The sequence below is a fragment of the Lithobates pipiens genome, unplaced genomic scaffold (assembly GCF_037356315.1).
Source record: "Lithobates pipiens isolate NorthernLeopardFrog02 unplaced genomic scaffold, aLitPip1_a1.2 Scaffold_16, whole genome shotgun sequence".
NCBI lineage: Eukaryota > Metazoa > Chordata > Amphibia > Anura > Ranidae > Lithobates > Lithobates pipiens.
The window spans coordinates 225549680-225693858 of record NW_027507748.1 but is presented as its reverse complement, the minus strand read 5'-3'; the positions used below and the strand labels follow the sequence as shown (position 1 = coordinate 225693858).

General features: G+C 44.2%; 1 protein-coding gene and 1 long non-coding RNA gene across 4 annotated transcripts; one reads left to right on the top strand and one right to left on the bottom strand.

Moving 5' to 3' along the window:
• The first annotated feature begins 54566 nt into the window (after window positions 1–54566).
• Window positions 54567–56947, top strand: LOC143984307 (uncharacterized). Its single transcript, XR_013274786.1, has 2 exons — window positions 54567–54882; window positions 56622–56947. It is a non-coding gene; the product is annotated as an uncharacterized LOC143984307 (long non-coding RNA).
• Window positions 56948–78653: 21706 nt separating this feature from the next.
• On the bottom strand, window positions 78654–142067 carry KLHL12 (kelch like family member 12). Of its 3 annotated transcripts, XM_077481151.1 has the most exons (15): window positions 141946–142067; window positions 136549–136647; window positions 115461–115525; window positions 115257–115301; window positions 104244–104459; window positions 102602–102755; window positions 89968–90185; window positions 89423–89572; window positions 89221–89335; window positions 85981–86087; window positions 84693–84888; window positions 83575–83733; window positions 83379–83477; window positions 83105–83291; window positions 78654–81201 (listed from the first exon to the last, which is right to left on the bottom strand). In XM_077481151.1, the coding sequence occupies exons 5-15, from the start codon at window positions 104439–104441 to the stop codon at window positions 81075–81077; spliced, it is 1710 nt and encodes a 569-aa protein (XP_077337277.1). In that variant the 5' UTR covers window positions 104442–104459; window positions 115257–115301; window positions 115461–115525; window positions 136549–136647; window positions 141946–142067; the 3' UTR covers window positions 78654–81074. The 3 variants fall into 3 exon arrangements, with proteins under 3 accessions (XP_077337277.1, XP_077337275.1, XP_077337276.1); XM_077481149.1 differs by lacking the exon at window positions 115257–115301; XM_077481150.1 differs by lacking the exons at window positions 115257–115301; window positions 136549–136647 and having other exon boundaries at window positions 141946–142012.
• Between the last annotated feature and the right edge of the window lie 2112 nt (window positions 142068–144179).

The window sequence follows — 144179 nt, the reverse complement described above, 5'->3', positions numbered from 1 at the left end:
CAGACGAGTATGACTCTCTCACTACAACAAGCTATTGATAGTTGTAATGCCGCATATACTGCAGACCCAAACCCTACCAACTTTGACTTACTAATGGCAGCTCAGAGGGACTTGCAGCTACACCTGACGGAAATGACACGACTTGACATGTATAAGGGGAAGCAGCGGGTCTTTGAACAAGGAGATAGGAATGGACGTCTGCTGGCGATGATGGCTCAGCATGACCAGTCCCTCACTCTGGTGTCTGCCCTGCAGACTCCGGACGGGGACACCGTGACCTCCCCCTCGGACATACTGCGGACTTTCAGGGCCTTCTGTGAAAGGTTGTACTCCTCAGGCCTCCCTACAGACTTTCGACCCGAGTCACTCCATACTTTGTTGGACCAGTTGGCGCTCGGATGGCTCTCTGACTCGGAGAGGGAGACTCTGGTCCAGCCTTTTACAGCGCTGGAAGTCCTGGGGCTCATTAGTTCTTTTCCCCCGGGTAAGGCTCCGGGGCCTGATGGACTTCTGGCGCCTCTGCTGGCTCAGCTCTATACTACCTGTCTGACTGCTGGTGAATTGCCTGCTTCAATGTACCATGCCCACTTGACATTGATTCACAAGGCCCCTAAGGACCCCACCTCCTGTGCTTCCTATAGGCCCATAGCCTTATTAAATTCTGACTTTAAAATATTGACCAAGCTCCTGGCCCGTAGACTTTATCCCATGCTCCCCTCGGTGATAGACTCTGACCAGACTGGTTTCATGCCCCGTAGATCTACAGATATTAACCTCAGGAGACTCTTTACTAACATTCACGCCCGCCATTTAAATATGGGAACCCGGATGGTGGCCTCCTTGGATGTCGAAAAGGCCTTCGACGCGGTGGAATGGCCTTTTTTATGGGGAACCCTGCGGAAAATGGGCTTCCCTTTACTGTTTATTAATTGGCTTCAGGTGATTTATAGGAGCCCGACTTCGTCGGTTCGGCTGGGGGGGGGGGGCCTTGTCCTCCCCCTTCAGGCTTTTTAGAGGGACCAGGCAGGGCTGCCCTCTTTCTCCGGCTCTGTTTGCCCTTGCGATCGAACCTGTGGTGGAGGCACTGCGTGTTTTGCCCCGGGTGTCAGGATTGCGTATTGGGCTGCTGGAGGAGAGGGTGGCCCTGTACGCGGACGACATGCTACTCTTTCTAAATGATGCTGGTCCTGCACTGAGGGGAGTTTTGGATGTGCTGGATACTTATGCAGGGGTCACCGGTCTCAGGGTGAACTGGTCCAAATCTCTTCTGTTTCCGATTGATCAGGGGGCAAGGGCCTCTTCGCTCTCGGACAACCCCCACTCTTTTAAGTATTTGGGGGTTCAGGTTTCACACTTGGCGTCGGATTACCTCACACTAAATCTAACCCCGGTCTTTTTGGACGTCCAGTCTAAGCTTAAATCGTGGAGCAACCTGCCACTATCGCTCTGGGGGCGTGTAAATCTCCTTAAAATGAAGGTCATCCCCAGACTTACTTACCTGTTTCGTCACTCCCCGCAGTGGTTGCCTAAGTCATTTTTCAAAAAACTAAACCAGACCTTTTCCTCCTTTATTTGGGGCCCCTCGTCACCCAGATACCGCCTGACCACTTTGATGAGACCGCGGACACAGGGGGGCATGGCTTTCCCAGACTGTTACAAATACTATCTGTCCGCGCAGCTGGTTACAGTAGCCTGGTGGCTGCGACCGGACCAAACAAACTCCTCCACTGTTCTGGAGGCTACGGTTTTGGGTTCGCTGGAGGCCCTCCAGCTTCTCATCTACCGGGGCCCTCAGGCTCCTTATTCTTTGACTCCCTCCATGGTCGTTACCCTGCGAGCATGGCGGGCGGGGCTGGCCCTGGAGGGATGTGGACGCACTGATGTATCCCCAAATGCCCCACTGTGGCTGAATCCTGGTCTGTCTCACCTATACAAGATCCCTGACCCATGTGCATGGACTAGGCACGGGATTAAGCTTATGTCGCATGTCATGGAGCAGGGCTCTATACTCCCCTTTACCAGCCTGATCTCCTTGTACAATGTGCCTGGCCACTACCTATTCAGATGTCATATGTATTCAGATACATATGACACAATCGAAACTGGAACACACACTCAGGGCCGACTGCGACAGGAAACCTACTTCAGTTATTTACTCCCATCTCATAAATGTGTCGCTGCCGGCTCTTGACAAACTTTGGACCAGGTGGCGGACTGACATCCCCTCACTAGACACAGATGACTGGGATGATGTTTGGGACCTTCTTTTTAACTCCCTGGTCTCTATTAGGGACCGCCTTGTGCAATTTAAAATTGTACACCGGGCCTACTACACCCCGCACAGACTCCATAGGATGAACCCTGCGCACTCTCCGAACTGTTGGCGATGTGGGGCCTCCCCTGGGGACTTCTCACACATTTTCTGGCAGTGCCCAAGGGTCCAGGAGTATTGGGAGTCAGTGTTGCATCTAATCAGAAAGGTCACCATGACTACGGTGCCTTTGGCCATGGAGGTCTGCATACTGGGACTCATCGAGCCCGTGGTGCAGTCCACCGCCAAACGCACGATGACTGGCCTGCTGCTCTTTTATGCTCGTAAGAATATTGCTATGCACTGGAAAAAGGCAGAACCCCCATCCGTGGTGCAATGGAAGCGCCTGGTGAATGACAGTCTCCCCTTGTACAAAGATACTTACCTCCATTGGGGATGTCCAAAGAAGTATAATAAAGTCTGGCATGCTTGGGTAGCTGACCCCGAAACAGCTTAGATGGGGGTAGTGGCGGTGGTTGCGGGGGGGATATGGTACGATATGTTATGTTATGTTTTATTTTCTGCTCCCCTCCCCCCTTCGTGTTCTTAGGAGCTGTTCTGCTCTCTCTTAAGAAACCAGACACGGGATCGTTTATACTGGCCGAGGGAGTTGGGGCCACCAGTGGAGCACCCTTTTTACTGTGAAATGCTGAAATATTGTGTTGCATTGTAAACGTCCGTGTCAATGAACGACTCTTGTAAACTGTAAGCACTGTTGTTATAAGTGTTGTTTGTTATGAAACTCTTAATAAAAATATTTTTCAAAAAAAAAAAAAAGTGGCCAACGTACAGCTGCATCAATTTTACCAGGGGAGCAAACCTTCCGCAATATAACTGTGGCGGCTGGTCCTTAACTTGTTAAACAGCGCTAAAGCGACTGGCACTTTAGCGCTAACATGGCCACAGTGTGAAAGGTGTCTTAAAACGGTGGTAAACTGTGGCAGTAAGAAAAAAATAACAAGTTAGACTTACTGGTAACTTGTTTTCCAGAAGTCTTTCAGGACAGCACCTGAGAAATAGTGACTCCTCCCACGACCTTAGAAAACACCTTCTCCCTACCACACCTCAGTTGTAGAAGAGAACCTCCACACATAAACACATACGTTAGTCACAGCGTAGCATAATAAAATACAATAGGGCGGGATGTTGCTGTCCTGAAAGACTTCTGGAAAACAAGTTACCGGTAAGTCTAACTTGGTTTTTCCCAAGGCGTCTTTCAGGACAGCACCTGAGAGGATAACAGAGACTTACCCTTTAGGGCGGGACAACAGCTTGCAGGACCTTCCTGCCAAACGCCTGATCACTGGCAGATGTGAGGTCCAGCCTATAATGTTTCACAAATGTGTGAAAACTCGACCATGTTGCCGCCTTGCAAATCTGTTCAGGGGTGGCACCAGCTCTCTCTGCCCATGTAGCCACCAGAGCTCTGGTTGAGTGTGCACAAATCCCTGCTGGTGGGAATAAACCTGCATGGGAATATGCCTCTGAGATAGATAATTTCAGCCATCTTGCTAAAGAAATTTTAGAAGCTTGGTAACCCTTTCTATTACCTGAAAAAAGTACAAACAATGAATCTGAATGTCTGAAGAGCTTTGTCCTTTCCAAGTAACACAACAGAGTCCTCCTGGCGTCCAACATGTGGAAAAGGGTCTCCTTCTCTCCTGGGTTAACGCAGAAGTTTGGAAGTACTATGTCCTGAGTACGGTTCTGTACTGAAGCTACCTTTGGTAAGAATTTAGCATCTGTTCTAAGAATAACTTTATCTGGAAAAATAGACAGATAAGGTTCCTTAATAGATAGAGCATTTAGCTCACTGATCCTGCGTGCAGAGACAATGGCAATCAGAAAAACGGTCTTTAACGTGAGAAATCTAAGGGGCGGTTCTTCCAGAGGCTCAAAAGGACCCTTTGTTAGAGACTGCAGGACTACCGACAGATCCCATTTAGGAAAAACCTTAAGAGGTGCTGGTCTAGACCTCTTAAGAGCTTTAAAGAATCTTATTACCAGCGGATCTAAGGCCACAGATCTTTCTAAAAATACTGTTAGTGCCACCACCTGCACCTTCAGAGTACTAACTGCTAGTACCTTGTCTGCTCCATCTTGTAAAAACTCTACGATGGAAACAAGGCTCCCTGGGTCCTGGGCGGATGAAATACACCATGTATTATAAACCTTCCAAACCTTAGAGTAAATGACCCCTGTAACCCTCTTTCTACTTGACAACAGAGTTTTGATCAAACTGCTGTAAAAACCCTTGCTCCTAAGGAGCTGCTTCTCAGCAACCAGGCTGGGAGTGCCAGACTGGCCACTCCTGGATGATTTACCAAACAGATCGTGCCTGAGGGGCAAATGCCAACAATGCTTGACTGTCAGACTTAGGACGGTCGAAAACCAAGCCCTTTTTGGACAAAAGGACGTGATTAGTATGACTGGTACCTTTTCCTTCTGAATTTCCCTTAACCACTGGGCACTTAAGCACCCTTAATAGCCAAACCAATTTTCAGCTTTCGGTGCTCTCACATTTTGAATGACAATTACTCAGTCATGCAACATTGTACCTATATAAAATTTTTGTACTTTTTTTCACACAAATAGAGCTTTCTTTTGGTGGTATTTAATCACCGCTAGGTTTTTTATTTTTTGTGCTATAAAAGAAAAAAGACCGAAAATTCTGTAAAAAAATGAATTTTTCTTCGTTTCTGTTATAAAATTTAGCAGATTAGTAATTTTTCTTCATAAATTTTGGCCAAAATTTATACTACTACATATATTTGGTAAAAATAAGTACAAATTGATGGATATTATTTGTTTTTTGTGAAAGTTATAGAGTCCACAAGCTATGGTGCCAATATCTGAAAATTGATCACACCCAAAGGACCGACGGCCTATCTCATTTCTTAAGACCCTAGCATGCCAGAAAAGTACAAATACCCCCCAAATGACTCCTTTTTGGAAAGAAGACATTCCAAGGCATTTAGTAAGAGGGACAAACAAAACATTATATGCAGGTTTTTTTAGCAAAGACCGTAGAGAATACAATGGTGGTCGTTGCAACTTTTTATCACGCACGGTATTTGCGCAGCAATTTTCTAACGCGTTTTTTTTGAAAAACAAAAAGTTTTGTGCTAAAAACAAAAACAAAAAACAGTAAAGTTAGCCCAATATTTTTGCATAATGTGAAAAATGAAGTTACGCTGACTAAATAGATACCTAACATGTCACCCTTCAAAATTGCACACGCTCGTGGAATGGCGCCAAACATTGCTACTTAAAAATCTCCATAGGCGATGCTTTAATTATTTTTTTTGGTTACATGTTTTGAGTTACAGAGGAGGTCTATGGCCAAAATGATTGCTCTCGCTGTAACAATCCCAGCGATACCTCACATGTGTGGTTTGAACATCGTTTTCATATGTGAGCGGGACTTACGTATGCGTTCGCTTCTGCATGCGAGCACATGGGGACAGGGGCGCTTTAAAAAAAAAAAAATCTTTTTTATTGTTAATTTTACTATATTTATTTTAGTTTGACATTTTTTTCCCCAAAAATACATTTTTTGATCACTTTTATTCCTATTACAAGGAATGTAAACATCCCTTGTAATAGGAATAGGCATGACAGGTCCTCTTTACAGTGAGATATGGGGTCAATAAGACCCCACATCTCCCCTCTAGGCTGGGAAGCCTGAAATAAAAAATAAATAAATAAAAAAATGGCAGGGTATTGCAGAGTACTGGCAGGGTATTGGGTATTGCAGAGTATATAACATGACTCCGGCTTGTTTACAAGTGATCGCTCCGTCATTTGACGGAGCGATCACATGGTAAACGGCCGCGATGAGCGGGCGTTTACCGTGATCCGTGATGCGCCGGGTCCTGGGACGGATGCTCTCGAGTGCGCGCCCCAGGGGGCGCGCGAGAGCTGAATTCTGGGAGGCCATTAATTAATGGCCTCTCAGAGTTAGACAACCGCCCTGAAGCCGTTAATCGGCTGTGGGCCGGTTGTTAAGTGGTTAAAGTTAACGGAATTAACTGGAATGGGGGGAAAGCGTAACAAAGACGGAATTCCCATGGATATGCTAGCGCATCTGTCCGCAGTGATCCGTCGCGATTGTTCAGGGAGAATAACTGGGGAACCTGGGCGTTCTCTCTCGAGGCGAACAGGTCAACCTCTGGCTGCCCCCACTTTTCAACAATCATTGCCTGGGTTCAGAGACCATTCTGCTTCCTGAATAGGGTTCCTGCTTAGGAAATCCGCCACCCTGTTCAGAGCCCCTTTTAGGTGGATTGCTGATAGCGACAACAAATGTCTTTCTGCCAACCGAAGGATTTCCAGGGCTAGTACTTGCAGCAACCTGCTCCTTGTACCCCCCCTGCCTGTTTAAATAGGCCACAGCCGTGGCATTGTTAGGATCTGAACATGCTGGGACTGAAGATCCTGAGCAAAAGACTCCAGAGCTAAGGCAATCGCCTTGAGCTCTCTCCAGTTTGAGGACCTTACAGCCACTTCTTTGGACCAGGTTCCCTGAGTGAAACTCTTTCCTAGGTGGGCTCCCCACCCCCAGGAACTAGCATCGGTTGTTAGTCTTTTCTCGACCGGAAAAGCTCAGACTAACCCCTCCGATAGGATATCCTGTCTCTTCCACCACCACAGTGATCTCTTCACCTGGGTTGGAACTCTTACCTCTGTCTCTAGGGATACCAATGTGTGATCCCAAGATCTCAGAAGAAAAGCCTGCAGACACCTGAAATGCAGTCTTGCTCACTGAATGGCCGGCATTGTTGAGGTCAGAACACCCAAAGCTGACATAACTTGTCTTACCGTCAGACGCTGGCTGGTCTGCAGCATTGACACTGTACTGTGAATCCCGTCTTTCTTGTCTAAAGGAACAAAGGTCCTTTGATCCACAGAATTGATTAGATACCCTAGAAACTGAATCTCCTGGGATGAGTTTAGGGAAGACTTTTAGAGGTTCAAAATCCAACCCAGAGCCTCCAAATGGCTGCGTGCTCTGCCTAAATTGATCTGCAATTCTGCGCTTGATGGGGCGAAAAATAGCAGATCGTCTAAATAAGGAATAACTGCAATTCGACGCAGCGGAGCCAACGCTTCTGCCATCACCTTGGTAAAAATTCGGGGTGACGATGAGGCTCTGAACTGAAGATGATGAACCACGTCCCCCATCCTCACCGCTAGCCTGAGGAACCTCTTAGATTGGGATATGCAGATATGCATCCTTCAAATCTACTGATGCCATGAAGCAACCTGGCATCAGAAGATTCCTGACTGAAAAAATTGAGTCCATCTTGAACCTTCTGTACTTGATGGATTCGTTTAAAGGCTTTAGATTGAGAATCCTCAATCCTGCTCCTCTAGCGGCACTTGGACTACTACACCCTGCTGCATCAGTTCCTCTAGAGAGGACTTCATGGCCAGGGCGCTTACCGAATCCCGTGGGGTGTTTGTTATTAAAAACCTTCTTGGGGGGCTTTTGGTAAACTCGAGTGTGTAGCCCTGCGAGAGAGTGGTCAGAATAAACTGATTTGAAGTTATCCCTGACCACTGCCGAAGAAATTCTTGCAGTCTTCTGCCCACCCGCAGGGACGAGTCATTGAGATTTCTCAGCCTGTGTAGGAGGACGGAAGAGAATTCCACCTTTACCTTTTGGTTTTTGAGCGGACCAATTCTTCCTTCTCCCCTGAAACTTGCTGTCTTGATCCTGAGTTTTTTGAGGTTGAAAAAGACGTTTTGAAACTTGCTTTTTCTTTTAGGATCTCTTTTTATCGGCCTTCCTGTGAAGAATATTATCGAGGTCAGGGCCAAAAAGAAGGTCATCCGAAAAGGGAATCCCACACAGCTTGCTCTTTGATGCTGAATCACCTGGCCAGGTTTTAAGCCATAACGCTCTTCTTGCAGCATTAGTTAAAGCTGCTGACCTAGCTGACATTTTAATTGCTTCAGCTGAGGCATCTGCAATATAAGCAACTGCAGAGATCAGGGTAGGAAAGGAATCTAAGATTTCCTGTTTAGGGGAATCTGCCGCTATATGCGATTTTAGCTGGTTAACCCAGTATTCCAAATTCCTGGCTACACATGTTGTGGCCATTGCTGGCTTTAAATTGCTCATAACTGATTGCCATGATCTCTTGAGCAAAAGATCCATGTGTTTTGTCCATTGGATCCTTTAGAACCTCCATGTGTTCCAAAGACAGGTCTGGGGATCTTGAGACCTGGGAGAAGGCGGCATCCAGCCTGGGCACCTTGTTCCACACTGCAGCAGGGTCCTCCTCGAAAGGAAAATGCCTCTTGTGAGCTTTGGGAAAAAAAAGGGCTTTCTCTCCAGATCTTGCCATTCTTTTTTAAGAGATGACCAAATGAACTGGGAATGTTCGCCAACTTGCCTACACACGAGCGGACTGTCCGCTGAAACCAAGTTTGGACGGACAAAACCAAGTTTGAACGGACTTCCGTAAGACTTTGTTCGTCAGACTGTCCGCTGAAACAGTCCGCTGAAGCCCACACACGAGCGGACTGTCCGCTGAAACACTGTTCAGCGGACTAAGTTGGGCGAACAGTCCGCCCGTGTGTACGCGGCCTTAGGCTCATCTAACCCTGCATACATGCGGTCATGGAATGATACCTCCTTTCTTTCCTCACTAAAGCCAAGTGGAGCATGAATAGCCTTAAGGAGCCCATCTACCTCTTGAAGGGACAGTTTGAATTTAGAGGGGACTTCCTCAGTCTCCTCAATCTCCTCTTCTGAATCTTTAACGAGAGGGAGCAGGAGACTGTTTCTCCCTATCTGAAGGATCTTCAGGCAGAGCTTTCAACACTGGGATAGAGAAAAACCCCTGGGAAGACTCTGAAGTGGAAGGCTGACTAGCAGCTGAGTTCACTAGTGAGTCATGAAAAGTTTGAATCGTGGCGTATAGCTCTTTCTTTACAGAGGCAACCAGATCCTCACATACAGAGGCTGATTCCTCCAACTTTCTCCCATTTTGGCCCTGCAAGAAGGACATCTCTTCTTTGGGTCAGAGCTATTAGCCTATGAAAAAAAAAGACAAAAAGGCAAGAAAAAAACGTGAATCTTAGTTAGACCTAGTCTCTGCTTTGATAAGGACCACCACACAGGTGCATTAAGAAGAAACCAGTCCACCTCTAGTGCCCAGACAGGCCCCTTGCCACTAGGGGGGAAGAAAAAAGAGAGAGAGGCCAAAAGCCAGATATAGGAGAAAATACAGACTTTAACCGCTGCCTCCTACCCTGACTTTGCTGGTGCCTGTGCTTATCCCCACTGCTGCAGATGCTGACTCTTCCATTGTAGGTGTGCAGTATTCCACCTGTGGCTTCACACGCCGCCTCCGGACTCCCATAGTGCCTCTGCACCGGACCGGAAGCGGAAATAGGCACCAGCTCCTGTCCTCCCTCCTCCCCCCTGCGTCCAAGCCGGAAATTACGTTTCCGCCGACCCAGTGACCCGCTTTGTCACTTCCGGTGCGACCGCCGATAAACATGGGGGATAGACATAGAGGAAGGAAAAAAAAGAAAAAGGGAAGAGAAGAGAAGGCGGCACAGTGGTGTAGTGGTTAGCACTCTCACCTAGCAGAAAAAAGCGTTGTGGGTTCGAATCCCAACCACGACACTACCTGCCTGGAGTTTGCATGTTCTCCTTGTGCCTCCGGGTACTCCGGTTTCCTCCCACACTCCAAAGACATGCAGGTAGGTTAAATGGCTTCTGTCCAAAATTGGCCCTAGTATATGAATGGGGACCTTGCATTGTGAGCTCCTTGAGGGTAGAGACCGATGTGAGTGTGCGATGTACAGGGATAGGGACGGTTGTAGACACTCACTCAGGTTGAACTGAATGGACTGGTGTGTTTATTCAACCTTACTAACTATGTAACTATGGAAGGAAGCCTTGTCCCTCAGGAGCACCCAAGAGACCTTGACTCCCTCCCAAAAGATGTTCCCTCCGGGCCGGAAGAAACACAATAACTGAGGTTTGGTAGGGAGGTGCCTCCCTTTAAAGTTTGAAGGAAGAAGGTGTTTCCTAAGGTCGTGGGAGGAGTCTCTATCTCTCAGGTGCTGTCCTGAAAGCCGCCTTGGGGGAAAAAAACGTTCTCCTATAAGGTAATTGCATATTTTTCTAGTATGCATCACATACAGGCACATTATGAAATGCCTTAGAACAAAGCCCTGACATGGGCTTCCATCTTCTCCTGGTCTTTCTTTCCGGGTTTGTGGGAGGCCTCAACTCCAGCATGGAGCTCGGAAGGTAGCGCATACAGTGATGTCACCGGCTGCATCCAGTATGAATATCTCCTAAATCGTGCAAGTTATTAAAGGGATTTACCTGTAGGTACAAATCACACAGCAGACTTTACTACTGCTTTAACCACATGACTTCTGGACAATTTTACCCCTTTCATGACATGGGTATTTTTTTGCTATTCAGCACCGCCCTACTTTGTCAATTGCAGGGCCGTCTTTAATATGGATTGGATGAAATATTTTCTTGCCCCCCCATGCAATTTTGCTTTCCACCCAGACATCCCAAAAAACAAACACACACATAGACTAAGGACCCTTTTTACACCAGCCGACCCGATCGGACTGCCTGTCCGTTTTTCAGGTAGACCTGATCGCGCCACCCGATCGTGCCACCCATTGCCCTCTAAGGGGTGGCGGATGTCAGCGGACACGTGTCCACTGACACCCACCAGGCATCCGATCTGACAAAATCAGCTGAAAACAGACGTATGACGATGCATTTGTCCATCCATCCAGAGGGTCGTATCGGATGACAATTGAATGGAAACAAACATGCAGTCTGTTTCCATCCGACCACCCCATAGAGCAGGGGTCTCCAAACTACGGCCTTCCAGTTGTTCAGGAATTACAATTCCCATCATGCCAATGTCTGTGAATGTCAGAGTTTTACAATGCCTCATGGGATGTGTAGTTCTGCAACAGCTGGAGGGCCGTAGTTTCCCTGCCATAGAGGACAGTGGGTTTTTTGTTTAAAAAAATCAGACAGACCTAGAAATAGAACATGTTTCAAATCTGTCTGACAGACTCAATACCTATCGGGAAAACTGTTCATCTGTATGCAAGTCTGACGGACCACATACAACACAAGGGAAGCTATTGGCTACTGGCTATGGAACTTCCTTTTTTAGTCCCGTCTTAGGTCATCACGTTCAAAACTAACAGACTTTAGAACGAACTTAGTCCGTTCGTGTGTGGCCAAGTCTGTTAGTTTGGAAAGCCTGTTAGAACGCCGTCCGAAAGTCCGTCAGGAAGATTGTCGGACCTGATTCACAGATGTAGGGTTCTGAACAAATGAAAATTATTTTTGTCATACTCCTGCTGCCAAAAAAGTTTCCCAATCCTTACTTGTCTTTTTAAATATACTCATAGTTTGTATCATTAACCCTAAAAAAGCCTTCATAGTATCCCATACCAATTATGGAGTCGTTGATTCTGCATTATTAAGAAAAAATTTGGTAAGCAATTGTTGAATGGATTCATCCTGGCCTAATACCTGTAATCATGAGGCATCCATACACCAATAACTTTTATTATATGGTTTAATTTTTCTTATGGTCAACAAAGCTAGAGAATGATCTGAGATCCCCTTTGCAAGACACTGTATATCTGAAACCAGTGGGAGGGTTAGTTCCGTGCCCAGTCAATCCTGGATAAAGTACCATAAGCAGAAGAAGAAGAACAAGTATAAGCGCCACACATCGCACAAACCTATTTCCTGCAAGTGTCTAGCAAAGGGGGTCTCTGACTTTGTACCTGCTGGATAGCGATCCATATTCATGTCAGAGACATTATTAAAGTTCCCCATTATCATTATTGGAATGCCAGGGTATTCAAGTAAAAACATACTAATCCTCCGCAATATCTCTGAGTTATAAGGTGGTCGTGCATATACCGATCCTATTATACATGTAGTGGAAAATATAGAGCATACCAATAGGACATATCTACCCTGGGACTCTATCAATGTCTGTCTGCAGCAAAATTGTAACCTCGTTGATTTTAATACACTAACCCCTCTTGAAAATGCAAAGAATACAGAGTGGTAGGGTAGAAAACTTTGCATTTTGTAGTAGAGAGATAGTATCTTTTGTAAGATGAGTTTCCTGCAGACTATTGATGTATTACCGTATATACTCGAGTATAGGTCGATCTGAATATAAGCCGAGGCCCCTAATTTACCACAAAAAAAATGGGAAAACTTATTGACTCGTGTATAAGCCGAGGGTGAGACATGCCTGTCCATCCCTGTGTGTCCGTCCATCCCTGTGTGTCCGTCCATCCCTGTGTGTCTGTCCATCCCTGTGTGTCCAGCCTACCTGTGTCCTGTGCCTCTTTGTCCTTCTGCAGCGATCTGCATGTAAAAACATGCCAGGATCGCCGCACCTCTTCTCGTCTGTGACAGACGGCGGCCATTCCACTGTTCAAAAGCCGCGCCTCCGTCTGTGATAGGCGGAACACTCAATTTCCCAGCAGTCAGTGTTCCGCCTATCACGGACATCCTCTCATCCTCGTCCGTAGTATGAGGATGAGCGGATGTCCGTGATAGGCGGACCACTGACTGCCGGGAAATTGAGTGTTCCGCCTATCACAGACAGGGAGGCGCGGCTTTTGAATAGTGGAATGGCCGCCGTCTGTCTGCACGACACACTGATCGGGTAGACAGACGGCGGTGACTCGAGTATAAGCCGAGGGGGGCACTTTGAGCCTAAAAAAAGGGGCTGAAAATCTTGGCTTATACTCGAGTATATACGGTATATTGTTCCATAATGGAAAAAATAGCCCTTTTTAACTATATCCTTCAGTCCTCTCACATTCCATGATATTAATACTAGCTCATTAGCCATTATCCCTATCTATTATACCTATAACCGATAGTAATAAGGAAAATTGTTATCCATACTTACTGTAATTTTCCTTTCCTGGATCCTCCCCATGTCAGCCTACTATGGGTCAGCTCTGCCCCCTCTGACTCCTCCAGAACCACCTTTTTCCTAGCCCATAAAGGGAGGCTGTCTGCCCACACCAGTGTTCAAAAAATACCCGCCTCACGATGAATAAACTGGGTGGGAATCCTCCGGCTGACATGGGGAGGATCCAGGAAAGGAAAATTACGGTAAGTATGGATAACAGTTTTCCTTATTCCTGGACCTCCCCATGTCAGCCTACTATGGGATGTACCAAGCAATATTAAAAAGGGAGGGAAGACAAAAAATAAGCCAAACCCTCAATGCAAAATTTACTCAATTTTTTTTGGGGGCGACAGTCGCCGTAATAACCATAGAGCCAAATGTTTCCTCAGGCGGGCAAGCCAAATTAAGCCTGTAATGCCTAATAAAAGGTGTTGGGCGCTTTCTAGCTTGCTGCTCTGCAAACTACCTCAGGGGCGACCTTTGCGTATGCTGCCCGGGATGCTTCCATACCCCTCATCGAATATCCTTTCATCTCTTGAGCGTTTGTATGCAATATGTATGGTCTTTGACAAATCAAGAAGACACAACTCTGGATGTTGCCTGCATACCCTTTTAGGCCCCATTGGAAAAAAAAACTACAGCTGATCTGCTTTTAGTCCATTTCAGGTAGGTTGAAAGCACGGAGCCCAGGTCTAACCTACTCCCCTCATCATCAGCTGTATCTGCCGAAAAGGCTGGGAGAATGACCTTCCAGTTCATACGAAATTATATGGCAACCTTAGGTAGTAAGCTTGGTATTGGCCTGAGGACTATCTTGTCTGGGAGCACCAAACAATATGGTTCTTTAGATGAGAAGACGCACAACTCGGAGAAAACAAACTGTTAAAAGAAATGATGAACCAGAGAAAGCTTGATCAAATGGAGGAACCAGTGATGTTCCCAAGACTAGTGTTAAGTCGTTCTTTTGGAAAAAACTATTTCAATGGAGGTCTGAGTTCTATGGCTGCCCCTAAAAATCAGATCACCAACGGATGTAGAGCATATCTTGTACACGACATAGTCAACAAAGTGGGGATTTGACCCTTCAGGGAATTATAAGCTAACCCTTAGAGACCATCCTGCAGAAACTCCAAAATGTTAGATACTGAAGGGGATCCAAGGTCCCAACCCCTTTCTGTAATATTCTAGATCTGGGGATAGGTTACATTCGTGGACCTCTTATGAGCCTGTAATAATGTCTCCACTACACCGCCCAAGAGATCCAAGCCAGTTAAAGCCTCCCTCTCACTTCCAAGTTATTAACTTCATCTTCCTGCAGTTTGGGTGTCAGGCCCCACTCCGCAGAAGGAGATTTTGACAAGGAGGCAGTGGGATAGCCCAACTTTATCCTCCAAGCCAGAGGAAATCACGGCTCCCTGAGCCAGTAAGGTAAGACTACTATTGCTGGGATCCTTTCTCACTGAATCTTCAGCAGGATTTTGAGAGTCAATGGAAGCAACAGGTACACATAAACCAAAGGGAAGTTCTAAGACCTGGACAGAGCACCCTGACCGAATGCCTGTGGATGCCAGGTCTGGGAGAAGAAGCAAGGCAGTTGACAATTCTCCAATGCCATAATATCTATCAATTCAGGCCCCATTCATTGTGATCCTCAAAGCCTCCACTCAAGTGATCTGCTAATACCTTCCCAGGCCCTGGGAGATAAGATGCTGTAAGAGAGCCGAGATTCTTCTCTGTGCATAGGAAGATTGACATGCCACCTGAAGGAGAGGGCGATTTCTTGTGCCCCCTTGAGACACATAAGCCACTGTAGTTGTTGCCCAAAGAATCTTGACAGCTCAAACTCGCAACATAGGTTGGAACGCTAATGCCCCGTACACACGAGCGGACTTAACTCCGAAGGAGTTTCCGCCGGAGTTCCGCTGGAGTTCCGCCGGAGTTCCGCCGGAGTTCCGCCGGAGTTCCGTGGAAACGGACTTGCCTACACACGATCCCACTAAAGTCCGCCCGTCTGGTACGCGGTGACGTACACCAGGTCCGACGAGACTATAAAACGGAAGTTCAATACCAAGTGCGCCACCCTTTGGGCTCCTTCTGCTAATTTCGTGTTTATCTCGTGTTAGTAGAAGTTTGGTGAGAGACGATTCGCGTTTTTCAGACTCGTATTTTTCAGAACGTTTTTCACTGCTTTTCAGTTTGTGCTTGTGAGGTTTGTATCTGTTTTTTAGTGCGTGTAGTCAGTTCGTCTCTGTATTTTGCAGTGCGATCTAACTGCGCTCGCTGACTTTCAGCTCGCTCTTCACAGGCCTTGCTGTTCTTCAGTGACGTCTGTTAAGTTCGTTCTGATAATCCGACCGTTTTGAAGCCATGTTGCGTGTACGTACTCGTCGTCGAGTTCGTGCTTTGCTTGCGCTTGGTGTTGTAGTTCATTCTGCAACCCAAGAACAGTCCGTGGACGGGGTGTTGAGGAGTTCATGGACGAAGAATTGGTTGCTCCAGCGTGACCAGTTCTCGCACATGCCTTTGCTTCGTGAGATCCAGGAGAATAATCCTGATGATTTCAGGAATTATCTCCGGATGACGGACCCCGTTTTTCACCGTCTGCTGGCTTTGCTGACCCCTTATATCAGCAGGCAGGATACCTGCATGCGGCAAGCCACCACTCCGGAGCAGAGGCTCGTCGCCACGTTGCGCTACTTGGCGGCAGGGAGAAGCCTTCAGGACCTCAAGTTCTCGACAGGCATCTCCCCCCAGGCTCTGGGGATCATTATCCCAGAGACCTGTTCTGCCATCATACAGGTCCTGCAGGAGGACTATATTAAGGTAAGATTTATCATTTAACATCACATTTTATTGTCTTCAATGTTTGCTAATGCCTTGTATTTCTTTCCTCAATCTCTAATTACCATGATTGCAATATGCTGTGAATGTCCCCTTTGTCCTCATGCATGCTGCAATCTTTTAATGCTCCTTTTTTGTCTTTCCTGCATATTTGCCTTCATTAAACCTCACCAACATGCTATGGTAGGCCCATATCCACCTAGTCTAGTCACTTAAAATGTCTTTTGTCAGCTCCATTCTATTGCTTTATCCTAAAACAAAACATTTAAAGATTATTCCAAATGGTCTGTGTCCCCTTAACTGAATCCCCCCCCCCCCTTAATAGTATCCCAAATGGTCTGTGTGTCCTTTAACTGGATCCCCCCCCTCCACACTTAATATAATTCCAACGAGTCTGTGTGTCCTTAAATTAATGTTGAGTTATATATTGTATTTTTAACCCACTTCAACCCTGGAATGATTTTCCCCCCTTCCTGACCTTCATCACTTTTTTGGGTGATTTGGCAGTGCGTTGTTTGAATTGACAATTGTGCGTCCTTGTAACATGGCTCCTCCTAGTAAATTATCTTCATTTTATTAGCACAAATAGATTTTGTATTTGGTTGTCTTTGATCACCTCTGCTTTTTTATTTTTGGTGATTAACCACCAACAAACCCAAAATGCATTTTTCAAAATATGCATTATTTTTCACTTTTCGCTCTAATAAGAAATATAGGCACAAAAATATATCACCATGATTTTTTTGGACATCATTTGATGCCGATACGTATTCTTTTTGTAAACAAATGTGTTAAAATGAATCACAATTAAGCGTTTATTGATTGTTTTGTGCAAAAGTTCTATCGTTTCGTAAATATGGTCTATTTTGCTGGCATTTGTAAAATCTTGCCATTTTTGAAAATAGTAATGGCGTTGCTAACCGTTTTTTTTTTTTTTTCTGGTGACTGCCACATTATGGCGGACACATTGGCCAATTTCCATACATTTTTGTGACCATTGTCATTAATACAGTGATCAATGCTGTAAAAAATTGTATGGATTACTGTAAAAATGTCACATGCAGTGAAGGTGTTATTAAGCACAAGGGAGCCGAGGAATGGTTTAAAGTGTGTTCTGGGTGAGTGTTTATTAACTGTCTGGGGGATGGGCTAGCAGTGACATGACCCTGATCACTGCTCCCAATGACAGGGAGCAGACGATCGGTGTCCTGTGACTAGGCAGAAGCGGGAAAGAAAGTTTGTGTTGTAATGTACAATGTTTAATGTGCAAAAGTACTTATTTTTGTTTTTTCTGCTTTGCCTCCCCAGTTTCCTTCATCGCCACAGGAATGGCAGACTGTGGCATCCCATTTTGCCACCCGTTGGGACTTTCCTAACTGCGGTGGTGCGATAGATGGGAAGCACGTCCACATTGTGCCACCACCCCATTCGGGGTCATACTATTATAACTACAAGGGGTTTCACAGTATTGTGTTAATGGCGGTGTCGGCACAGTATGAATTTCTGTATGTGGACGTGGGGAAGAATGGCCGTATGTCGGATGGAGGAGTCTTCGCCCAGACGGAGTTCTACCGCCGTATACAGACAGGTGGACTGGGATTGCCACCTGATTCTGAGAATGTGGACGAACTCCCCTTCGTGTTCATCGCTGATGAGGCTTTTGCTCTGGACAACCACATCATGAGGCCATTCCCCCAAAGAGCCCTCACCCCGGAGAGGAGGGTTTTCAACTACCGGCTGGCCAGAGCGAGAAGAGTTGTGGAAAATGCGTTTGGAATAATGGCCAGCCGGTTCCGTGTTTTTCTGACTGCTATTAACCTAGCCGAATACAAACTGAACCATGTCGTACTTACGTGCTGCATTTTGCACAATTTTTTACATAAAAACTCCACAAATTATTTATCGGCAATAATGCCTGAGGCTGGACTTGGTCCGGAATCGCTGACAGGCCTGGATACTGGCCGTACTGGCTTGGCCCCCCAAAGTGCCCGTGAAGTTCGGCAAAGATATGTCACTTATTTTAACGGTAGGGGGGCCATTGCAATGCCACAGATTATTTAATTTTTAAAAAGAGTAAAATAATAAAAGAACCTCAAATCTGAAATGTGTTTTCTTGCTTGCTTTTGGTTTGTGCTGTCTCCTATGTTATCCTAGTGCACTTGTAGTGCCAAGTGTATTTTCATTAATTCAATAAGGCCCATTGTCACTGGATACACAAAATCACTTTTCCCAAACTGGTATTGAGCATTGAAAGAATACGCCACACATTCTTGATTCTTCAAAATTTTAATTTGGCCACATTCACATGTGCCATTGAATATTTATTGATATAATTTTTTTTTGGTTAATTTAACTTTCTTTGCCAAACATTTTTTAGTTTCCTTTTTTTTATAATTTGTAAAAACATTTTTTTTTTTTGGTGTTTTTTCTTTTTCTTAAAAAAATATGAAAAATGTAACAACAATCAGCCACAATCTTAAAAATTTTGGAAGTAACAATCTTTGAACTAAAACAAGGGAAATGAAGAACATGATCGATATTATGGAGAAACGGATTATATTCTCCCCAAAATATCGATCATGTTCTTCATTTCCAGCTGCATATTGTCAATCTGAGTCTTCATGAGATCCAGGCTAGTTCGCATGTCATCTAGTTCCCCATTCCAGCCCATTATCTGGCCAATCAGCCTATGTGCGCTGTCACTGGAAAATGGGGCCCTTTCCACAACCAGAACATCACCTACAATAGATGGTAAAAATTGGGTCAAAAATTATGCAGTCATACATGGATTTCAACAAGCTGGGGTGTCAGACACTCACCTGGTGGGGTGCCCATCTCCCCTACTTCCTCCACCTCTCCTTCCTCAACCTCTCCTTCCTCGACATCCTCGGGGGGGGCACTGGTGCTTGGAAATGTGTCGCTTTCCACAACCAGAACATCACCTAAAATAGATGTAAAAACATGTGTTTTGAAATATGCAGGTATACATCGATTACCTGAAGCTGTGGTGTCAGACACTCACCTGGTGGGGTGCCCATCTCCTCTCCTTCCTCCACCTCTCCTTCCTCCACATGCACATCCACGGGGGGGATGGGGCTAACCTCACATTCATGCTGGCAAGGGTGGCGGTCCCTGGGATCCTGCTTTGTGAGTCTTTTCTCCCCTATGAGAAATTAACAAACAAAAAGGTATACTTTAGCACACAGATATTTAAGGCCAGAACTAGGAAGATGAAACCTTGATTAGAAGTGTTGTACAATTGTCGGTTTATGAAGAGATGCAAAATGTGAAGACATGATAAATCAATTGACTTTGCCAAAAACTACAATAATTCGCTTTTTGTGCCAAGTTTCACACATGCCCAACCCCCCCCCCCCCAAAGTATACCAGGGAACCCCGTGTGGTTTACCCTAATAAATGTTCTCTGGTGTCCCACACTTTTGCTCATGAGTGCAGATGTGTTTTTACCCAGCTGCTGCCAAGTGTCCTCTCCTTCAATTCCACTGAATGTTCTTTTCTAGTCATTGTATTTTTAAACACAGCTAAACCACAATGTCCTAATCTTTTTTTGTGTCCTAAAAATTACACAGCCAAAAAATGCTGTTTAAAGCCTGTATCATAAACGAGGTTTGCCACGAACGATTTACGAGGGTTTGTTAAGAACGATACGATTCTTTTACTGTATCCAACATGAAAGCAGCAATTTTTTACATTGTACAAAGGTAAAGCATATGGATCTGTATGCAATAATCATAAAATAGGAACACACGACAAGTACTTACTTTTTTTCAGAACTTTCTTGATCCTTCTGTATTGATCCGGCTCCCTCAATTTAAGGTCGGACCACCGTTTCCTCAATTGGTCTTTTGACCGTCGTACCCCAAAACGATTGTGCAGGGTCTTAACTACTTTGGCCATGATTCTGGCCTTGCGCAAGTTCGGATGGGTGTATGGTCCATGCTTGCCATCATAATCCTTACTTCGCAAGATTGCCACCATCTCCACCATCTCTTCAAATGCCATATTTGAGGCCTTAAATCTCCTCTTTCCGGATCGGGACGTTTGTGGCTCCGGGGATTCGTGACTACTGGAGTCGTTAATATCAAGCACCTGTTGTGTTTCCGCCATGTTTCTCCTACTGCGCACCGTAGAGAAAAGGGGGCGGGAAATATTCTTGGAAAAGAACGTCATGGGCGGGCAACGCAGGCGTAGTTCTACGCGTACGCACTGGATCTTACGCCAAAATGCACATGTCGTACGTACGTTAAGTGCGCAGAAAGGGCGGGAAAACAAGAACTTGACTAAAAGAACGTCATGGGCGGGCAAAGCAGGCGTAGTTCTACGCGTACGCACTGGATCTTACGCCAAAATGCACATGTCGTACGTACGTTAAGTGCGCAGAAAGGGCGGGAAAACAAGAACTTGACTAAAAGAACGTCATGGGCGGGCAAAGCAGGCGTAGTTCTACGCGTATGCACTGTATACCACGCCAAAATGCACATGTCGTACGTACGTTAAGTGCGCAGAAAGGGCGGGAAAAACAAGAACTTGACTAAAAGAACGTCATGGGCGGGCAAAGCAGGCGTTGTTCTACACGTACGCACTGGATCTTACGCCAAAATGCACATGTCGTACGTACGTTAAGTGCGCAGAAAGGGCGGGAAAACAAGAACTTGACTAAAAGAACGTCATGGGCGGGCAAAGCAGGCGTAGTTCTACGCGTACGCACTGTATACCACGCCAAAATGCACATGTCGTACGTACGTTAAGTGCGCAGAAAGGGCGGGAAAAACAAGAACTTGACTAAAAGAACGTCATGGGCGGGCAAAGCAGGCGTAGTTCTACGCGTACGCACTGTATACCACGCCAAAATGCACATGTCGTACGTACGTTAAGTGCGCAGAAAGGGCGGGAAAAACAAGAACTTGACTAAAAGAACGTCATGGGCGGGCAAAGCAGGCGTAGTTCTACGCGTACGCACTGTATATAACGGCAAAAATCACATGTCGTATGTTCGTTTGCGAAAATAGGAACGGAAGTTGGGAGCAAGCAAAACAAAGGTAAGTTTAAACAATTTCCCCAAATAAGTGGCAGATCCTGGAGTCTATATTGGGCTAAGATTAGGAGAGTCTGAGCTAACATTATTGTTTTGGGCTTGTGTATTGTTTTTCAGAAAAATGAATCAGAAATTCAAGGATCCGGAATTTTTAAGTCTATTTATAGACAAATATAAAGAGATGACAAATCTGTGGCAAGCCAAGCACAAGGATTATTTTAATAAACCAGTAAGGAGGGCAACACTGGAGAAATTTGTGACATTTGTGCAGACTTGGATCCCAGAGGCAGACGTGGACTTTGTGGAAAAGAAAATTCAATTATTGCGAAATATGTACCGAAAGGAGAATAGGAAAATCGAGAAATCCACAACATCAGGAGCAGCACCAGGTGCTGTGTATGTACCCAGGCTGTGGTACTTTAACAAGCTACGGTTTATTGGCGACCAGTGTAAAGCCAGGGAGTCGCTTTCAACTCTTCCCTCCACCCTTCCCTGCAGCATTCCCTCCACCTCAGCAGAGGCTGATGAGCAAGCGGAGCCTTCCATCCTGGAAGAAGCGGATGCACCCAGCTGGAGCCAGGTATTTTGTTACAAAAAATAGTGATATTCATAATATTATTTTAACGCTATTATTGATGTTAAAAAAACCTAAAAATTTGGACATATCAATTTACAGTAGTGGCCACAAATGTTTGTCACCAGCAGAAACAAGAAATAGTGGTGTCATAATGATACTCTTTTATATGTATTAACAGAATTTTGAAGTCAGGAGCTGAAAATTTTTTATGATTGATGAACAAAAAACTAAAACAATATCCCTTTTTTATACACAGGATGAGCTCAGCCAGGAGGAAGGTGGGGAAAGTGGCAGGCAGGAGGAGGCTGGGCCCACTGTCAGCCAGGAGGAGGCCGTGCCCTCTGTCAGCCAGGAGGTGGCCGGGCCTAGTAGAAGCCTGACAACATCACAGGTGCCTCCCCTCCGTCTTCCAGCAAAAAGGGCCAAAAAAATGTCACTATCACAGGAGGAATCCCTGCGCCTAATTCGAGAGGCTACTAATGTCTTAAAGAGCCCCCCTGAGGCTGAAGAGGCCTATGGCTGCTACATCGCCAGCCGTCTGCAGCAATTAGAGATGGGCCAACGTCTACAGTGTGAAAGGCTAATTTTCTTGGCGTTACAGAAGGGGCTGAGTGGCGAATTAACTGCCAACAGCAATATTGTGGAGCAAGTTCCTCCTGTTCCTCCTCCTCCTCCTCCTCCTGCCACAAGTACACCACCGGAGACACAGCCTCCCAGGAAGGCTACAGGGAAGTCTGCAGGGAAGGGTGCAGTGAAGGGTGGAGCGAAGAGAAGAAGGTGCTGACCTGGCTTCACTCTGGTCTGACCAAAAGACGCAGCCTGTTGTACCACAGCCTGGGGACATATATACCATCTGATGCTGCTCTTGATGTCTGGGATTCTGGGACCATATTCTGTTAGGAAATTCCCTTGTGATCAGTAAAAAAAACATCAGGTGTTCTGAGAAGCAAACAATTTATTTCTGATGTGGCCCACAACAGGGAGACATGCTTACAGGACGAAAGCTGAAGAAAAAGTCTCAACAAAAGAAAGTGTTCCGCCCTCACATATCCCACAAGAATAACATCTCCGTGCTTCTATTGGCTGAGGGAACATAAATAACGTGTCATGGCACAGGCTTGCACTTTATAAGCTATACATGTTCCGTGCATTCTTAGGCTATCATATTTAGTTAAATCTAATGATTCTACAACTTACTATGGAGTTAATTAAGACAAAACAATACAATGAGTTAATACAATAATATGCTCAGAAGTAAGCTTTTTAACAAATCAGTCTCAGGACTATTGTTTTTCTAATAGTCACACAATAAACATTTAAAACTTTTCTAACATTCCCTCCTCTTTGTGTGACTATTTTATCTCAACACATTTCGATGATAGTCCCTGTGTTATACACTTTCGGACTGTATGTCATTAAGTTGAGCTTCAATGTCCACATAGGTCTCCTCAGAGGTAGAGAGGGTTTGATACATTGTTCTTGAGACTGCAGTTTCAATGAGTTTTTGTGAAAGTCCTCGAATACAGGGAATGCAGCAGCATCCGCAAGTGACCAAAACGGCCAAAGCCACAGCGATTGAGATCAAACATGATGTGATAAATCCAGTCCATTTACCGAACCATCCTTCAAGTCAAGTTGTGAATGGATCATTAATACCTGAGTTTTCCGCCAATTCATTCGATAGCGCAGTCAGTCCTTCCAAGGCTCTGGTCACGGTCCCTCCAGGAGCTGTATTGTTGGGGATAAATGTACAACACATGCTACCAAACATTTTGCATACCCCTCCTCTTTCAGCTAAGACCATATCTAAAGCCATTCGGTTCTGCCAGGCCATTAGAGATGTGGGGGCCAACTGTTCTGCTAGGCCCTTCACAGCATCCCTAGTATAGTTTACAAATCGTTGTTGGTTATAATATATATACGGTATAATTAATCCAGTCAACATTTTTATCTATAGTCACCCACCAGAGAAGAGACTCAAACCCAGCTGTCACCTGATTCCTGGCTTTAAACTCGTCCGGCACCCCGCGAGGAACCCCAACCTCATCTATGTAGATCTGAGAGTCAAATGACCCCAAGGGAGAGGTGTCCCTACGATACTGTCGGTGACTCTTAGTCCACGGGTATTCTGACAGGATTCTCAGGGGCATAGCCAGCTGGACCATAGCGCAATCCCCTTGGGCATTGGCCGGTAGTCTAGCTCGCAGTTTCTTATCCCCACACATCCACCAGACATCAGCTCTCTGAATGTCATGTCCAACCCAGTCACCGTTGTCCGTGTTAATCCTCTCCACACAGTAGTCATCAGGTAGTGACCCAAGATCCACCGCGCTACGGTTCCCTGGGAGTGCAAAACAAGTAAAGTTGCCCGGATAAGCGGTAACCGCTGGAGGTATCTGAGGTCTCTGTACTGGGGGAAACAACAAACTCAATGTGTGACGAGTAGAATTTGTTTCAGGTTTATAGCTCTTATTATACAATTGCAACATACATTTTAAACCTTCTGGATCTGTATTGTGATCTAGAGGAAAAGGAACTGTTGCTAAATGTGGTCTGGCTCCGGCACAAACTAAACAGTTTTCCTTTTTCAGAGTTCTAACCGTGTACCTCAACCATTCTAACCACTCATTTTTTTTCTTGGTAGCCCGTCTCCAAAGCTATGGCATCTTCTATTGTTAGGTTAGTGAATCTTATAGTTATACTCAGAACTTCTATTTTAGTATGGCCTTCTTCTTTCCCTTCTGAGTCTACTTTTTCCTGTTGTCTAATTTTATTAGGTAGTAATACCTCAAGGAAAAATGTTCCTGAAGGGTCAGTTCCTGACACCCATGCTCCCATGGAATACAACCGCTGATCTTCCTTCCTCGGCTCCTTTAATGTTATTAATAGTTGGTTACAGTTCTTACTATTTGTGCAGGGGGAGTTGGCCGCTTTTGTGATTATGAGTCTCTCTTTTATACCACTCTTTTTAGCTCCTGGTTGATTATACCCCCAATCTTGATGCGCTGTAGTCCACAGGGCCTGATCCCATGCTTGACATCCTGCCTTATTCCAGAGCCAGCAGATATATTTATCTGCCCATAGAAGTCCTCTAGCCCCAGTTGTATCCCCACAATCTGCAATCTGACAGAAATCTACCAGTATAGTGCTAGTTATTCCCTCTATAAAGGTTAGATTTAATGCTTTTCCTGTTCTTTCCCAATCCAAAGGTTCCTCTACTCTTCCATAGCGCCTACCCCCTCTTATGGATGCCTCTCCTAGTGTCACCAGTAACCCAAGGATAATTACTGTCCCTTTCATCCTAACCAGCTACAGAGTTCCAGTGGATAGGATAGGGGAGTTGGAAGGGGAGGGAGACTTCACCGGTTTGAGACAAGTCCCACCTTGTGTGAGACCTCCCTTTGTAGCCGGACTTTCTGGACCTCTTGTAGCCAACTGGCCCTACTCTGCCTGTAAAACGTTTTTACAATGGGACTGGTGAATCCAGGTAGACCTCTCTGCAATCCTTATCACAGTAGGGGTAGTTAAAAGGACTTTGAAAGGACCATCCCACCTTGGGGAGTTACCACTGCTTTTTTCTTATTACTTTTTATTGAGACCCAATCTCCCACATACACCTTTTCATCTTCTTTTGGGGGTGTGATATACATACTGATCACAGCTACTAGTAAGCAATACATCCAATTATTTTTACCTATTTCTTCCATAACTTTTCTCAGTTTGCTTTTTAGAATGCCATTATGTCTTTCTACCAATCCAGCTGATTGGGAATGATAGGCACAATGGTATTTCCCTTTAATTCTCATCACTTCTATCAAATGTTGTATATTTTTTAATTACAAAATGGGGTCCATTATCACTGTAAATCCTTTCAGGGATTCCAAATCTAGGAATAATATCTCTTAGTAATGCTTTGGCTACAGTCTGTGCATCTGCACTTCCTGTCGGGAATATCTCCACCCATTTGGTCAGGGTGCCTGGGTACCAAACAATATTTCTTCCTTTCACATTTGTCTAATTCAATAAAATCCATGCAAATGTGTTGGAATGGATATTGTGGTGTAGGGAACTTCCCTTTCTGTGGTCTTATACCTCCCTGAGCATTGTGTCTTGCACATATAAGACATTGAGAGCAAAAATTTTTTTTTTTTAATAATTTGTGAATCCATAGGCTGTACATACTTTATTTAACATCTCAGTCATCCCCCTGTTTGACACATGCGTTACTCCATGTGTCAATACTGCTGCATACCTAAATAAAGATTTTGGTAATACCGGTTTCCCTTCAGGTGATGTGTAAATATCATCAATTATTGTGTAACCCTTTGTTTTCCAATATTGTTTTCCCCAGGGGGGGCATTTTACTGCATATCAGTAAGGACTGTATGATCTATCACTATGATTTCTCGTCATTATTTTATGTGCAGCTTCATCTGCCCTTTTATTTCCCTTTGAGATGGGGTCCGTATATTTTGTGTGTGCTTGACATTTACAGATTGCAAGCTTTTTTGGTATCTGTATTGCATCTAGGAGTTCTAAAATGAAGTCCGTATGTGAAATTGGTTTACCACTGGAGGTGACCATCCCCCTGTTTTTCCATTGTTGTGCAAAAACATGCACTGTTGAAAAGGCATATTGACTGTCAGTGTATATGGTTACAGATTTCCTTCTGACAGTATACATGCTCTTGTCAGTGCTACAAGTTCTGCAACTTGTGCTGAATAATGTTTTGGTAGTGGCCCCGCTTCCAAAATCTCATCCTGTGTCACTACTGCATATCCTGTTGCATTTGTGCCATCTGGATTTTTCTTACTAGAACCATCAACAAAAAGTATCATGTCAGGGTTAGATAATGGTACATCTTTCAGATCACTTCGTGGCAGTACCTTTTCAGCGATGGCAACAGTGCAGTCATGTTTATACCCGTCAGTAGGAAGTAGTAGTAGCGTGGATGGGTTTAATGTAGTACACCTCTGTATTGTTAAGTGAGGTTGTGTCAAGAGTATTGTCATACAGGAAAGGTGTCGTGCTGGGCTCAAATGTGATATCTTTTGCAGGATAACAAACACTGCATGTGGTACCTTTTCAGTTAGTAAAGTTGAATAAAGACACCAGTCCATCCGGTTCAGCCTGAGTGAGTGTCTAGCCTCTACCCCTGTACACCCACATCGTTCTCCACCCCCAAGGATCCAACGTCCCCATTCATATACCAGGGCCAAACCGGAACAGAAGCCAATCAACCCACCTGCATGTCTCCGGAGTGCGGGAGGAAACCAGAGCACCCGGAGGAAATCCACGCAGGCACAGGGAGTACATGCAAACTCCAGGCAGGCAGCGTCATGATTAGGATTCGAACCAGTGACCCCCTTCACTGCTAGGCGAGAGTGCTAACCACTACACCGCTGATGCTACCAGTGCTTGTACACAGGGTGGAAGTACTCTCGTTGCACTGTCTATTTCTGTAGAGTAATCCTTCCTCTATGAGACCCCTCTGGTTCTGCCTCAGCAGTATACTCTTCTGCATCCTCCTCCCTTTCATCACCTTGCATAAGAACCTTTACTTTCACATTCTTTTTTGCTTTTGCTTTCAAATACTTCTCAGAATGCTTAGCATATTGTAAAACATCTAAAACTGATGCAGTTCGGTAAGTAACCATGTTTTTAACAATGTAATCCTTATGATCCTGTTTCAATCCATTTAAAAAAAACAATCTTTAGCTGTTGCTAATATGCACTATACACATCTTCAGCTTCGGGGAGCCCGGAGAACACTCTAAAAATCTCTTGTAATTTATTTAGGTAGTCACTGACACTTTCTTTGTCTTCTTGTACTGTCATATTTATTTTTTTTGCCAATCAGTCCGTTGTACCCATCTAAGCTGGCATCTGTTCAGTAGGGCAGTCAACCTGTTTCCTAAGTCTGGGCTTTCTGGAGGCAATGGATCCCCCCATCCATGTGCATTTGCTGGGGCGCAGGGGTCCCAATCCCCCTTTACCGAAGCCCAATCTGACCCTAATACTCTCCTCAGGGCTCTCTCTACTTCCACCCCATTCAATTTATAACTGTTCCGTAATCCCTCTATGTTTTCAATGAATTCAGCTGGACCTAATTTTGGATGTTTTATGTGTTCTGTAGCCTTTTGTATATCACTGTCAGTCCATGGTCGAAAAACAGTCATAGTCAAGGGATATGGCTGGCCCAGTGCATCATTCTGTCCTCCCCTTGGGTTTGGGACCTCTATCAAGGGGTATTCCTCACCATCCTCCACACCATACCTAATAGGAGGTTTACTTAGTCTCTTGGCTCCTGCTGGGGCACCTAGTACATGAGTTATGGCGTCAGTTAATGTTTCAAGGATCGATCTGTTCATCTCCAGGACTGAACTACTGTCTGGAGAGATTGAGGAAGTGGAATTGGGGTTTTGTTCAGAGGCGGTTCCTTTGACAGGGGTGGATGTCACAGGGAAGGTGTTACTCTGAGCAGTTACTTGCACCTGAGGGGGAGGACCATTATAGGGAGGTGGTCTCTGGGTGTAGCAGATGAGATCATCCTCTTTGTCCACTAGGGGCAATTGGGCTTGGCATTTTTCCTTTGTTCTTCCTTCTACCCTAATTCTAGCATGCTGAAGCCAATATTCCGCCATTTTTAACCCATACCTTTTTTGAACTTTGGGTCCTGATATTTTAAGCTTATCCACAGGACCCCAAAATAGAACTTTCTTTCTTTTTAATTTTTTTTTAGTATTCTGATTCAGAACTTAGCCTTTTGACTTATAAATGTACCCAAATATAAACAGCATTGCATCATTAACACTTCACAGTTGAAAGTCTATGAATTCCAAAAATAACTCCAATCCAATATAAATATTTACTTTAAGACTATTTTTCAAACTCTTTTTCCCACCAAAAGTCCTAATATTTTCACAGATGCACAAATTAACCTCTGTCAGGCAATCTGCATTTTCTTGTTTCTGAGAAACAGCTTCTTGACCTTCATAGCAATGAAAACATCCTCAGCCTTTTTTTTTTTCATTTCTTTTCACATTCATCAAGCCACCTGATAATTCTACAACATTCTATTTACTCCAAAGTGCAATCTACATTCTTTTTCTTTTATGCTAAGTTTCAATATATACAATATAACCCTTCTGTATTGTCATAGCTAATCAAGGGTTAACTTTTACAACTTCTTGCAGGATCAGGAGAAATCCTTCCATGAGGGGAGGGGGAGGGGGAGAGAGTTCAGTGAATTTGGCTTCTTATCTGCTGAGAAATACCAGCACAAAAACCATGTCAATACAAGAGAAAAAAAAAAACATCAGCACTCCCCACACTATCGAGAGAATCAAAAAGGGTTAAACATGAACCATACACATAAACATAAACATGAAACACACACAGAAGAAAATTAGCCTTGCGATCTTTGTAGATCACTTAACTAAACAGCGCTTAAAATAGTCAGGCAATCAACCTCTGACATTCGGTATACCTCAAATCTTTTTGTTATCTGTCCGGACAGCGGGCGACGTAATTTTTTACCTTAGACAACGTCCCCAAGTGTCTCTGTCTACGAGCACTGGATCATCTAGATATTATACGATCAATACCAATGTCGGCAATTACAACACATTAAACCAGAAGCAAGAGAAAGAGAAGAAAAGACTCAGAAAGAATTAAGAATAATTTAAATTATCTTACCTCTCAAACACCTGGACTGGATCACACAAGGTTCGGAAACAGACAGTGGAATTCAGATCTATGGCCCCGCCCCTTTTTCACCAAATAACATTGATTGGGGGGACTTGTAAGGTTCGGTGAGCTTCAAAGTCCAATACTCACCGAAGTTTTGTCGGGCCGTCTGATCTGAAAACCAGCGTGTTGCTCCCGGCTCGAAAGACCAAAAATGTTAGGAAATTCCCTTGTGATCAGTAAAAAAAACATCAGGTGTTCTGAGAAGCAAACAATTTATTTCTGATGTGGCCCACAACAGGGAGACATGCTTACAGGACGAAAGCTGAAGAAAAAGTCTCAACAAAAGAAAGTGTTCCGCCCTCACATATCCCACAAGAATAACATCTCCGTGCTTCTATTGGCTGAGGGAACATAAATAACGTGTCATGGCACAGGCTTGCACTTTATAAGCTATACATGTTCCGTGCATTCTTAGGCTATCATATTTAGTTAAATCTAATGATTCTACAACTTACTATGGAGTTAATTAAGACAAAACAATACAATGAGTTAATACAATAATATGTTTAGAAGTAAGCTTTTTAACAAATCAGTCTCAGGACTATTGTTTTTCTAATAGTCACACAATAAACATTTAAAACTTTTCTAACATATTCTATTTCGGAATATTTTAATTTTCTTTTCCACAGAGTTTAATGTTTGCCCTGGGGCCAAAAGGCTACACAAATGTCACAAGTTTCTCCAGTGTTGCCTTCATTTTTTTTGTTTGTTGAACCAGAATAAATGGATATTTTTGTTTGAAAATATAATTGCCTATGTGTTTTTTGGTCAAATACATTTCTAAAAGACAATGTGAAATTAACAAGGGACACTAACCTCCTTGAGGTTACAAACAAAATAAAAATGTTATTGTGGTAACTTGTCACCAGAATAAAAATAAAAAGGTTATTGTGGTAATGAAAAACACCAAAAAAAAAAAAAAAAGGTTTTTGGTGTTAACTTGACAGAATAATTAAATATGGAGATCCCAAGAAAAAAAATGGTAAAGAATTCTACCAAAAATATGGAGGAAAAAAATTACTCAACACCATTTTTTTTTTTTTTGGAGTATTTTTTTACTCCATATTTTTTTGGGAATTCTTTACCATTTTTTTGCTTGTGATCTCCATATTTAATTATTCTGTCAAGTTAACAACTTTTTTTTTTTTTTTTTAACTTGACAGAATAATTAAATATGGAGATCCCAAGAAAAAAATGGTAAAGAATTCTACCAAAAATATGGAGGAAAAAAATTACTCAACACCATTTTTTTTTTTTTTTTTTTTTTTGGAGTAATTTTTTACTCCATATTTTTTTGGGAATTCTTTACCATTTTTTTGCTTGTGATCTCCATATTTAATTATTCTGTCAAGTTAACAACTTTTTTTTTTTTTTTTTTTTTTTTTAACTTGACAGAATAATTAAATATGGAGATCCCAAGAAAAAAATGGTAAAGAATTCTACCAAAAATATGGAGGAAAAAAATTACTCAACACCATTTTTTTTTTTTTTGGAGTAATTTTTTACTCCATATTTTTTGGGGAATTCTTTACCATTTTTTTGCTTGTGATCTCCATATTTAATTATTCTGTCAAGTTAACAACTTTTTTTTTTTTTGTTTTTTTTTTTTAACTTGACAGAATAATTAAATATGGAGATCCCAAGAAAAAAATGGTAAAGAATTCTACCAAAAATATGGAGGAAAAAAATTACTCCAAAAAAAATAAAAAAATTAAAATAAAAAAATATTAATGAGATGGGGCTTTAAAATAAAAACAAGATCATTCATGAGATGAGGAGAAATAAGACAGAAATGTGTTTTGTGAGAACTCTGTGAGTGAATATGAGCAGCAAAGCAACTTCGTTCTTCTAGCATTATAAATAAAGACTTCGTTCTTCTAGCATTATAAAGAAGATGCGCTACATTTAAACGAGCACAGAATTTGCAGCATGACGAATGTGCTACTTCCAATACGAACTGGAGTTTTACAAGACCGAGCACTTCCGTCTCGTACTTGCTTCAGAGCATGCGTCGTTTTAGGTCTGTCGGAACAGCATACAGACGAGCGGACTTCTACATCGGACCTGGGTCCGACGGAGTTCCGTCGGAAAAATTTGAAGCATGTTCCATATTCTAAAGTCCGTCAGACTTTGGTGAATCAAAAGTCCGTTGCAGCCCACACACGATCGGATAGTCTGACGGACTCGGTCCTTCGGACTTTGGATGTTGAAAAGTCCGCTCGTGTGTACGCGGCATAAGAGAGCCCGTCTGACACCATCCAATCCCAGGAAATTTACAAAAGTTCCATTGGCCTTGAACCTGCTGTCCCAGGCAGTGTGCCCCGCAGCCTACCAGACTGCCATTGGTCGTCACCACTATTGGTTCTGAGGCCTTCAATGGAAAGCGAGCTACTGACCACCTAACCAGGGACCAGATTATCGGAATTGGCAGATAGCTTTTCTGGAACAAGGAGTGACAATCCCATTGAAGAAGAAAGTTGCATTGAAACCTCCTTCTGCGCCACCTGACCCATGGGACTACTGGAACTGTGGCTGATAGAACCCCTAGATACTGCATGCATTCCTTTACCATCATAGAAGACCTGGCTATCACTGCTTTTGTCTAAGACTGGATCTCCTGGACCTTCCTCTGAGGAAGAGAAACACCACCCTGATCCGTGTTGAATTGTACTCCTAAATACTCCAACACTTGGGTCAGATGCATCTGGCTCTTCCGAAAGTTGAACAACCAACCGAAACGAGCTTGTGTTTTGCAGGTGAAATTCACACGAAGAAGAAGGAGCTCAATTGACGGACCCAGAAGTAGCATGTCGTCCAGATAATGGAATATTTGCACTCCCTTGACCCTGAAAGTCACGACAACAGCAGACAGTAGCTTTGAGAACATTCTCTGAGCCGTGCATAGACCAAATGGGAGACATTAAAATTGAAAATGAGAGCCTTCCATGGAAAACCTGAGAAATGGTGAGATGTGTCTATGGAAATAAGAAGATACGCATCCATTAAATCGATGGAAACCATCCAGTCTCCTGAGTCCACAACTGAAATTATTGTTTCCAATGACTCCATTTTGAATGGTGGAACCTTCATGAAAGAATTCAGGACTTTGAGGTCAAAAACTTGTCTGAAACCCTGTGAAGCCTCTGGGACCAAAAACAGAGGGGAACATACTCTTTGACCCAATTCGTGCCTTGGAACTGTTGTCTTTTTCTCTTCTGCAGGATTAGGCTAGATCTGCTGCCAGAAACCCGCTGAATTGCTGATTCTAAGTCTTCCCGAAGAGTAGCTTCCCGTTGAATGGAACCGAACATAGACTGTGCTTAGAAGCCTTATCGGCCGACCAATGCTTCAACCATAAGGCTTTGTGTGCTGTGATGGAATGAGCCATTATCTTTGCTGTCATATTTTGAACCAGCTCCCTGACCTGGTCAACAGCCACTTCAGCCACAAACTCTACAGCAGTCCTGAAAACTGCAAAAGAGAAGAGCTGCCACTTCTCAGACTTTCATCTGAACATCCATCCACCACCTCCGCTACCCACAGGCTGGATTCACACCCATGCACTCCCAGTGCTCCCTGCATTCCGCAGATCCGCACCACAGAACATGTCCCATAGGAGACCATGGTAAATGAACGGTAGCGCAAAACTACAAAAAGCACCAAAAACGCACAGGTGCGATTCCAAACTATACAGCCCATTTAGGTCTGCCTTTATTCTGCGATCCATAGGATCCCTAAAGGAGACCGAATCCTCCAGTGGAAGTGGAATGTGGCAAGCGAACCTAGGTAATGAAGCACCCACCTTAGGCGTAGTGTCCCAAGGGTTACAGCTTCGATACTCTATTATGCACATTGAGCTTCTTCTCAGGCCCCGCCCGCTCATCGTCAAATACTTCTTTAATTTCAGAAATAAATGGGAAGGAAGATAAAGATTTCTTTAAATACAGGTAGTATCTCTGCTGTTTCTTTGGAGCCGACAATTCTTCCTGCCACTTCATCGCATCCTTAACAGCCTCCACCAGGGGGGGAACCAGTGCAAAAATCAAACGTATGTGATTCCGAGACCATCTCGCCTCAGATGGATCTGAATCACTATTGACGTCAGAGTTAAAACCCACTGAAAACACATGATCTGAATCTGCAGATGCTAAAGATACAGCAGGATGAGCAGGATTCCTTGAAACACTGTTTAACCCTTCCCTGACTGCGTGCTTAATGTAGGATTTAACCTGGTGTCCTTTCACAGCATTGTCCTAAGCTGCCTCATTGAAGCAAGATACACATGCCCGCTTTCCTCTGATGACCTCACCTGAGCAAGCCCAACAGGATCCTTCTTCTGCCTGGGCTGGCGATGAAGACCTATCCAAAGAAAAGGATCTTCTTCTCTGTCTGTGTCCGGATTTGCACTTTTTAAAGGCTTTCTGATGTATGGACCTCTCTTGGCTCAGGTCCGAGCAACTAAAGTGAGGTAAGGGCGAGGGAGATCTGGAATGCTGTGACAACAGGCGTCTATCCAGCTGCATGCGACTCTGCGATTTGTTATGTCTAGTCCCCTTTTTACTCCTTTGAGGCTGGAATGCTGATTAGGAACCTCTTTGCGGGCGTTTAGCTCACAATAGCCCCTCTCTCTGTAAAACAGAGGATGTGCTCTCTTCTAAATATAAAAATAAATAAATAAGATAAACTTCTCCATCCGAATATTCAGTGCTAGGGCAGCTAGGCAGGCAGGCAAAGCTCCCGAGACCTATAAAGACACAGGATAATAAAAACACTCTGACAGACAAGTAACACAGCATTAAGTAATGAGCGTCCTGGAAATCGGGCTTACCAGAGCAGAGTAGCAGATTGATCAGCTGGAGGCTGTGATTAGAGGACAGAGCCTGCTGCAAATCAGCAGTTAGCATTCTGGTGTTTGCTAGGCAATCCAAGAGGAAGCTACCTCTGACCTTACCTGCTCAACTCTGAGCTTCCAGAAAGGAATACATGTGGAGGTGGTGAACTACAAGTCCCAGCGAGCCAAACCACTGCCTGAACACACCAAAAAATGGAAAGGGAGAGTGGCAGCACCTGCCTAACGAAGGTATGTACAGTCATTTATACTGCCAGTGACCTTTGCCAGTAATACACAGTCATTTATACTGCACCTTATTATCCCAGCACCAAGGGAACCCACCTCCTCAGGAGATTTTACTGCCTATATGGGGGGTCTTCTGATCCGGGAGAGGCTGAACCCGAACAGGATGGATGGTGGATGGAGAAAAAAGAATAAAAAGAAACTTTAAAAGGCGTCCGGAGCAAAGACGAAAAAAGAACACTGGTGCGGGCAGACAGCCGCCCTTTATGGGCTAGGAAAAAGATGATCCTGGAGGGGTCAGAGGGGGCGGAGCTGACCCATAGTAGGCTGACATGGGGAGGTTAAGGAAAGAGGTATATAATACATATAACTTTTACATTTTGCTTTCTCTAGAAAAATATACAACCGTAAACATAACCAGGTTCTTCAGGTATAAATAATAGCTAATCTTGACCACATAATAAGCCCAACTTGCATTGGTATATGAGAGCCCACAAACAGAGGGTAGAGATAGAGAGAAAAAATAATTACGACTTAAACCTACAGGGGGACCATTTATTTTATTTAAAAAAAAAAGAATTTACTCCAGCTTTAGGCCTGGTTCAAGGCCATTGCATTTTTAAAATGCTGCATGCTCCTTTTTTTCTGTAGGAAATGCAGGCATGGCAGCCCATTCAAATGAATGGGCTGTTGTGCCTGCACCTGCATGCATGTGAACCAGGCCTAAAAGAAGCCCATCAAGCAGTGCTGCATTTCACTGTCTATGTGTAGAAGATGTCAGCACAGTGCCACTGGTCTTGTGGACCATGCTACATGCTCTCTAAATAATAGCCACAGCTAAGTCAGAGTTTTGAATCTAGTACCCATACAGTACAGACCAAAAGTTTGGACACACCTTCTCATTCAAAGAGTTTTCTTTATTTTCATGACTATGAAAATTGTAGATTCACACTGAAGGCATCAAAACTATGAATTAACACATGTGGAATTATATACTGAACAAAAAAGTGTGAAACAACTGAAAATATGTCTTATATTCTAGATTCTTCAAAGTAGCCACCTTTTGCTTTCATTACTGCTCCACACACTCTTGGCATTCTGTTGATGAGCTTCAAGAGGTAGTCACCTGAAATGGCTTTCCAACAGTCTTGAAGGAGTTCCCAGAGATGCTTAGCACTTGTTGGCCCTTTTGCCTTCACTCTGTAGTCCAGCTCACCCCAAACCATCTCGATTGGGTTCAGGTCTGGTGACTGTGGACCTCATCACTCTCCGTCTTGGTCAAATAGCCCTTACACAGCTTGGAGGTGTGTTTGGGGTCATTGTCCTGTTGAAAAATAAATGATGGTCCAACTAAACGCAAACCGGATGGAATAGCATGCCGCTGCAAGATGCCCTGGTAGCCATGCTGGTTTAATATGCCTTAAATTTTGAATAAATCCCCAACAGTGTCACCAGCATAGCACCCCCACACCATCACACCTCCTCCTCCATGCTTCACGTGGGAACCAGGCATGTAGAGTCCATCCGTTCACCTCTTCTGCGTTGCACAAAGACACGGTGTTGGAACCAAAGATCTCAAACTTGGACTCATCAGACCAAAGCACAGATTTCCACTGGTCTAATGTCCATTCCTTGTGTTCTTTAGCCCAAACAAGTCTCTTCTGCTTGTTGCCTGTCCTCAGCAGTGGTTTCCTAGCAGCTATTTTACCATGAAGGCCTGATTCACACAGTCTCCTCTTAACAGTTGTTCTAGAGATGTGTCTGCTGCTAGAACTCTGTGTGGCATTGACCTGTTCTCTAATCTGAGCTGCTGTTAACCTGCGATTTCTGAGGCTGGTGACTCGGACAAACTTATCGTCCGCAGCAGAGGTGACTCTTGGTCTTCCTTTCCTGGGGCGGTCCTCATATGAGCCAGTTTCTTTGTAGTGCTTGATGGTTTTTGCCACTGCACTTGGGGACACTTTCAAAGTTTTCCCAATTGTTCGGACTGAATGGCCTTCATTTCTTAAAGTAATGATGGCCACTCGTTTTTCTTTACTTAGCTGCTTTTTTCTTGCCATAATACAAATTCTAACAGTCTATTCGGTAGGACTATCAACTGTGTACTGTATCTACCTCCTGCACAACACAACTGATGGTCCCAACCCTATTTATAAGGCTTGAAATCCCACTTACTAAACCTGACAGGGCACACCTGTGAAGTGAAAACCATTTCAGGTGAATACCTCTTGAAGCTCATCAACAGAATGCCAAGAGTATGCGGAGCAGTAATCAAGGCAAAAGGTGGCTACTTTGAAGAACCTAGAATATAAGACATATTTTCAGTTGTTTCACACTTTTTTGTTCAGTATATGATTCCACATGTGTTAATTCATAGTTTTGATGCCTTCAGTGTGAATCTACAATTTTCATAGTCATGAAAATAAAGAAAACTCTTTGAATGAGAAGGTGTGTCCAAACTTTTGGTCTGTACTGTATATGTGGAGTCAGTGGAGGAGAAGGACCTACCTGGTCCTGGTCTGCCGAACTCCACTCACCATCCGTGGGCTCACACAAGTGCATCCGGCTGCCACCAGCACTCTGACATCGGCTCCTACCCGAGGCCTCCTGAGTCAGATCCCAATGTACAGGCATGGGGTGGGGTCAGAGTGTCATTATAGCTCACACCCCTTGCTCAAGAAATTTACAGCACAGCGTCCCTATGCCGGCTGTCGCCTGGGTGGACTGGAGTCGCCATTTTTCAGCGCTGATTTTGCTCCCAATTTGATGGCAGCATGGGCTTAAGGAACAGCCTCTTTGGGCTCTAAAACAATGACTGGGCCCTGGGCAGCTGCCCTGTTTGCCCCGCGTTAAAGACAGCCCAGTGCGATTGCTCGGTCATGCAACCTTATACACAAATTACATTTCTACAATTTTTTTTCACACAAATAAAGCTTTCTTTTGGCGGTATTTGATCACCACTGGGTTTGTTTGTTTTTTGCAATATAAATGAAGAGATACCAAACATTTTGAAAAAAAAAACAATATTTTCTACTTTCTATTATGAAACATATCCAATACAATTTCTTCATAATTTTAAGCCAAAATGAATTCTGCTACATGTTTTTGGTAAAAAAAAAAAAACTAGTATACTATTGGGGACTCTAGTATAGTTCTGATAGTGATCAAGATACTGATCCATACAGACACTCTACTGGTAAGAACGGTGATCAGCGACTTATAGTGTGGTAGGCAATCTGGCACTAACTGACACTGGCTGGAAGGGACACTAACACCCGGTCACACCGATCGCTACATTGAAATCATGCTACTTCACTTTAAGTAGCAGGATTTTAAAGTAGCATTTCACTGCTTCTTCAGGTGCGATTTGGAAGACATCTGTGCAAATTCATGCATAGATATCTATGCAAGTCGCACCTGAACTTACAAAAAGCAGTGCAGGAACTACTTTTAAAGTTGAGTCTGAGTCGCACCGATTTGACCACTTCCAATGCGGACAAGAGGGTGCGACTTGTCCTGAGATTTGACACTGTCAAATCGCAAGACAAGTCGCAGCAGTATGACCGGGGGCTTTGTCACTGTTGTTACCTGATGTTGTTAGTGACATTAATACAGTGATAATACTGTACGCTGACACTACTAATGATACTAGCTGGGTGACCATAAATTTACTGACAGTTTGTTAATATTGGGTGATTTACAAACTGTCCATAAATATCTGTTACAGACAGCGGTTGCCCATACAAAATATGGCAGCTGGGATGCTGTCCAGGTGAGGTGACACATGAGCAGTTCCAAAGCCATTCGGGGTCAGCCGGGGGGGCGGCATCATGATGTATTGGTACCGCTTGGCACCTTTTATGAAAAGGTGAGAGTCAGGAGTGGCCAGAGCCAGAATGCTGCCAGGGGGCCACCTGGGACTGGAAAGGACTACTGCTGGGAGGGCCCAATGTAGTAGGAGCATGTTCCCCCAGATTTGGAGTGTACTATCCAGGTCCTTTCTGGTGAAGAAGCCATGCAACAACACAATTCACAACTATGGACAGCTCCTGGAGGCGCAGCCAGATGAGAGCGGATGCAGAAAAAACTCCAGCCAGGTCACATCGTTTCTCATTGGGGGGGTGGTCACTGATGTAAGGGGCGAGAAAATACACTAAGGTGAGGGGGACACATATCAGTATACCTTTGTGTACTGTGTTAGTTATTAAAAAGTGCTTTCCAAGGTCCGGAGCAGTCGCACATACTCTATTGTGACCCTGTCCCTGACAACTCTCTGTGAGCATGCCCATGGGTACTGGGCTTTGTGTTATGGTGCTTTACAGACCCAATTGTACTGTGTCAGTTAGCCACAGAATGCTATACAAGTTTAGAACAATAGTACAGATTCTGATGTAATCCAGTCTCTGATGACTCTAATTGCCAATAAGCCTCTAATAGTTGAGATGAAAATATGGGGACCCAGCTCATTTAATGATTATGACTGTTTGCGATAGCAGCATTGGGTACTGCCTCACTTTGGGCTTAGCTTTTTGCTGTCATTACAGACATGTTGCAAAAGAGGAAAGTCTCACTACATCAACTAACCTTGTTTTTTACTCCCCTGAAGGAACCAACACCTATATTTTACATCCTGGGAACCATCTTTCTTTTGGATAGTTTTCTTTAGTGGCTTTGTCAGTTTTGCTGCCTGAACCACACACTTATGGTGTATATCTATTTCTGACTATGTGTCAGTCTGTACTATTATTGGAAAAACCTTGTTGCAGACATTTATTATGCATTCTGTATTTTACCAGATTCTTGATGACTCAGATACTGTATGTAATCCATTGTTTTCAATCTGAATGATGCTATGCACTCTGCTATGCTATCCTTCTATAAGAATCCACAAAAAAACAAAATAGTGGGACTTTTCATATACCACTATTCGTAAATCAAACTCAAATAAAAAGAATATCATCAACTTTTACTGATTCATACATTAAAAACAATAGTAACACGTATTAAAAGAATTCATCAATAAATGTTTGAGTTCATAATCACAACACCCAATCCCTGGGTATCCCACCCAGGGTGTCAAGATGTTCGCTGTGATAGGGTCAACATGTTTTGTGGGGACCCCCACTTCCTGAGGACCTCAGAGACCTTGTAAGTATTCCAATATGATTACAGTGCCACAAAAGAAATAAAAGTAAACAGAACAACAAGTAAATATAGTGACAATATACCATGTCAAATAAGCATAACAGCCACATAACACATAGAAATCCAACCTCTAGAGAAAACAAGGAATTATCTAAAAAATAGATTAAGTTAAAAAAAACAAAAACAAATTTAATAAATGTTTTTATATATAAAATAAGGAAAATCACCTCCAAAGGTCCAGGTCAAGCTCTGGGCAGCACCTAGGGGATAGCATTATATTGTGGTGATGCTTTTCTTCAGCAGAGACAAGGAAGCTGGTCAGAGTTGACGGGAACATGGATGGAGCCAAATACAGGGCTATCTTAGAAGAAAACCTCTTATAGTCTACAAAAGACTTGAGACAGGGGAGGAGGTTCACCTTCCAGCAGGACAACGACCCTAAACATATAGCCAGAGCTACAATGGAATGGTTTAGATCAATGCATTTTCATGTGTTAGAATGGTTCAGACCTAAATCCAATTGAGAATCTGTGGCAAGACTGGGAAAATTGCTGTTCACAGATACTCTCCATTCAATCTGACAGAGCTTGAGCTGTTTTGCAAAGAAGAATGGGCAAAAATGTCACTCTCTATATTTGCAAAGCTGGTAGATACATGCACAAAAAGACTTGCAGTTGTAATTGCAGTGAAAGGTGGTTCTACACAGTATTGACTCAGGGGGGCTGAATACAAATGCACACCACACTTTTCAGATATTTATTTGTAAAAAATGTTGAAAACCATTTATCGTTTTTTTTCCACTTCACAATTATGTGCCACTTTGCGTTGGTCTATCACATAAAATCCCAATACATTTACATTTTGGTTGTAACATGACAAAATGTGGAAAATTTCAAGTATGAATACTTTGTCAAGGCACTATATTTAAGACTTCATCCACTATACCTAGTGGCTATTAGTTGGATGTCTCTATTGGGTTTCATGGAAACAGTTTGGCTGCTAAAGTCTCCTCTATGGTGTGGTGGTAGATCGTAGACCAAAGGATCTTAAGAAGCTGACCAGTGGTTCAGAATGTCCACTGAAAAAGAAAGAGGGAGGTGAGATCAACAGTAATTAAATCTGACGCACAGACAAGCAGGCAGAGCATTCACAGACACACAGGGAGCTTACCTTCAGCTCAAACATCTTTTTTTTTTATTACATTAGTACTCCCACATTTGTGATGCGAGCAGATAGCGGAGCATGCATTGGGTGCTGTGTGGCCTGAAACAGGAAGTTGCCTTCTCAGTTTGGAGCATTGGATCAAGCTAGCTTAAGAAATACATAGACATAGGGGAATCGATCACCTATGACTACACTACTATTTGAAATGCTTGGTTGTCATTGAGACAGACCCAAATGGGACAGAGGCTTTTGGAGGGGACTAGGGGCAAGCCTCCTTCCCACTGATTATGGCTTATGGAAGAGACCAGGGATTTTGTCTGTTTCTTCCGGTCGGATCATAGTAAAGAGCTCAGTTCAGCCTCTGATCCCATGGAGAGAGCAAATCATTCTCTAATGATGGGCAACAACATGATGAACACTGAGAGCGGGGCTTGGATTGATTCTCTGAATAAGGACAGTAAAGCTTCCCTTCTGGAGTGGATGGATGTGTAATATTAATCTTGTAAAGGTTAATGGCCAGAGGAAATATGATGGCCCATCTGCAGACTGAGTTGGAGAAGCCTACACTCTCTCTCTCTCTCTCTCTCTCTCTCTCTCTCTCTCTATATATATATATATATATATATATATATATATATATACATACACACAGTATCTTACAAAAGTGAATAAACCCCTCACATTTTTGTAAATATGTTATTATATCTTTTCATGTGACAACACTGAAGAAATTACACTTTGCTACAATGTAAAGTAGTAAGTGAACAGCTTGTAGAAGTGTGAATTTGCTTTCCCCTCAAAATAACAACACACGGCCATTAAAGAGGAGTTCCCCTTAAAAAAAAATATATATATGTATATATATATATATATATATATATATATATATATATATATATATTTAAAGTCAGCAGCTACAAATACTGTAGCTGCTGACTTTTAATAATCGGACACTTACCTGTCCCAGAGTCCAGCGATGCGGGGATCAAAGCCCCGCTTGTCTCCCCCTCCACTTGGTGGGGCCGGAATTTTCACTGTGGGCGCCCGGCTGTGGCTTCACAGCCAGGCACCCACTGTGCATGTGTGAGCCGCACTACGCGCTGTGACTGGCCGCGCAATCATCTGGGACTTGTTACGTGTCCCAGATGATTGACAGAGGGAGGGGGAAGAGGCGATCTTCCTTCCTGCGCAGAGGGAAGTGACGTCAGGAGCCCAGGCACTGGAGGAGGCAGATTTTGAGGGACCACATAGCAACAGGGAAAAAAACGAGTAGAAAAAAATTTTTCCAAATGTTTTTTTTTTTTTCAAGCACATTAATGAATTTTTTTTGTGTGTGGAACACCACTTTAATTCAATCTTATTTTATTGAAATATGAGAAAGGACATGTTAGAGAAACAAAAGGAAAAAAAAAGTACATAATAATCCAACATATTTGTTTCACCGTGATACATAACCAGAAAAACAGAAAAGTCAAACTCTGCTACAATGGGGTCAGACCATCTCTATGTCAATAGGAGTTCTTGGGGATCGGTTTGTGTAGTATGATGTAAGAGCCTGTAAGCCCACAGTGTCTATTACAAGGTAAAGTAAATATGAGCGCACCACTATCCTCTCAATGAGTGATGTCCACTCATTACAATTAAACTAGGGCTGATGTTCCCATTCTGTCCAAGTCTCTTCTTGGGGGGGAGCACTGTATGTGCTCCCATCCCGGTCTAATGAACTGGAGGTCTTGAATTAATTAATCAGGTGTTGTTGCCCCATGTATAAGGGAGGGAAGAAAGGGGGAAGAGAGTAAAGGAAGAAGGGTCAGGACAGTAAAGAGCGTTAGGGTTAAAGAAATAGGTATTCCACCCTGGTCACACAGGTGTATCGGTAGAATCCTCTGTGGCCCATGAAATAAATTCTGAGGAATATCGAAACATAGACCACGAGGTCCAGGTCTTGGAAAATTGCTACTCCCTACCCATTTCCTGTGACAACATTCGTTCCAAACTATTAATTCGGTCCACTTCAAGTGCCCAATCCCCCAGGGAAGGCATGTCCATCGACCGACAATGTCTGGGCAACACTGTTCTAGCGGCCGCCAAAAAGTGGCGCAGAACGTCCTGTTTGATTGACTTAAATGGTCCCGGGAGCAGAGATAGCAGAACTAGCTCAGGAGAGGGTGTAATTGAGGTTGCCATGAGTCTGCAATACAAGTCTAAAATCTTTTGCCAGAACTTCCTCACAGGGGGGCATTCCCACCAAATGTGAAGTAAGGTTCCCCTAGATGACAAGCAACGCCAGCAAGTATCCGGAAGCGCCGAGTTCATCCGGTGCAAAGTCGAAGGGCACCTGTACCAGCGCGTCAACAGTTTAAACCCCTTTTCTTGAGAGTTGGAGGCTAGAGACATTTTATGAGTAAGTATGAAGCACTTCTGCCAGTCTATAGGTGAGATGGAGTGGCCCAGGTCTTCCTTCCATGCCTGTGTGTAAGGAGGAAGGTCAGGGTTGTAAGCCGTATGCAAAAGAGAATACATTTGAGAGACTACATGTGCAGGAGGGGTGTCCTGAAGCAGCATGTTCTCCAAGTCCGTTAGGTCAGTGAGTAAATCGGGTAAAGATGGGAAGGTGCGAATGAAGGATATCACCTGTTGCCTCTGCAACCAATGCCTCGAGGTACTAGCAGATGAGTCGGAGGGAATGTCTTGAGTCAGAGAAGGGTCTGAGCGTAGGACTTGAGCAAGTCGCCTATGGTCATCCTTACACCAAGGTCCAAAATTCACTCCCCTTAGGGCCGATGGAAAAGCCGGATTCCCAAACAAAGGAGTCATGGGTCCCTTCAGGGGAGATAGGGTCTTGGAGGAATTCATTCGGGTCCATATTTGTATGGTTTGTCGGGTGAGGTCGCTCAGGGTTTCCTCTCCTTTCAGGAATTCAGTGGGCGTCCACGGCAATGCACAAAGATCTATTGGGTTAATATGGCTCTCTATCTGCACCCACAATTTGGAGGAGGAATGATGAAACCAGTTAAGTATACGCGTAAGCACAGCTGCTCTATAGTATATGGAGGCGTCTGGAGCTCCTGCTCCGCCATGAGACTTGGGGAGCGATAAAGTCTCATAGCGTATCCGGGGACGAGCCCCTCCCCAGATGAAGGAGGAGAATAGTTGGCGGAGCTTCTTAAAAAACCAGGAGGGTATGGAAATGGGAATTGTTTGGAACAGATAGAGAAACCGAGGGAGGACGTCCATTTTTAGGGCATTCACTCTTCCTAGCCACGATAGGCATTTTTTTGCGTAATTCAAGAGATCAGTCTTGGTTCTAAGCATGAGGGGTGCATAATTCAGAGAAAATAATTGGGATCTCTCCCTGGGTATTTGGATTCCGAGGTAGCGGATGGAGGTAGCTCCAGTTTTAAATAGATACCTATCGAATACCTGGTGGAGGACCTCCTGGGACAGGGAGATGTTCAGGATTTCTGATTTAGTATGGTTTACTTTAAAATTGCTCAACTTGCCAAACCTTGTGAATTCCTGCATTATATGTGGTAATGATATGTGGGGTTGGGTTACAAACAATAGCAGGTCATCCGCAAAGAGTGCCAGTTTAGAATGAGTGGGACCTGTCGATACACCGGAGATATTGGGGTTATTGCGTAAGGCTATTGCTAGGTGTTCCATGACAAGGACATAGAGAAGGGGGGATAGAGGACATCCCTGTCGTGTCCCATTATGGATGGCAAATGTAGGAGACAGTGAACCATTGACCCGAATTCTGGCGGAGGGTGAGGAGTAAAGGGACATAATTTGGGAATGCATTTTAGGGCCAGACCTATCTGTTGCAAGGACATCTGAAAGAATTTCCAATTGACCCGGTCAAATGCTTTCTCGGCATCGACCGTCAAAAGGCACAGAGGAATTTCATGGGTGTGGGCATAGTCGGTAAGAAGCAGTGTTTTCAGGGTGTTATCTCTTGCCTCGCGCCCACTAACAAAACCCACCTGGTCTAGATGTATAAGGCGGGGGAGTAGCGGTTGAATTCTAGTAGCTAATATTTTGGCATATATTTTCAGGTCCACTCCAATTAACGATATGGGCCTATAATTTGAACACAAGGTAGGGTCTTTGTCTGGTTTTGGGATAATGGTAATGTGGGCTTCGAGCGTTTGTGGAGGGAACGCTGAGCCTTCCGATAGGGAGTTATACACCTTAGTCATAAAGGGGGTCAGTAGAGGAGCAAATGTCTTGTAGAATTTAGGGGTAAAACCGTCGGGTCCTGGGCTTTTACCGGAAGGGGTGGCCGCTATCGCCCCCACTACCTCATCTGCTGTGATTACTTGCTCTAGCTCTTCTATAGTATCACCATCTAATCTAGGGAGCTCGGTCTCCTTGATATAGGACTGTCCGTCTGGTGCATGGGTGCAGGATGGGCTAGAGGTGACGTTGGACGGTAGGTTGTATAGTGTTTGGTAGAAATCTCTGAATGTTTGCGAGATCATGGAGGGCTCGTTAAGCATTTCTCCAGAAGGGGCCCGAATATGGGGTATAAAAGTGGAAGACGTGTTTGGGTGAAGGGTGCGGGCCAATGGTCTACCGCATTTGTCTCGGAATCGGTACTGATGTAGGGCCAGTCTGTCCGTATAATACGAGCTGAGGCCTCATACAGGTCCTTGAGTTGGGACCGGGCCAACGAGACCTCCGTCATAGTCACCTGTGTAGGGGCTCGTTTATGTTGGGTCTCAAGGTCCCGAAGCTTTTGTGTTGCTGCGGTTATTGCAGCTGAACGAGTCTTTTTCAAGCGGGTCCCCTCCTGGATGAAGATTCCTCGCAGGACAGCTTTAAGTGCCTCCCATTGTAAAGGTGGCGAGGTGGTGTCCGTGGCATGATCCGATAAGAAATTAGTGATGGTTTCTGAGACCTTGTGGGAACACTCAGGGTTTGCGAGAAGGGAATCATTCAGCCTCCATGTCCATTCCCTCACTGGTGTGGAAGGGATAGACAGTGTCAGATAAATAGGCGAGTGGTCAGACCAGACCATGGAGTCTATTTCACATTCAGGTGACCAATCTAAGCAGCTGTGGTCAAGAAGAAAGTAGTCGATACGACTATAGGAGTGATGGACTTGCGAGAAGTGGGTATAATTACGAGTCGTAGGAAACAGTACCCGCCAGACGTCGATTAAACGGAGGTCGTACATAGCCCATTTAAAAGCCCTCAACTTAGTAAAGGATATGGATGAGCGAGAGGTGGACGAGTCTAGGAGAGGGTCCAGAGGGGTGTTAAAATCCCCACCCATGATTAGTTTACCCTCTGCGAATTCTGACAAGATCCTCATGTATCGTAGAGCAGTCGAGATTTGGTTAGTGTTTGGTAGGTATAGGTTGGCTATAGTGAATTTGGTGCCCCATAAGGAGATCTTTACGAACACATACCTTCCCTGAGGGTCCGACAGCTGGTCTATCAGGGCAATCGGGAGCGTTTTGTGGAAAGCAATAGAAACGCCTTTAGTTTTCTGAGAGGGGTTCGTACTGTGGAACCATCTGTTAAAGTACCTATTGGAGCATGAAGGGGTGGAGTCTGTGTGGGAATGCGTTTCCTGTAACAGTAATACGTTGACCTGTTGTTTATGCATTTGGTACAAGATTTGTCCTCTTTTAGATGCAATATTGAGGCCATTTACGTTGTACGAGCAACAGTTCAGGCGAGGACGAGATAGTACTGTGTGAGCCATAGTGGAATGAGGATAAGAAACTCAGGGCATAGACTGATGGGTGGGGGAGGGGGGAGGAGAATGGAAGGGGGGATTGAAAAGGTAGCAGAAAGTATCTTAGTACAGAATCAAAGAGAAAAGAAAAAAAAAAAACGAAGGAGGGCACCTAGAGAAAGGCAAATCTAAAGGGTCCACGAGAACGGGACACCAAGTGAAAATTCACGAAAACAGGCACTATTCGTGCCCGGCCTATTGAGGGTGAGGGGTCGAAGCGGAGAATCTGAGCCGTGGGCCCAGTAGCACGACAGGCATGTAAAACTTCACTGAGGCACATCAATAGAACAAAACATTAATACAGAGCATGCAACAGGTCCTCCATGAGGGGGGGCACCAGACCGCACGGGCAAATAGCTCCACGCCGGCCCAGTCCCCCCCCACAGAGGAGACATCAGTCCGTGAGACACCTCACGAGAAGGGAGCAAACATTTTTAACATATGGCAACCACTTACCCCAATAGGGGGCCCGGAATCTAATCGGGTAATACTTCTGAGAGCGTGGTAGGGTAAAACAATCCAGTGTATAAGAAACCGTGACTAGAAACCTGCGGAAGCCCACATGGATATTGGCATGAGACCGTGAACCCAGTCGGTCCATCTGTTGCCTCTCCCCCCATATCCAGGTGGGCCTTGACCGCTAAACATTCGGTAAGTAGCCCTGTACAGTGAAGTATACTAGAAACACAACCTTGACATATCGAAACAAACATTAGCAACCTGCCGTTCTATTGCCTCTCCCGAACCCCAGTCAGATCCAATACACTAACAAAGGCCAGGGAGAAGGTCCATCTCTTCGGTGTACCAGATAATTTGAGGCATTAATGTATGCAACTGACCACCCCATCTCCCATCGTGGCATATCTAACAGGTTATATGTAGGGACAAGTAAGATGAGAGGAGGGGAGAAACAGCAAAAAAAAAGGAAAACTGTCCCAAAAAGGAAAAATGCGGCCTGTCCAGGAGACAAGGGGTAGGCATGAAATCAAGATGGTGCTAATCACAGTATGGGCATGGAGATAAGTCTAAAAGGTTCCATGGGATTACTTTAGTCTTCCGGAGAGGTAGGGTGACGTGGTCCAGAATCGACAAAGTGCGATGCATACCTCGGAAGTCTGCGGCGTTGCGGAAGAGGGTCACGTGCTTGTACCCTAGTGCGGTCGTCTGGCGGGTCCAGCCAGTTAGGTACATCAGTTGGATCTTGCTCCAAAAAAATTAAAAAGGCTGGAAGTTGATCCGGGTCAGAAAGGACAAACTTATGCTCGGCCCTGGTCACCTTGATACTGAAGGGGTGTCCCCAGGTGTAGGTTGCTCCAGCTTGACGTATCAGATCTAGCAGTGGGCGGACCATTCGGCGCATGTGGAGGGTGTTGCGAGAAAGGTCTGGGTATAGATGGATAGCTGAACCGTCAAAGTCCACAGGGCCCAGACGCCATGCTTTGCGCATAATTTCTTCTTTCAGGGTGAAATAGTGAACCCTGCATAGGACGTCGCGTGGGCGGTCACTGTGTTCCCTCCTGGGCCCCCCCACTCTGTGCACCCGGTCTATCTCAATAGGGGACAAGGCTTCTCTGCCCAAGACTAGGTTGAGGATGGCAGTGACAGATGGCTTCAAGTCCGTACCCGCCGTGGCCTCCGGTATGCCTTGTAGTCGTATATTATTCCTGTGGCTCCTATTCTCCCCATCTTCTATGCGCAGTTGATGTTGACGAATACGGTGCAGGTGGTCCTTGGAGGCCCGCTCAAGGGACGCAATGCGGGCTGCATGATCAGATTGAGTATCAGTTAGGGCAGAGATTGCTGTCTGATTAGTGGAGACCTGCTGTGGGATGGCCTGAAGATCCTTGTGGAGCGAGGACTCCATTTTGACCGCCCAGGACTCAAACTCCGCTCGGAAGGCCGCTAGAAGAGTCGAGGCTTCGGATCTAGGTAAGTCTCTTGTCGTTGGAGGGGCCAAAGCTCCAGGGCCTGCAGCTGGAAGCGGGACAGTAGAAGTGCCAGATCTGGACGCTACTCTGGAAGGGTCCGAGTGCTGGGTCGGGGGGTCATCGGATTCCTCGCCGCTGTCCATTGTCGGCTGAGTAGGAGGAAGTTTGCTCTTCCCTGGGTTTCGTGCAGGTGCCATCTTGTCTCTGGGAGTGCGGGGATCAGACTGAGATGTGCGGAGCAGGTATCGCTGTATTGTGCCCTGTCTGCCGACTCAGTAGATCGAGAGCTATGCGTGAACATGCTTTTCATGGACGTGCAATGGCTGAGGTATAGCCTGTCTGCTATGGGCGGTCACGGGCTCAGCAGGACATTTCTTAGTTAGACATAATCAATCCGTTTTTATGTGGAGAGGAATGGGTGGAGACTCCAGATGGGCACTTATCTGTTCGGGCTGCCTTCGTATTTGCGTACCGCCACCTGGGTGAAGCAAGATGGCCTCCTTTCTTGAGTTCTGGGGCCGTAACAGCAGCTCGTGCATTAACGGGGGGGGGGGGGGGCAGAACCATGAGGGTATCCCCAGCTATGGTAACAGACCACTAGGCTGGAAATTTCAGGAGGTGAGGAAGTCCAGGGTGGGGCCCAGAAGAGATGGAGGTGTAGCAAGATGGCCGCCTCTCAGAGTCTCAGTAACCAGGGACCCGGCAGCAAATACTGTGCTACACAAGCAATGCCCCCTTAACAGACCCTGGAGGTGTCTCCAGCGATAAGGCCAGGATGTTCTTGAGGGTGGATGGGGGCGGATTGAGCCCCAGGAGGATAAAGAGGTTGCCGGGTGCACCAAGATGGCCACCGTCACTTACCAGGACCCTCCTGGGTGAACTGCGGGCGGCTCAGCAATATTTATAGGCCCCAGGTGGCGGGCTGGATGTCTCCGGTACTCCGGGGGTGTAACAGCTATCCCTGGGCCCTGAATTCCGCCGGGGCTCGGCCCCCGGGTGGAGCAAGATGGGCGCCACTCCTCCGTGCAGGCCGAAGCCTCGGACTTTCCCACTGGGCGGCCGGAGCTCCGCGGATGGCGCGCCCACTCAACCTGTGTGCCCCAGCGTATCTAGGGCCTCCGGTACGGTCCGCTGTGCTCTGGTGGACGTCAGGACCCCGGGTGTGTGCTCTAGTAGCCGGAGCTCACCCCAGGCACGTCCACTTGGGTCTCCGCTCGGCCACGCCCGGAAAAACCACTTTAATGTCTAAACTGATGGCAACAAAAGTGAGTACACCTCTAAGTGAAAATGTACAAATTGGGCCCAATTAGCTTTTTTTCCCTTCCCTGTGTCATGTGACTCATTAGTGTTACAAGGTCGCAGTTGTGTTAAATTTGGTGTTATCACTCTCACTGGTCACTGGAAGTTCAACATGGCACCTCATGGCAAAGAACTCTCTGAGGATCTGAAAAAAAGAATTGTCGCTCTATATAAAGCTGGCCTATTGTATAAGAAGATTACCAAGATCCTGAAACTGAGCTGCAGCACAGTGGCCAAGACCATACAGCAGTTTAACAGGACAGGTTTCACTCAGAACAGGCCTTGCCATGGTCGACCTAAGAAGTTGAGTGCACGTGCCCAGCGTCATATCCAGACGTTGCCTTTGGGAAATAGACATATGAGTTCTGCCAGCATTGCTGCAGAGGTTGAAGGGGTTGGGAGTCAGCCTGTCAGTGCTCAGACTATGTCACACACTGCATCAAATTGGTCTGCATGGCTGTCGTCCCAGAAGGAAGCCTCTTCTAAAGATGATGCACAAAAAAGCCTGCAGTTTGGTTTAGAAAGACTAAGGACATGGATTACAGAAACCATGTCTTGTGGTCTGATGAGACCAAGATAAACTTATTTGGTTCAGATGGTGTCAAGCGTGTGTGGCGGCAACCAGGTGAGGAGTACAAAGACAACTGTGTCTTGCCTACGGTCAAGCATGGTGGTGGGAGTGTCATGATCTGGGGCCGCATGAGTGCTGCCGACACTGGGGAGCTACATTTCATTGAAGGGACTGTAATGGAAATTTGTAGGTTCTGTATATAATTGTATTCTATTTTATATATATTGCACGATGCCCTCACTGTGCACACAGCACTAACAATGTTTTCAGTACATGTTTTGCATTCTTTCAAGTCCTGATTAGAATTAGCCTGCCTATGTAACGCCCCTTGTTACCATAAACGTACAATTGTAATATTAATGTGATACCTACGTAATCATGTGTATAAAAACCTTCAAATGCGTCATAATAAAGGAGAACGGTTATTTGGAAAGATGCTGAGTGTATCTTTTGTGTCTGTTCCCTACTGCAGTAGTTATTAATTTGGAACCACTAATCAATATGAGGATAGGAGTTGCCTATCATCAAAATATCCATTTCAGTTGGCAAGCCAGCCAGGAGGGGTTATCAGGTGACCCTGAGTATCTGAAACGAGGAGCTTGAGACGATCCGGGAATTTCTGATAATCAGCCGGCTGAGGTAAGCCTTTTGCTTACATTTGAGTTATCAGACTTCCTCGATCGGTAAGGCATTTTCGGGACAAAGGGTACCTATTTTACTCCCCTTAATCGAACTGTATTGATTGGTGGTTATATGTTATGTTGTTACTGTCTACTGTCCATCAGAGTGTTATAGAGAAAGGGAAGACTAGTGCTGTTCACAGGTATATGTAGTACATCTGCTAGATAAAGTAGTTTAGAGGCAAAAGGGTATAGGCACACGTAGAGAAGACTGGCCAGTCATTATGGGCATTAAATTAAGTAAGGGAATGACGGGTAAGAGACCCTCAATAATGCCCAGCGCAAGAGGAGTGCTATATATGAACCCGAAGGTGCGGTTCCGCCTATACTGAGCCCCTAGATTAATGGTTAAAGTGGACAGGGATCCACAAAGGGTAACTGGGTTACCACCAAAGTCCATAGGGACAAAGAATCATGCAGAGTATACAGCTAGAGAAACAGCTATTTATGTGAGCAGGATGGATCAAGAGTGACATTAACACTAGACAGAAAGGGACTTTTTGATGTTAAGTTGTGGGATGAATTTGGGGTCAGGCATTACAACTAGTAAAGTCAAGAAACAGTAATGAGAGTTAAAACAGAATCCTTTATATGTTGTCAGAGAAGGAAGATGGGATGAGCACTATAGCTGCCCGTCTGATCATAGAAGGTACCGTATGTGAAGTATGGTATTACAATACATTGGATGCAAAGGATATCAGAACAAAATAAAGAAAGCAAAAGCAAAAGTTTAAGCAAGGAAGTATTAAAAAAAGCATTAAAATAAAGTGAGAGAATGATATGCATGTGTTGTGTACAAATGGGAATAATGTAAGCGATTTTAGAGCGATATTTGAGTATGTTTGTGAATGCTGGAACCTTTAGTGCTATCGCTTGTGTGTCTCATGTACGCAAATGTGACCCCCTCCTTTGTGCTCTCCTGAAAGAATGTAGCTGGGATGAGAGATTGGTGATAAGCTGGAAGGACATCATGCCAATTTCAGTTTTTTAGACAAAACATTTATAACAAAATGTGCCCAGTTAACAAATCTAATGATAAACAATGTGATCACAATTATTTTTGAATCTGTTTTCCAAACATGGTAAAATGAAGGTTACAAATTAACCGTGTCTTACGCAAATTTAATATCTTGTGATAGTGGAAACAGTGCATTAAAAAAAAAAAAGAGAGAGAAATTGAGTAAAATTAAGTAGTATGTCCCCCTTTAAGGACATTTATCTGTGCATATATATTAGTGTGTGATATTGAAATTATCATATGAGTATTCATTTCTAATATGAGTTTAACAATTTTATTAATAAATATAGATATATTGAAACTGGTTTAGACAACCTTTGGTTGAAAATGAAATCAAGGTTAATGGGGAAATTGGTAAAAATGGAATTAGTTTAGATTAAGATAACAATTTTGTAATTTTACATTTATTGAGTGGAAAGAAAAAAAAGATTAAGATGAGGTTGTTAATTTGAATACAGCTGCAATAATGTTTAACAAAGCCAAGATGGGTGGGATACATAAGGAAGTTTTTCTACAGAAATGAAATCTTAAAGTCTGATGATAACTTGATGTGCGGTCCATGATGTGAGAGTAATAATAACATTTAAATATAACAGACCCATCACATGAAGTCCACACACCCTGTTAGGATAAATGCTGCCTGCAGCCAGTTGGTTTATTGTTTTTGATGTGGCGGAGCACTTTGTTTTTATGTATTTTTATTTTTGAAATCCAAAGCAGAATGTGTGGATTGTGAAAAGATGCGCCCCTTTTCCTTCTAAGCGCAGTGGGTATAAGTAGAAGAATATTTTGGATTTATGGACATCTCTGCATGACTGCAGGGTGTTCTTATAATTTATTATAATATTGCTAGGAAAAAGTTGTCTTTTTGAAACATGAAACTGGAGTTCTTACACAAACAGCATGATAAAAAAAAAACATTGTTATATTTTTGCAAGCTGGACCCAGTAATGAAGGGTTCACTCTGATATATCAGAGCTGTAACTTTATGCAAAGTTGCTATTAGACAAAGTTACAGACATTATTTTGGTTGAATATTTAATTTTTAATGGTCCGATATTCTGAGCAGTAAATATATAGCTAACTAAATGTTTGTCTAATGAAAGGTTCAAAATATGAATTTGTTTTGTTTGTTTATGTACAAATCTAACAATGAAAAATGCATACATTTGAATCCAGCCACCTTATTGCCTCTATTGGAGGAGGCTGGAGACAAAGAAAAAGCACATGTGTTAAATTGATGACGTGGGAATCAGCTGCTGTGAGCCCAGTGCAGGACACACTCCCAGAAGACCCGAGTATTTACTTTTTTGTAGTGTTATATACTTTGTAGGGTTTTATACTGAGGATGAAGTTTATCACCCAGAAGGATTCCCTGTATTCAGAGTCATTGGATCCTTTTTCCCCAGCTCAAGAAGCAGAGCTCCATGTTTTAGCAAAGCCTGTGAGCTATAAAAAGAGTATATATTTATATAGATAGTCAAGATATAGAGAGCTTTTGGTTCCATTTGAAGGGCCAGAAGTTTGTTTTTACTTCGGCGGGTAAACCAATCAAGCATGCCAAGTTAATTTGATCGGCTGTTTTCAGCCTTCCAGGTTCTTGCTGAGGTAGCCATACTAACAGTAAAACTCACATATGGAAGCAGACCAGGCGACTCTTAGGATGCTGCATTTACAGAACCGGACACTTGCTGGGTCTGTGCAACTCACAGATTCCACCCTAGTTCTGGCCCAGTATAGCTGGGATTAATAATTCAACTTTAAGGACCCCAGAACGAGAAGCACAAGTGGTCCACAGAGGGCAACTTCTTACGAAACAAGATTTTGGAAAAGGTGATCATTTATGTCTGCCAGACACTATTTTCCCTTCAGCTTGACACATGGACCGTGTCATCAGTCACAAGTAGTTATGGCTGCCTTAGTAAATGAGCGTGGGATAGAGCCAGGGTTCTCCACAGTTGTTTTCATAACATACCACTTCTTGTTTTACCTGTTACCAAAGGTGTTACCAAAAGCTGAACATCCCTTCCGGAGATAACAAAAAGATATATCCAGATGCCCAAGTCAGGAATCTTATGAGTATGCATTTTGTTTGTGTGGACATGTTTTCTGGATGTCCAGTGGCAAATGCTACTGCAAAAGCCACAGTAAAAAGGTGTTCTCAGAAGTAGTTTTTAAGTGCAGAATGCAGAATCTACAGAGAGTAACAGAGGAAATCATTTTTATAGGGGAGTCCTTACTAGAAGTTTTGAGGTTTTATTTTTACACCCCCTGCTGTCTACAATGTAGCGGACAAAGTAGAGTAAGAAACTAGAAAACTTTTGCCTGAATGGTTTATTATATTTTATCAAGCCCCTAAGTGGCTGTTGGACTCTCTCCCTATGGGAATTGGTTTGGGAGTGTGTTACTCACTTGCTTATATTTTGTGTCAGCTGCTGAAGTCCTCCATTCGGATCTCACAGAGAATGTTGCTGATCTTTTAAGGTTTTTGACAAACTCATTTATGTGTTTTCTCCCCAATTCCAGATCCTAAAAGTTTGGAAGGATCTAAAACTAAAGCCAGGTGACTTTTGGATTGTTAAGAGACATTTATATATAAGGAAATGTTTGGAGACTCAATACAGCATCTCTTTCATGTACAGTTTTGCAAAATCTGAAGGAAAAGTCATCTGGATCCACACCAGACACTGAAAAAATGACTTAATGAAAGAAATCTCTGTGTTTGATTTGTTTCCCTCTTGCGATAACAGTCTAGGGTACTTTTTGATTCAATTACTTTAATTGTAAGGGATATATATATATATTTGAAAAGTAGTTTAGCCATGTTGAAGTCATATTTGTCTTTTGTACCTCTTCCATTTTATGTAGAATTGTCTGTGTTTACATATGCTGATAAGTCAGCATACCAACAATTAAGCTAGAAAGCCATTCTGGCCACAGGAGTGTACAGCCAGTACTCTATAAATATGTCTTATCAATCATTTGTTTTTCACAATGAAAAGTAATTTTGTAATGAAAAAAGCTGCTCAGCTATTATTTTCTCCACAATGGAGTTTTTGCCTCTTTGGCCAGGACTACCTCCACCTAAGCATGTGGAGGTTCCAGGTTAAAGGTGATAGCAGGTATGGTTAGTGATCAAAATATTGATCAAAAGAGAGGAGACTGTAATGGAAATTTGTAGGTTCTGTATATAATTGTATTCTATTTCATATATATTGCACGATGCCCTCACTGTGCACACGGCACTAACAATGTTTTCAGTACATGTTTTGCATTCTTTCAAATCCTGATTAGAATTAGCCTGCCTATGTAACGCCCCTTCTTACCATAAACATACAATTGGAATATTAATGTGATACCTACGTAATCATGTGTATAAAAACCTTCAAATGCGTCATAATAAAGGAGAACAGTTATTTGGAAAGATGCTGAGCGTATCTTTTGTGTCTGTTCCCTACTGCAGTAGTTATTAATTTGGAACCACTAATCAATATGAGGATAGGAGTTGCCTATCATCAAAATATCCATTTCAGAACCATGAATGCCAACATGTACTGTGACATACTGAAGCAGAGCATGATCCCCTCCCTTCAGAGACTGGGCCGCAGGGCAGTATTCCAACATGATAATGACCCCAAACACACTGTCAGGTCACCTGAGACCAGGTGACAGATGCACTCCGTAGGAGTCGGAAGTGCACCACTAGGTAGTGGACCTTAGGACTGACTGCTGCGGATTGTACCCAGGGAGATTCCGGACACAGGTCTACAGGATCACTAACACAGATCCCAATGGCAGCTGGAGCATAGATTTCCCAGGGCGCAGAGTCTAAGAGCCAGCGGGTGTTCACCAGAGCCTTCAGTGGTGAGGATTGACTTCGCTGCAGTCTGGCTCCAGGTCGCGGCCCCTAGGGTCTCACAGCTCATGCTCACAGTAGACTACAGGAGAAGGAAGCAGCAGGCTGGAACGACAAGGATAGTAAGGGGATATGGTAGAGGTCAGGGCAACCAGCAGACAGGAACAACACAGAGTACACGCCAAAGGTTCAGGGTCACAGGCAGACAGGGATGGTCAGGGACATGCAAAAGGTCAAGGTCACAAGCAGACAGGAATCGTTGAGAACACGCCAAGGTCGCTTAAAGAGTCAAACATAGAGCACACAGCAAGCAGGAACCAGGAAGCCAAACACACAATGAATACACAATGGTTGATCAGCCCCAATGGCTTGCAGTGCACAGGTTAATATAGAGTTCCCTGATAGGGCCTGGGGTGGAGCCATGCTTAGAGGAGAGGTTATAAAAACCACCAGGTGGAAGTGGCTGGCCTCTTAGTCTGAACACGAGGGGAGGTAAGCAAACACAGGAAGATCACTGCATAACTATGACACTCACCTCCAAGATGACTATTGCCTTGTGTCAGGGCTGGCTTAGCCCTTCCTCCTCTGGGCTGGCCGCTCAGCTGTCGGCTAATTGCCAGCTCTCTTCTCTTTCCACAGTTACCAGCTGTTCCCGATGATGCTCATCTGACCTGCCTATTTAAAGCCTTCCAGCTCACTCTTTCCTTTGCCTTCACGTTAGTCACATCACTAGGAACCATCTCTTGCTGTTTGTTTCAAGACTGGCTTGATAACATCCCTCCTGGCTTCTATCCTGCTTGCAGTTGCTTTCCCTGACATCTGGACTGGCTGATTACCCGATCTGGTTTATGAACTTTGGACTGGCTGACTACCCGATCTGGCTACTGGACTCTGGCTATGCTTGACTACGCTTTTTCCTATTTACCTTTTTATTTTCATTAATAAACAAGTGTGATTTGATTGTACTTCTGTCTCTGTTTCTTTTTTTTTTTCAAATATATACTTTATTTATTTAAACAATGCCCAACCTGGGCGCACATATAACATAAACATACAGTTGGGATACATGGGGGGAAGGAAGGGAAAGTGCCCAGTGAGTACAATACAGAGATAGAGGCGGAGGCGGACATAGCCTACATACAGTACATCTGAAATTAACATGAGTTCCCGTAAGGTCACGTTCATCATCATGCCGGCTACCACCGCCCCTTCGGGCCGGGGCACCTTGCGCGAAGTAACCATGGACTCACTAGACACCCAATTCTCAGCTGCCTCCCCCACACCAGAACCCCATTGCCCCGGTAAACAAACAAACGTCCGAAGTCAGAGTCTGACAGCATTCTGTCTCTGTTTCATGGTTCATGACACCTTGCTAAAGAAGCTGAGGGTAAAGGTGATGGACTGGTCAAACACATCTCCAGACCTAAACCCTATTGAGCATCTGTGGGGCATCCTCAAACAGAAGGTGGAGGAGAGCCAGGTCTCCAACATCCAGCTCCGTGATGTCATCATGGAGGAGTGGAAGAGGACTCCAGTGGCAACTTGTGAAGCTCTGGTGAACTCCATATCGAAGAGGGTTAAGGCAGTGCTGGAAAATAGTGGTAGCCATGGAAATTATTAATACTTTCACCCCAATTTGGACTTTTTCACATAGGGGTGTGCTCACTTTTGTTGCCAGTGGTTTAGACAGCAACGGCTGTGTGTGGAATTATACTGAAGGGACAGCAAATTTACACTTATACAGGCTGTTCACTCACTACTTTACTACAATATAAAGTGTAATTTCTTCAGTGTTGTCACATGAAAAGATATACTAAAATATTTACAAAACTGTGAGGGGTGTACTCACAATTGTGAGATACTGTGTGTGTGTATATTATATATAAATTTTCCTGATGTTAAACAGCAGAGAATTCTTAATAACAGCAGCTGTTTAAAATTTATAATACAGAATGATTATATAATAACACAAAGATCAGTCTAATGAGATATAGCAGTCCAATGTTATTAAAGCGCTAGCGTTGGATGATAATTAGTGTCCAACTCCGCATTCAGCGTATAAAGATATGACAATTGATTCTTAGTAGGTGATCCTAGCTAATAGTAAGTGCACCCTACACCGACTCCCAGTCTTTACCACGTGAGGCACACTTACCCCCAAGGGGTTAAACTCACCCGAACATTCAAAGAAATCAGCTTTAACCACTACAGCTCCGGACCAATAAACACCTTAAGGACCAGAGGTCTTTTTACAATTTCGCACTGCGCTGCTTTAACTGGTAATTGCGCAGTCATGCAATATTGCACCCAAACGAAATTTGCGTCCTTTTCTTCCCACAAATAGAGCTTTCTTTTGATGGTATTTGATTGCCTCTGCGATTTTTATTTTTTGCGATATAAATGGAAAAAGAGCGAAAATTTTGAAAAAAAAATGATATTTTCTTCTTTTTGTTATAAGAAAAATCGAATAAACTAAATTTTAGTCATACATTGAGGGCAAAATTTATTCAGCCACATGTCTTTAGTAAAAAAAATGTCAATAAGCGTAAATTTTTTGGTTTGCACAAAAGTTATAGCGTCTACAAACTAGAGTACATTTTCTGGAATTTACACAGCTTTTAATTTATGACTGCCTATCTCATTTCTTGAGGTGCTAAAATGGCAGGGCAGTACAACCCCCCCCCCCCCCCCCAAATGACCCCATTTTGGAAAGTAGACACCCCAAGGAAACTGCTGATGGGTATGTTGAGCCCATTGAATATTTATTTTTTTTGTCCTAAGGGATTGAATAATGACAAAAAAAAATAAAAAATTTACAAAAAGTTGTCACTAAATGATATATTGCTCACACATGCCATAGTTATATGTGGAATTGCACCCCAAAATATATTCAGCTACTTCTCCCGAGTATGGGGATACCATATGTGTGGGACTTTTTGGGAGTCTAGTCACGTACGGCACCCCGAAAACCAATCACCACCTTCAGGATTTCTAAGGGTGCAAATTTTTGATTTCACCCCTCACTACCTATCACAGTTTCGAAGGCCATAAAATGCCAAAATAGCACAAAACCCCCCAAAATGACCCCATTTTGGAAAGTAGACACCCCAAGCTATTTACTGAGAGGCATTTTGAGTCCATGGAATATTTTATATTTTGCCACAAGTTGCGGGAATATTACAAACTTTTTTTTTTTTTGCACAAAGTTGTCACTAAATGATATATTGCTCACACATGCTATGGGCATATGTGAAATGACACCCCAAAATACATTCTGCTGCTTCTCCTGAGTACAGGGATACCACATGTGTGGGACTTTTTGGGAGCCTAGCCACGTACGGGACCCCGAAATCCAAGCACCGCCTTCAGGATTTCTAAGGGCATTAATTTTTTTATTTCACTCCTCACTACCTATCACTACCTATCACAGTTTTGAAGGCCATAAAATGCCAAGATGGCACAAAACCCCCCCAAATGACCCCATTTTGGAAAGTAGACACCCCAAGCTATTTGCTGAGGGGCATGTTGAGACCATTGAATATTTTTTTTTTTTTTGTTCCAAGGGATTGAATAATGACAAAAAATAAAAATATTTATTTTTTTTACAAAAAGTTGTCACTAAATTATATATTGCTCACACATGCAATGGTTATATGTGGAATTGCACCCCAAAATACATTTTGCTGCTTCTCCTGAGTACGGGGATACCACATGTGTTGGACTTTTTGGGAGCCTAGCTGCGTACGGGGCCCCAAAAACCATTACAGTTTCGAAGGCCATAAAATGCCAAAATAGCACAAAACCCCCCCAAATTACCCCATTTTGGAAAGTAGACACCCCAAGCTATTTACTGAGAGTCATGTTGTCTGAACGAAAAAAAAGAGATTGATCGGTGGGTATGCCCACCATTAGAATACCTCCCTTCATCCACCCACTTCTAATGATGGACATACATGCACCATTTATATATGCCGAAGCATGGGGGCATCCTCCCGCAAAAAAGTTATGCCACGTACATACGTTCAAACCTTTCCATGGGCAAGCCCTCCGTCGGAATTTTGACCGTATGTACGCGGCCTTAGGAGCAAAATCGCTCCTCCACCCCTTATGCCCCCATGCTTCGGCATATATGCTCTTTTTTAACTGTGGTGGTGAAATCACCTCCTACAGCACTGGAGTCACGGCTTTATGTATCGTGGGAGCAAACGCTGTTGCTGTCAAGATAAATAAATCTGCGCTGCAGCTGAATGGCGTACCTGCTAAGCAAATTATGGTTAACGTTAAAACAAAGTAACACCACAGTAAAACCTTACCATACCATACCTGCAAAGCAAATGCCAAAAAAAAACTGTAAAAAATAAAACATTTTTTAACACAACCTGTGCCTAAAATATATATATGCCGAAGCATGGGGGCATCCTCCCGCAAAAAAGTTATGCCGCGTACATACGTTCAAACTTTTCCACGGGCAAGCCCTCCATCGGAATTTTGACCGTATGTACGCGGCATTAGGAGCAAAATCGCTCCTCCACCCCTTTATGCTCCCATGCTTCGGCATATATGCTCTTTTTTAACTGTGGTGGTGAAATCATCTCCTACAGCACTGGAGTCACGGCTTTATGTATCGTGGGAGCAAACGCTGTTGCTGTCAAGATAAATGAATCCGCGCTGCAGCTGAATGGCGTACCTGCTAAGCAAATTATGGTTAACGTTAAAACAAAGTAACATCCCAGTATAACAGTAAAACCTTACCATACCATACCTGCAAAGCAATTGCCAAAAAAAACTGTAAATTTTTTTTTAACACAACCTGTGCCTAAAATATATATATGCCGAAGCATGGGGGCATCCTCCCGCAAAAAAGTTAAGCCGCGTACATACGTTCAAACTTTTCCACGGGCAAGCCCTCCGTCGGAATTTTGACCGTATGTACGCGGCATTAGGAGCAAAATCGCTCCTCCACCCCTTATGCCCCCATGCTTCGGCATATATGCTCTTTTTTAACTGTGGTGGTGAAATCACCTCCTACAGCACTGGAGTCGTGGCTTTATGTATCGTGGGAGCAAACACTGTTGCTGTCAAGATAAATAAATCCACGCTGCAGCTGAATGGCGTACCTGAAAACATGAAAAATGGTTAACAATAACACAGTAAACAGTAAAGTATAAAAAAAATTGAGAGAAGAGAGAGAGAGAGAGAGAGAGAAGAGAGAGAGAAGAGAGAGAGAAGAGAGAGAAGAGAGAGAAGAGAGAGAGAGAGAGAGAGAGAACAATAAAACGACAACTATTTTTGGTTTTTATATTTTTTTTGGTTTTTTTATTTAACTTTTTTTTTTATACACTTTTTTTGAACTGTAAACTGTAACAACTGTAACGGTTCGGGTCTCTCAAAATGCGATGGCATCTTGGGAGACTCTGTGTTAGTGTGCCTAGCCTGTGAAATGCTGTACCCTACGCTAATACTTCACTAGTGTGTGGTAGCGTTCAAAAGACTCACCCTGACAAAGACCAGGATTGCCAGGACAGCGTGGACAATAACAACGGCTGTCACGCCTAAATCCGCGCTTGGTACAGACACGACATCTTTTTTGGGGGGCTCGTTGGGTAGGGGTACTCGGGAGGATATAAGAATAATGCCTCTCATGCAGCCGGCTTACTGCATTTGGTTGGGAATGGTGAGGTGCAGAACCGTCTGGATACAGAAGCTCTGTGACAACCTCTCTTTGGAAGAAAAGAAAGGTTAAAGTCCCGCCTGAAGTTTTGTATAGCACAAAAGCATTCAGCAAAGCCAATTGAAATAAGTAAGCAGACACTTTTTTGTACCAGCGTCTGGCCTTACGGGAAGCTAGATACGGCGCCAACAACTGGTCATTGAGGTCCACCCCTCCCATATTTTTGTTATATTCGTGGACACAGAGGGGTTTCTCCACAATACCAGTCGCCGTAGAAATTTGGACCGTCGTGTCTGCATGAAGGGAGGTAAGAACGAAAACATTCTTATTATCCCTCCACTTCATAGCGAGCAAATTATTACACCGATAGCAGGCTCTCTCCCCCAGCCTAAGACGGGAATCTACAAGCTGCTGGGGAAAGCCCCGGCGATTAGGTCGCACGGTGTCACATGCTCCAATCTGATGATCAAATAAATGACTAAACAGTGGCACGCTGGTGTAATAGTTGTCCACGTACAAGTGGTACCCCTTTCCGAATAAGGGTGACACCAATTTCCACACTTGCCAGCGCTTCCTATGTAATCAGGGCAGTTCTCCGGCTCTACGTAACTATCTTTACCCTCATAAACCATAAAGCTCCATGCATAGCCTGTGGCCCTGTCACAGCACTTATAGAGCTTGACCCCGTATCTGGTACGCTTGTTGGGAATGTACTGTTTGAATGACAAGCGACCAGTAAACTTAACCAGGGACTCATCAACGCAGACAACTTTTTGGGGAGTAAACAAGTCTGCAAAACGTTGGTTGAAGTGGTTTATGAGGGTCCGAATTTTGTAGAGCCGATCGTATTCAGGGTCTCCATGTGGACGACAAAGTTCATTGTCACTGAAGTGCATGAACCGCAAGATCTGCTCGTATCGTTTCCTGGACATGGAGTTAGAGAACACGGGCATGTGGTCAGCTGGATGCGTGGACCAATAAGCCCGCAACGTCATGAATTTATGTGTGCCCATGTTGAGGGAAAGGCCCAGAAAGGTCTTAAATTCGGAAACCGTAACTGGTTTCCAATCTCTGGCAAGAGACGGCAACTGGGGATTAGCGGCGATGTGTTGACCAGCATATAAATTGGTTTGGTCCACAATAGATCTATAGAGATCTTCCGTGAAATACAGAGAATAAAAATCGAGTGGCGTAAAATCATCTGTATCCACCTGAATACCGGGTTGGGCAGTGAATGGGGGAAGTACGGGTTCTGCAGAAGTGGTGGGCACCCAATCAGGATTGGCGAATTTTGCAGGAAGGGCACTATGGGAATGACGGGCCTGTCTTCGTCTTCTTGGTGGCAGCGGCACACTACTGGTGCTTGCCACCTCGCCAGCTTGAACTGCACTTATGGGACTCGCCACGTCACCACGTGATACTGCAGTGCTGGATGTACGTCCAGGGTGTACTAGGCCGCTGGTGCTTGCCAGTTCACCAAAAGGATGAGCGGCGCTAGTACTGGCTCTATACTCCATACGAGGGACTTGTGGTTCCTGCACCTCAACAACATCAGAAGATCAGGGTCGGGTACGCCTGACGTTAGCAGGGACCTCTTCTTCGTCGTCAGAGCTATCTGACATGGAGGCGCTGTCCTCTACAGGTTCGTATTCTGAGCCTGAATCTGACAGATCAGTGTCTTCCTCTTCACTATCTGTCATGCTCAGAAACGTGTAGGCCTCTTCACTAGTGTACCTTTGCTTTGCCATTTTGGGCTCTAAATTTAGGGGTACAGTAGTGAGACTCACAGGTAAAAAAGCACCTAGCCTGTCAGCGACTGTATAAAACGCTACAAAAAAACCTGTTAGCGATCGCAGGGATCAGGCCTGACTCTGCGAACGCTGCAGTTATGTGTGTTGTGTTTTGTAAGTGACAGTGATCGATCGATACTGCACTTGGGTGGGCTGGGCTGGGCTGGGCAGAGGGGCAAAACGCAGGTGCTAGCAGGTATCTGGATTGATCCTGCTAACAATGCGTTTTTTTTAGAACCCTAAATTGCTGGGCACGCTAGTATAGATCTGATCAGATCAGATATTGATCTGTTCGGATACTATACCACTAAGGGAGGTTTATGCTTTGCGCGTGGGTGTTAGCGGTACTGGCACTAACCTAGCACTGCCTGGGGCGACGTAGACCCTTTCTGACCCTAAAACCAAATTTATATCACCCGCCGGGTGATCAGGGGGTTAAACCTTTATTAGGTAATAAATGGCGGGTGCCCTGATGCTATAAAAAGCGAACTACCTAACCAGTGTCACCCGTAACACTTATACGGTGATCACTGGTGAAAGGGTTAACTAAGGGCAATCAGGGGGTTAAAACCTTTATTGGGTATTTATATGGGGGTACCTGAAGTTTTATAAAAACCTGACGGGGAACCTAAATAACTAAATAACTAACTGGCTAACCAGCGTCACCAGTGACACTTATGCAGCGATCGCTGGTGAAAGGGTTAACTCTAGGGGCAATCAAGGGGTTAAAACCTTTATTAGGTTATATATCGGGGTACCTAACGCTATAAAAACCTGGCGTTGAACCTAAAAAAAAAACTAGCTTCCTAGCGGGACCAGTGACACTATTGCAGCGATCAGAAAAACGATCGCTTAGTGACACTGGTAAAAGGGGGTGAAAGGGTTAACTGGGAGGGCAATCAAGGGGTTAAACCTTTATTAGGGGGGGTAGGGGGCTACCCTGGACCTAAAGGGGCCTAACACTAGCTGCCCTGACACTTTTTACAGTCACAACTGACACTAAATGTAGTGATCAATAAATAAATGAACACTGCATTAGTGACACTGTGACTGGGGGGGGGGGCGGGGGGCCGATCGGGGGGGTGACTGGGGTGAAATGTGTGCCTATGTGTACCTATGTGTCAGTGGACTGTTGGTGCACTTACTTGTGTGTCTTCACTCCGTGCTGTCCGGTCAAAAAGACCGCCACGAGGAGTGCGACATCACTTCCTCCTCCTGTGTTTAGATTTTCACAGGGGAGGAAGTTCGTCACTGGCCAGGAGCGATCGAGAGGGGATGGCCAGAAACCAACGGCCATCCCCTCATCACGGATCGCTCCTGGAGGGAAACGGACCGCCGTATCCAGCGGGAGGGGGTCCGATCGGACCCCCCACCCGCTGGAAGGCAGGCACGTACATGTACGTGCTTGTGCCTGCCTGTGCCATTGTAATGACGTACAATGGCTATACGGCGGTCCTTAAGTGGTTAAATGATATCCTTTAATCAAATTCCAATCATCAGATTAAGAGGCTATTGTATGATGTACTCCTAATGGGATCATAAAACACAAGAAAACACTCACATAGCGTAATCCCGTTTTATTATAAAGATTCCCCAAATACAAAGCACCCTCTTTCCAATATAAACAGTCAATAGAACATAGTAAAAGGATTGAGTGTAATCACTGTTTCACTGTCCCCCGTTCGCTTGTGTAGTCTACACGGCGTTCGTAAACACTTCCTGGTCGGGATCAGCTGGTGGTGGAATGCACTCGTCACTTCCTGTTAAGCCGGGTAGTCATGCCAATACGCATTTCATCATATCCGACTTCAACAGAGGGCGAGACTACACGGCATTATGGGGAAGGTTATATAGTACAGCCTCCTGATTCATTGGTTCAATGTGCAAACACCGACTTTACTAGTAGGTGCATACCAGCACAGCATCCAAATGCACAGTTAGCACATCAGAGACAGGAGAGAGGAGCAACCACCTGCACTGAACAGTACAATAGTGTAAAAAAATACCAATAAATAATAACATATCATTATATTCATAGCGGCCTTTCTATGTCATATGTGCTAACACTATATTCTAACCTGAAACACATATAATCTTATCAGGAAAACTAAAAGCCTTTTTGCTAAAAAAAATACAGAACATAAATAGAAATTTTACAAAGGAAACTATATAAGACTAAAATGCAGCATAAAATCGTTATTAAATGGTACATTAATTCATTAATATAAAATCTTATAAATCTTTTCAGGATTACACAATAAAGGGATGTAAAAGACAAAATATCACATATCAATAACATTATATCAATTAAATTTGTATTATTCCTCATACGAGGTCAAAATACAAAGAATAAAAAATATAAAAAATTCCTATAAAAAATTTGAATGAAAATATGATTCAGAAATATATTCTTATAATAAAAAATTGGAACACAGCAGGTAATTAATAGTTGCTTATAAAACAATTTAAATAATAAACAATAAAACATTTAACCCTTTGGGCGATAAAGTGTCAGTAAGAAAAATCCATTCTGCCAACCATTTGGATAATTCTCTGACAATGTTTGATTCCCTCCATGTTGGTTTCAGTTGATCAATCCCCCAAAATGTCAACCCTGAAGGGTCTTGTTTGTGAAATCATTTAAAATGTAATGAAACATGGTGGTCTTTAAAACCTATTTTAATATTTGTCGCATGTTCCGCTATTTGAATTTTCAATGCTCTTTTTGTGCGACCTATATACATTTACATGGGAACTCTAGTCTAGAGCATACACCACATGTGAGGTATTGGACATGATAAACTCTTTAATGAGGAACTCTTTATTATTAGAAGTGGAGGTAAAACTTTCTAAAGCTCTCCTTAGTTTACTTACTTCCTTAGACGCTCAACATTTTATACATGCGAAAAAAACATCCTGAACCCAGAATGAGGGAGGTCTAGTGGGCGGGTCTAAAACTTTTTTGACTGTTCTGTCCCCAAAGTCCGGAGCCTTCCTATAAATGAACTTAGGTATGGTTGGAAGAACTGGTTTTAGCACTTTGTCTAATAGTACATGCCAATGAGTTCTAAAGATATTCTCAACTTCTCTGAATTGCACATGATATCCTGAAATAAAGTTCCACACCTGATTATTCACATCCTGTAGAGGGACTTTATCTCTTAAAGAATCCTGTCTCGGTACAACATGGATGTACTCTATTATCTTATTTAAGTTACCTTCATTATAACCGTTTTCCATTTTTCCATATTTTTTTTTTTTAGGATCTATGCTTGAGCACTGTAATCTACATCATTGGAACAGTTTCGCCTGACCACTCTGGGTGGGAAGGTAGCTGTTGGAGTCTGTCGTCTTAAAATATACTTTTGTTCCCAATTTATCATCCCATCTTTATATACTAACATCCAGGTTATATTCGCTAGTCTGATATTATAAGAATTGATATTTAATTTGTCCAGGAAACTTTGGAGAGATAATTTTGATCCTGCCCAGATAAAAAAAAAGATTATCTATGTATCTTCTATAAAGGATCAATTCTTCCCTTTCTATGGAGAAAATGGTCTTATGTTCCCACTCTCCCATAAAGAGATTCGCTATACTCAGTGCAAATTTTGGCCCCCATGGCCACGCCTCTTTTTTGTGAGTAAAAACTACCATTATACCAAAAGTAGTTGTGGCCTAAACAGAAATCTAAGGCATTTCGAAGAAATCTTTTGGTCATGCGGAATGTTGTCCCTCTTACACAGTGCCCAATTTAAGGATAACAGAGCATTGTCGTGCTGTTTGATTGTGTAGAGGGACGCTACATCTGCAGTGACCAAGTATACTTATCCCTTACCAGTTAGGTCTATACCCTCCAGAAGTTGTAACAAGTTTTTTGTGTCCTTCAAATATGCTTTAGTTTGTGTCACACTTTTCTGGAGGAAATGGTCCAAATATTGTCCCAGCCGGGATGTGAATGAGCTGATAACATTTACAATTGGCTTTTCAAGATGGAAAGTGTATGTCCTTATGAATTTTCGGGAGCGTATAAATCGTAGGTATCCTACTGCTGCTTGGTACTAGATATTTATTTTCCAGTTTGATATCCTTTATGAGTGCTTTTAGTTCTTCCTCATATTGTGAAGTAGGATCTCTCTATAATTTTTTATATGTCTATCTAGTAACATATCAATCAGCTGGTTATGATAAAATTCCTTTGTCAAGATTACCACTCCTCCCCCTTTATCTGCGGGTCTCACGATGATGTATTTTCTTTTCTCTAACATCTCGATCCCTTCTTTGATATGGTAGGGGTTTACATTCTTCTTTGGTATTATATGCTCTAAATCCCGCAGAACGAAACCTTTAAAAACATCTAGATTTTGATTGGCTCCATTTAATTGATTAAAAAGAGATTTGTTCGGCAAACCACTGTCTATAGATGCGGAAGAAATGTTAGTTACTGGATGGGAATTCTTATTTAAAAAGTATGTTTTCATATTTAACCTCCTCATGTATTTATGTAGGTCAATGAAGACGTCAAATTTACTTTTTTTTAGGCCACATTTACTCAAATTGAAAATGCCACTTAATCCTGCTCTCTCCTTTTTTTGGAGATTTCATCTGGCCCTACAACCCCTGGCTCTTCTCTCCTTGAGCCTGGTTGCTGGGTTCTTTCTTGTACATTCAGAAAAGTTGAGAATATCTTTAGAACTCATTGGCATGTACTACTCTTAAGCCCCATACACACTATCAGTTTTTCTTCTGAGTTTTTCCATCAGATTTACCAAAACCATATAATATGAGGCAATCAGGCAGGCCCTTCCACTACATGGTTTTGGTAAACCTGAAGGAAAAACTCAGCAGAAAAACTGATAGTGTGTATGGGGCTTAAGACAACGTGCTAAAACCAGTTCTTCCAATCATACCCAAGTTGATTTATAGGAAGGCTCTGAACTTTGGGGACAGACTAGTCAAAAAAGTTTTAGGCCTGCCCAATAGACCTCCCTCATTCTGGGATCGTTCATTGACAGACACAGCTCCTTTAAATCTTGACTTTAGGATTATCATGCCACCTTCAGGAGAGGACTAGGCAGAACATGTAAAAATAGCAAAACTGCACAGCACCGCCCAGGGAGCGGACCCACTGGCTATAACCCCTCACCCCTGAGGGGACCATTGGTCCTGGGAATTTTTTCTTTTTTCTGCAATTTTGATCCTGTGATCTGCAATCAACAGCCGGGGTGGGTGACACGTTGGATAATATAGATCCTTGTAGTCTCCCCAGCCTGGCCATCGAGCATGAGCAGACTCTAGCTACGCGCTGGGTCAGCCACGACATTCCCTGCTTTCTACCTGTCAGAGTGTGGTATTCAGGCTGTTTGCCATGAGAGGAGGCCACCCTGTGCGAGCCCCGTCCATTTTCCTGTAGCCTTATGCAGTGTATATGCTGTCAGCCATTTTCTAAAAAGGTTCGGCGGGCATTTTGTTGATTTTTTCTGCTAGAACGGCCGACAGCCATTTTCTTGTAGCCTCTGCGCGGTTTACCTCTAGTGCTGTTGTTTATATACTTCAGAACAGCGCGTTTTTTACTCTGAACACTTCATGAGCGACACAGGGCAGAGCGGATGGCGGCAGCACAGCGCAGTACTCGGTCAGTGTGGGGAGTCCTGCAGGGGGCCCCTCAGTCTGTGAGCAGCTAGGAGGGTGGGATTTTGTGTACCTTGCCTTAAGTCCCTGAGTTGTGGCAGGCGTCCAGACATCCCTGCTACTGCAACCGGCTCACCTCAAAATGCGGTGCCTATGGACGCTTGGTCAGTGGTCCTGGAGACCTTTGTTGCCAGGGTGGAAGTAGTGTGCGGGAGCAAGGGGGGTAAAAAACGCCCCCTGCCCCCGTCTTCTGGGAAAAGCTCTGATTCAGACTCAGGCCCCACGGTGACTGGCAGCCCCTATTCTAACATGTCAGAGGATGCGGACCAGGACTGTTCGGACAGTAAGAATGACTCTGTGTCTGGGTTAGCGCAGGAAAAAGCGCTAGTAGGAACACTTATCACAGCGGTGTGGGATACCCTGAAGATGAGGGCCATCTGCAGTGGTGGCGGTCCCTTTTGGGGCCCTCAAGGTGTTTCCGTATTTGACTTATTTTGATAAGTTCATCTACAAGGAGTGGGAAAGCCTGCAACGGGCCTTTTCAGTCCTGAGAAGAATGGAGGTGCGTTACCCCTTTGAGGAGAGCCGGTATCCAGGTTGAATAAAGTAACCACGATTCTGGTAGAAGGGACTCCTGCCTTCAAGGACCCTGCTGACAGGCGGGCCGAGGGAGTGGCCCAGTCAATGTTTACGGTGGTGGGGTCAGTGTTACGACCTGTGCTGGCCACGGCCTTGGTGTCGCAGACAGTTACTGAATGGGCAACGTTGTTGCACCGTGAACTGGAGAAGCAACAGACTTCCCCGGTCTGCGTAGAACTGGCAGATCAGTTGGTGCATGGCCTTAATTATGTCTGTGATGCGGCCCTGGATACGGTCCCCCTGCTCTCTAGAGAATCAGTATTAGCAGTGTTGCTATGGCACCTGATTTGGCTGAAATGCTGGTCTGTGGACCAGGCATCTAAAAAAGCACTGGCGGATTTGCCCTTCCAAGGTGAGAGGCTATTTGGAGCCTCGCTGGATGACATTATTAAAAATGTTACCAGTGGGAAGAGCACGTTGCTCCCACAGTCCAGCAAGGATAAGGAGCCACATCATAGGCAAGGGCCCTCTTTTTTTCCACTCAGAAATGGCTTTTTTGTCCGCCCGGGTCAGCAGGTAAGCGTTCTCAGTCTGACAAGGCATCGGCTGAATGACAAATGCGTCCCTGGTTTTGCAAGCCAAACAAGTCTGCGAGCAAAAATGTTACCACATGAAGGTTTGCCCCTGCCTGACTCTCGGATGGGGGGGGGGGTCGCCTTTGGGAGTTGGCAGCTCGGTGGACCTCCCTACTGTCCAACCAATGGGTGTGCGAACTGGTTTCATTGGGACACAAGATAGGGTTTCTTTCTTGTCCACCAAACAGATTCTTTCCATCCAACCTTCATCTGCTTCTGGCTCGTTGGGAAGCCCTGTCCAGGGCAGTACAGAACCTGCTGCTGCACAGGGTGATAGTACCTGTACCAACGCAAGAAAGGTTTCAGGGATTCTACTCCAATCTGTTTGTAGTCCCAAAGAAGGAAGGGGTATGTCCAATCCTGGACCTCAAGGCCCTCAACAGATTTGTGAAAGTGCAAAGGATCAGGATGGAATCAGTTCGCTCCGCGGTCGCTGCACTCCATCAGGGGGACTTCCTGGTGTCCTTGGATATCAAGGACGCATACTTACATGTACCCATATGCCTCAGGCATCAGAGGTTTCTGCGATTTGCAGCTGGGGAAGAGCACTACCAATTTGTGGCTCTCCCTTTTGGCCTGGCATCAGCACCCCGAGTCTTCACCAAGGTGTCAGCCCCAATTCTGGCATTGTTAAGGCAATGTGGGATCTCAATCTCGGGTTACCTAAATGACCTCCTTCTGAGGGCAGCTTCCGCCTCAGAATTAAGGGAGGATGTAGCGATCACCTTACAGACTCTCCGGGAGTTTGGTTGGGTACTGAATCTAAAAAAGTTGGTGTTAGTGCCGACTCAATGCCTGGAGTACCTGGGCTTACTGCTACCTCGTCTAAGGAATAATACAAATTTTATTGATATAATTTTATTAATATGTGATGTTTGGTCTTTCACATCCCTCTCTTGTGTAATCCTGAAAAGATTTATGAGAGTTTATATTAATGAATTAATGCACCATTTAATAACAATTTTATGCTGCATTTTAGTCTTCTATAGTTTGCTTTTTAAAATTTCTATTTATGTTCTGTATTTCTTAGCAAAAAGGCTTTTAGTTTTCCTGATAAGATTATGTGTTTCAGGTTAGATTATAGTGTTAGCAGATATGACATAGAAAGGCTGCTATGAATATAATGAATATTATTTAAAACGATTGTACTGTGAAGTGCGGGTGGTTGCTCCATTCTCCTGTCTCTGATGTGCTAACTGTGCACTTGAATGCTGTGCTGGTATGCACCTACTAGTAAAGGCGGTGTTTGCACAGTGGACCAATGAATCAGTACTATATAACCCTCGCCATAATGCCGTGTAGTCAGCCCCTCTGAAGTTGTATATGACGAAACGCGCAAGAGCATGACTACCACGGCTTAACCGGAAGTGACGAGTGCGTTCCACCACCAGCTGATCTCAACAAGGAAGTGTTTACGAGCGACATGTAGACTGCACGAGTGAACAGGGGACAACGGAATGGTGATTAAACTCGATCCTTTTACTATGTTCTACTGACTGTTTATATTGTATGTATATTGGAAGGAGGGTGCTTTGTATTTGGGGAATCTTTTTAATAAAACGGGATTATGCTATGTGAGCGTTTTCTTGTGCTTTATGATCCCATTTGGAGTGCATCATACAATAGCTTCTTAATCTGATGATTGGAATTTGGTTAAAGGCTATCATTTAAAACTGATTTCTTTGAATGTTCTGGTGAATTTAACCCCTTGGGGGAAGTGTGCCTCACGTGGTGAAGACTGGGAGTCTGTGTAGGGTGCACTTACTAGTATATAGGATCACTTACTAAGAAACAACTGTTATATCTTTATACACTGAATGTGGAATGAACACTAATTAGCTCTAATGTTCACTGCTATATCTCAGACTGATCTTTGTGTTATTATATATATAAAAAAAAAAATTTATATATATATATATATATATATATATATATATATATATATATATATATATATATATATATATATATATATATATATATATATATATATACACACACACACACACACACACACACACACACACACACACACACACACACGAAGACCCGGAAGTCGGCGGAGAGATGAGTACCGATCAAAAGAATTAAGATTAATCAAGGAATTAATCTTTAATTTTAACAGCCCTAATATTACTATAATATATACATATACACACACACACACACACACACACACATATATATATATATATATATATACATACATATATACACACACACACACACACGCTCGCTCATAAGTTTACATACCCTGGCAGAATTTATAATTTCTTGGCCATTTTTCAGAGAATATGAATAACACAAAAACACTTTTCACTCATGGTTAGTGTTTGGCTGAAGCCATTTATTATCAATCAACTGTGTTTACTCTTAAATCATAGTAGCAACAAACTACCCAAATGACCCTGCTCAAACGTTTACATACCCTGGTAATTTTGGCCCGATAACATGCACACAAGTTGACACAAAGGGGCTTGAATGGCTATTAAAAGGGGTAACCATCCTCACCTGTGATCCGTTTGCTTGTAATTAGTGTGTGCGTGTATAAAAGGTCATTGAGTTTCTGGCCTACTGACAGACCCTTGCATCTTTCATCCAGTGCTGCACTGACATTTCTGGATTCTGAGTCAAGGGGAAAGCAAAAAAAAGTTGTCAAATGATCTGTGAGAAAAGGTAGTTGAACTGTATAAAACAGGAAAGGGGTATAAAAAGATATCCAAGGAATTGAGAATGCCACTCAGCAGTGTTCAAACTTTAATCAAGAAGTGGAAAATGAGGGGTGCTGTTGAAATCAAACTTGTCAGGTAGACCAACTAAAGTTTCAGCCACAATTGCCAGGAAAATTGTTCGGGATGCAAAGAAAAACCCACAAATAACTTCAGGTGAAATACAGGACTCTGAAAACATGTGATGTGGCTGTTTCAAGATGCAAAATAAGGAGGAACTTAAAGATGGGCTGCATGGTCGATTCGCCAGAAGAAAGCCATTACTACGCAAATGCCACGAAGTATCCCCCTTACAATACGCCAAACGGCACAGAAGCCTAAAACCTTCTGTCACAAAGTGATTTGGAGCGATGAGACCAAAATTGAGCTTTTTGGCCACAGCCATAAATGCTACATTTGGAGAGGAGTAAACAAGGCCTATGATGAAAGGTAAGGAGGTGGATCACTGTTTTGTGGATGTGTGAGCTACAAGAGACAAAGGAAATTTGGTCAAAATTTCTGGCAAGATGAATGCAGTACGTTATCAAAAAATACTGGAGGAACATTTGCATGCATCAACCAGGAAGCTGCGCATGGGACATTCCAACATGACAATGATCCAAAACATAAGGCCAATGTCGACCCATCATTTGGCTACAGCAGAATAAAGTGAAGGTTCTGGAGTGGCCATCTCAGTCTCCTGACCACAGGATCATTAAGCCACTCCGGGGAGATCTCAAACGTGCAGTTCATGCAAGACAGCCTAAGAATTTACAGGAACTGGAGGCTTTTTGCCAAGAGGAATGGGCAGCTTTACCATCTCCAAAGAAAGAGCCTCATCCACAAAAGACTCCAAACTGTCATTGATGTTAAAAGGGGGCAATACACGGTATTAAGAACTGTGGTATGTAAACTTTTGATCAGGGTCATTTGGGTGGGTTCTGCCGCCATTGTGATTTAAAAAGAGTAAACACAGTTGATTGAGAAGAAACGGCTTCAGCCAAACACTAACCAAGAAAAGTTTGCGTTATTCATTGTCTCTGATAAATGGCCAAGAAATCTTAAATTACTTACATCAGTGCTACAGTTTGAATTTAAAATGTATTTGTGTGAACTGTAAAGTTAAGTCATGGATTGTGGAAACGAAATTAGTGTTGTATATAGTGTATACCACATTTACCACTGACTAATGAAGAGTTGCAATGCAAGGAGATCAGCTAAAAGTAGTTGGATCTGTATGTGCGCTATAATTAATCGCGCAATCGAAATTAGTTGATCGATTTAAAATATATATATTATATATATATATATATATATATATATATATAGATTAATTGAACACAAAAATTTTAATCAGTAACAGCCCTAATATATATATATTTTATACACACACACACACACACACACACACACACACACAGGGTAAAATAATTGAAGGAGTCACCATTTTTCTAGGTAATTTCTAAAGGTGCTATTGACATGAAATGTGCACCACATGTCCGTATGCAATCCGCCCATACAAAAAAACAAAAACAATTAAGTTCAGAAATCGAGTTCTGTGTAACAAAATGGAATGAAACAGGGAAAAAATATTGAACATGTTACCTGACATTTATTTAATGCTTCGTACAAAATCCTTTGTTGGTAATGACAGCTTCAAGATGCCTTCTGTATGGCAAAACTAGTTGCATGCATTGCTCAGGCGTGATTTTGGCACATTCTTCCACACAGTTTTTAACCCCCCTGGCGGTATTCCCGAGTCTGGCTCGGGGCGAAAATTCAGAACCAAAAGCGGTAACCCCAAGCCAGACTCGGGATCGCATCGCGGGATCTAGGATGAGTTTACTTACCTTGTCCTCTGGATCCAGCGATATCTCCCCGCACTGTGAGCGGCTCATCCTTCGCTCGATTCATCACATCGCAGGTCTCCGTTCCCTGCGAGTGTTGCGACGCACGGGGATGGTGACTGGCGCCAAAATTCAAAAAGTAAAACACACACATTACATTGCTGTATGTAATTATTTCACATCCCCTTGTCCCTAGTGGTTTCTCCAGTGCTCTGCATGCTGTTTTACATTATAAAAACTATTCTTTATAACTGGAAACTGGAGATTGTCCATAGCAACCAAAACTGTCCCTTTACATCAAAAATGGTTTTAGACCAGCTAGAAAACAGCAATAATAAAATTAGAATCACTCGCAGAATTGAGCGATAGCAATTTGTGGGGAGATCCGTCATCAAATACTGAAAAGTAATGACAGTGACAATTCTGCAACTGAGCAAATTTCTGTGTTTTTGATTTGATTACATTATTGAATCATTTTTATTATCATTATATTATTTGGTATAATTATTATAATTTATGATTTCATTTTTCAAACCATCATACCCGGGATGTCTACTAGACTCTGGTTTGGACAGATTTAAGTGAGTTATTCCTAAGAATTACAGGACTACAATATAAAAACGCCAAATTTCCATGCAAAATAATGGTACCGCTTTCAGCACCTAAAATCTGAAATAATCATACCGCCAGGGAAGTTAAATCTCGAAGGTTCCATGGGCCTCTTTTATGAACTCTGATCTTTAGCTCTTTACATAGACTTTCTATTGGATTCAAGTCGGGTGTTTGGACAGGACATTCTAGCAGCTTTATTTTCTTTCTTTGAAACCAATTGTCTTGCTGAAATGCCCAACCTTGTTTCATCTTCATCATCATGGTAGATTTTTATTGAGAATGTCTTGGTAATTTTTTCATTCATCCTACCTTCAAGGATATGAAAGTTGCCAGTACCGTATGCTGAAAAACAGCCCCACACCAGGATGTTCCCACCTTCAAACTGCACTCTTGGTATGTTTTTTTTTGGTGGGTGATGTACAGTGCCATTTGACCTCCAAACATGGTGTGTATTATGGCAAACACAGATTCAGCTGTGGTCTGATGTGACTAGACTATATTCTCCAAATATTTCACAGGCTTGTCTGTGTCAATGGCACACAATGCCATTTGACTTTCAACTGTGATCATTTTGATTAGCTCAGCATGAAAAGAGCTTTCAAGGAGAATTTCAGTCTCTGGTATGCAAATAGAGCAAACAAACTATGGGTGGCAAGGATCTGTCGAAAGATCTCCGGCATAAAAGTTGTGGGCAGGCACAAATCAGGAGATGGATATAAAAAAAAAAAAAAAAAGTCAAAAGGCTTTAGCAATGCATAGAAGCACAATTAATGCCCTGTACACACAACCGGTTTTCCCATCAGGGAAAAAAAATATGAAAGTTTTTCCTACAGAATTCCGCTGAAACGGTCTTGTGTACACACGATCACACCAAAATCCGATTGTCAAGAATGTGGTCATGTACAGCATGTACAACGGGACTAGAAAAGGAAGTTCAATAGCCAAAAGCTTCTGTCTCGCACTTGCTTTAGAGAATGCATTGTTTTTGGTCCGTCTAAACAGCATACAGACGAGCAGTTTTCCCTATAGGAATTGGTTCCGTTGGAAATATTTAAAACATGTTCCATTTCTAGGTCTGTCAGAATTTTCAAAAGTAAAAAACTCAGATGAATCATACACCGATCGGAACATATGATGAAAAGCTTCCGTCTAACTTTTTCTGTCGGATGTTACGCTCGTGTGTACGCAGCATTAGTCTATTATTAAGAAGTGGAAAGTATTTGGAACAACACAGACACTACCTGAATCAGGACGTCACTCCAAACTGGATGAAAGAGCCAGGAGGAACCTGGTCAGAGAGGCTACAAGAGGCTTACAACTCTTAAGGAGTTGTGGGAATTTATGATAAAAAGAGTAGTCATTGTGTGCATGTGACAAGATCACAAATGCTCCACAAAATGTGGCTTGTATGGGAGGGTTGCAAGAAAAAAAGCCACTCCTCAAGAAAGGCCACATGACTGAGCATTGCCAAAACGCACCTTGAAGATTCTGAGGCCACATAGAAAAAGTAGTTGGATGGTTAGATGACACTAAAATTTAATTATTTGGACTCAACACCAAATATGTCTGGTGGAAATATAATACAGCTCACCATCCAAATAACACAGTTCCTACAGTAAAGCATGGAGGTGGTGATATCCTGCATTAGAGCTGTTTCTCTGCAGCAGGGACTGAAGCACTTATCAAGAAAGAAGGAAAAATGGATAGGGCAAAATACCAAATTATTGAGGAAAATCTGCTGCCCTCTCCCAGAAAGTTGTCAATGGGAAGGTATACCTTCCAACATGACAACGACACAAAGCACACAGAAAAAAATGTTCACACAGTGGTTAAGGGCCACACCATTCACACCATAGAAACGCAGTCTGGATGCTTTTCTACATGCGTGTTTTTGATACAGTCCAAAATTCTTATAATGTTCAAACACAAAGTTCAGTGTTATTGCACTTCTTGACTTTCATCCCATCCACCGTGCTTCTATAGAAGCGCTATACAAAAAGTGCTCCACAACCAGCGATTCTAATATAGCCCTTACCAGAGCCCTGAAGCACTCTGGGCAAACATGTCTTATTATTTAAACAGAGAAACCAGATGGAGACTTCAAAGCAGCTTTTCTTCATCCAAAAACACAATTCTCCCCTCAATGGATGAACACCAGTCACCAAAAAAAAAGGAAACCGGGTAATCGTGCAACACAGTTTTATTAAAAATAGTCCATTTAAAACTCATCCCACAATTCATGCGCTTACACATTAGAGTGCCCAGACTGGCACCAGCTCGATCAGCATATATGGATACCATCCAAACGGTCAGGTAATCCGACCAGCATCGCCGTTCCTCTTAACAAGCCTTGGCGTGCGTTTCACTGACAAACAGATGTGACATCACTTGCGGTCCACGGGTATGCGAGCAGCAATCAGACCTCTATGCATTTCGCATCATCAGGGACATACCAGATGGTGCCAGTCTGGGCACTCTAAGGTGTAAGCGCATGACTTGTGGGATGAGTTTTAAATGGGGCATTTTTAATAAAACTATGTTGCACGATTACCCTGTTATTTCCTTTTTTGGTGACTGGCGTTCGTCCATTGAGGGGAGAATATGTTTTTTGGATGAAGAAAAGCTGCTTTGACATTTCCATTTGGTTATCTGGCTAAATAATGAGTGTTTGGCCCAGAGGGCTTTGGCAAGTGCAATATTAGCATCACTGGCAGTAGAGCACTTTGTGTCTACGTTTCAGAATCACAGTGATGGGAATGAAGGTTAACAACTGCAATAACACTGAACTTTGTGTTTGAGCATTAAGGATTTTTCTTTGTGTTTTTTTTCACATTTTTTTCACAAATGTGTACATTGATAATTTATCACAAGGTTTTGAGCTGTATGTTTAATATTGTGATATTTATGGAGTTTTAGAGCTTATAACCAGATATTTGGTAAGACATATGGTTTTATGAAACACCGGTACTAGCTAATATTTAGGAGGACTAGCACCCACTTTATTTATAAGGTTCCAAAATAAATGTGTGTATACTTTAAAATGGCAATAACGATTATGCAAAAAAAAAAACACCATTCTAAATTAGTGATCATTGATGTCAGTTTCAGAAGGTGGTCCACAATGGCAGCCTACATATTTTTGCCAGTGCAAGAGTAGACCTTCAACTGCAAAACTCACTCAATAGACATGCTGCAAAATGACAGTGTTCCATAATTTTATTAAAAACAGGATTTTCATTTAAGACAAAAACAGTCACTTATGTGTTGCACCCTATGTCCATTATGATTCCAATTATAAGCCAGGCTGCAGATTCACATTTTTTTTTCTCTTTTAAAAAGGATCAACCTTTATCTAGAATTGCACACAAACTGGTGTGGCAATCTATGACCTCACCTTGCCATGAAATTGGCCAGATGCTGTTTATGCAACTAAAATTGGTTGGAACGCTTTTACATAGGCTTTGATAGACTAAGCCCTTCAAAATCATTGTAAGCAGCACCGTCTCACTTAATGAGTTTGCAAGGAACATGCTTGAGGCATTTTATTTTTTTAAGTTTTAGAGTGAAAAGGGATTAGAACTCATCAGGTTTTATTGCCGTCTGTGCCCCTGTTGAGAAGATTCACTCTGCTCTATTTTCCTGTTATCATCTAAAGTAAAAATAAAAGAAAATTCCAAATTTTGGGTTTACACAAGGAACAGGAAAAAAGGGGAATCTTCAAAAATTGACATTAGCTGGTGACACCCTGGCATTCCTTCACTTTAGAAGGATTTCCTCTCACTTCCTGTTTTCCCTACCGGACAGAAATTGAGGGAAAAAAACTCTGTAATGGGACACGGATGATTACTCTATTCAAAAATGAAAAAAAAATTGACACTTTAAAAATGAACACAAGTTCCTCTTATATTTCAATTGTGTGCGAGAGACATCTTTTTTTTTTTCCGAAGAAGAAAGATTGCTTACAAAAGTTGGTGTAAAAGAAAGCCTCTGGCTTTTAAAGAGACTTCTCAACGCTACCTCCTAGAATGGCTAGGTCTTGAACTCTCAATAGAATGCACTGGAGTCCATTGCAGAGGCACATTCTCATAAGATTTCATGTGCTCAACTATTCCAGAAAGCAATAGCGATGCATGGTGACTTTACCTGTGTTTTCAGGAAGCGGGAGTAGCCTTAACTGAAGTATTTTTTTCCTTAAGTTTTTTTTTTTTTTAAACCACCGTTGTGGGCAATCTGATTTGGGGGGGTTTCAATACAGCAGACCTTCCATTTTTCTATGGAAAGTCCACTTTACGAAAAAAAAAGGGAAGATGTAAAACATGGGCTCTCACAATGATGGTAACAATGATAATGTATAGATGCACCAATGAGAGGGGTAATTGGTGTCTATCTATAATAGATGAAATTTGGAGTCTGCAAACTGTAAGGTTTTTTTTTTTCTGTGTCTCATCAGTGAAATTTTCCTTCACTGCCTGTCGCAGACATAAGACAGAAAAGTAAGAGGGGATCTCTCCAAACTTAGGGGATATGCCCTCTTAGACAGCTGAAACGAGAACAAGTCTTTCCTTTACCAGAACAAGCATTTTTGCTTCAATGCTTTAGATTTGGAGGCCGGTTCATTTTAAATAACATTACAAATAAATACAGTAAGCCCATTATTTGACTTAATGAATAACCATTTATGCTTTTTTCAGTTATGTTAAAAGTAGACCCCCCTTTTTTTCCCCATTAGGTTTGAATAGAGTGGGGAAGGATTACAGACTGTCATCTGGGGCTCCAATAGATAGATTTCTTAATCATGGTGATAAAAGTTTTACTAGACAAGAAATGAGGGAAATGGTGAAACAGGGACAAAGAGAAAAAAAAATCGTCAGGATATTTAATATTCATCTACTCCACGAAAAAAGCAATTGTACTTCTGTCGGAGTTGCTTTTCATAATTTCATTTTCACTGGACCAAAAAGTGAATAGAATTCTCTCCAACAAAGTCCCAAAAAGTAGGAAAACTCATCAGGGGTTCTAATCCTTTACCGCTCTATCCAAATATAGAAAAATAAATGTGATTAACACAATTCAAGGATACTACAGGCAGTTTAGTAAAATTTGTAATAATAAACAATCCAGGATTTTGTTCACTTTACAACACAAAGTATCAATGAAATTGGAAATCCTGAATATTCCTGAAATGTAGCATTCCTCACCAAAAGTAGAGTTCTTCTGAAGTCATATGGCAACTAGTGACAGATTTATACACAGCTCCATCACCCACAGGTCAATAATATTCCGAGAACATTGTAAAGATGGTATATCAGCACTTGGAGCCTTTGTATACTGGACCCTTTATTCCATACTGCATCGTTCTTGGCATTCAAATCAACTGAAAGCCCACTGGACACCCTTATGGCTGCAGATTAAAGCTCCTGTGGTCTTTGTGGCACATTGGCAAGGCATCTCCTTCCTAATGTATAGCATCTTTTGCCAGTAAAAGTTTATGTAAGGCCTGGCAGTGGAAAGGCATATCTGTATTGTTACAGTGAAGTCAGTTTTCACATTTTCCTGTAGAATGCAGGTGGCAGCAGCATAGTTCCAAGTCTATTAAGCCCATTTTCACAGTTTTTGTTCTCACTTCTCCCGAAGTACACAGACTCCAGCATCACAACGCTGGGTGGCCATAGATGTAACTACATCCCAACTGTCAATAACAGGGTCATAGCATTCAACACTGTTCAGTAGAGAATTTCCATCATAGCTGAAAAACAAAGAGCAAAGAAAAAAAAAAGTAGTTATATATGCTGTCCATATTACTTCATGGAATCATGAAAGTGCTTGGATCCAAAATCTTCACCATAGCAATCTCTATTACAGTAAAAAAATAGAAGCTGAACTCCATCTTTTCATACATTTTACATAGTTCGTTAGGACCAGCTTGGCCCAAACGAACTCTGTCACTCACTAACATGTGAAGTTGTTGCATGTGCTGTATACACTGTATGTAGCTGAAGCTACATACAGCATACCACTCTGTTTTGAGTTCGAACCAAGACTTGCAGCCTCATACCTGCAACACAGTAGAGTATATCACTGCGGCACTGGAGGAAGCTCTGTATTCATTGATACAGTATATCGCTTACTCTGAATGTATGAGCGCTGCTGTGATAGACGCTACTGTCTTCCAGTTATGAGACTGGAAGTCTCGGCTCAAACCTGGAACACAGTGTGGTATGCTATATATAGCCGTAGCTATATACAGTTTATACTGCACATTCAGCGGCCTCACATGTCAGTAAGCGACATTGTTCGTTTGGGCCAAGCTGGCCCAAACTATGTGAAGTGTATGAAAAGATGGGAGTTTAGCTTTAAGAATGTTACTAAATTATATATTTCTTAAATAATTTTTTCGTAATATATTTCCAAGTGACTATTTCTGTATAATTTAGTTATATGCGATCAGGTTTTTGACACCCATACAAATTTCAAAAACATGATTTAGGAATGGGACTTCTACTAATTTAACCCCTTGCCGCCGAGTATACGCAGATGTGCGTACTCTGCTTCCGGGGGTTATACCGGGATGATGCCCGCACCTGCAGGCATCATCCCGGTTCCGTTTTTCAGAGCGGGCAATTGGCTTCCCAGCCACAACAACCGATGCGGCTAAAAGTTGTTCGGCTGCTGTTATGCCGGAGGAGCGCCGCCACTCTTACCGGTGCTCCCGTTAATTCGGGAGCACCGATCGCACATCCGATTCCTCTGGCGGCTGGGCGGGGCCTGGAATGAAGCCGTAAGGGGCTTCATTCCAGTCTCATAATGGTAAACACGGAAGCGACGTCATGACATCACTTCCCGTTTACTCGGCGGCCAATGGCGCCGGATTTAAAAAAAAAAAAATACACTATTCAGAATCGCCGAAAACGGCGATCTGAATACTTTTAAGTGTAAAGGAGGGATCGGGGGTCTTTTAGATCCCTCCATAAAGAGTACCTGTCACCACCTATTACTGTCACAAGGGATGTTTACATTCCTTGTAACGGCAATAAAAGTGATCAAAATTGCCCGCCGTCCCCGCGAGCTTGCGAAGCAAAGAAAACGCATATGGAAGTCGCGCCCGCATATGTAAACTGTGTCCAAATCACACATGTGAGGTATCGCCGCGATCCTCAGAGCAAGAGCAATAATTCTAGCACCAGACCTCCTCTGTAACTCCTGGTAACCGGAATTTTTTTTTAAAAGCGTCGCCTATTGAGATTTTTAGGTACCGTAGTTTGTCGTCATTCCACGAGTGCGTGCAATTATAAAGTGTGACATGTTTGGTATCTATTTACTCGGCGCAACATTATCTTTCACATTATGCAAAAAAATTGGGCTAATTTTACTGTTTCCTTTTTTTTAAATTCATTAAAGTGTCCATTTTCCCCAAAAGTTGCGTCTAAAATACCGCTGCGCAAATACCGTGTGACATAAAATATTGCAAAAATCACCGTTTTATTCTCTAGAGTCTCTGCTAAAAAAATATATATAATGTTTGGGGGTTCCAAGTAATTTTCTAGCAAAAAATATGGATTTTAACTTGTAAACACCAAATGCCAAAAATAGGCTTAGTCATGAAAGGGTTAAGATAAACAATGAAATTGAATTATCCTAAAAATACACACCCCGCAATGGCATAAAGTCTCCCACGAAGTACAGTGGCTCCAACATAACAGCGTGGAGTGGTCATGCTAGTCATCGTAGTCCAAGAGTCAGTACGAATATTATAGGCTTCTACAGAGGATAGATGAGATGTGCCATCAAAGCCTCCCACCACATATATGTGATCGTTTAGCAGCGCCACACCAGCACCTGTAGTCATAATAAACAACTGTAAGCTCTACAACAAAGCAATATATACAAATTATGCAGACAACTTAAAATGTTAGGTCTGACTACCTGAGCGCTTGGTTGCCATAGGAGTCACATGGCTCCAGTGGCCCGTATGTGGGTCATATCGTTCTACTGAGCTTAAAATGTTTAGGCCATCATAACCACCTAAAAGCCGCAAAATACAAACAAACAGTTAACTAAAATGTCAGAAAACATTGCTATTTATAATGTAAAATTACATTAAATTGCTAGTGTCCCTCACCAAGGCAGTAAATTACTCCATTGGCCACAACAAGACCTGCCCCTTCACGTGCCGTTTGCATGTCACCCAGCATGCTCCATTGGTCAATATTGGGGTCATAGCGTTCCATGCTTGTGTGTCGGCGGCTTCCATCAAATCCACCCGAGACATAGATCATGTCTTGGAAAAAGCAAACATGGCTCCATTAATACATGTAAAATAAATAAATGAATACTTTCACAATAGTAAATCAAGCATAAACATAGTGCTTTGAAAAATATTGTCTTTAAAGAAAAGCTGTAGTGAGAGGGAAATGTACTGCCACCACTGGCTACTTTATGAAATGCTAGTTGCTTGGCTGCTTTTGGCTTCAATACTTTAGTCTCCAGCGCTGAACAAATATACAGCCAGTGAAGTTTTAAAGCAACCCCATCACAAAAAAGAAAACTTAAAAGCAAAGTCGCATTTAAAAGAAGTTTCTTAAAAACCTGTGCAGAATGCTATAGCTCTTTCCTGAGTTATTGTACGGACGGAGCAACCATTGGGACCAGCACCCCATAGCGTCATGGGAGGAAGCACCGCCCTGTTCTTTCAGGTACATGTGAGCAGCGTGCAATGATCATCCTGTAGAGCTCATCATAGGCAATAACAGGAAGTACAGTGCACATGTTCAGCCCGAAAAAACAGGACAGTGCTTCCTCTCATGGCACTATGGAGCACTGGTCCCAACAGCTGATCCTTCCTACAGCAACTAAGGTTGGAGCCATCGCAAACTGAGAGGATTTTAGGAACACTTTTTAAATGGGATTTTGTACTACATTTTTTTAAACAGAAAGGGAATCCTGGCTGGTAGGTTGACTGAGCTCAATATGCTATTATAGCCATATGGGACAGCATAGTGTGCATTTTGGTAAAGGACTTAAAATATATAGTTTTGGTCACTCAATACTGTAGGAATGATTGATTATTGTGCTGGATATGCATCTTGAGCTTACCACACTGATTTTGCTTTTGATCTGATCTGTTTGATAAGCAAAACTCATTAAGGAGTGTAAAAGTAGGTCTATAGAGAAGGTCTACTGGACAGGCTATATGTTTGAATTTGTCTAGATATAGGAGAGCAAAAATCTATTGCAAACCTCCTAAAGTGGTTGCTCCTGCTAGCCCTCTTCTTACATTCATTGGAGCCACAGAGTACCAAACACCATCTTCTTCAGAAGTATAATCCAGACATTCTACAGAACTGAGTCGGGATCGCCCATCATAACCTCCTATTACATAGACACGGTCCCCAAGGGATACTGTGGCAACATATCGCCGCTTACGGGTGATACTCTGTATATAGGAAATTAATAAAGAGTGATTCAAATTTTGTTGCTATATCATTATATACACACATCATTACAAAAAGTTACACATTTAAGATTAAAAAAAAGTTGAAATGTACTCGAGTCTGAAACTCACCACTGGAGACCCTTAAAGTGAACCTGTGGTGAAGCTATTCAAGTATTCATATATATTCTTATCAAGCGGTATATGAGCTTTAAAACAAAGCACTTACCAACTGCTATAGCTGCAGACACCATAAGACATTTCATAGCAGAAGCACTGTTTGTTATTTGCAGTGCATCAGTAATGAAGTAGGCTGACAGCATGTGCTTTGGAATTCAGAGCCAAAAGTACACTGTGTTGTCATGACAGAGGGGAAGGCATGAGTTAATTCTATTCTGGCATGTCAACAGTTACTTTTCTGCACTTGCTACATTGTCCAAAGTGATACACAGAGAAATGTGCATGTATTGCAGAGAAGCAGTTTTTTTCCCCTTTTACTTGATTGCTTGCACGCAAGCACAGTTATAAAATACGTTAAAATCTATAGTCTGGACACAGATGCAATTTAAAGACAAGGATCAAAAGAGTGAGTCTACTTGCCATCCTGTTGGACAAAGCAACCAGAAACACAGAACTATTGCTCACTGATCAACAACTTTCTCTAATCCCACTACTTCCTGCAATACAGTTATCTCTAATAACATAGGGCAAACACTGCAGAAGCACTGTTACGATGTATATACAATTTATACATGATCAGAGGGCGCTGGGTGATGTAGACAGTCCAATCAGGAAAAAAAAAATGTCAAGTATATGTAAAGGACAGCTCCACAAAGTTCTCCATCTCTTTAATATAGTACTGATGGGGCCTGAATGACTGACACTGCAGAGGAATGGCTGAATGATAGCAAAAGACCAAAAACGTGATACTGCATGCATCTACAGTCCCCATCTATATCTCATCACAGAAGTCCTGGGCACTACACATTTAAAACATACAGTACATTAGTAAACTTCAATGTCTACACAGTCACTATAATTAATATTTCAAATCCCCAGAGAAAAAAATAAATAAAATAAAAACACCAGACTCACTGGAAGGAAACTCCACTCTTGGGTTTTGGGATCATATTTCTCCACTACATCTATTGGAGATTGCTGGCTACCAAACCCACCAATAACAAGAAGAACCTCATTCGCACCTAAAAAAATAAAAATAAAATAAAAAGGATGATATAAATATACAGTATATATATATTTTTTCTCAAGAAAAAAAAAAAATGCAGAAAGGTCTACCATATTTAAAAGTTACACTTCCAACATAAAATAATCTCCGATGCTCTTGAAATCGTAACAATGTTCCCCAAACCATCCATTAGAGATGACTAAAAGACTTTTTTCAAATAGTCTCACATGATCACAGATAAATCATTTATGTCCCTTTTCTATTGTGGTAACTTTTAATTGCTTACAAACCTGGAAACCATAAGCTCACCTTTGGGAATGTGTTACACCCGTTTCTAGCTGGAACATGTAACATGATCACTCCTGCAGTCTCTCGTTAATCATCCGTGAATGAATGAACTACAAGTAGCGACATCCTTTGCAGCCATTGGCTTGTAGTTCTCAAACTACCAGGGCACTAGTGAGTGCTCTAGGTAGTTCATGGAGTTTTCCTGTCATTGTGTAGCTGCCTGTACAAGCAGACAGATACATTGACAGTCTGCAAGAGCTTGAGATTGCACCCATGTTCTGCTGACCGTGGGTGCAATGCTTTACAGGCTCCAAGAAAATAAATAAATAAATTAGCCTTACTTTTACACAACTAAAATGACTGACAGATTTGCTTTAAGGCACTGTTAAATACTACTTTGACGATGCTGCTTCTTACAATTTTTTTAGACAATGATAAAGAACACAAATCTTAATAGGTATATAACCCCTTTTAAACCCCATATTAATTGCTGGGCAAACTTCATAAATCTCTCAGAGTCATATCAGCTACCTATGCCAGGGAACCACTAAAAGGTTCCTTTGGACTACTTATCTATTTATTCAACACAGAAAAAAAAAAAAAAAAATGCTTACACCTTCAAAAAAATATTATTTAATAGTAAAGTAATAAAGCCTCTTCCAGCTTGTGCATTTCTATACTGAAAGTAAATGAGGAAACATTAAAAAAAGCCAAACAGTCCACCCATTCTTAAAAATTGGGTCGCAGTGTGTAGTCGGTGGAGCCCCTTGGAGTTCACTTCACTAACCAGAGAAATGTCCAACTGGAGGACAACTGGTTACACGACTGTTTTCCTCCTGGCTTTTTTCTGTTGAAACATTTAAATGCTTAATTTTTACCTGTGCTCCACCAGCTTCAGTCTCTAAGCTGGAGAAGTGCCTTGAGACTTTTTTTTTGGTCATACTACTGCTTTTAAATGAGCCCTGCAAGGGTTTTAAATATTGTTATTATGATACCCAAAAGCCAATATCCTAAAATGTAGCATATATTTTGCTAAGTAATGGTAAAGATGCGTAAGGAAGAACAGTAAAGTTAGCCCAATTTTTTTGCATAATGTGAAAGATGATGTTACGCCGAGTAAAAAGATACCCAACAGGTCACGCTTCAAAATTGCACACACACTTGTGGAATGTCAACAAACTTCGGTTCTTAAAAATCCCCATAGGCGATGCCTTAAATTATTTTTACAGGTTACATGTTTAGAGTTAGAGGAGTTCTTGGGCTAGCATTACTGATTTCGCTCGAACGTTCGCTGCCATACCTCACATGTGTGGTTTGAATGCTGTTTACATATGTGGGTGCGACTTACATATGCGCTCGCTTCTGCGAGCACAGGAGTGCTTTAATATTATTTTATTGTTAATGTTACTTTTATTTGTCTAGTTTGATGCTTTCTTTTTATTTTTTTAGATAACTTTTATTCCCATTACAAGGAATGTAAACATCTCTTGTACTAGGAATAGTGCATCACAGGTCCTCTTTACAGTGAGATCAGGGGTCTATAAGTCCCCACATCTCACCTCAAGGCTGGGAAGCCTGAAATAAAAAAAAAAAAAAAAAAAAAAAAAAAACACCACACACACACACACACACACACACACACAACACTATGTTGGGTTTCCAGCCGAGGTGGCGGAATTTTTTAAAATGCAGAGGCCGGGCCTGACATCATAACATCGCGCCCAGCCTCTGAACAATCATAGAGATTTCTATCGGACCATATTGGTCCCCAAATTCTCTATGGTTAACGTCCGGCGCTGGTCAGTTCCTTCTTACCAATCGCATAGGTGAGCTGATAGAAGCACCCGAGGAAGGCGGGGTGACCCCTTCCCCTGCCTGTAAGAACAATCAAGCCCCTACGATTGTTCTTTTGGTGAAGGAAATCGCCGGCTCTAAAAGAAGATATCTGAATGATGCCTGTAACTCTGCAGGCATCATTCAGATATAACCAAAGTCTGCAATGTCATATGACGTTGGGCGGGTGGGAAGTGGTAGATTGCAAACTTTTCTGAGCAGGGCCCTCTTAATCCTCTTGTATTTTATTATAAATGCATTGTCTCCCTTTTATATTGTAAAGCACTGCGTAAACTCTTGCCGCTATATAAATCCTGTATTATAATAAATATGGTTTGCAAAATGACTCCAACAGCTCCAAACCAGTACTGCGGCCATATTAATCTAAAAATACAACTAGGCATCCGCCAGAGGCAACCAATCAATTTGTAAAACCATTGTTTATATAACTCTTAAAAGGTTAGATGTTACAAGTAATCTTGGTGAATGAAGCAGACCTTTTAGCTGCTCTTTTGGCATACTTATGAATAAAAATTTATCGCATGTATCACATTTTAGGACCACAGATGACTATATAAATATCATGATTTTGTGGCAATTTTTTTGCGGTTCGTGTCTTTCTGGCTGGCTCCACCCTCTGGGGCTTTGGTTCTGGTGGCTAATGATGTCATACGATGTCTGTGGGGCTTGACCTACTATGCCTCCCGCTACTCCAAAGGCACTAAAGGCATGCTTTTTTTTTTTTTTTTTTTAGACGCTCTTCGAGATAAAGTGTATATAGGCCCTTTTTGAATACGCTGTAACTTGAGCAGTTATGCTGGTCTCTGTTCTTGTACCCTTCATTTAGTATGCAGATTTTGTTTTTTCTTACCGTTCACTTCATTTGTTAATTTATTTTTTTTGCTTTGTCTTTTAAACACATTCTAATACATTTATGTAAATGCATTTTAATTTGGGATACCTAAATTAAAAAATTATTCCGAAAAAAAAAAAAAAAAAAAAGTTATCACATGTAAAGTATAACTTACCCAAACGCATGCGAGTTCTAGGACCCTGCATTTGACACCTCAACTCTGGGCGGAGGTGAAATTTCTTGGCTTCATCTACTAAATCTCGGCACTGCAAACTACATTTGATCAAGGGCTGCAGAAAGAAACATATAATGTATACAAAAGATAATCAGGAAGGCTAAACAAACAATCCAACTACTGTGGAAGCTTTCTCATGTACCTCTGTGTCTATGATATCTGTGATATAGCGTGGTGTTAGCAAAGGCATGCGCACATATTGAAGAAGCTGTGAAAGCGATTTTTCCCTGTGCTGTTTGTTGTGCTTCACCCAATTTAGAACGGCCTCAAAAACGGGTTCTTCTGAATCTACCTGTTGGACAAGCAATAACAATAGTAATATTTCTTTAGAAGCAAGAACAAGTGTAAAAACCCATACGTTTGCCCCTGTGGTGCTGATCAGCTATTTACCATCACTTATGAGCAGTCCCAAGGTTTGCTTTAGCTGCCCTTGGATACTTTGTGTTGCTGGTAGAAACCCCACCTATTCCTGCTCAACACAGGATGCCTTTAAAATCCAATTGTCAGGCTGAACACTGCTGATTAGAAAGGCTTCACAGCACTATAGAATAGCCGATTTGGGTTTTAAGAAAGACACCCCTTCCAATTAACAGGAGGGGAGGGCATGTGTACATTTGCTCTTCTGTGAAATTGGAAAGCCTCTTTAAAACAGAGATCAAACAAGGTAACCATTTTACTATGTTGTACCTGAATCTCATCACACCGAATGAGTTTCTCCACCTCCTCTTGCTGCAACAGCATAAACTCCTCATGTTGCACCACTTCTGGAAAGTGCTTCTGACTGTAAACTTCAGCCGCCTGCATTAAGTCTAAGCAATTATGAGTCTCTGCAAAGTCACGGATTCCTAAGCAATTGGAAGGGTCAAGCTGAGATTCTAGAAAGTCACAACAGGCCTGTTTTACACCTGGGGAGAGAGGCAAGGTAACAAATGCTTATTCAGAATAAACTACAACATGTAAAAGCATAAAAGTTAATGGTTATTAGCCAAGCATCATTATTTCATTGCAAACACACTGTCCTTTCAAGAGTAAAAAAAAAAAAAAAAAAAAAAAGAAGTATTTATGTACGATTACAGCTACTTTTATATGGCCATCAATTTTTGCAGCACTATATATACATCATTCACATTACTCCGTGCTTTTAAAAGAGCTTGCAATCTAGGGTCCCTAACTCACATTCATAAATACACCTACTAGGGTTAACAGACAGGTGGCAATTAACCTAACAGTGGGGGTTATTTACTAAAGGAAAATCCACTTTGCACTGAAAGTGCACTTCGAAATTAAGTCACTGTAGATCTGAGGGGGACATGCAAGGAAAAATAAAAAAAAAAAGCATTTTAGCTTGCACATGATTGGATGGTAAAATCAGCAGAGCTTCCCCTCATTTCAGATCTACCCCTTAGATTGAGAGCGACTGCACTTGCAGTGCAAAGTGGATTTGCCTTTCGTAACTAACCCCCATTGTGTCTTTAAAGTGTATGAGGAAACCGGAGAAGCTGGAGGAAACCCACGCAGGCACATTGAGAACCTGCAAACCCCATTCAGGTAGTGCTGAACCAACACTGAGCGCCCTTTCACAGGCCCAAAATGACATATGAAATCATCAATCTAGTAGGTGGAGCCAATGCATGCAACCCACGTTGAGTTGGATCTGCAATTTCAGAGTTCTCAGAATTGAATATCAACTCAGATAATGACAACCCCAGCATAAATAGGGCTTAAAGCAGTATTCAACCCAAAAAACAAAATGTAATAAAAGTGCAGGCTGGATGATCCTAAACCTGATAGACGTGAACACCCGCAAGGATTCCAACTATCAATTATGCCGCTGTCCAAAACTTAGGAGATAAACGGCAAAAGGTTGAGGGTACTATAAAAAGGCTTATTGGGTACTAGCTTCTTCATGGAACCACCTATATGCCTTCTAGGGTATTTTGACACGTCTTATGATCAGCATTTGACGCTTACTCTCGCTAGACTTTTTTTGTGGCTGCAGAGTGATTGTCTTGAAACTGATCTCACCTCGCCCACCTACTCCAATATTTCGTAACTTAAAATGTATTTCTTATGAAAAACCTACGTATTATCTGAGTAATGCCCTGCAGAAATTTGATGCATATGGTCTCGATGGAATATACACTATATTGTCAAAAGTACTGGGACACCTGCCTTAAAGCGGGGTTCCACCCTAAAGTGGAACTTACGCTCATTGGAATCCTCCCCCCCTCCGGTGTCACAGTTGCCACCTTTCGGGGGGGGGGGGGGTGCAGATACCTCTCTAAGACAGGTATTTGCACCCACTTCCGGGCATAGACTCCCACAGGAGTCTATGCCTCTTCCTGTCCTGGCGCGCTGTCTGCTGAGACACACACGGGTCCCAGAGACAGCGCGGACCATTCCCATTGTGCTGAGCGACTCGTACATGCGCAGTAGTGAACCGGGAAGTGAAGCCGCAATGCTTCACTTCCTGATTTCCTCACCTAGAATGACGACGGCAGCAGCCGAGGGAACAATCGGCCTCGGCTGCTGACATCGCTGGTGAGTGTCCAAGCTGCTGGCTTTTAATAATTTTTTTTACAGTGAAATCCCTCTTTAACATGCACTTTTATGGTATCCCAGTCTTAGTCTGTAGGGTTCAATATTGAGTTGATCCACCCTTTGCAACTTTAACAGATTCAACTCTTCCGGGAAGGCTGTTCACAACGTTTAGGAGTGTTTATGGGAATGTTCGATCATTCTTCCAGAAGTGCATTTGTGAGCTCAGGCACTGATTTGGGCAAAAAGGCCTGACTCACATTCTCTGCTCTAATTCATCCCAAAGGTGTTCTATCGGTTTGAGGTCAGGACTGTGCAGGCCATTCAAGTTCCTCCACCCCAAACTTGCTCATCCATGTTTTTATGGACCTTGTCTTGTGCACTGGTACACAGTCATGTTGGAACAGGAAGGGCCATCTCCAAACTGTTCCCACAAAGTTGGGAGCATGAAATTGTCCAAAATGTCTTGGTATGCTGATGCTTTAAGAGTTCCCTTCACTGGAACGAATGGGCCAACCCCTACCCCTGAAAAACAACCTCACACCATCATCCTCCCTGCACCAAATGATTTGGACCAGTGCACAAAGGAAGGTCCATAAAGACATGGATGAGCGAGTTTGGGGTGGAGGAACTTGACTGGCCTGCACAGAGTCCTGACCTCAACCTGATAGAACACCTTTTAGGGTGAATTAGAGCAGAGGCTGCGAGCCAGGCCTTCTTGTCCAACATCAGTGCCTGACCTCACAAATGCGCTTCTGTAAAAATGGTCAAAACTTTCCCATAGACACGCTCCTAAACCTTGTGGACAGCCTTCCCAGAAGAGTTGAAGCTGTTAAAGCTGCAAAGGGTGGGCCGACTAAATTTTGAACCCTACGGACTATAAAATGCCCACTCAGGGCAGTTTTATTAGTTCTGGAACAGGAACTAACCTCAATTCCCTCATCAAGACTAGTTACAATATAAATTCAAGAACCGTAGTGCCTGAACAAGATGATTTCTTAAATGTTGTAAATCTGTCCCAGCATCTTCTCACTGATAGATGCCCGCAGCTGCAGGCATCACCCCGGTACCGTTTTTTTAGAGCCAGTGATCGACTTTCCAGCTATAACAACCGATGCAGCCAAAAGCTGTTCGGCTGCTGTTATGCCAGAGGAGCGGGAGGGGGCGCCCCCCTCCCGCCGCCTCCCTTACAGGGGCTCCTGTTCAATCGGGAGCCCCAATCAACAAACCCCTGCTGCTGGCGGCTAGGGACAGACTGGACTGAAGCTGTAAGCGGCTTCATTCCAGAGTCCTGATCGTAAACACGGAAGCGACGTCATGACGCCACTTCCCATTTACTCAGCTGCCAATGGCGCCGGTTTAAAAAAAAAAATATATATATACAGTATTGAGAATCGCCAAAGACCACCGATCCCTCCATAAAGAGGACCTGTCGCCACCTATTACTGTCACAACGGATGTTTACATTCCTTGTGACAGCAATAAAAGTGATCAATTTTTTATTTTATTTTTTTACATTTTTTTTTTTAATAAATCAAATAAATAAGAATTCTTTATTTATTTATTTTTTTAAAGCACCCTGGTCGTCGCGAGCTCGCGCAGCAAAGAAACCTGTTTTGTTTTTTAAAAATTCATGAAAGTGTCCCTTTTCCCAAAAAGTTGCGTTTAAAACTCCGCTGCACAAATACTGTGTGACATATTGCAACAATTGCAATTTTATTCTCTGGATTCTCTGCTAAAAAATATGTATAATGTTTGGGGGTTCCAAGTAACTTTCTAGCAAAATATACGTATTTTAACTTGTAAACACCAAATGTCAAAAATAGGCTTAGTCATGAAAGGGATAACCTTCTTGATCCCCCTTCACTCTGGATTTCGCTACCACAGCACTCCACAGAAACTTCCCTCCTAAAACTCATACGACTTACTAACAGCCAAAACCAAAAAGGTAATTATTCCGTACCCTTAGACCTTTCCGCTGTCTTTGATACAGTTGACCACCCCCTCAAAAAAAAAAAAAACTCAATTTGCTTGGTCTCCATGGCTGCACTCTCTCCGTTGGTTCGAATCTTACCCATCTCTTCGCACCTTCAGTGTCACTTACAACTACACTTCCTCCTCTCCAACTCCCCTTACCATTGGGGTCCCCCCAAGGTTCTGTCCTTGGACCTCTAGCTATCCCTCTGCCCCCCAGCTCATCCTGTCAATCTCCTCATGCATCACTGATTTACTAAACAGACATATCACCCTGGATGTCAAACCACTTCCTCAAACTGAATCTATCTAAAACTGAGCTCCTAATATTTCCTCCCCCACATGCCCCTTTCTCCTGACTTCTCTGTCAAGTACATTTATCAGTCCGTCCTCACATGCCAGGGTGCTAGGGGTAACAGACTCTGAACTGTCTTTTCAGGCCTGCATACAATCCCTGTCCAAAACATGCCGCCTTAGCCTCCGCAACATTTCCAGAATATGCCCCTTTTTAACTAATGACACCACCAAGCTTCAAATTCACTCCCTGGTTATCTCTTGCCTCGACTACTGCAACTCCCTCCTCATTGGATTTCCTTTACATAGACTATCCCCCCTTCAGGCCATAATGAATGCCGCTGCAAGACTCAGCCACCTTACCAACCATTCAGTGTCGTCCACCCCTCTCTGCCCATACCTCCACTGGCTGCCACTCACCCAATGAATAAAATTCAAAGTACTAACAATTTACAAAGCCATCCATAACTCTGCCCTCTGCTACATCACTCATCACTAACTTAGTCCCAAAATACCAACCAAGCCGCTCTCTTCGGTACCTCCTGCTCTCCAGCTCCCTTGTCACCTCCTCCCATGCTTGCTTCCAGGATTTCTCCAGAGCTTCTCCCATCCTATGGAACTCCCTACCCAATCTGTCCGACTGTCCCCTAATCTATCCATCTTTAGACGATCCCTGAAAACCCTTCTCTTTAAAGAAGCCCATCTTGCTTCTAACACTGGTTTTACTTCCTCCATCAGTTCATCCCCCACAGCCATTACCCTTTGTATCAATTGACCCTTCCTTTAGATTGTAAGCTCTAATGAGCAGGGCCTTCAGATTCCTTTTGTACCCAATTGTAATTTAACTGTAATGCCTGCCTTTATTTTGTTAAGCGCTGCGCAAACTGTTGGCGCTATATAAAACGTGTATAAAAACAACAACAACAACTGAACATCAATACATTTAACCTTACTTTCCCCATGACATTGAATACCAACATAATTGAATTTCTGTATATCATTCTATATACACAAAGATACAAATCAAGCAGTCTATGTAGAAAGCCAATGGCTGGTAATGGCATTCTACATGCCACCAGCTTTCATGCAGCCAATTTAGTTAAATCTATACCATTTGGCCAATACCTGTGCATCAGACGTAACTGTTCAGATGAGGTTAAATTTTAAGAAGGAAGCAGATGAACTTAGGTGATGACTCCTTGCACGTGGAAACGCTCAAATGCCTTAAAGTGTTTAGAAAAGCAACATCAAAAACTAGGCAATAACTACTGTATGGAACTAAGACTCAGAAAAATTATGGTAACCAGTTACGGATTATCACTCAGAACGATTCAAGAATAATGTGCATAAATACTGGCATGTTCTAGCATTGGATTCCATAGTTGGACCACTACTGCCGGAACGTCCAGCTTTTACTTTTCACAGGGCGAGGTCTCTGCGAGAAACTAGCCTCCAGTGAATACAAGGGGGTACAAAAGGATCCATGTAAGAGGTTGGGTACCTTCAAATGTGGAGGGTGTGGCTATTGGCAATACATGGTTACTGGTACCCCAAAAAAATAAAAAATTCTTCCACAGAAAGTCAACTTTATCCCTAGGCACTTTGGGAACTGCAAGACATTTGGGGTGGCATACCGCCTGCAGTGCGAATGCAAATGCTTTTATGTAGGCAAAACTAAAAACTTTGGCAAAGAGCATAACGCTACATTCTAAGCATGAAATCATGTAACTCAGACTTACCACTGGGACGCCACCCAATACACTTTCATGGTGGCACCTTTCGACATATAAAATTTCTAGTACTCGATAGGGTGCACCCAGGAATGGGGGGGGGGGTAACTGGAATAAGATTTTGTTACAGCGAGAACAGCTATGGATATTCAACATCGTTACCTGGCCTTAACGAGATGATCTCCTTCAAACCATTTTTGGAGGGCTTCATCTCTGGCGGTCCTAAGATGTACTAGTCTCCATTAACTGGTATATACAGCCCCTCCCCTCGTTGGTAATCTTACCCAAGTTTTGTACTTCTCCCTTTTCCTCCCCCGTTTTCACTTTGGGGTTTTAACCATTAGAGTTACACAACTGATGAAAAAATGTTTAGTAGTAGTTCCAAGATTGTTTTGTACTGGTATAGGCAGGATTCAATCTGTACACATACATATATTCATGGTATACAGCGTGTCTATATTGATTCCATGTGTGCGGTATGACCGATTCTGCCTTTTCAGGCATTCCATTGGCAGTCTATACACGTACCTCTACATAAGTCTATGAATTCCTAGCATCCAAGATTACCACATTACCTTTATTTCCTTTTCAGTTTTATTTTTATTTTATTGTACTACTGCTGTTCTAGTTTGGTTTTAATGTTCCGTCCGAGCCGCACATGTCACATGGCTGGATCTGATCGGCCTTACTCTGATTCTACTTCATATATCTCATGCAGGCTTTCGGAATCGCTCTCCTGCAAGGGTGTTTTGCATTCCTGTTCTATGCTCCTGCTGTTTGTCAGTCGCCCACTAAGAAGCTTCAATATATACCAACATTGAGCCCATTAGGTCACTGACAGCAAGTCATGCAACAACGTAGCGGTGTCACGTCAGTGCGCCACTGTGCGATGTCACATCAAGGCACCAACTACAATGGGCTTGCTTCCTGGGTATACATACTGGCACCGGATGACGCGTTGTTGCAGACACCATAGGCTCAAATGGTTTGATCCAGGTGTCTGCATATATCTCTCAAAATATATATATATATATATATATATATATATATATATATATATATATATATATATATATTACATACACACACACACACACACACAGCATTTGGTCCCTTCCGTCAGTCTATTTTCCACCTGGCAGATGGGAGGAGTCATACTATCCCACTACAACTATAAGGGGAGTCCATGAGGCTATGAGAGCATTACAGCTCTGTATATCATTGGCTGTGGTCTCTACACCGCTATTTTAGCGGCAGTTGGGACTATGCCATACACTACTTTGTTGTTTCTTATAACCTCTAACTAATAGGTCACTTCTTTTGCCACTTTCATACTATTTGGGTACCTTGGTCACATGGTGGACCCCTGTATAATTGGCCAGTGATTTTGTGGATGCTTGTGAGAGAGAGCGTGAGACTGTCTATTGTTGACATGATACGCCTCTGGAGGACAAATATTTTTTGTGCTAGATGAAGCTCATGTGCTCCGAGGTATGGTGATATTTTTATACTTTTTTGGACTGTTTTCATTCATCATTAGAATACATTCCATCACCAATAATTCAAAAACACTGTACCTGAACTAGTTGGTGGAATAATTTTTAAATCCATTTAGTAATTACAGTCAAATCTATCGGCTAGCAGCAGGAAGGCAAATAGTACAGTCAGCTAGCTGTGGCAAACTTTTTTTTCTACTACGGACTATAACTGGGATGGCAATAAAGTTCATGTGCATGTAAAGCCAGGCGTCCCAATACTTTTGCCAATATACTGTATGTATATCCCTTTTCTTAGGTTTTCCTATAGTCTCTTTGTCCCCGTCGGTTCAATGAAGGATGTTTTAGAGTCTAAGTATAGTTGTTTTAGATTGTCCTTAACTGTACCATGGAAAGTTGTTTACTGCACGGTTTTAGACTTTCATCCTTTTGTCTGTCGCAACGATTACCTTTCTGTCTAGGATTGTCCCGCGAATCGGCTTTTTGCTTTGTTGTTTAATTTTTTTTTTTTTTCATCTTTAAAGCGGGAGTCCGCCGGGACTCCGCGTTTTATTTTTTTTTAAAAGTCAGCAGCTACAAATACTGCAGCTGCTGACTTTTAAAATAATGACACTTACCTGTCCAGCGCGTCCGCGATGTCGGCACCCGAAGCCGATCTCTAGATCGACACTCGAGTGCTGCCGCCGCCATCTTGGGTATGGGAATCAGGAAATGGAGCCTTTCGGCTTCATTTCCCGGTTCCCTACTGCGCATGCGCGAGCCGCGCTGCGCAATGAGGGCAGTCCCCGCTGCCTCTGGGATCTGTGTGTTTCCCAGCAGGCAGCGGGGCACTTGCGGAAGGGGGCGGGCACTTGCGGAAAGGGGTGTAATGTACGCCCCTTTCCGCAGAGAGCTAGCCCGGAAGTGGGTGCAGTTACTTGGATTATCCAGGTAACTGCACCCCCCTCCCCCCTGAAAGGTGCCAATTGTGGCGCCGGAGGGGGGGGGAATCCGATGAGCGGAAGGTCCATTTTAGGGTGGACCTCCGCTTTAAATAAAAAAAAAAAAAAAAAAAATGCAGCTTACCAATTCTTAGATGCGGTGGTTGCTTTATTTAATTTAATTGCTTTAATTTCCTTTTTTGCACATACCTAGTGATCCAGCCAGCAATTCTGTTATTTTTCAATTTACTTTAACAGATCACATTGTCCTGACAAAGTAGCAGTTAGAGAGTTGAGAAACTAGTTAACATTGACAGGGGTGCTACAATGGCCATTTTTTTAATTAAATTATAAGATCTTTATCCCAAACACAGTTTGCTGTGGCCTATAACTGCTTATAAAGTGTTAGCTGGGAGTTCAGCTTCAATTTTTTTAGTCAAGTCCCTCTACAGTAAACCTACTAGCCCAACAGCACCCTCTCCCCAGACTGACATTGCTGTCCAATGGTGTCTGCTTTACTAATTCATCTAGAATAGTGACACTAAGACAAGTGTGCTGCTGGTCAGATAACTGATAAGTGAAATGCAGCCACCACATATAAAAAGGATTGTTAAACCGCTAGAATGTATATTATATTACATTTTTGTTTCTGGGTTTAATAGCAATTTAAATTATGCTTTATGTACTCTCAGAAAAGCTCTAGTTAACATTTATCTGAATTCAAATTATTGCCACTCTGCAAGAACAAGGAATATTCTGGAGGTCCTCGCACTTGCCACAGCTAAAATGGCCACTGACAGCTTTAATACTATGCCAGCCAACTTTGCCTGTTAATTGCTGAAAGGTTTTAGAGAACTCCCCTAAACAGCCTGACAGCACAGACACTTGGAGGAAAACAGAGATGAAACTTACAGTATGTTAAATGATATCGGTAATCTTAATGAAACAGCTCAGAAATTTATAAAGACAGGATCATGGGCTGAGAATTAGCATCTTGCAACTTTGATACTTCTGTTTGCAAAATGCTGTTGGGTGGAGTTGGTTTTACTAAAAGGTCGATCTTCAAGCAAGACATTTTACCCCATTTTTACTTCTCCATTTCTTTTTTACTTTATCTTTTCATTATTGTTATTAGTCCCTGTGCTAGTTGCAGGGTTTGTTGTGATCCCTAAACCATGTAATGATCTGACCTTGTACCTCTTAGTGGCCCATTTTCCTTCTAGCTGTAGATGCTAAGATTTCCAAGCATGATGCTGCCACCACCATGCTTCACTGTAGGGATATTAGTGACCAGATGAGAGAGGTCTGAGAGTCCTTCAGGTGTCTTTTGGCAAACTCCAGGTGGGCTGTAATGTGCCTTTTACTGAGCAGTCACTGACGACTGTTCAAACTACCATACAGGCCTGATTGGTAGAGTGCTGCAGAGATGGTTGTTCTTCTGGAAGGTTCTCCTCTCTTCACAGAGGAACGCTGGAGCTCTGTCAGAGTGGCCATTGGATTCTTGGCCACCTTCCTGCCTAAGACCCTTCTCCACCGATCATGCAGTTTGGCCGGGGGGGCCTGATTTAGGAAGAGTTCTGGTGCAGCCAAACGTCTTCCATTTACGGATGATAGAGGTCACTGTGCTCATTGGAACATACAATGCTGCAGACATTTATCTGTACCCTTCCCCAGATCTGTGCCTTGATACAATCCTGTCTCGGAGGTCTACAGACGGGCAGGGAAAGGCTCCAGAATAACTTTGGCAGGTTTGGTTCTCCGAACATGCCCAAGCACTATGTATGGTTATTGCGCGTCCCTCGCCAACGGCCCTCCTCCCCGATCTAAGGATACCATTTGGGAACGTGAGAGAGGATTGCATTAAGCACTTCTGCGCCTCCAGCCCTATTGACACTCAAAGCCCTCCTGACCCCCCCACCAATACCATGCCCTCCTGATTCTCCCCACCACCCCCCCCCCCCAATACCATACCCTCCTGACACCCCAGCCCCCCCATATCAAACCCTTCCGACACCCCCCAATACCATACCCTCCTGTCCCCACCCCTTAGGATGCCCCTGTACTGTGCCCTTCATATCTCCAAGTAGTATACTTTACGGACGACCCCCCCCCGACCTCCTTGTACCATGTCCTCCCAACCTCTATACGCTGTCCTACATGCTCCCGACTTCTGTACGCTGGCTCTACATCCTACCGACAGCTGCACACTGCCCTACATCCTACCGACCGCTGCACACCGCCCTACATACTACGGAGCCCTGGACACCACCCTATAAAACTACCTGCACTGGCCAAAAAATTACAGCAGATAGCCAGGCCTAAAATTAGTCAAGAAAATCAGTACCAGATGTTCTCCTTTCATGATTAACTCCAACATCAGACTTGTGGGGTGACCAATTACTCGCCAGACAGGAAAAAAAATTGTGAGTGAAAGTGAACGCTGAGTTTCTCGCTGAAGCCAACAATTAAGGTAGGCTAAATCTATAGGTTTTACAGTGACATTAGTTTTAGTAGATTTTATAGGTTTTTAATGCTGTCTTTACTTTTTATTAGGGGCTTGCTAGTAAATTTTTTATTTTATTTTTAAAGGGGGGGGGGGGGGCACTGCACCCTGGTGATCTTTAACCACTTGCTTACTGGGCACTTAAACCCCCCTCAGTCCCAGACCAATTTTCAGCTTTCAGCGCTGATGCACTTTGAATGACAATTGCGCGGTCATACAACACTGTACCCAAATGAAATTTTTATCATTTTTTTCCCACAAATAGAGCTTTCTTTTGGTGGTATTTAGTTACAGCTCGGAGTTTTATTTTTTGCTAAACAAACAAAAAAAGATGCAAAAAAAAAAAAATCATGTTTTAATAGTTTGTTATAAAATTTTGCAAACGGGTCATTTTTCTCCTTCATTGAAGTGCGCTGATTAGGCGGCACTGATAGGCTGCATTGGTGGGCACTGATGGGCTGCATTGGTGGGCACTGATAGGCTGCACTGGTGGGCACTGATAGGCATAGTTAAGGCGGCACTAATAGGCACAGATAAGGCGGCACCGATGGGCACAGATAAGGCGGCACTGATGGGCAAAGATGGGCACAGATAAGATGGCACGGATGGGTGGCACGGATAAGTGGCACGGATGGGTGGCACGGATGGGCACTGATAGGTACCACAGATAGATGGGACTGATGGGCACTGATAGGTGGCACTGATAGGTGGCTCTGATAGGTGGCACTGCTGGGCACTGATGGGCGGCACTGCTGGGCACTGATGGGCGGCACTGCTGGGCACTGATGGGCGGCACTGGGGTGCAGCACCTTTGAGGCAGATTTTGGGTGGCACTGTGGGTGGCACTGCTGGGTGGCACTGTGGGCACTATGGGCACTGCTGGGTGGCACTGACAGGGGGGCACTTACTTTATTTCAGGATGGCACTGCGGGTGGCAGGTGGGCACTGGCAGGGGGCAGGTGTCGGTTTAAATTGCTGGCCGTGATCGGGACTGATGTCCCGAACACGGCCGCCGGCGATCGGGACTGATGTCCCGAACACGGCCGCCGGCGATCGGCTTTTTTTTTTTCTCCTCGCGCTGTCAGCGCGAGGAGGAATACTAGCCGATTACCAGCTCCGTTTTATCACATGATCAGCTGTCATTGGCTGACAGCTGATCACGTGATAAGGGGTCGGGATCGACCCCTTACACGGATCGGTGATCAGGCGAGTCTCACGGACTCGCCGATCACAGAGCGTGCCGCGCGCGCCCCTCAGGGGGCGCGCAGGCCGCTCGTAACCGGGACTACGTCAATAGACGTAGTCCCGAAAATGTGGGTCCGCGCTATTGCCGTCATTTTGCAATAGCGCGGTACCCAAGTGGTTAATCTCTTCAATGTTGTCCAGGTAGATCTCCATCTCTCAAAGGTTGCCTACCCCTGAGCACTGATGATTCCAGCATTTATGTCTTGGAGGTGGCTCTACCTCATCACTAAATTGTTGCTATTGTACATGACCACTATATCTGTACCTTAAAGATGTTTGTAATGAATAGTTTGAATTTGTACAATGATTCTTGCTGACCATTGTACCTTAGTGTGTTACGGCACTGTTGTACCCGTATCATTTTAATAGATGTCTAATAAATTTCTATCCAAAAAATTCTTGAAGGCTTGATATTCTTTTAAGTATATATCGTTTCACTTGTCAGATTACTTGCCTTGCAGTTGCTGCCCAAACATTTTGAACTACATAGCTTCACTATCTGTGGTTCTTTGAGTGAGTATTTACTACAGCACATTAAAATTTCTGAATAAAAATGTCCAAACAAATTTTTTAATACAAAATCTATCAATATTTTTGCATAAAGTTTTGAGGCATTCTCACCTTTAAGCTGAAGTAAGCATGCAGCCGGAAGAAGCTCCTGCACATTCTCCACTGTTACATGAACAGTCTCTGTGTACACAAAATCAAGTAGGATTTCCATGGTGCAGGAAGTCAGTCCCTGTATATCAACATATGGTTTTCCTTTCTCAGACAGCTGCAGGTCAGTAGAGGAAAAAAAAGCCACTTTAAAAACTGAAAGTATTTGGCAAAAATATTAACTATGAGGCTCTATTAAAAACTCACGCCATGCTTTTACATGCCATTCTACTTTTTTCTATGCAAATTGAATTTTATTAGAAACTGCAACAAAAAAAATGCAGCAAACAGGGTTTTATTTTTACTGTATTCCACCCGCAACAAAACACATTGAAGTGAATGCACCTTAGGCCCCTTCAGAAGGGCGAACTCCGCCAGCAAATCCCACCTGCTTAGCAGGGATTCTGTCTGCTGATCCCTGCTGAGCAGGAGGATGACAAGTGCATTTCTGCTCCCCTTATGCAGAGCGGACATGGAGACAGTGTGCTTTCCTTTATGGTTGGCCTGTTTCCATCCGAATGTTATCCTATCCATCAGACGCATGGGAAACAGATCCCCCATCCGTCTGTTTTTTGCCGTTTTAGATAGGATCAGATTGGATGTCGGCAGGTGTCAAGGGACACGTCCCTTGACATCCGCCTCTCCATTAAGAGCAATGGAGGTCTGATCAGGTCCTTCTAAAAAAAAACATGACAGGCAGACCCCAATCGGTCCTCCCCCCATGTGAAAGGGGCCTTATAGAAACAGTTCTTAAAAAGGATCAAAAAAGTGAGAAACAAAAGCACATTCACAATCTAAAAAGCATCGGTGGTCTAAAAATTTAAAATTACCTTCATTCAGTCAGCAGAGAAAGCAAAATTTTGGACCTTTACTGCAAATAATTTGACCGGCATATGAGCTGCTGGAAACTTTTACGCCCATGTAATATCTGCTCAACTGTCAATGAAGACAAGATTCAGGGAAGACACAGGTGGCCCAATACCACAATGATATTACAGCCAGATGCATTTATTACACCACCCAGACGTCCCCTAGTGCCAATAAAGAGCACAGTTACCCACATATTTTGTATAGCTTGTTGGGAGAATTGACCCAATTCCATACAGATATTATAGCCAGTTGCATTTAATATGCCCCCAGATCTTCTCTAGTGCCAATACACAGCGTGAGTCACCCACAGAAATGTTATAACTCGGAGAACTGGCCCACTTCCATACTGATATTATAGCCAGATCTTCCGTGGTGCCAGTAATGAGCTCTGTCACCCACAGAAATTTTAGAACTTGTTAAGAATATCCATGCAATGCATTAAAATACATATGTATGGCTTCCAATCACTGGTAAAGCTGCATGCTAAAGTTAAGTAGACTTTATAGTGGGTTGCTGGTAAGGAATCTATTCAGACTATAGTCAGCATTAGAAATGGTGAGGACTAAGAAGCTCTCTCATTGGACACAAACAGCAAGACAAAAAAATGACTTCAGATTTGCAACCACTATTTTCTAAGTATATTACTACCAAATAAATAATATAGCATTATATACTTCAGATATTACCCCAATTCCTACACTTTAAAACAAAAAATTAAAATAAAAAGACAGCTTACCTCACTAGTAAACATAGCACAAAAATAGTCACTGCAAGCAGCAAGAACAATGCGATGTGCAGGAAAATCCTTCATATTTACACGAAGGGTCACGTCACACAATGTTTGGCTCTTGCGTAATGAGTTCATAGTGTTTAAGATCGACTTGGCATGGGAGTTTGTCATTATGTCTTTGGGAGCCATGATGTCAGCAGGCATCACTATGTCTGAATAGACCTTTTATAAAGAAAGGGGAAAAAAAAAAAAAGAAAAAAAAAGAAAAAACCACACACACAAACATCATTAAAATGTTTTCCTCAAAAATATAGACAGAAAACAATTTTAGTGCAATTTTAACTAGGGACATTTATAGTATAAAAAAGGTAATTTAGAGTAGCACTACTCATTTTTAAACCAACACTGATACATGACGACAATGCTGCAATAAGTTAGCCTATACTGTTTAACCACTTTCACACCATACGCCGTCACATGACATTTACTTTGAGTGGAGATATCTGAAGCTGCAGGAATCAACCAGATATAGCTTTTTTTCCAGCAGGCAGTTCCCTGCAATGTAAAAGCAATCATAGCGGCTGTTCAGAACTTCAGGCACTTATACTTGTACAGCTTGTATAAGTGCCGGTTCACACTACAATGACTTGGTATCCGACTTGTCAGACCTCAAGTCGCTGGACATATGAAGTGAATGAGAACTGTCTTAATGTACACTACTGAAGTCACTCCGACTTTAGAAAAGGTTCCTGTACTATTTCAAGGCGACTTCCAGCCGACTTGTACCCATATTTCAATGGAAGTTGCCTCCAAGTCTGATCCTTATATTAATTTATGCGATTTGGATCCGACATTACAGGAAGATTACCCAGGAATTCCCTGAAGTTGCCTGGCAAAGTCGTGCCGACTTTCAGGTCGCTGTAGTGTGAACCGGCACTTAGTGTAAATTTGCTGTCCCCTCAAAATAACCCACACAGCCATTAATGTTTAAACCGCTGGCAACAAAAGTGAGTATACCCTAAGTGAAAATGTCCAAACTGGCCCCAATTTGGCATTTTCCCTTTCCGGTGTCATGTGACTCGTTAGTGTTACAGGGTCTCAGGTGTGATCGCTCACACTCTCTCATACTGGTCAATGGAAGTTCAATATGGCACCTCATGGCAAAAAACGCAGAGGATCTGGGAAAAAAAAAAAAAAAAAAAAAAAACCCTACTTAGACTTACCGGTAACGGTATTTCTACGAGTCTTTCAGGACAGCACCTGGAGAGAGAGCACAGCTCCACCCACTTTCCCAGGAAACACTGCAGATTACTTTAAAGACCGGACACTTCCACCATGGCCTTAGTTGTTCATAGAGTACCTCCAGCCATGCTTAAATTAGATAAGCAGAACATAGCAATAACACCACATTTTTCAAATACAATCTAGGGTGGGTCATCGATGCTGTTCTGAAAGACTCGTAGAAATACTGTTACTGGTAAGTCTAACTAGGATTTTCTTCCTTCGTCTTTCAGAACTGCACCTGGAGATAAGAGAGTACTTACTCTAGGGTGGGATCACCGCCTGCAGAACCTTTCTGCCAAATGATTGATCTGAAGCTGAAAGCAGGTCCAACCTGTAGTGGCGGATGAAGGTGGAGAAACTTGTCCACGTAGCCGCTTTACAGATACGACTCGGAGAGGCCCCTGCTCTTTCCGCCCAGGATGTTGCTACTGCCCGAGTGGAATGGGCAACTACCCCTGAGGGGGGCTCTACTCCGGATGCTCTATAGGCTTCCCTAATAGCCATTCGTAGCCACCTAGCTATAGTATTTTTGGACGCACTATAGCCCTTACGTGGTCCTGAGAACACAACAAAGAGAGAGTTTGACTTCCTGAACTTACTTGTGATCCCTAGATAGTGTAATAGACACCTTCTTACTTCTAGGCTATGAAAAGACCTCTCCTTAGCATTTGAAGGTGAAAGACAAAAAGGTAGGTAGAATTATTTCCTGAGTCCTATGGAAGGCTGTTGAGACTTTTGGCAAAAAACCCGGGTCAGTTTTAAGCACTACCCGGTCCGGAAATATGTAACAGAAAGGCTCCACTATTGATAAGGCTTGTAATTCGCTTACTCTTCTAGCAGATGTAATAGCCACTAAAAGAATTAATTTAAGTGACCAAAACTTGATAGTTGCTTCCTCTGGGGGTTCAAAAGGTTCTCTGGTCAATGCCTGTAGAACCAGTGATAAGTCCCATTTTGGAAAAAACTTAAAAGGGTATTGGCCTAGCTCTGACCAATGCCTTAAAAAAAATCTAATAAGCGGTTCCTGAGATAACTGCCTCTCAAGAAAAACCGATAAAGCAGCCACCTGTGCCTTCAGGGTACTGGCTGCCAACCCTAGTTCCATGCCCTCATGGAGAAATTCTAGAACCAAAAAGTATCTCCTGGGGAGGGAATTCCTTTGATAGGCACCAGGAGTTAAAACGTTTCCACGTTTTAAAATAAATGGACCTAGTAGTCTTTTTTTCTACTCCCTAAGAGGGTTGCGACAAGCTTATCGGATAACCCCTTTTTTTAGGATTTGCTCCTCAGTAACCACCCAGTTAGGTTGAGTTGCCCGATATTCGGATGCTGAAGAGGTCCCTGGGTTAGGAGATCTCTCCGAAGCGGAAGAACCCAGTGGGGTCCCACCGCCATCCTCTGTATGGTTGCAAACCATGTCCTTTTGGGCCTAAAGGGAGCCACTAGAATCAGACCTGTGGATTCCCTTTGCAATTTCTTCAGAACCAAAGGGATCATCTGAAAAGGAGGGAAGGCGTAGCACAAATGGAAGTTCCACGGTTGTGCTAGGGCATCCAGTGTTTAAAGAAAAGAAGGCCTTCACTTTTGTGTTGCTCCGTGACGCGAACAGATCTATCTGAGGCAATCCCCATTTCACTGTCAGATCTTGGAAAACCTCGGGGTTCAGACTCCATTCTGATTCCCGAATTTTTTTCCTGCTCAGAAAATCTGCTACTAAATTCAGGTCTCCTTTTAGGTGTACTGCTGATATGGAGCTCAGGTTGTTTTCTGCCCATGACAGAATCTGACTGGCCAAGGATAGCAGAACCCTGCTTCTTGTGCCCCCCTGCCTTGTTATATAGGATACAGCTGTGGCATTGTCAGATAAGACCTGGATATGGAGACCCTGAACCAGCTCTTTGAAGGCCCATAGTCCCAGTAGGATGGCCCTTAGTTCCCTCCAATTGGAGGATCTCCCAGCCCCATCTCCTCGGGGGGGGGGGGAACATATATGATCACCCTTTGCTGCATCAGTTCTTGCAAAATAGAGATCTTGGCTACTGATTTTTCCGGGTCTCGAGGAGCCTGGGTTACATAAAACTGTGCGGGGGGGGGGGGGGGGGATGAGCGAATTCCAGCCTGTTACCCTCTTTTATTGTCTTGAGGATAAACAGACTGTTTGTCACTGACTTCCACTGTGGAAAAAAGGCCTGTAACCTTGCTCCCACAGTTGGAAGACCGTCACTGGCTCTTTGGGTTTGGGGTAGGGGGGCAAAATAACACTCCCGACTTGCCCCTTCCTCTCTGCGGCTTTCAGGGCCTTCTATATCCTGTCTCTTTGGTTTCCGAGGTTTTTCGAAAAGCACGAAAAATTTTAGTGCCCTGGGGGTTCACTTTCTTTTTTACAGGAAAGCCCTTCTTCTTGTCGGCCGTTCTGTCCAGTATGGCTTCAAGGTCAGGGCCGAAAACCAAATCTCCCTCGAACGGAAGACCGCATAATTTGGTCTTTGAGGCAGCATCCCCTGTCCATGTTTTCACCCATAAGGCCCTACGGGCTGAGATTATCAGGGCTGAGGACCTGGCTGACATCTTAATTGATTCTGCTGAGGCATCTGCCATATACCCCACTGCTTTTAAGAGGACAGGCAAGATAGCAAGCAGATCCTTTCTAGGCGTTCCTGCCTCGATATGGGCTTTTAACTGCTCCAGCCAGTGCTCCAGATTTCTGGCTACTACTGTTGAAGTCATCGCTGGTTTTAAGTTTGCCAATGTTGAGTCCCAAGCCTTCCTTAGGAGAGAATCAGCCCTTTTGTCCATGGAATCCTTTAGGATACCCATGTCCTCAAATGCAAGATCCGTATTCCTTGAAACCTGAGAAAAAGCTGCGTCAAGCTTAGGTTTTTTGTTCCATACCTGAGAGCTATCCTCTTCAAAAGGAAACCTGCGTTTGGGGGACCTGGAAAAGAAAGGGGCCCTCTCTGGGTCTCTTCATTCCTTTTTGATAGTTTCGGATAGAAACTTATGTACTGGGAACACTGTTTCACCTCGCCCAAACCCTGAAACATTTTGTCATGCAGTGACATTTGGGCTTTATCATCTGTGATATTCAGAGTAGTGTGGATAGTTTTCAGCAGGTCATCCACCTCCTCTAGGGATAATTTATACCGGGATGATGAAGCAGAAGCCTCCTTTACCTCCTCTGCCTCCTCCTCAGAAGCAGAGGACCCACTATGTTCCTCATCCTGCGAGTCACTACCCCCTCTGGATGCAGATGCTGGGGAGTGAGAACGGGGCGCTGAGCTACTACCTGCAGCTGGGCGTCTGTCTAAATAAGACCGGAGAGATTCAAAAGTATCTGATAATTCTATCCTAAAAGAACTTAGCAGCTCTCCTTGCTGAGACGCAGGAGTAGTGGAAGCTGCTTCTTCCTTGACCAAGTCGCTTATGCAGGACCTGCATAACACCTTGGTCCAAGAATCTCTAAGTACATTTTTACATGAAGGACATTTCCTCTTGCTAGGAGGGGAGAAATATTTGGTCTTTTCTTTCACCTTCTGAAATACACCAAGAAAAAAAAAACCCAAACCTCAGTTACAACACACACTAACAAAGAGAAAAAAAAAAAAAGACACGCTGACAAATAGAACAGATTTAAAATTTCAGATTCTATTTGCTCCTCAGCCGGTGAATCCCCCCCACAGACTCACTAAACAACTATTGAAAAAGCATTATTCCTAAACTGTAACATAGGAAAAGAATGCTGCAGGCTTCCCAGTAAAAGGAAGGGAGAAGAAAAGACATGGCTCAAACAGTAATGACAGAGACCACTGTCCCTGCTTACCTGAGCCTGGCCGACAACCGTGGCTCCTGCTCCTGCCACCGCCGATTGATCCTCTTCCATCGTCAGTGAGGATACAATGGCGTTGAGCGCACTTATCAGTTTGAATTCCGCGCCAATTTCCGAAGTGATGTCAGCCGAATGAGACCGCCCGCTCTCCATGCGTTCCAGCGGCCGGAAGCCGCGTCGCACCGTCGGAAGTCCCGCCCCACGGCCGGAATGACACGCTCGTCTTTCGGACCCGGAAGGCATAAGGCGGATACCAACGGTGCGAGATATGAATCCCAGCCGCCGGTCCAGAAGAGGGGGGACTTCCACAGCCTGACCCCCCTGGGTATGAAGGAGAGCGGACACCAGAGCAACCCACACGCGTGAAGGGAGGAAGCTGGGCCAGGTCTACCAAAAGAAACAACTGGTATGCCTCCAACTCTCCCCACCTGGAGAGAGCGCAGCACCCCTTGGTTCCCTGCAGCGCTTCCACCATGGCCGGAGGAAACACTACAACTGAGGCCATGGTGGAAGTGTCCGGTCTTTAAAGTAATCTGCAGTGTTTCCTGGGAAAGTGGGTGGAGCTGCGCTCTCTCTCCAGGTGCTGTCCTGAGGGAGAAAATTGATGCTCTACATAAAGATGGAGAACCTGGACACTCCAAATGTTTTGGAACTACATTTCCCATGATGCTCAACTACACCGCAGAGTGCACAAGCATCATGGGAAATGTAGTTCTAAAACATCTGGGGTGCCAAGGTTCGCCATCACTGGCCTAGGCTATAAGAAGATTGCCAAGACCCTAAAGCGGAGATGCAGCACAGTGGCCAAGACTATACAGTAATTTACCAGGACAAGTTCCACTCGGAACAGGCCTTGCCGTGTTGAGTGCACATGCTCAGCGTCATATCCAGAGGTTTTCTTTGAGAAATAGACAAATGAGTGCTGCCAGCATTGCAGAGGTTGAATGGGTGGCTGGTGTCAGCATGTCAGTGCTCAGACCTTACGCCGCACACGGCATCAAATTGGTCTGCATGTCTGTCATCCCAGAAGGAAGCCTCTTCTTAAGATGATGCACAAAAAAGCCGGAAAACAGTTTGTGAAGACAAGCAGACTAAGGACATGTATTACTGGAACCATGTCCTTTAGTCTGATGGGACCAAGATAACAGGATTTTTAAAACAGCTTACCTGTAAAATCCTTTTCTTTGATGTACATCAGGGGACACAGAGCCATAGTAGTTACTATGTGGGTTAATAGGCCACCTTTAGGTGATGGACACTGGCACGCCCTACGACCAGAAGTGCACTCCCTATATAACCCCTCCCATTACCGGGAGTACCTCAGTTTTGTAGCCAAGCAATACAAGTGAATACTAAGAAGGGAGGGACCTCTGTGTCCCTTGATGTACATAAAAAAAATAAAAATACTATGTGGGATGTCCCATAGCAATGGCAACTGAAGGGAGGGAGACAACAAAAAAGCAGGGCAAAAGAGGCTAGAGGACTTATACTGCAGCCTGCAGTACACTACACCCAAAGGCAATATCCTCATGACCTTTAACACAGATTTGATAAATCGGATAAATGTATGGACTGAAGACCAAGTTGCGGCCTTACAGATCTGAACCATAGAGGCCTGATGATGCACCGCCCAAGAGGCACTAACCGCCCTGGTTGAGTGTGCTTTAACATGAAAAGCAGGAATTTTCTTCTTTAAGCCGTAAGCTTGAACAATCATTTGACGAATCCATTTGAAAATAGTATATTTTTATGCTGCATGTCCCCTGGACCTTCTGGCAGTACAAACAAAACACCTGTTTTGCGAACCTGAGCGGTCGCCTTTACATAGACTCTGATCGCTCTTACTACATCAAGGGAATGTAGCGCCTTCTCTTCTCTAGATTGAGGCTCTGGGAAGAAAGAAGGTATAATAATATCCTGGCTTAAATGAAAACCTGTCACCACTTTTTATAGGAATTCAGGATGAGGACGCAAAACCCCCTTATCCTTATGCATGATCAAATATGGTTCTTTAGAAGACAGAGCCGCTAGTTTTGATAATCTTTTTGGTTGCCATTTCTTCTGCTAGAAGAGTATCTTTCTTGCCAAAAGAAAGAAGGGAATTTCCCGTAAAGGCTCAAAAGGCTGATTCTGTAAAACTGATAAGACCAAAATTTTAATCCCAAGGATTTAGAGGTTCCTTGATAAGGGAATTAATCCATGTTACCCCTTTAATAAAGCTACGCACCACAGAGTGGGAAGCAAGAGGCCGTTGAAAAAAAAACTGACAATGCCGAGATCTGGCCCTTGATGGTACTCAAGGCCAGCTTAATTTCTAATCCCAGTTGCAGGAAATCAAGGATCCTACCTAGGACATACTTCCTGGGGTGCCAGGAAGTAGGGAGATAACCCACAGTCCTTTAGAATATGGGTTTCAATAGCCAAACCATTAATTTAGCATCCTTAAGGTAGGATGGAATACTGGACCTTGTGCGAGAAGGTCTGGCCATAAACGGCAGAGTCCAGGGGACTCCTACCGCCATCTTTATGATCTCTGCAAATCAAGATCTTCTGGGCCACGCTGGAACCACCAGAATCACCTCCTTTCATTCATGCGGAGGTGGTGTGGAAGTAGCAAAACAGGAGGAAACGCATAGATCAGTGAAAACTGATCCCATGGGAAGAATGATGAGTCTGTTCCGAATGCTAGCAGATCCCTCGTTTGACACAAAGTTGTGGAATTTTATTTTGAATCTGGACGCGAACAGGTCCACGTCTGGAATACCCCATCTCTGGCATGTCGCTAGGAAGATGTCGGGGTGAAGAGACCATTCCCCCAGAAATAACTGTTGGCAACTCAAGTAGTCTGCCTGCCAATTTTCTATTTTTGAAAATAGTCGATAGGCAAGGAATGCTGTTTTCTGCCCAAGCTAGAACATTACATGATTCACCTCTTTTTGGGCTGCACGACTTCTCGTGCCCCCCTGGTGATTGATGCAAGTCACAGCCGTGGCATTGTCGGATTGAATCCTGACAGGACAATCCCTTAGCCTGAGCGTCCAGGATTCTAGGGCCAGACGTACTGCCCGAATCTCTAAAAAGTTGATAGGCAAGGTCCTTTCTGACATGGACCATCTCCCCTGGACAGAATCTTCTTCCAGGACTGCTCCCCAGCCTAGAAGGCTGGCATCTATTGTCAAAATATAAATATAGAAAAAATCAGCGCAGTACAACCCCTTTACGAAAAGCTGCTGAACACCAAGGATCAATTACCAAATCCCAAAATACAATATATCAAACAGATGGTACAACGCTCTAACTAAAATAAAATGATTACCAACATATTAAAATTAATTAAAAGTTCAAAGATAGCTTTTGTGTCAAAAAGTCCACGTGAGGAATCTTCAGTGGTATACAGTCAGTTCATGCATAAAGTGACTTAGTGCCAAGGGGGGGGAAGACCACCACCAATGGTAAAATTGGCTGCTCACCTCATCGTATGGACCCTTTAAATTACAGAGGGTCATATGCACTTAAATATCAACGAATGCTTATCAACTCATCCAATCGCTGTACTCCTCTCAGACAATATCCAGCCGGTTCATAAACGAGAACCCAGCTTTCTCCTATTCAGAGTCAAATGAACTGACACATTCGTGGAATACCCACACTAGATCGGTATATAGCAGTATTCACATTTCCTCAGACCATGTGGATAGAAAGACAGGCCATAGTGCTCTCCATAGAAAAACGTTTTAATGACGAATATACAAAAAAAAAAAAAACACACTTACAATAACGAAGCTTCATACGATCGTTAAAATGAACAATGACTGCGGGTGACGTCGCGTGATCTCGTCCGTCCATCCCTGCTCCTTGCATCTCAATAAGATGGTCTCCCCTGACGGTTCAATCTGATTGGCCGCATCACTCTCAGAGGGGGATGGCATTCTTTTGGAAATGGATTTAGGTTGTTGTGAAACCACTGAGCCCTTAGAACCATTTGAGAAGTTCCTGGTCCCTCTTCCACTCATAGTCTTTAGCATAAAACAGAGGCACTACCAAAAAGAACGTACACTTCTAGGTTATAGTCCAGCGCTATAAAGCTGCTATTAATGCCTAGCCTGGTAAACTAATGCATCAAAGGGAAATGCCTGTGTCACCAAACCTGAAGTAAGCTACCTCTGCTCATGTGTCCCTCCATAGCCAGCAGCAGCCACACACACAGGGCTTCTTTAAAAAAATAAAAAATAAAGAAAGTGCTTTCCCACGCGAGCGGCCAACTCTAGGTGCCCAGTGAACAGCTGATATGGTGGAGGTAAAAACCACCGCAGAGCGGCCTCGTTTTTTTAAAAGAATGATTTCAGCATACAATTCCCCCAAAGGGGCAAATTCAACATGGGGGGGGGGGGGGGAGAAACACAGGAGGAGAGACCAGTCCCCCCTTTCTTACCAGAAGATTTGCTTGCTTTGGCCAGAGGAGGAGGAGGAAGAAGTAATGGCTCCTGACCCAGCTCTGTTTCTAGCATAAGGCGGTGAGTGTTCAATACAGCCCCCAGTGACACATAGGCATGGACAACATTATATACTTAAAGGAGAAATTCATTAAAAGAAAATCAAAAAGATGTTTCTTAGAAAATGCCACTTACCTCCCCTCCCCCCCCCCCGCAGGGTTATCTGAGATACACCCAATCTTCACTCTTCACGGTGGGCTCCAAAACCTTCAGGAACAGGGGAACCTAGAGGTTACCCACAATCCTGGACCTCCAACTGCAACCTGCCAGTAAAAACTTTATGGCCTTACTACCAAAAAGTACTGGATCCCAGGGTCTAGTTCTCTAAAAAAAGATAAGCATTCACAAGTAAAAGATTTCTTCGGACACGAGGCCCAGGTACCATTCCTTAGGCCCATTAAAAAGGACACTATGAATGGATCCAGTCAGCATGGCTAGCCCCAGCCAGGGTTGCACCAATGGTGCTCAGCACAGCACATCTTTACTCGTGACCAACACCTTAGACAATGGCAAAAAAACTGAGGTACTCCCGGTAATGGGAGGGGTTATATAGGGAGTGCACTTCTGGTCTTAGGGCATGCCAGTGTCCATACATAGTAACCCACATAGTAATTACTATGGCTCTGTGTCCCCTGATGTATGAAAAGAAAAACTTATTTGGTTCAGATGTGTCAAGCGTGTGTGGCAGCAACCAGGTGAGGAGTACAAAGACAAGTGTGTCTTGCCTAAAGTCAAGCATGGCGGTGTGAGTGTCACGGTCTGGGGCTGCGTGAGTGCTGCTGGCACTGGGGAGCTACAGTTCATTGAGGGAACCATAAATGCCAACTAGTACCGTGACATACTGAAGCAGAGCATGATCCCCTCCCTGCGGGCCATAGGGTAGTATTCGACCATGATAACGACCCCAAACACACCTTCACGACGACCACTGCCTTGCTAAAGAAGCTGAGGGTAAAGGTGATGGACTGGTCAAGCCTGTCTCCTGACCTAAACCCTATTGAGAATCTGTTGGGCATCCTCAAACGAAAGGTGGAAGAGCACAATGTCTCGAACATCCACCAGCTCCTTGATGTCGTCATGGAGGAGTGGAAGAAGATTCCAGTGGCAACTTGTGTAGCTCTGGTGAACTTCATGCACAAGAGGGTTAAGGCAGTGCTGGAAAATAATGATGACCACCCAAAATATTGACACTTTGGGCCCAACTTAGACATATTTTAACTTAGGGGTGCACTCAGTTTTGTTGCCAGTGGTTTAAACATTAATGGCTGTGTGTTGAGTTATTTTGAGGGAACAGCAAATTTACACTGTTATACAAGCTGACATTCACTATACATTGTAGCAAAGTGATATTTCTTCAGTGTTTTCACATGAAAAGATATAATAAAATATTTACAAAAACGTGAGGGGTGTACTCACTTTTATAAAGAAACTGTATAATGTTTGGGGGTTCTAAGTGATTCTCTAGCAAAAAAAAAACAAACACAGATTTTTACATATATGAGAGAAATGTCAGAATTGGCTCAGTTGGCAAGTGGTTAAAGTATGTCTTACTTGTTATTGTGACAAATTACAGTGCGATCACAGAATAAACATGACCATAGCAGAAATGTAAAAACTCACCCAGTGTCAAGCAGTGATTGGTGTAATTTCCAAGTCATTTACACAGGAGCTTTCTGTCTTAGTAGCTAAAAGTAGTAGGAGGGAAATGAAGTAAAAAATACATTTAAAGTGGAAGTCCAGGCAGCCACAGTAAAATTCATAGCGCACATGCAATGAGCATTTGAAATCAACCTGCATTGTTCAAATTTGTCAAAAACCCTCCTTTTACCCTATTTAGTTGCTAAATAGCGCCAGTCACATGATCGTCCTTCCCCAGCTCCCTACACCGTTTACAGCAGCTGGATGTGCCATTAGTCCCCAGCTGCTGGGCGTGTTCCTCATTGAATATCCATATTCCAGAAATGACATTGTACCCGGCCTAAGGTCACTTCAGGCACACAGTGAAATTGAATTGTAAAAAGGAAATGACACTGCACTCAGGCTGCATGGCAGGATCATTTCCATGACAACCGGGGCGCATTAGACTCCGTGCCCGATCCCGCATGATAAGGTAGTGGGGCATCATCTATTTCAGCCTTCTCTGGGACCATGCTATTTCTGTTCTCATCAAGGGGCATATGTGACTATGTGTCTGTCTTATGTTCTCAGCCCTATCAGATGTGGGCATTATGGATTTATTTCACAAGAGCGCGTGTGTGCACATTTGTGATGCAATTGTCTGAGGATAGGAGGGATGGGGGCAGGGCTGGTTCAAATGAATAGTAGACATGCCTGTGTAGGAGAGACCGACAACGTTTTCAGGAAGTGAGAGGCTGCAAAATATGTGTGTGTGTAGCGCTGACATCGTTGTTTATTGATGGGATTATGCATGCTTTAATGTGAGGTATATGGACATTACTGTGTTTTCGCACTAGAGCCATCTAGTGACCAAATATGTATAACGCACCTGTTTATCATTTACCTCGCAACAACCTAAAGACTTGTACAGGAAGGGACGGTTTGTTACCCAGGAGTCTGTGTGTGACCTACCCATGAACACTCTTACACAGTGAATGCTGGGTAGGGGATATAAAATGACAGCAGTGGCCATTTTAGGTCTCTTGGGACCAGGTTACCTGCCTGTGCGGATCTGTGGAGGGGTGTCCCAAGAGGCAGCGGTCGACAGCCATCGCAGAGCGCCAGCCTGTTTGTTCTTGGGAGGTGACCTGACAGAGCCTGAGAGACGGTAACCAGAGAAGGTCCAAAGACATTCAGTGGAGAATCAGATCAATTCGGCGGAGCGATACAGAGCATTTGGCCTAGCTGACGGAAAGACAAGCGACAGTCACCGGACCAAAGCGATCATGCGGAACTCTGATCCAGCTGGTGAGCGTGTTATGATCCACCGTTTGTTAATCTTTACACGCAGTTAGACTCGCATACAGGCCTCACTGGAATCTGCAGTTCCACGGAGGCATAGCAGAGCCACTGACACTGAGCAGGCTTGAGACCTGTTTACTTTGGCGCCTCAGTGTATGTAGAAAAGTTACTGGAGTTACACCAAGAGCATTTCAGCTTAATTCTCTATGAACTTTTGGATTACAAATACAAAAGGAGTGACTTTTAGCTAACAAAGAAAAGAAGATCCCCGAATTGAAGTACTTTAAGTGAGGCCTCACATATAGCCTTTAAATCAGGGGGAGTTCCCGGGTTCATATAAATATAATTTACATAGATCTGTTATATTGAAATACATTGTGCTGTTGTCCTCTGTTGAGATGACAGCACAATTATTGTAACCACATGTTGAAATATTTTACAATAAACAATATTTCTGGTTAAGTATCCAGTTGTGTGGCAAATTAGTTTTTTTCCCCCACCAGGTGGAGCCAGTGAATCCTGAGGGTACAATACAGGTACTTTCCATTGTTGTATGTTGTACTGTATTACATTGCACCACAGCTGTGCCAAGGGGATTGAGTCAAGTAGAGTGCAGGCCCAATCAAAACCAGCAGCTCCTTCGGGGGACAGTGCTACATATACATTAGACCCCTTTCACACGCCGCCCATAGCGTCGGCGGTAAAACGCTGCTATTTTTAGCAGCGTTTTACCGTCGGATTTGCGTCGCATTTCGGCCGCTAGAGGGGCGCTTTTACCCCCAACCCACTAGCAGCCGAGAAAGGGTTAAAACCTATTACAGTGCTGCCCCATTGATTTCAATGGGGAGCAGCGGTGAAGGAGCGGTAAACACACCGCTCCTTCACTGCTCCAAAGAAGCTGCTGGCAGGACTTTTCCTGACGTCCTGCCAGCGCACCGCTGCAGTGTGAAAGCCCGAGACAATGGTGCAGCTGTTTTAGGGCGGATTGCAGGCGCCATTTCTAATGCTATAGCGCCTGCAAAACACCCTTGGTGTGAAAAGGAGTCTTAGAATAAATAATATATATATATATATATATATATATATATATATATATATATATATATATATATATATATATATATATATATATATATATATATATACACACACACACACACACATATACACATATATATATACACACACACACACATATACACATTTTAAAACAGTTGATTGACATTTTTATTCTTATTATTTTTTTATGAACATGTGACCAGCAGCAAAAGACAGAACATGTGACCAGCAGCTCCTCCTGCACTGTATTTCTTTTACTAAATAAGTGTCTGCAGGGAAATATGTGACAGCTGTATATCGATTATGAAAAAAAAAAAATAGGATTTTTGTACTCACCGTAAAATCCTTTTTCTCTGTAATTCACCGACCGACACAGCTCCTCTCTCTAACAAAATGGGTTGTTAGCCCTATCACTGGAGATACTAGGCAAGTTGTAATACACCACTTCAGAACTTTTAGTTCCGCCCATGGGACGTCCCCAAGCAGTGCCAAACGAGGGGTGGGAAAAACAGCATAAAAACTTCATCCACCATGGCAAGTGGGAACTAGTGAAACTAAACCCACAAAAAATAAAAATAAAAACACAACAGTGTGTGGGAAAACACCACCATATAACCGGGTATCCTCAACAGGAGGGATCCCCAAGATCGCAAACATATGCGGAAGTAATGCAACAGTGAATTAACATAACAGAACTGCGTTTTTAATCGAAAAACCAGGAAAAAATACAGATTGCATATTTAATTGCAACTACACAGCCGCCTGCAAAACTTTGCGACCAAAACGGGCATCAGCCGATGCACTAACGCCTACCTTGTAGAACTTGGTAAACGTATAGACAGGCGACCAGGTCGCCGCCTTACACACCTGAGCGACCGACGCTTGATGTCGGAAGGCCCAAAACATTCCGATTGCCCTTGTAGAGTGGGTCGTGACCGGAAAGGGGGGCACCTACCCCTTCAAGGCGTAGGCTTGTACTACAATCTGTCTGATCCACCTGGAAATGGTGGCCGACGAGACCGCCATACCCTTCTTTGGACCAGCCACCGAAACAAAACAGTGAGTCCGACTTCCTAAAAGGGAGCCGTGGCAGACAAATACACCTTCAGAGCCCTAACCACATCGAGAGCGTGAAGGGCCACATCTTTGGGGTGCTTCGGCTTAGGACACAGCGATGGTAATACAATGTCCTCATTGATATGAAAAGCCGAGAAAACCTTCGGTAGAAAGGACGGTTGCGGAAGCAACAACACCTTATCCCTGTGGATGACCAGATAAGGCGACTTGCAAGACAAGGCTGCCAATTCCAAAACCCTCCTGGCCAATGAGATGGCCACTAGAAAGACCACTTTCTGGAAAAGAGTCAACAGGGCAATTTCCCTGATGTTTTCAAATGGCGGTTTTTGAAGTGCCGACAACACCAGGTTCAAATCCCATGGTGGTAACGGTGGGACTACGTGTCGTACCCCCTGAATGAAGGTACTCACTAAGAAGTGCAATGCCAGGGGTCGTTGAGAAAAAAAAAAAAAAAAAAAAAGACAGCCAAAGCTGAAATGTGCCCTTTGATGGTGCTTAATGCCAATCTCTGGTCAACTCCTTGCTGGAGAAACAGCAGGATCCTAGATATGGAAAAAGCGCACGGATGCTATCCGTTCTCCTTACACATGGAGATGTAGGCCTTTCAGGTACGATGGTATATCTTCCAAGAAGATTTCCGTGCCCGCAACACAGTTGGAATCACACAGTCCGACAGACCCCGGTACCTCAACACCTGGCTCTCAATAGCCATGCCGTTAAAGCCAGCGATGTTAAAGCAGGGTGAAAGATTGGACCTTGAGATAGGAGGTTCTCTCGCAACGGCAGTCGCCAGAGAGTCTGCCACCAGACGCACCAGGTCGGCGTACCAGGGCCGCTGAGGCCAATCTGGGGCAACCAGGATTACTGGAATCCCCTCGGCTTCCACTCTGCAAAGCAGACGTGGCAACAGTTTCAGTGGAGGAAAGGTGTAGATCAGCTGGTACTGATCCCATGGAGCCACCAGCGCGGACGCGTCTGCCCACGGATCTCTTTTCCTGGATACGAATCTTGGCACCTTCCGATTGAGACAGGGGGCCAATAGATCCACATCTGGTGTGCCCCATTTCAGACACAACTGCCTGAATATCTCCGGATGCAATGCCCATTCTCCTGGGTCCAGCATCTGGCGGATCAGATAGTCCGCCTGCCAATTTTCCACCCCTTGGATGTAAATGGCTGACAAGGCCGGTACGTGTCATTCTGCCCACCGAAGCAGCTGAGCTTCTTGTTCCCCCTTGGTGATTAATGTACGCCACAGCCGTCGCATTGTCCAACTGTATCCTGATTGGATGCCCTACCGACAAATCCCATCTAGGAAAAACCTTAAGAGGTGCTGGTCTAGACCTCTTGAGAGCTCTAAAGAATCTGATTACCAGCGGATCTGAGGCCACAGATCCCTCTAAAAACACTGTTAGTGCCGCTACCTGCACCTTCAGGGTACTAACTGCTATTCCCTTGTCTGCTCCATCTTGTAAAAACTCCAAGATGGAGACAAGGCTCCCTGGAACATGGGTGGAGGAAATACACCATGTTTAATAAAGCTTCCAAACCTTAGAGTAAATGACCCTTGTAACCCTTTTCCTACTTGCCAAAAGAGTTGAGATCAAACGGCTGGAAAAACCCTTGCTCCTAAGGAGCTGCTTTTCAGAAACCAGGCTGTGAGTGCCAATCTGGCCACTCCTGGATGATTTACTGGGCCTGTAACAACAGATCATGCCTGAGGGGCAGATGCCAACAAGGCTTGATTGTCAGTCCTAGAATGGTCGAAAACCAGGCCCTCTTTGGCCAAAAGGGCGCGATTAGTATGACTGGCACCTTTTCCTTCTGAATTTTTCTTAAAATTAACGGGATTAACTGAAATAGGGGGAAAGCGTAGCAAAGACGGAATTCCCATGGATATGCTAGCGCATCTGTGCCCAGCGACCCATCGCGACTGTCCAGGGAAAAGAACTGGGGGACCTGGGCGTTCTCCTTTGAGGCGAACAGGTCCACCTCTGGTAGCCCCCATTTCCCGGCAATCATTGCGAAAACCTCTGGGTTTAGAGACCATTCCGCTTCCTGAATAGGGTTTCTGCTTAGGAAGTCCGCTAACCTGTATAGATCCCCTTTTAGGTGGACTGCTGATAGTGACAACAAATGCCTTTCTGCCCACCGAAGGATCTCCATGGCCAGTACTTGGAGCAACCTGCTTCTTGTACCCTCCTGCCTGTTTAAATAAGCCACCGTCGTGGCATTGTCTGTTAGGACCTGAACATGCTGGGACTGAAGATCCTGAACAAACGTCTCCAGAGCTAAGGCAATCGCCTTGAGCTCCCTCCAGTTTGAGGACCTTACTGCTTCCTCTTTGGCCCAGGTTCCCTGAGAGAAAAAACACATGTTCAGAACACAGGATAACCTCCCCACCCCCAGGAACTGGCGTCGGTTGTTAGTCTTTTCTCGACTGGAAAAGCCCAGGCTAACCCCTCTGATAGGACATCCTGTCTCTTCCACCACCATAGAGACCTTTTCACCTGGGTTGGCACTCTTACCTCTGCCTCTAGGGATGCCACTGCGTGATCCCAAGATTTTAGAAGAAAAGCCTGCAGACACCTGAAATGCAGCCTTTCCCACTGGACTGCCGGCATTGTTGAGGTTAGAACCCCCAAAGCTGACATGACCTGTCTTACCGTCAGACATTGACTGGTCTGCAGCAAAGACACTGCCCCGTAAATCCTGGACTTTTTGTCTAAGGGAAGATCTTTTGATCCACCGAATTGATTAGGTACCCTAAAAACCGAATCTCCTGGGATGGGTTTAGGGAAGACTTTGAGGTTCAAAACCCACCCCAGAGCCTCCAAATGGTTGCGAGCTTTGCCTAAATTGATCTGCAATTCTTCGCTGGATGGGGCGAAAAATAGCAGATCGTCTAAATAAGGAATAACTGCGATTCCCTGAAGACGCAGTGGAGCTAAAGCTTCTGCCATCACTTTGGTAAAAATTTGGGGTGATGATGACAGACCGAAGGGTAAGGCTCTGAACTAGAGATGATGAACCACACCCCCCAACCTCACCGCCAGCCTGAGGAACCTCTGAGACTGGGGCGAGATCGGGACATTCAGATATGCATCCTTTAAATCCACTGACGCCATAAAACAACCTGGCGTCAGAAGATTCCTGACTGAGAAAATCGAGTCCATCTTGAACCTTCTGTACCTGATGGACTCGTTTAAGGGCTTTAGGTTGACAATCCAGTGACCCGCTTTGTCGTTACCGGCGCGACCGCCAAAAGAACATGGCAGCGGCGCACGCGAGCCGCCGCTCCTACGAATGTGCGTGCCACTGAATCTTCGGCTCTCTGAGCACTAAGAGGGAAAGAGGAGCGCGCTTGCTACCGCTGCCGAGGCTTTTTAGCACCTTTCATCCCACGTACCGCCTCTATCTTGGCAACGAACGAATTGAGGACCGCTGTAAGGGTGTCCATAGGGACCGCGCAGTCCGCAGGTGACCCGGTTTCAATTGCCTGGATTTCGTGGGGAAGAAACACCAGTTTCTGAAGCCATGCTGACCCTACCCTGTCTGCCACCTGAAGGGGACCTAGGACAGCGACAGTCCCACCCTCCTGCTGCCGCTGGCTGAGGGGCTCTAACCCACTGGACTCACCACCCTGGGCCATTCCGCACTGTATTACCGCAATGCCTGAGCTCTCCGGGATGCAGAGATAGCAGAAAACTGTCGGTGGCGGGCCGGTCGCACGATCGGTGGGCGATCAAACACACATGTTCAGAACAAAGGATAACCTTCCCAGCGCCCTGTGATGACAAAACAAGAAGCAGAGGGCACAGGGGCAGCTGCTAGAGCACAAAAACGTGGTCCGGCTACAAGAAAATGTCCGCCAGTGTTATTAATATGGAATCACCAGGAAAATGGCCGACTGAAGCCAGAATCCAGTCTGACCCTTGCCCATACTTAAAATGGCCGCCGAACAGCGCTATGAGGGACTAGAGAGAACATGTGGCAGGCACCGCGCAGTACCCACACAGGGGCATGACTACACAGGCATCCAGCAGTACTAAGCTGCAGGACCCAGGCACCCAGCACAGCTAAAACTCCCAGGGGAGAGCCCAGATACACACCGCTCAGCACATGTACAGCCCCCCCCGGGAGAGAAGTGAGGGGGCCCCCCGAAATCGACCTCCCAGGGAATGCCCAGCTGCTCCACCCTGCCAGGCAGGGAGAGCTGTACTTACCAGTCCTGACGCTGGGAGACATTCCACGGTAGTCAGCTCCTGATCAGTACAGGGAAGACTACTGGCCTCAGCATACTGTGACGCAGACATCAGTAGCCCGGTCATATGTACGCCCCGGAGCATAAAGCTCACCGACCATCTCTGGAGCTGAGGTATGTCGTGGCCTGCCGAACCTTAGCTGCGACCTGCACACGCTCGCTGGCCGGACTGGGGAGACTACAAGGATAAGTGAACCAGCCTGTCACTCAACCGGCTGTTGATAGAAGATCACAGGATCATTCATCTTGCGCAAAAAGCCAAGCTTCTGCATAAAAAAAAACTGAGTTCTGCCTGAGCAGGCTGTGGGGTTGTAGACTAGTGACCGCCCCATGGGCAGAACTAAAAGTTCTGAAGTGTTGTATTACAACTTACCGAGTATCTCCAGTGATAGGGCTAACAACCCATTTTGTTACAGAGAGGAGCTGTGTCGGTCGGTGAATATAAGAGAAAAAGTAACTTTGATTTTTTTTTTTTCCCTTTTGTAAAATAATTACAGTGCCATCATCCATACACAGAATAGAAGGGCAAATGTAAATTAAACAGTGTGTGTTTAGTATCACTTTAAGAAGGGATTTCCAAGAGCAGTCAAAACACAGAAAAAGGCATACCAAGCCTACACAACCAAACTAATCCAACAAGAAAAACCCCAAAACAAGGGTAACAAGCAGCTGTTGACAGAACTTTAAAAAAAAAGGTCAAAGCTAGCACCTGTGAAGGCAGATTCAGCAAGCTTATACAATTTAGAAACATGTGAAATCTGGAGGCTGGGGGTCCCGTTTTATCTACATTATGGAATAACAAAATTTTCGATTTGCCTAAAAGAAGTGGTGATCTAGATAAACCTTGACAACATTCACCACATTCAGGCAATGGGCAGATACCAATACTTTTGGTAATATAGTGCCTTTACACACACATAAATAATAATGGCATCCCAGTCTTAGTCCGTAGGGTTCAATATTGAGTTGGCCCACCCTTTGCAGCTATACCAGCTTCAACTCTTCTACACAAACAAGATCCATAAAGACATAGATGAGCAAGTTTGGGGTGGAGGAACTTGACTGTCCTGACCTCAACCCAACAGAACACCTTTGGGATAGGGATGCACCGAATGGGTTTTTTGGTGCCGAAACCGATACCGAAAATGAAAAATACACTAGGCCGAAAACCGAAACCGATACCGGAAATTACTGTTTTTAAAAAATATTTTTATACAGGAGGTGGTCAGAGACTGGGGACACGGTACAGGAGGTGGTCAGAGACTGGGGACACGGTACAGGAGGTGGTCAGAGACTGGGGACACGGTACAGGAGGTGGTCAGAGACTGGGGACACGGTACAGGAGGTGGTCAGAGACTGGGGACACGGTACAGGAGGTGGTCAGAGACTGGGGACACGGTACAGGAGGTGGTCAGAGACTGGGGACACGGTACAGGAGATGGTCAGAGACTGGGGACACGGTACAGGAGATGGTCAGAGACTGGGGACACAGTACAGGAGATGGTCAGAGACTGGGGACACAGTACAGGAGATGGTCAGAGACTGGGGACACAGTACAGGAGATGGTCAGAGACTGGGGACACAGTACAGGAGATGGTCAGAGACTGGGGACACGGTACAGGAGATGGTCAGAGACTGGGGACAAGGTACAGGAGATGGTCAGAGACAGAGGACGTGGTACAGGAGGCATCCCCCATTGCAGCCAGTGTGCCCCATTGCAGCCAGTGTGCCCAATTGCAGCCAGTGTGCCCAATTGCAGCCAGTGTGCCCAATTGCAGCCAGTGTGCCCAATTGCAGCCAGTGTGCCCAATTGCAGCCAGTGTGCCCAATTGCAGCCAGCCTGTGCACTGTGTGCAGGGAAGAGAGCCGCCTCCGCCGCCTGTTTGATAACAGCGCCGGGAACATCACAGCTTTCATTTCAATAGCTGTGTGTTCCTGGCCGCACGCCGTCACACGCAGCCCCTCCCCCTTGTCCGGGCACTTTGATAGACAGATCATCCGTCCAATCCTGCGGATGATCTGTCTATCTAAGTGCCCGGACAAGGGGGAGGGGCTGTGTGTGACGGCGCGCGGCCGGGAACACACAGCTATTGAAATGAAAGCTGTGATGTTCCCCGCGCTGTGATCAAACAGGCGGCGGAGGTGGCTCTCCTGCGCTATACACCCCCCATTATGGGCGTCACCAGGGGTGGGGGGGCGGAGCCCCGCCCCCACCCAGGCCACTCCCCATTTTTGGCTCCATTATCGGCCGTTTTTCTCTTTCGGCAAATTGACAAAAAAAGGGCATTTTCGGCCGATATGTTTCGGCGGCCGAAATTTCGGTGCATCACTACTTTGGGATGAATTAAAGCGGAGACAGCAAGACAGGCCTTCTCGTCCACATCAGTGCCTGACCTCACAAAATTATTTTCTGGAAGAATGGTCAAACATTCTCATAGACACACTCCTAAAACTTGCGGACAGCCTTCCCAGAACAGTTGAAGCTGTTATAGCTTCAAAAGGGTGGACTAACTCAATATTGAACCCTATGGACTAAGACACCATTAAAGTTCAAGTGCGTGTAAAGGCAGGCGTCCCAATACCTTTGGTAATATAGTGCATCTTTCCAGTTTAAACTGGGGCCAGACCTAACAAAGGTAGCACAATATCATCATTAAGGTGTAACTAGAGTCTGGGGGGGGGGGGGGGGGGGGGTTCCTGGTCTTAAAGCGGAGGGCCGGTTATAAAAAAAAAAGTCAGCAGCTGCAAACACTGCAGCTGCTGACTTAATAAACACACTCACCTGTCCAGGGCGCCCGCGATGTCGGCCGCCCGAGGCCGACCCGTCCCTCGGCTCTCGGGTCCCGGCGCCGCCATCCCTTGTAAGGGAAACAGGCAGCGGAGCCTTATGGCTTCACTGCCCGTTTCCTACTGCGCATGCGCGAGTCCCGCAGCGCTTTCTGAATGGGATGCGCTGTGTTCTGGAACACACAGTTCCCAGAACACAGCGCGACTCATTACCCAGAAGACGCCGCGACGAAGAGAGAAGACAGAAGATCTCCGCGGAGGAGGAAGAGGAAGATTAGGAGAAAGTGCCTAGCAACAGGCATTTCTGGTAAGTAAAAAAAAAAATTTTTTTCATTTTTTTTTTTTTTTTAGATTTTTTGTAATTTTTAACATTTTTTTGTTTTTCAGGGTGGCCCTCCCCTTTAAATCTATCTTATCTTTGTTTAATATCAATTGGGGCTCCTTTTATTACAAAGTTAATAACTCAGACACCCTTCTAGCTGAAGTGATGGCCACAAGAAAGGCCAACACGATATAGAATCACAATGTCCCAAATAGAAGCAAAGGGATGGGTAAAATTGGTTTAGATACCAAAGTAGGCTTGGGGCCAAACAGGGTGAGCACACTGTATAACACCCCGAATGACAATAAAGATTAGAACTTAATGCTCTTCTACTTCCAGCTAAGGCTGGGTTCACACCGCTGCGGGGGGAGAACCGGATGTGATTCGCACAGCAAATCACATCCGATCTCCGTAGCGCTGCGAGTTCAGCCATACAGATAGTATGGCTGAACTCGCAGCGGTCCCGCAGCAAACTCGCACGGGACCCTTTTTTGGGTCCGCAACGGAATCGGATCGCATGGGGGTTCACACCATGCGATCCGATTCCTGTGCGAGTCGGCAGATTGCACTGCGATATGCCGACGGATCTGGGGGTGTCATTAACATAACATTGACACCCCCAGCCGTCCACATAGGGCAGTGTGAACTGCCGGCGGGAGGTATGCGATGCGGGAAAACGCCGCGGATTCGCGGCGTTCCCGCATCGCAGCAATGTGAACCTAGCCTAAAGGACAGAAAAAAAAGTAAAAATAATGGCCCACAGAACAAGCAATGGAGAAATCCCCAATGTCTCACACCAAAAAAATAAGCCTTCCATGACTGATGATAAATCTTGCAGGAACTGTACTTAAAAGTTTTAGGCATGGTCAGGATAACAATCTGCAAAGTCAGAAAAGTCAAAAGACAAAAGCCGAGAACTAATGTGGAACCTAGGGCCTTGAGATAAAAGATCTGGCCATGGAGCATCAGCTAACAGATGATGGAGGTTGGTGTATCACAATATGCAAAGTCTATCTGGAGCTCTGGCAAGGACTAGAATGTACTATTTCAATCATTTGAAGCAGACAAGGTAGTAGCTTCAATGGGGGGGGGGGGGAACACAGCGATTAAGGCATACTGATCCTATGGCACTACAAAGGTGTCCACTGCATCCACGTTCGGAACCCTTGTCCTGGAGACTATCTGCCCAGCTTATTATTTATCTGAAATCCTAGCAAATCCACAACTGGTGCTCCCGCAGGCTCCTTCCAGGCTGTTAGAATGGTCCTCTCCCCTACGCTCAGGTAGTCACAATTCCTCGGACATCATCAAGTCCAGGATAAATCTCATAGCTGAGGACACAGAACAGTCCACTGCAACAGCCCAAAGCCCACCAGCAGCTTGGAGGAGGGTGGAGGGAGGGCATTGATGGTGGTATTGGATCACGTAAAACTGCTGTTCCCTTCCCTTATACCGAAACAAGCATTTAATCTTTGCAGGGCAGTCCTACTGCTGGAAACATTTTTCCTTTGCCTGGAGATGGGCTTTACCTCTTAAAGTAGAACTAAACCTTTCTATCCTTTTCAGTCAAGGAGGCTGCCTACTTGGCCACTGTTTGATCTGCAATTGCCGTGGTGCTGCAGCCATTTGATGGTTTGACAGTTTTGTTGACAGCACAAGCAAATGTGACAGTTAAACCCCATACACCATATCAGTTTTTCTGCTGAATTTTTCCTTCAGATTTACCAAAACCATATAATATGTAATATGTAATAAGTCAAACCTTAGGAGTTTCAATTTGTATGCAATCAGGCAGGCCCTTGCACTACATGGTTTTGGTAAACCTGAAGGAAAAAAAATCAGCAGAAAATCTGATAGTGTGTATGAGGCATTAGTAATCTTGGCATGCGGGAAATTTAACTTTTTAACTGTTGAATTGATGGGTTTGGTTCTGCTAGAACGCCACCTTCTGACAGCCTTTTAAGTGGGCTTTAATGTACAGAATGTGGTACAGCTTCTGTATCATGACTGGCGGTCACAGCAATCACATAGTCGAGAGCCTATCCCACTGGCTCCTGATCAGAAGCCTTGACTGAGAGATGTTGGTGACATTTTGGTCAGCAAGCGCACTCTCAGCACAAAACCTCATAGCACAGTGGATACCCATGTAAGGTGGCTGGGCATTAACCCCTTAACAACCGGCCCATAGCTGAATGACGACTACAGAGCGGTTGCTTAACTCTGGGAGGATGTACTATAACGTCCTCCCAGAATTCCGCTCTCGCGCACCCCCTGGGGCGCGCACTCGAGAGCATCAGTGACCATCAAGGCTCATCGCAGCCTTTTACCACGTGATCGCTCAAATGATGGAGCGATTACTTGTTCCTCCCTCCCCACTCTGTACCGATTGGTACAGTGAGAGGGGGAGATCGTGTCAGCAGCGCTGTGGGCTGGATCTGCAGTGCCCACAGCACTGCTCACTGACAATTAACCCTGCAATGCCCTGCCAATACTCTGCAATGCCCTGCCAATACTCTGCAATGCTCGGTGATACCCAGCCATGCTTGGCTGTACTCGGCCTCTGTATGTGGCCAGGCTGTGGAAGTCTCACACATGTGGGACATGCGCTTCCCGCCCGCCGGCCGTCATATGATGTGCGTGGACTTGACTTTGTGTGTGGATATCTGAATGATGGGTGTAGCTACAGGCATCATTCAGATATCAGATTTTTCAGCCAGCGATTCCCTACACCATAAGAACAATCATAGCGGCTGTTCCACTGCTTGATCGTTCTTACAGGAGGCAAGAGGGGACTCCTCCTCCCTCTCCCCCCCACCGCTGCTTCTACCGACTCGCCAATAAGATCAAAGACAGAATCTTTTTTTTTTTTTTTTTTTTTTTATTTCAGGCTTCTCAGCCTAGAGGGGAGATGTGGGGTCTTATTGACCCCCATATCTTACTGTAAAAAGAGGACCTGTCATGCCATATTCCTATTACAAGGGATGTTAACATTCCTTGTAATAGGAATAAAAGTGATCAAAAAATGTATTTTTTGGGGGGGAAAAAAAAAGCATCAAACTAAAATAAAGTAAAATTAATAAAAAAAAAAAAAAAAAAAAATGTTTTAAAGCGCCCCTGTCCCCATGTGCTCGCATGCAGAAGCGAACGCATACGTAAGCCCCGCCCACATATGAAAACGGTGTTCAAACCACAAATGTGAGGTATTGCTGAGAATGTTAGAGCGAGAGCAATAATTTTGGCCCTAGACCTCCTCTGTAACTCAAAACATATAACCAGTAAAAAAAAATTAAAGCGTCGCCTATGGGGATTTTTAAGTAGCGACGTTTGGCACCATTCCACGAGTGTGTGCAATTTTGAAGGGGGACATCTAAATAGGTATCTATTTACTCAGCGCAACTTCATCTTTCACATTATGCAAAAACATTGGGCTAATTTTACTCTTGTTTTTTTTAAAGCACAAAAAAAAGCGTTCGAAAAATTGCTGCGCAAATACCGTGCGAGATAAAAAGTTGCTACAACCACCATTGTATTCTCTAGGGTCTTTGCTAAAATATATTATATATATATATATATATATATATATATATATATATATATACACACAGTGGTGTGAAAAAGTGTTTGCCCCCTTCCTCATTTCCTGTTCCTTTGCATGTTTGTCACACTTAAGTGTTTCGGAACATCAAACCAATTTAAACAATAGTCAAGGACAACACAAGTAAACACAAAATGCAATTTGTAAATGAAGGTGTTTATTATTAAAGGTGAAAAAAAATCAAAACCATCATGGCCCTGTGTGAAAAAGTGATTGCCCCCTAAACCTAATAACTGGTTGGGCCACCCTTAGCAGCAACAACTGCAACCAAGCGTTTGCGATAACGTGCAATGAGGCTTTTACAGCGTCCTGGAGGAATTTTGGCCCACTCATCTTTGCAGAATTGTCCTTATTCAGTTACATTAGAGGGTTTTCGAGCATGAACGGCCTTTTTAAGGTCATACCACAATATCTCAATAGGATTCAGGTCAGGACTTTGGCTAGGCCACTCCAAAGTCTTCATTTTGTTTTTCTTCAGCCATTCGGTGGTGGACTTGCTGGTGTGTTTAGGATCATTGTCCTGCTGCAGAACCCAAGTTCGTTTCAGCTTGAGTACACGAACAGATGGTCGGACATTCTCCTTCAGGATCTCTTGGTAGACAGCAGAATTCATAGTTCCTTTTATCACGGCAAGTCTTCCAGGTCCTGAAGCAGCAAAACAGCCCCAGACCATCACACTACCACCACCATATTTTACTGTTGCTATAATGTTCTTTTTATGAAATGCAGTGTTCCTTCTACGCCAGATATACTTGGACACACACCTTCCAAAGAGTTCCACTTTTGTCTCATCGGTCCACAGAATGTTGTCCCAAAAGTCTTGGGGATCATCAAGATGTGTTGTGGAGAAATTGAGACGAGCTTTGATGTTCTTTTTGCTCAGCAGTGGTTTTCTCCTTGGAACTCTGCCATGCAGGCCATTTTTGCCCAGTCTTTTCCTGATGGTGGAGGCATGAACGCTGACCTTAACTGAGGCAAGTGAGGCCTGCAGTTCCTTGGACGTTGTTGTGGGGTCTTTTGTGACCTCTTGGATGAGTCGTCGCTGCGCTCTTGGGGTAATTTTGGGCGGCCGGCCACTCCTGGGAAGGTTCACCACTGTTCCATGTCTTCGCCATTTGTGGATAATGGCTCTCACTGTGGTTCGCTGGATTCCCAAAGCTTTGAAAATGGCTTTATAACCCTTTCCAGACTGATAGATCTCAATTACTTTCTTTCTCAATTGTTCCCGAATTTCTTTGGGTCTCGGCATGATGTGTAGCTTTTAAGGATCTTCTGGTGGACCTTACTGTGTCAAGCAGCTCCTATTTAAGTGATGCCTTGATTGTGAACAGGCGTAGCAATAATCAGGCCTGGGTGTGGCTAGAGAAATTGAACTCAGGTGTGGACAACCACAGTTATAGTATGTTTTAACAAGGGGGGCAATCACTTTTTCACACAGGGCCATGATGGTTTTGATTTTTTTTCACCTTTAATAATAAACACCTTCATTTACAAATTGCATTTTGTGTTTACTTGTGTTGTCCTTGACTATTGTTTAAATTGGTTTGATGTTCCGAAACACTTAAGTGTGACAAACATGCAAAGGAACAGGAAATGAGGAAGGGGGCAAACACTTTTTCACACCACTGTATATATATATATATATATATTATATATATATATATATAAATGTTTTGGGGTTCTATGTAACTTTGTAGCAAATAAATGATGATTTTTACATGTAGGAGAGAAATGTCAGAATTGTCCTGGGTGCTCCAGAACGCCTGATGGTGCTCCCTGCATGTTGGGCCTCTGTATGTGGCCACGCTGTGTAAAAGTCTCAGGCCGCGTACACACGCGCGGACTGTTTGCCCAACCTTGTTCGTCAAACAGTTTCGGCAAACAGTCCGCTCAAAATTTGCATGAGCGGACTTGCCCACACACGAGCGGACTGTTTGACGAACAAGGTTGGGCAAACAGTTCGCTCAACTTTTGAAATGAACGGACTCGCCCACGTAAGGAGGAGGCAAATCCGCCCATTTCGAGCGCGTGTACAGGTAGGCGGGGCCCGCGAAGGAGACTTCGCGGGCTCCGCCGCCTGGAATGGGCTTAAAGGGGAACCCCAACGCCGAAAAAAATCGGCGTGGGGGTTCCCCCAAAGTCCACACCAGACCCTTGTTCGAGCACGCTACCCGGCCGGCCAGGAAAGGGGGGCGAGCGAGCGCGCCCCCCCTCCTGAGCCGTACCAGGCCGCGTGCCCTCAACATGGGGGGGGTGCCTTGGGGAAGGGGGGGCCACGCGGCCCCCCCACCCCAAAGCACCTTGTCCCCATGTTGATGAGGACAAGGGCCTCTTCCCGACAACCCTGGCCGTTGGTTGTCGGGGTCTGCGGGCGGGGGGCTTATCGGAATCCGGGAGCCCCCTTTAAGAAGGGGGCCCCCGGATACCGGCCCCCCACCCTATGTGAATGAGTATGGGGTACAATGTACCCCTACCCATTCACCTGTGAAATAAAGTACAAAAAAAAACACAACACAGGGAAAAAATATTTTATTGCACAGCTCCGGGGGTCTTCCGTCTTCGGGGGTCTTCTCGCCGGACTCCTCCGCTATCTGTGTGTAGCTCTTTTACTAGCGGAGGAGTCCGGCCTTCTCCCGACTTCGGGGGTCTTGTCCCCCTCTTCGGTTCTTCTGCCGGGCCACCGCGCCTTCTTGTAGCTCTTTTACAGGCGGTGGCCCGGTCTTCTGTCGCCGCTGTCGTCGCCGCCGCCGCCTTCCGTTCTTGTTCTTCTTCTTGTTCTTCTTCTTCTCCAGGCGATGTTGACACGTCGCTCCCTCCGGCCGGAATGCCAGAGCCGCGCTGTGCGGTCACTTATATAGTGACAATGGGGCGGTGTCACATGGTATATGTCACATGGGTTGGTCACATGGGTTGATGTCACATGGGGACTATGACATCGTAAGGGGGCGGGGTCACCATGTGACCAACCCATGTGACATATACCATATGACACCGCCCCATTGTCACTATATAAGTGACCGCACAGCGCGGCTCTGGCATTCCGGCCGGAGAGCTCGTCGAGTCAACATCTCCAGGAGAAGAAGAAGAAGAACAAGAAGAAGAACAAGAACGGAAGGCGGCGGCGGCGGCGGCGACGACAGCGGCGACAGAAGACCGGGCCACCGCCTGTAAAAGAGCTACAAGAAGGCGCGGTGGCCCGGCAGAAGAACCGAAGAGGGGGACAAGACCCCCGAAGTCGGGAGAAGGCCGGACTCCTCCGCTAGTAAAAGAGCTACACACAGATAGCGGAGGAGTCCGGCGAGAAGACCCCCGAAGACGGAAGACCCCCGGAGCTGTGCAATAAAATATTTTTTCCCTGTGTTGTGTTTTTTTTTGTACTTTATTTCACAGGTGAATGGGTAGGGGTACATTGTACCCCATACTCATTCACATAGGGTGGGGGGCCGGTATCCGGGGGCCCCCTTCTTAAAGGGGGCTCCCGGATTCCGATAAGCCCCCCGCCCGCAGACCCCGACAACCAACGGCCAGGGTTGTCGGGAAGAGGCCCTTGTCCTCATCAACATGGGGACAAGGTGCTTTGGGGTGGGGGGGGCCGCGCGGCCCCCCCTTCCCCAAGGCACCCCCCATGTTGAGGGCACGCGGCCTGGTACGGCTCAGGAGGGGGGGGCGCGCTCGCTCGCCCCCCTTTCCTGGCCGGCCGGGTAGCGTGCTCGGACAAGGGTCTGGTGTGGACTTTGGGGGAACCCCCACGCCGATTTTTTTCGGCGTTGGGGTTCCCCTTTAAGCCCATTCCAGGCGGCGGAGCCCGCGACGTCTCCTTCGCGGGCCCCGCCTACCTGTACACGCGCTCGAAATGGGCGGACTTTCCGAGCGGGAACAGTCCGCTCATTTCGAAAGTACAGCGGACAGGCCCACACACGGGCGGACTGTTCGCTCAAACACAGTTTCAGCGGACAGTTTTTCGGAATTTCCGAAAGACTTTGTCCGTCCAACTGTCCGCTGAAACTGTCCGCTGAAAGCCCACACACGAGCGGACTGTCCGCCCAAACACTGTTCAGCGGACAAGGTTGGGCGAACAGTCCGCCCGTGTGTACGCGGCCTCAGACATGTGGTATCGCCGTACTCGGGGGTAATAGCAGAATGTGTTTTGGGGGTGTAATTTGTGGTATGCATATGCTGTGTGTGAGAAATAACCTGATATGACAATTTTGTGAAAAAAAAAAAAAACTCTTGATTTTGCAAAGAATTGCGGGAACAAAATGACAACTTCAAAAAACTCACCATGCCTCTTACCAAATACCTTGGAATGTCTTCTTTCCAAAAAGGGGTCATCTGGGGGGTACTTGTACTTTTCCGGCATGTTAGGATCTCAAGAAATGAGATAGGCCGTCAGTACTTCAGGTATGATAAATTTTCAGATATTGGTACCATAGCTTGAGGACTCTATAACTTTCACAAAGACCAAATAATATCCACCAATTTGTACTTATTTTTACCAAAGATATGTAGTAGTATAAATTTGCCTAAATTTATGAAGAAAAATTACTAATCTGCTAAATTTTATAACAGAAACAAAGAAAAATTCTTTTTTTTTTTTTTTTTTTTTAACAGAATTTTCTGTATTTTCTTTTATAGTACAAAAAATAAAAAACCCAGCGGTGATTAAATACCACCAAAAGAAAGCTCTATTTGTGTGAAAAAAAGGACAAAAATTTCATATGGGTACAGTGTTGCATGACTGAGTAATTGTCATTCAAAATGTGAGAGCACCGAAAGCTGAAAATTGGTCTGGTTATTAAGGGGGTTTAAGTGCCCAGTGGTCAAGTGGTTAAAGCCCCAAAATATAAACTCACTGGCCACTTTTTTAAGTACACCTACTCAATTGCTTGGTAACACAAATTGCTAGTCAGCCAATCACATGTCTGAAACGCAATGTATTTAGACATCTAGACGTGGTGAAGGCGACTTTCTGAAGTTCAAACTGAACATCAGAATGGGGAATAAAAGGGATTAAAGTGACGCACAAGCATCTCTAGGGTTTGCAGAGAATGGTCCAAAAAAAAAAAAAAAAAAAAGAAGATATCCAGTGAGCGGCAGCTGTGTGGTGGAAAATGCCTTGTTGATGTCAGAGAAGAATGGGGAGACTGGTTCAAGATGATAGAGAGGCAACAGTAACTCAAATAACACCTCGTTACCAGGGTGGATATAAATCAAATTATTTTATTTATTTATTTTTAACCACTTTAAGCCCCGGACCATTTTGCAGCTAAAGGACCAAGCCCCTTTTGCGATTCGGCACTGCGTCGTTTTAACTGACAATTGCGCAATCATGCAATGTGGCTCCCAAACAAAATTGGCGTCCTTTTTTTCCCACAAATAGAGCTTTCTTTTCGTGGTATTTGATCACCCTTGCGGTTTTTATTTTTTTGTGCTGTAAACAAAAATAGAGCGACAATTTTGAAAAAAAAAAAAAAAATCAATATTTTTTACTTTTTGCTATAATAAATATCCCCCAAAAATATATAAAAAACATTTTTTTTCTTCAGTTTAGGTCGATACGTATTCTACATATTTTTGGTAAAAGTAAAAATCGCAATAAGCTTTTGGTTTGCGCAAAAGTTATAGCGTCTACAAAATAGGGGATAGTTTTATGGCATTGTTATTAATATATATATATATTTTACTAGTAATGGCGGCGATCAGTGATTTTTATTGTGACTGCAACATTATGGCGGACACGTCGGACAATTTCGACACATTTTTGGGACCATTGGCATTAATACAGCAGTTTAAAAATGCAGATTAAAAATGCACTGATTACTGTACAAATGTCACTGGCAGTGAAGGGGTTAACCACTAGGGGGCAGTGTAGGGGTTAAGTGTGTGTTTTGTTTTTTACTGTGGGGGGTGTGGCTTGGTGTGTGATGTCATTGATTGCCTTTCCCTATAACAGAGAACAGACGATCAGTGACAGCCTAGGAAGGACGAGGAGAGGTTTGTTTACAATTACCTCTCCTCGTTCTTCAGCTCTGTGATCCGATCGCGGGACACCTGTGGCGATCGGGTCCGCGGGTCTTGCGGCCACGGTGACGAAGCTCAGGACCAGGTCGCGAGTGCCACGGCTGGGTACTTAAAGGGCAACATACCTGTACGTGCTTGTGCCCAGCCGTGCCATTCTGCCGACGTATATCGGTGTGAGGCGGTCCTTAAGCGGTTTAATTTATCAAATTTATTTTAATAAAACGCTTTTGCAGTAAAAACCTATCAAACATTAGGTTTTATATTTAAGATACATTAATAATTTAGTTTATTTAGCATGAAATGGAGCTTAGTTATGTAGCATGAGGCTGTGTATTCTGCAATATTTACATTTTTGGTAAACTCATTCAGTGAATCCAAGCTCTGCAAACTGAGTTAACATGCACTGCATTGATGCATTCACAAAATTTCACAGTAACCATGAGATAAAACAAAGTTCAGGAATACTCCTTTATCCCATTGTTTTGCAAATCTATGTACACTAAAAACTGTATGTTGACCTGACAGCTTATTATTCTAATTATAAAACCTTTATTTTGCTTACAAACAAGATTCTAACTACCAGCAAGAATGAGTCCCTACATTTAAAGAGCACCTGTCATTTCAGACCCATCATAGCAGCTACTGTTAGCGGGCATCCACTCACCTTCTGCCGCCACGTCCCTCACCTTGTGGCGTCACTGCTACATCACCAGCCATCCCATTAAAGTGAATCGGACTGTCAGAGAGTCAATAGCAGGAGCCACTGCAGGATAGAGATGACAGTTGTGCTTTAAAAAATATGATTTAAATCAAGCCTTTTTACTAGGGATTTAAATAATTTAAAATAAAATCCACCCTGCTTGTTACAACCAAGGTATGCAGAATATCATCTCTGAACACACAACACATTGAACCTTGAAGCAGATGGGCTACAGCAGATGGTAGGGTCAGAATTTGGCATAAACAATATGAAAGCATAGATTCATCCTGCCTTGCATCAATAGTTTAGGTTGGTTGTGGTGGTGTAATGGCGTGGGGAATATTTTCTTAGCACACTTTGGGCCCCTTAGTACCAATTGAGCATTGTTTAAACACCACGGCCTACCTGAGTATTGTTGCTGACTATATCCATCCTTTTAAGATAAGATATACTTTACTGCTGTATACATTAGGGTTGCACCAATGCCACTTTAAGACTCGCCAATACCTTTTTTTTTTATGTCATGTGACAGTGGCACACGGCTCAGTCGTTTTTTTATTTTTATTTCATACAATTTTGTTTTTCTTATCCTCCTTGTTGGGGGAGTGTTTGGCAAGATTTCAAGGGTATAAACAACCCTCTGATATCTCGTCTGGGATAGAGATTCCCCAGTCCCTGTCTCTGCAGCCTCAGCTGCACTGAAGAAGAATGGACAGGAGACAGCGGCTCCTCTCCATTAAAGCGGGGTTCCACCCTAAAGTGGAACTTCCGCTGATCGGAACCCTCCCCCCCCTCCGGTGTTACAATTGGCACCTTTCAGGGGGGGAGGGGGTGCAGATACCTGTCAAAGACAGGTATTTACACCCACTTCCGGGCATAGACTCCCACGGGAGTCTATGCCTCTTCCTGTCCCTGCGCGCTGTCTGCTGGGACACACACGGTCCCAGAGACAGCGCAGACAATTCCTATTGCGCTGCGCGACTCGCGCATGCGCAGTAGGGAACCAGGGAGGGAAGCCGCAGCACTCCACTTCCTGATTCCCTCACCTAGAATGGTGACGGCAGCAGCCGAGAGATCGATCGGCCTCGGCATCGCTGGACCCCGGGACAGGTGAGTGTCCATTTATTAAAAGTCAGCAGCTGCAGTATTTGTAGCTGCTGGCTTTTAATATTTTTTTCCACAGTGCAATCCCGTTTTAACTGACTCATTGAAAACACAGGTTACTATGTTTCAGTTATGAATGGACAGGGTCAGTGATCCGGGTGCATTTGGAAAAGGAATGAGCTGATATGTCAGATTTACCGGCTCCTTCCTCCACCCCCCCCGTCCAGAAAGATCTGGGACACGGAGAGCCGGAGAGGACACAGAGGGGGACCCAGGAGGACCAAATGGATCGGGACCTGGAGAAGGACTCGGGGAGCAAAGAGGGGGACAGTCGGATGTGATTGGGGCAGCGGTGGGGGCAGTTACATGCACCAATCTCCCTGGCAGAAGCAAAAAGGGAGAGGAGAAGAAGCGGCTGTCAGAAAAGCTATACAGAGATCAGTGCTTGCAACTCTCCTCCCCCCCCCCATGCACAGATCATCTCTGAGTCTGCCCAAGTATGGGGTCAAGAAGCGGAGCATTTGCACAAGTACAAGTACTCATGCAAACACCCAGTATCGGTGCAACCTTAGTATACATACAACAAAATGCATCAGGGTTCTCTTTACAACAGTAATAAAAGCACTTTTCAACACAACCTAGCACATGCCCACATATCTGTTTAATTATAACAAAACATAAAATGTTATTTTACATTTCTAAAACACTGTACCTGGTGTGGTTATTGACAATACAGCCTTACGGCCAATACAACGTCCTATGTACAAGACAGCCCTGACTAAAGTGTACCCATCTTCTGATGTCTACTTCCAGCAGGATAATGCCTCCACAAGTACCAGATCTCAATCCAATAGAGCCCCTTCAGGATGTGGTGGAATAGGAGATTTGCATCATGGATGTGCAGCCGACAAATCTGCAGCAACGACATCACGTTATATCAATATGGACCAAAATCTCTAAGGAATGTTTCCAACACCTTGTTGAATCTATGCCACAAAGAACGAAGGTAGTTCTGAAGGCAAAAGAGGATCTAGCAAGGTTTACCTAATAAAGTGGCCGGTGAGTGTATGTTTTCAGCTAGAGGTTAAAATGTAAATGCAAAAATAAACGCATATATGTGTAAGGCCCCTTTCACACAGGGTGGATCCACTCTGGACTCCGCCAGCTCAGTGTGAGATTGCGCTGTTGATCTCCGCTGAGCTGGTGCACGACAGGTAAGTTCTCTGCTCACTGTGCATGGACAGACCTGTCAGAGCCCCGCTGTCCTCCATGGGAGATCGGATGAAAAAGGATCCACCTGTCCGTTGTCAACCAATCCGCTGGACAGATGGCAAACGTATCGTCATCCATCTGTTTTGAACAGATCTTATTGGATCGAATGGCAGGCGGGTGACACCCGTCTGCCCATACAAGTCAATGGGTGGCTTGCTCGGATCCTGGGACGGGAGATCTGTCTATAAAAGTTCCCCAGACGGGGGGGGGGGGGGGCTGGATGTGACAGCACGCATCGGGGAACACACAGCTATTGAAATGAAAGCTGTGATGTTCCCAGCGCTGTAATCAAACAGGTGGAGGTGTGGAGGTGGCTCTCCTCTCCCTTCACAGGCTGCAATGGGGACATAGGCTGCCTGCATCTGATGGGAACTAGTGGGTACCATGTCCCCAGTCGCTGACCATCTCCTGTATAAAAATATTTTTAAAAAACACACTCACTTTTGGTATAGGTGCTGTTTCAGTATCGGTTTTCGGCCTAGCGTATTTTTCATTTTTGGTATCGGCACCAAAAAAAACATTCCGTGCACCCCTAGTATAAACACTGCTAAAATGGTTAGGCTAACCTTAGATGGATAGAATTTCAAACAGAAAGTCTTAAGAAAAATGCTTTCAACATTTGATTTTTGGAACGAATGGACTTTACTGAACAAAACCCACATATACTGTAAAGCCGTCCATAGATGAAGGAAAGAAAAATGATTGATTTCCCAATCAACACAGTGTTGATTGGGGATCCCTCCCATGGAGCCATTGTGTTCTCCTGGCAGGGGATAGGTACCCGCCGGGAGGATTACTAGGGGTGCAACTAACGATTAATTTGTCTGTTGACTAATCTATCGATTATTCAACGACTATCCGATTATTTTTTATGAATCTAGTGGGTTTTTTTTTTTGATTAGCTAATTAATCCTTTGGATAACCTTGAGAGTATTGTATTGCAGAGTATTGTATTGCATTGGCTGGCAGAGTATTGTATTGCATTGGCTGGCAGAGTATGGGCTGGGCTCGCAGAGTATAGTATGGGCTCGCAGAGTATAGTATTGTATTGCAGAGTATAGTATGGGCTGGCAGAGTATGGGCTGGGTACGGAGCGATCACATTGTAAATGCCTTGGTGTAGAAAGATGGCTGCCGCTTCGGAGCTAGGCCGAAACCGTGGCCTCTCCTAAGGCCGGTACCGCAGAGTGCTCTGCGGAGCACGGCAGGTGCCGATCCGAGCGGGGTGACCCGTTCGGATCACGGATCGGTGACGATCTATTGCACCCCTAGGGACAGCGGCACGGAGGGGGAGAAGAGAGGGGGACGGCGGCACGGAGAGAGAGAAGAGAGGGGGATGGCAGCACGGAGGAGAGCGGGAGATACGGAGCACTGTGACGCATCGATGCCCTGCACGCACGTTGACGTATTATTGTAGTCAACGTATTCGATTACGTCGACTCGTCGTGGCAGCTCTAGGTGCAACTGATCAAAAAACTCACGGATCGGATCGTTCCTCGGATCAGATTCACTGATCAGATCATTTTTCGGATTAGCAAATAATAAACGAATTTGCAAAAATCTGTGAAAATTCCACCACCATATAGTCCCCACTGTAATATCCACAATCTCCCCCACTGTAATATTGGCTGAGCATGGGTGGGTATGGCTAGGTATTGCCAAGTATGGCTGGGTATTACTGAGTATTGCAGGATATGGCTGGGTATGGCAGAATATTGGCAGAGTATGGAGGGATGGCTGTGACTGCAATTGTCACAGAGCAGCGCTGTGGGCACTACAGATGCAGCCCACAGCGCTGCTGCCATCCGATCTCTCCCCTCCACTGTACAGAGGCCGAAATCGCAGAATGCTCCACGGATCGCGGCCTGTGCCTATCCGAGCGGCCATACAGAAAAGGAAGGAGGACGACAACACGGAGAGGGACAGCAGAATGGAGGGGGGCACGGAGGATGCGGTGACAGTCAGCGCTGATCGTGTATGGGAGAGTTACAAGCACCGATCACCACTGTATAGATTCCACTAAAGCAGCTGAAAACCACGAGGGGAGAAGCTTGTAACTCCCCCACGCACCAATCGCTGCTGACTGTCCTAGTATCGGGTGAAGCATCAGGAGCATTTACCCGAGTAGTACTTGGGAAAATGCTCAGTATCGGTGCAGATATTAGTATCGGGACAACCCTAGTGATTACGGCTACCAGCTATAATAGCCACTAGCAATAATCGTATGCAAGATTCAACAGGCTGGTCATACCCAAGTTGATCGATCAACTTGGGCACATTCAGCCTGCCCATACATAGTTCGAATCTCAGCCAGTCCCTGCTAAATAGGGATGAGTTTAGACGTGTTCGCATGGAACACATGTAGAGCCCACCAAGAAGGCTGCGCTAATCACAGGCAGTGAGACATTGCCCCAATGTGCAGCTGCAGAGAACGGGAAATGTCTCACTGTCTCTGATTAGCGCAGCGCCGACTTCCTGGCGGGCTCTGCACGTGTTCCCTGTGAACACACCTGAGCTCATCACTACTGCTGAATCTGAGATTAAAACTGTCTATGGCCAGCTTTAGTAAAATGTTTACTCCATCCTGCTCTTTCGAATTTTCTCATTACTGCGGTCAAAAACAAACATCGATTCAACCCCTAATGATTATAAAAAAATAAATAAAATAAAAAACTTTCTTACGACATTCTTTTCCTAAGAATTTTCATTTGAAATTCTTACCCAACACAGTGGGAGAACCACCAAGAGCATCATGCAGCGGGGTTCTGGTATCTCTACATTCTACTGCACAATCTGTCTGCATCTACTACAGACCCAACAACTGTACATACATATGTGTATTCCACACAGACACCTTCCTAACTATTCCGCCGGAATGTAACTCAGTGCAAGGCTTCCAAGTAGTGCATTAACATCAAGCTTTCACCTACAGCAATATAGAATCAAATAACACACACACCACAATCACAATCGCCTTTTAACTTACTCCCAGTCCTGTCTTGTCTGGCGCTTCCTGATGACATCGCTGTGCTGTCCATATAGCGCATGCTATCGGCGATACAGATTGTAGTGTCTTCAGAAGAGCTCATTGGACGCCTTTTTTGTGGAGACAAACTACATTGTTAGCTCAGCGTTTCACAGCCACCCGGAAACTCAGGAAGGAGACGAGTACAGAAAACAGTCTGCCTCTAGTGTTTAGCACAAGAAAGCAGTTCAAGTCATCTTCTTGCCCAATAAATAAACAGAAAGCCTTACAATTAGCAAATTATGTTTTCCCCTGTTTCTTTGGAATTTAGGAAGGCTGGCTTATGTTAATGCATAACACATGAGACAAAAGAATGCGTTTTAATTCATTTTGGAATTTGTTCTTTTAACCACCTCAATACCAGGCACTTACACCCCCCTTCCTGCCCAAGCTTTCAGCGCTGTCGCTGTTTAAATGACAATTGCACAATCGTGCTACACTGTACCCAAACAGAATTTTTTATCATTTTGTTCACATAAATGGAGCTTTCTTTTGGTGGTATTTGATCACCTCCGCGTTTTTAATTTTTTTGCTAAAGAAATAAAAAAAGACCTACATTTAAAAAAAAAAAAAAAAGTTTTTCTTTTGTTTGTTATAAAATTTTGTAAATAAGTAAGTTTTCTCCTTCACTAATGGGCACTTATAAGGCAGCACTAAGGGGCACTGATAAGGTGGCACCGATGAGGTGGCACTGATATGCAGCATTGATGGGCATTGATAGGTGGCACTGATGAGCACTCATGGGTGGCACTAATAGGCGACACTGATGGGCACTGAAAGACTGCATTGATGGGTATTCATGGGTGGCACTGATAGGCAGCATTGCTGGGCACTAATTTGTGGAACTGATAGATGGCATTGATAGGCATCACTGATGGCACTGGCAGGCATTGGGGATGGGCACTGATTGGCATTTCCCTAGTGGTCTAGGGTGGCATACCTGGTGGTCCAGGGTGGTGCCAATTCCTGGTGGTTCTGGGTGCCTGGGTGGGCATCCGAGGGGGTGGGCTGCTCTGATAAACAATCGGCACAGACCCTCCCTCTCGGGAGAGCAGCCCATCGTCTCTCCTCTGCTCGCGTCTGTTAGATGTGAATGCGGAAAAGCCGATCAACGGCTCTTCCTGTTTACGTCGTGATCAGCCACGATTGGACACGGCTGATCACGTGGTAAAGAGCCTCTGACAGAGGCTCTTTATCGAGATCGGTGTATCGGTGTGTTCGACAGCACCACCGATTGCCACAATGCGCACCCCCGTTGGCATGCAAGAGCGGTTGTTCTGGGCGGACGTCATATGATGGCCTCCCAGAACGAGAGGCGGTTAACCACTTCAGCCCCGTAAGGATTTACCCACTTCCTGACCAGGCCATTTTTTGCGATACGGCACTGCGTCAATTTAATGGACAATTGAGCGGTCGTGCAATGTTGTACCCAAACTAAATTGATGTCCTTTTTTTACCCACAAATAGAGCTTTCTTTTGGTGGTATTTGATTACCTCTGCGGTTTTTATTTTTTTTGTAAACAAAAAGAGAGCGACAATTTTGAAAAAAAAATGTTTTTTACTTTTTGCTATAATAAATACCAAAAAAAAAAAAAAAATGAATTTCTTCTTCATTTTAGGCCAATATGTATTCTTCTATATATTTCTGGTAAAAAAAATCCCAATTAGCATATATTGATTGGTTTGCGCAAAAATTAACACATCTACAAAATAGAGGATAGATTTATGGCATTATTATTATTTATTAATTATTTTACTAGTAATGGCAGTGATCTTCAATTTTTAGCAGGATTGCAACTTTTTTGGGGGATTTAGCTGCTACAAAAATGCACTGATTACTGTATAAATGACACTGACAGGGAATTGGTTAACACCAGGGGTGAGCAAAGGGTTAAATGTTCCCCAGGAAGGTGCTTTCTAACAGTGGGGGGAGTGAACTGATAGGGAGTACAGAGAGATCGCTGTTCCTGATCACTAGGAACAGACGATCTCACCCTACTCTCCTAACAGTACGGGTATCAGTTTACACTGGCAGATCCCGGTTCTGCCTCTCTGTGGAGGATTTGCATTAACGTTAAATCTGCCGGACCCATTGATTAACTCCTCTGCTAGTGAATGGGCACGCATGGATCGCCGTGTACGCGCCCAACATACAATGACGGCAATTCACACAGGAGAGCCAACCTGTCGCAGTA

Coding starts and splice junctions, on each gene's coding strand:
- KLHL12 (XM_077481151.1), bottom strand. CDS start 104,441: ATGCCTGCTGACATCATGGCTCCCAAAGACATAATGACAAACTCCCAT. Junction 89,573..89,967: donor TTCGGTGTGATGAGATTCAG/GTACAACATAGT, acceptor CTTGTCCAACAG/GTAGATTCAGAAGAACCCGT. Junction 86,088..89,220: donor TAGAACTCGCATGCGTTTGG/GTAAGTTATACT, acceptor TTATTTTTTTAG/GTGCGAATGAGGTTCTTCTT.